General features: G+C 39.6%; 2 protein-coding genes across 2 annotated transcripts in view; both read right to left on the bottom strand.

The window, feature by feature from the left end:
* LOC122815065 (putative uncharacterized protein DDB_G0286901) overlaps nt 1–10521 on the bottom strand; it is a 151945-nt gene extending 141424 nt beyond the window's left edge. The window contains exon 1 of the mRNA XM_044087309.1: nt 10435–10521. Within this exon, the coding sequence (XP_043943244.1) occupies nt 10435–10521 (87 nt within the window). The remainder of the gene's footprint in view (nt 1–10434) is intronic.
* Nucleotides 10522–36646: 26125 nt separating this feature from the next.
* LOC122815064 lies at nt 36647–132172 on the bottom strand. Its single transcript, XM_044087308.1, has 8 exons — nt 132155–132172; nt 124526–124699; nt 80814–80927; nt 65662–65791; nt 54011–54210; nt 52911–53120; nt 44598–44831; nt 36647–36973 (listed from the first exon to the last, which is right to left on the bottom strand). The coding sequence occupies exons 1-8, from the start codon at nt 132170–132172 to the stop codon at nt 36647–36649; spliced, it is 1407 nt and encodes a 468-aa protein (XP_043943243.1).
* Between the last annotated feature and the right edge of the window lie 12007 nt (nt 132173–144179).

Here is a 144179-nt window from a genome sequence, read left to right as displayed (position 1 = left end):
CATGCCCCCATAGTGCCAGCAGCAGCCCCAGCAATGCTGGGTCTGTGCTGTCATCAGAACGCCCCAGGAGACCACGTGCACGTGGCTCTGGACAGTCCCAACAGGGACCTGTGTCCAGTCAACACACTCCCGCTTCTGATGACAGTGCCCAGTCTGGCTTAGTACTGGATACGGTCGGTAGCACCCCTGCCAGGCACAGGTACCGTGTCCATGCCAGGTGCAGTCTGTAGCTGTCCACAAACCCCTGTATATGGCAGCCATGAGGTGGAAATGTGTGTGTGCATACACACATGTGAAATCTTAACACCTAAGGCTACCACATACACGCACACACTGCACCCACAGTGCCCCACCCTGTACTGCTGTCCCTCACCAACACACATACACACACATGTCAATTGGTGGTATCAGTGGCAGACTCAGGCATACCTAATTCACACCCTGTGCATATGATGAAACTGTGCCACCTCCTGAAATCTCCAACATCATTGCAGGAACAGGTAAACACGTTGCTGATGCACAGGGTGACTACATAGAAGTGTATTAGTAGTATCATGTTGGTAACAGTACAGTGTGCTGATATGACTGTGTGTATATCCCAGCATACCTGATGCAGTAACCGTATGACTGTCCTGAATTGTTATCTGCACCCATAGTACGTACCAAAGTGTAACAGCTGCACATTATTGCATACCGGTGGTAAGGATGTCAACGGATAGCCACATACATGGGTAGCACAGGGGGCAAGCTAATGCAAGTAGTGATATGCAATGATGGACATGTACAGTAATGGTGTCAAGTTGCCCACAACGACTATGCAATGTGGATGTTTGCGCATGTTGATATGTGTGCAGTACCAATGTACTCCAAATAACTATGACATAATATCAGTTCTACCATGGGCATCTGCGCTGTGCTTTCCTGGGTACATGTTGATAGTGCCTACATATTTGCACTGTTACCTACTGTTAGTGTTACCCCTTCTTTGTTATACAATGGACTACTTCCAGCCCTGCTTACTGTAGCTTTGTTTGCATGCATGTTCGTTTGGGGTTCCCTGGAACACTGCTTCCACCTGCAATGCAGAGTTACAGTGCTTCTGTGGACTCCTAGTGACATCTGCATAGCGTATGATACATATGTCAAGTTTACACATGACAGAACATCACTGTCTGTCCTGTTCGCATGTACGTTGCCTGTGACACATTGCACATGTCTTACCTGGCATTTACCCACGTGTGCAGTCATATATGCCAGTGCTATGAAACAGTAGCAGTACACCCACACATACACACCTTCAGTATGTTGTTCCCCATTGGCCCTATGTGTTGGTACTCACCATGGAAATCACACTACTAGGGTAGCATGTGCAAAGGTAACCTGTGAATCACCTCTATGGTCAAGTTGTGGTTTATGTGAGTCATGTGGCAATGTCTCAGCTGCCACATGTATGCAGTCAACCATCACCCTTGGCCAGGAACATACAACACGTGTGTGATGCCACCACATAGCCAATCTGGGGACTGAGCACTCTGAACCCAGTAATGCCATACCCTGTCAGGTGGCATGTCATACTACAGTGACTACAATACCAGTCAGACATAGACACGCACTGACGGCAAGCTGAACACACTGGGCATATGTGGGGACTCAGAATAGCATCCTGCCTGAGCATCACACACCTCCGCAGCTGGCACACAGGCATATGTTACATTGGAACAGAGCACATGCCACACATGGCACACACATCCCATGTGCCACACACTCACAGCCTGTAGGGCTACACAACACACCTGCTACAGATGTGTCAGGTACCTCTCTTGGCCGCTGCAGTGGGGTCCCGCTCAACAGGCTGTACATGGTGAAGGTCACAGTGATATGCCTCTGGGGCACTATTGTCCACCACAAAACACATGCATACAGGTCAGTTAGAGGCATGGACACATATGACTCAGTCATTGACCATGCCACTATGGATGACCTGAGACATACCTCCCTGGACTATATGATAGGGAACATAGAAGGGATCTCTCAGCATGTGGCATGGGCCAGTATGAGCCTGATCTTGGTTGCCATCATACCCTCACCAGGTATGCTACCACTATATGTAGGAAGGGTGTTGTATGTCTACATTCTGCTCAGTCTCCAATGTCATTCATAGGGTATCCACTGGCTGTCAACGTGTGCTTACATGCTAGGGAAGCCACAATGATGTGCGAGGGGCAGCTTGCACGTGACACCCATGGCCCAATGTATATTGGCGAAGCCCCTTGATACACACATACTGCCTTATGCTGCAGGACATGGATTACATAGCCACCTCCGCAGGTATCACACAGGTTAGGACACTAACAGTGCTGCTACACAACACCAGCAGTGTACACCGCAAGATGCATGCACTGGACACTGTCCTCAGCACTGTGAACTGCAATGTCTGTGCAGTACCAGAGTCCTGATTCATGGCTCACAGGTGCAACTCATCACTGCCAGGTTATACCTCATACCATGCCTGACGTCCCCTACACATTTAACACACATGGACAGGGGGGTGGTACCCCAAGGCACCATAGATACACACACCTCCAGGTTGTTGGCACAGCACAAAGCATCAGGGCCTATTCATGTGCAGCTAACAGTGTGTTGGACTGCCGTCTGGTTCATAGCCTGGCACAAACAACCCTCCCATATACAGGAAACCCACCTATCCTCCATAACAACACTGGCAATATGACAGTCTCAAGAACTGTCTTTATATGGCTGGACTGCATCCAGCCAAACATTGTGCATGAGCATTACTGTAGCTGCAACACACTAGTTGAAGGGTTCCCAGCATGTGGTCACTGAATTGCAGTGGAATGACATGTTATCACTCTCACAACAGGTGGGAACATGCAGCACCTGTACATCGACTACATGTAGACTATATGGCCCAGACCAGATGTGTATCCCCTGCTGTAGGTATTTTACCATATACACCCACACTGTATAGACACATACCATGTGCGGCCCCTGCACAGTAAGACACAGTCATATTGTTATGTATTGCAAATGCCATTTATCCACTCGAGGCACATGTCAGACATGGTAACTACTGCAGGTCACAGGTATTTATGTGTATGTGTATGTGTCACACACATACATCATGTGTGCATTGCCATTGCTGGTTTAGGCAATGACATGCATTGTTATGCACAAAGACCCACACAAGGTCATAATGTGTGACACAACCACACGTGGCAGTTGTGGGTTACCAAAACATACCTATCTGTACTCTGACAATGGTAATAGACCCAGTAGCAGAGCGCACTATTGGCATTACTGGCCAACTAGCCCTGTTTGGCTGTGCTGATAGTGTGGTGACATCCCCTGTGTTTACTGGGGGAATATGCAGCATCTGCTGTATTGTAGTATTTGCCAAAAGGATCTGTTCTCTCACACTTGCATTTACACACACCCTACTACCCCCACACACACACACTTGTCATTTGCAGGATTCATACCCCTACCTAACTAAGTCACGACACGTGAGAGAGACGCATTAGCGAAGCGCACTATTCGGATTACTAGATGGTTCCTCTTCTCTGGCTATACTTATAGGGTGCTGACATCATCAGTGTTTTGAAAGGGTAATGTGCATCGGGTAGTGTGCTCTCCTGATTGCCAAAACTAACATGTTTTTCATTCAGAATTGCACACACACCAACTCCCCACATCCAAACACACACACACACACTTGCCATTTGCAGGTTTCAAACCCCTACCTAACTATGTTATTACACTTGAAAGTGACGCTGTAGCAGACTGCGCTATTCGGATTACTGGTAGGTGTCTCTTCTACAGCTGTATGTATAGTGTGCTGACATCATCACTGTTTCGAAAGGCTAATGTGCATCATGTAGTGTGATCTCCTGATTGCAAAAAAGCACATGTTTTTCATACAGAATTGCACACACACAAACTCCCCACATCCAAACACACACACTTGCCAATTGCAAGTTTCAAACTCCTACCTAACTATATTATGACACTCGAAAGAGACGCATTAGCAGAGTGCGCTATTCCAATTACTAGGAGGTTTCCCTTCACCTGCTGTACTTATAGGGTGCTGACATCATCCGTGCTGAGATAGAGGAATGTGCATCCTGTAGAGTGCTTTCACAGTTGCCAAAAGGGACATCTCCCTCAAACAGACTTCCACACACACTAACCCCCCTCCACACACACTGGGCAGTTGCAGGATTCAAACTCCTACTTAACTATGCTATGACACTCGTGACAGATGCATTAGCAGAGCGCACTAATCAAATTACTAGGAGGTTTCCCTTCACCTGCTGTACTTATAGGGTGCTGACATCATCCATGCTGAGATAGAGGAATGTGCATCCTGTAGAGTGCTTTCACAGTTGCCAAAAGGGACATCTCCCTCAAACAGACTTCCACACACACTAGCCCCCCTCCACACACACTGGGCAGTTGCAGGATTCAAACTCCTACTTAACTATGCTATGACACTCATGACAGATGCATTAGCAGAGCGCACTAATCAAATTACTGGGAGGTTTCCCTTCTCCTGCTGTACTTATAGGGTGCTGACATCATCCGTGCTGATATAGGGGGATGTGCATTCTGTAGAGTGCTTTCACAGTTGCCAAAAGGGACATCTCCCTCCCACAGACTTGCACACACACTAACCCCCCTCCACACACACCGGGCAGTTGCAGGATTCAAACCCCTACCTAACAATGTTATGACACTCGTGACAGACGCATTAGCAGAGCATCTTAATCGAATTACTGGGAGGTTTCCCTTCTCCCTCTGTACTTATAGGGTGCTGACATCATCCGTGCTGAGATAGGGGGATGCGCATCCTATAGAGTGCTTTCACAGTTGCCAAAAGGGACATCTCCCTCGCACAGACTTGCACACACACTAACCCCCCTCCACACACACTGGGCAGTTGCAGGATTCAAACCCCTACCTAACTATGTTATGACACTCATGACAGATGCATTAGCAGAGCGCGCTATTCGAATTACTGGGAGGTTTCCCTTCTCCTGCTATACTTATAGGGTGCTGACATCATCCGAGCTGAGATAGGGGAATGTGCATCCTGTAGAGTGCTTTCACAGTTGCCAAAAAGGACATCTTCCTCGCACAGACTTGCACACACATCAACCCCGCTCACCCACACACACATACAGACACACACACACACACACACTGTGCAATTGCATGGTTCGAACTCCTACCTACCTATATTATGACACTTGAGGGAGATGCATTAGCAGAGCGCGCTAACCAATTTACTGGGCATCTGGTCTGCACCTGCTGTATTTATAGGGTGCTGACATCTTTATTTCTACAGAGGTATGTACATCTAGTACTACCTGTCAGGTGGGGGATAGCATATATATGCATTTGCAGCCACCTACGTCAGGGTCAGATATGCACATCACACTAGCAGGTTATGTTCTATACCATGCTTCGTGACCACAGGACCTGTAACACACAACACAACCAGTCCAGAACACCACACCCACATCCAGGACACACACTTAGCTTCCCTGGGAACAGTGCCGGGATATGCATGTGTTCACATACACCATTCCAGTTGTTAACATCAGGTACAGGCATATTGTGTGTGAGACCAGTGAACCACGAAAAAAGATATGCAAAAAACAAAACAGGAAGAGGACCCGCCAAGCCCTCAGCAAGAGCACAAACTGCCAACACTGTTGTGCTGTGAATCAAAGTCTTACGTACACCCAAATGGAAAGTTTCGATAAATACAGGATTGCCGTTAGTGTAGATATTTCTCACAAAACCAAGTAGTGAAAATAGTTTATTTCGAAAAACAGACGAAACAGGAACAAATTTGATCACGAGCGCTTTCGCCCGGTCTTACCGGGCTTTTTCAAGTGTGAATGAATCAACTGAAAGGACCAGCCTTTATAGCGCAAGTGCGTTACATCAATTGAATAATTCATTAATAACCACATAATTGTGGTGGGTTAAATGTTAATTAAACTAATTCATATTAGAACATTCAATATAAAAATTACCACTACAATTTGTGGGTCCATGTGCTATGGCAGAACCACACACCACAGCCACATGTGGGAATACATATTGCACCTGTCCATCTACAACATGGGTACTCACTGTTCCACACCAGCGGTAGACCACCATTGTTGATATCTGACCATACCCACCTTTCCCCTGGACATCCATATCCCATCCCCACCCCCAGGCAAGGTTGTCACTGCACACAAACTGTATTTAGCACAAGCAGACTCTACACTTGTGAAGACTGGGGTGGACGACTTCAAAGGACCCATGCTGGGGGACTATACTGGCTACTCAGCATAATCCTTGACAACTGCATTCTATGAGCATGTGTATGGTTTGCATTGATCATGCTATCCCACATATACCCATGACTGCTCCACAACAAGACACCTGTCAGGTGTACACCAGCCATATATGAGCCGTCCAACAGACAGAGTGAGCTAATACATTGCAGAGCTGTAGCCCACAGAGGGAGGACAACTGTGAACAGTTCCGGCACGGCACTTCATTCACACATAATCATCACAACACTGTGTTGACAGTGGAATTGTCCAGACAATGCAGATAGGGCTCCCCTCAGTCTGTTATTGACGGCCACTTACTGTTAGAGATCATCAGCAACCCTCTTCCAGCACACACCAACAACACAGCTCATTAGCCTCACACGTTGCCTTATGTGACCTACTTTACAGTGGACAAACCAACAAAGTCCCATGCAAGGGGGAATGCACGGTCTGTACCAAATACAGCAAAGCACCAAATAGACCAGCAAGGCAGAACGGAGTTCAATAATCCTTTATTATACGTACTGAAACAGACCGGTTTCGGCAAAAATTGCCTTCTTCAGTGTAGGACATAACAAACAAGTCCATCACCATCAATTATTTAAATATAAACCAGCAGCCAATAAGGCAAGCAGGTTCATAAATATTAATAAGGTGAAAAAAGTTTTTTTAAAGTCTATTAACATAGCAGCCTCCAATATAAAATGTACAAAATACCATATTGAAGGGTCATAACATGTCATCAGAGCAAACAATAATAATAAATAAAAAATAAAAAATAAAAAATAAATGAATAAACTGAATAACAATAATAAACACATTTAGATATATATAGTAGTATATCTAAAATATAGACAAATAATGAACATACCAAAATATGCCAAAAAATATATATATATAATAAGCACAAAAATGTCTCCATACAGCAACAGCATAGATATAAACATAGCTTATAATATGACAAGCCTACAACATGGAATGTGAGATACTTTTCATCAATACCATGAGCCCCCCATATTAAATGGGCTGTTGATCATGACAATGCCCATATGAAAAATCTACAAAGAGGAATCAAACATAACAGAAATCAGGAATATAAGTTCAGTAGATAAATGTACCTATACTCTTACTATCCTCGACCATCCAAAACTTGCAACATGGTATATATGTGTGAATGTAACCTTAGTTATGAACAACTAGTTATCATTGATTATTAAAACCCAGATGGAACAAACCCCTCAAGGTTGTGATCCAATATTTCACTTTTGATCTAACAAACTATGCCAACCTTATAACATGACAAGCCTACAACATGATATATAATACTTTTGATCAATAACATAAGCCCCCCATATTAGATGGGCTACTGCTCATGCCCATATATAGATCTACAAAAAGGAATCTGACATAACAGAAATCCAGAACATCAGTTCAATAAATAAATGAACCTATGCTATTACTATCAGTGACAATCCAAGACTTGCAACATGGTATATATATATGTGAATGTTACCTTAGTTATCAACAACCTATTATAAATGATCATTGAGACCCGGATGGAACAATCCCCCCAAAGTTGTGATCCAATATTTCTCTTTTTGATCTAACAAACCATGCCAACCTTGTTTGTTGGTTCTATCCCCAGAAATGCGATCGATGACCAAAAAACTAAATTTAGCCTGTGGATGTTTCAAAGTGTGCTGATAAAGGGCACTGGTCTCTTTATGGTTCCTGATATCACTACGGTGTTCATTCATTCTAGTTCTTAGTGCTCTGGAAGTTTGGCCAACATAAAATGCACCACAATGACAGGAAGCTAGGTACACCACCCAATCACTACTACAATTACCAAAGATTTTAATATTAAATATCCTGCTGGTATTGCGGCTCGAAAATTCTTTGGATTTAAACATATATGAACATGAGCCACAATGACCACAGGGAAAAGAGCCAAAAAGCTCATCACCATGTAGTGTAAGTTGTTTGTGAGTAGTACCCCCACTTGCCATATGTTTAAAATGTGACAAATAGGAGCCCAAGGTTTTGCCCCGCTTATATGAGAATTTACATTTCGGCCCTAAGATGGTTCGCAGCCTCTCATTGGCCAGTAAGATGTTCCAATGTTTATTGATAGTGTTTCTGACCATATTGATGTTTCTCCCGTAAGTTGTAACAAATCTAACCTGGGTACCAGATGAATATTTGTTTTTATTTTTATATTGCAACAATTCATGTCTCTCAATGCCATTGGCCCTAGATCTGGCAGACGTAATATCATATTGATCATATCCTCTATTGATGAACCTCTGGCTAAGATCCCTGCTGGCTAGTTGGTATTCCTCATTATTTGAACTAAGACGTTTGATACGAATAAACTGGGATATCGGAATACTTCTAATAGTATGTCTGGGATGTAGGCTAGAAGCATGGAGCAGAGTATTATATTGTGGATACTTACGAAACACCTTAGTCGACAAGGTGTGATCTGGGTTTCTGAATACCGTGACATCCAAAAAATTAATGATATTTTTATCATAAGTCACAGAAAATTCAAGTCCCCACACATTGTCATTAAGGTATTCCACAAATTCCTGCAAATAACCCACATCCGCACGCCAAACTAGCCAACAGTCATCCAGATAACGTCGCCAGATGTCCATCTCAACCTGATAGATGTTATGTAAAGTATCATATATCAGGCATTCCTCCACATAGGCCATAAAAAGATCGGCATATATGGGAGCAAAAGATGCTCCCATAGCTGTTCCTTGCAACTGCCAATAACATTGGCCTTGGAAATACAAGACATTCTTGTTTAATACATGTTCGGACATACAGATCAAAAGAGTATTAAACCCAGGTGTATAAAGATTCGCCCTTTCTAACCAGTATTGAAGAGATTGTAAACCCGCCCAGTGTGGTATGCTTGTATATAATGATTTTACATCTAATGTGCACAAATACCAGTTGGGTTCGAGTTGAGTATCTCTTATTAGCTGTAGAAATTGGGTGGTGTCCTGCAATCTAGATCTGATCAGACCTAATAATGGCTTAAGATATTTCGTAAGAAAGGCAGAAAGAGGTTCGGTCAGGGATCCCATACCAGACACAATCGGTCTACCAGGTGGCTTTGTCAGAGATTTATGAATCTTTGGTAAAAGATATAGTATCTGTTTCGAGGGTTCAGAAACCATAAGCGAAGCCAAACACTTTTTGTTAATAATACCCTCTTCACAGGCTGATTTCAAAAAGGAATCTATTTCTTCCTTGAATATAGGCGTCGGGTCTAAGGACATGTGCATATAACACTTGGTGTCAGACAATTGTGTCAACCCCTCCTGTATGTAATCAGCAGTGTTCAAAACCACAACTGCACCCCCCTTATCTGCAGAAATAATCACTATTTCCTTGTTGTTACATAGTTGGTCCAAGGCTGTTCTATCATCCGAAGTGAGGTTATTTGCTAGCATAACATGCCCCAGATTCTCAAAATGAATATCTCTCAAAATGGTATCCATAAAAATGGAAACATATTTGTTCATGGGTGGTTGGAAAGAGGACTTACCAAACCTAAAGTCCTCTGATGGTGAAGAATTGTCATCATCAAAAAACAATTTAAGATTCAAAGTCCGACAAAATGCCTGCAAATCCTGAATAATATGATATTCTTGACTAAAAAAGGAAGGAATATAGTTAAGACCCTTATTCAAGAGAGCAATCTGTTCAGTAGTTAGCGGAACTTTAGATAAGTTTAATACATTCTCATTAAAAGTTGCCATAACCTCTACCTCAGAAGGTTGTCCAGTAGGCCCTGGAATGAAACCTGAGTGGTTTCTCTTTCTGTGCTTTCTGCCCCCCCGGTGTCCCTTGCCCCTTCTAAAGGGGAAAATTTGTTTGTTTTCTTCCTATTGGGTGAAACCCTTTCAGAGGCCCCCTCACTATCAGTGAGTGAGGATTCCTCCCCAGATGTACTAAATGAGGTATCACTCTTATTCTTCAAAATTGAACGCGGTCTCTTTTTGGTGCGACTCGGCCCTGTTCTAGTCTGATTGGTGTCAACAAATCTAACAGATCTGCTAACCTCAAAAGGTTTGCCCCGTTGATAATCTGAGTAGTCCCGATGGAACTTCTTAATTTTGCGTTCCTTAATGGTTTTCTCATGTTCCATCAGATCATGGGAGAGTTTTTTAATATTATCCTGATATTTATTAGAAGATTCAAACTTATGAACATCCGAACATAAGGTTTTAATTTCTTGTATGTTTGAATCAACTGTCCTTTCATAATATTCCAACAAAATGTTCACAAATGTCATGGATCCCATCTGTAAAGCTTGCTTCCAATCTTGGTTCAATTTGTCATCTGGTCTCCCTACTAGAGGTTGGATACGTATACGAAGTCCTCTGGGAGCCATATTTTGTGTCGAATAAGCCCTAAATAGCTTTAGATGCCAAATATTAGATCTAAGTGTTTTAAATGCTTTGGTGATTGAGTGAAAAAACATATCACAATCAACCGTGGACGATAGAGCCGAATTGGCCGGATCATTGCTTGGCAGTTTATCAATGCCAAATACACCTATATCCTGCCGATCAGCACATAATCCAGACAAAATGTTATTGAGATCCATGCTGTGAATCAATTTAAATATACACCCAATGAAGAGATGGAACAGAAGAAAACCACTGTATGATTAATGTATCCACAATGTTTACTGAACGTATATCCCCAAAAAAAGGCCAAATCGCACCAATTAGACACTGGAAAATGTCCAAGATATATAAATAACTAATGGGAACACCAGAGCGGCAGGAAGCACTACCTTATATAGATAGATATGTTTCCAGGTTTAGTACAAGAACCTATGACCAAAACTGTTATCTACTATAGAAAAAACAGTAATAAACATCAAAACAAAATATAAATATTTGAAATTATATATATTTTAATGCTGTTGGGGGACCGAGCAGAGAGTCTGCATTCACCAGAACCAAAAATCAGTTAACATACAATAAGGTCCAAAATAGGGTTGCTTATTGTATATTCAAAAGATATATCCTTAAACTGGTGACAAAACTTTGAAACATCCACAGGCTAAATTTAGTTTTTTGGTCATCGATCGCATTTCTGGGGACAGAACCAACAAACAAGGTTGGCATGGTTTGTTAGATCAAAAAGAGAAATATTGGATCACAACTTTGGGGGGCTTGTTCCATCCGGGTCTCAATGATCATTTATTCTATATCATGTTGTAGGCTTGTCATGTTATAAGGTTGGCATAGTTTGTTAGATCAAAAGTGAAATATTGGATCACAACCTTGAGGGGTTTGTTCCATCTGGGTTTTAATAATCAATGATAACTAGTTGTTCATAACTAAGGTTACATTCACACATATATACCATGTTGCAAGTTTTGGATGGTCGAGGATAGTAAGAGTATAGGTACATTTATCTACTGAACTTATATTCCTGATTTCTGTTATGTTTGATTCCTCTTTGTAGATTTTTCATATGGGCATTGTCATGATCAACAGCCCATTTAATATGGGGGGCTCATGGTATTGATGAAAAGTATCTCACATTCCATGTTGTAGGCTTGTCATATTATAAGCTATGTTTATATCTATGCTGTTGCTGTATGGAGACATTTTTGTGCTTATTATATATATATATTTTTTGGCATATTTTGGTATGTTCATTATTTGTTTATATTTTAGATATATTACTATATATATCTAAATGTGTTTATTATTGTTATTTAGTTTATTCATCTATTTTTTATTTTCTATTTTTTATTTATTATTATTGTTTGCTCTGATGACATGTTATGACCCTTCAATATGGTATTTTGTACATTTTATATTGGAGACTGCTATGTTAATAGACTTTAAAAAAACTTTTTTCACCTTATTAATATTTATGAACCTGCTTGCCTTATTGGCTGCTGGTTTATATTTAAATAATTGATGGTGATGGACTTGTTTGTTATGTCCTACACTGAAGAAGGCAATTTTGCGAAACGGTCTGTTGTTTCACGTATAATAAAGGATTATTGAACTCCGTTCTGCCTTGCTGGTCTATTTGGTGCTTTACTTTACAGTGGCACAGTAGCCTACTGTACTGGTGATGCAGATGCCAAGCACACTCTGGCTGAGCTGTCATTCCCTAGGGCAACAAGCCTAGTATTGACCTCTACACCCATATGTTCAATTGTCAGATGCACAATATTTGTTGTGCTGTTCTACTGTTTGCAGGTCTTTATTGCCATAGCATTCCCTGTTCCTATGACCAACTTGTGTATATGTGGAAGATGTTTGCATATGACGGCGATCCACTATATCACTTATGTCTCTGTAGTCATTTACTGTGTGCACTGGGCAGATTGCTGTGTTGTGGTTGGTTCTTGGAATGACACGTACAAATACCAGATATGTGTGGCCATCTGCTAAACGGGGATATGGCCTAAGTGTGTGAGCATGCCCAGTTCAGCCTTTCCATGGCATGTTGTCTGACATATGCCTCATTTATCAAAGTGTGCAAGCATGCCCAGTGTGGGCTTTCCATATGTTGCACTCTGAAGTCCACCACATATTTGGGTGTGTGTGAACTTCAACAATATCTCACGTTTATGGTTGTGTGTTGGATGTCATGCTGTGTACTAACTGGCCAACTGCTTCGTGTCTGCCACAACAGGGATTTTACTGTGCCTGCAGGGATTGCATGGGTTACTTTGCAGACAGTTGTCAACATTCTTTCATAATGACCTAACAATGTAGTACCGTATAGTGTGCTGGTTCAGTACTTTCATGGTGGTGGACAGTATCCTGAGCTTTAGTCCTATCACTGCTTGACATCTTCATAGTGAGCACAACAGACTGTGTAGGGGCCAGTTGTGCACATATGACCATGTTGCATTATGTTCAGATATGGACAACCTACACCAGGCTCGTCCAACATTGGCAGTGTATTCCACAACATAGGTGGACATTGACAAACACTAGCGATGTTCCCTAGGCCATTTCTGATGCTAGTCACAGGGTGTGTTTGTCCTTCGACACACATTGTAACCGGAGTTTGCCATGACATATGTCATGGTTAGTATACTGTGCCTCCGTCTACCTCTGACATACCAGTGATACCCAGGGTTAACCTACCATCTCCCATCCACTCATCGGGATTCCTCTTGAGGGGTGTCGATAGGTGAGTCTCTAGCTATCCTGTACCGGGAGTTTACTCAAGAGTGGGAGTGCTTTCTGTGTTATGGATCATTCTGTACAACTTGTCCTATGTATGTCAGTGCTGGGGTTCAGGTCTCTCATGTGCATAGCTCACTGCCATTCAGATTGTACAAGGTGCAGCATGCTCATTGATTCCAGGTTGGACATGGCTTCATACATCAGGCACGGCTTGCCTGTAGCTGGGCAGTATGGCAGTGTGTGGGGCTGCAGTTTGTTTACTCAGGCAATACATGGCATCTGTTCATGCTCTTTGCTACTCCTGGTGGGGTACTGTTGTGGACTTTACAGTTGATGGAGGTGTCTGCTGAGGTATATCCCACAGGGGCTATTGTAGTCAATTGTGATGCTGATGAAGGATGACTGCAGAGCCACAGTGACCTCCCCTTATCTACATCTGATAACATTCATGATTGGGTGGGTATATGGTATGTTTCTGCGAACACTACAGCCACATGTTTGTCCAGTGCAGGATATCTATCACCTTTTGTCCCCAGGTCTCTCATTACATGTTAGGTACGTAATGGGTTAACACCTGTGTCGTAATTTGTGGGCACTTACTCTATATCCATGGTGGTTGTCTATACACAGTTCTGCAATTAGCTTGCTGACATGGCTATGGCTCCAGTTGTCTGTTTGTAGGTGGCCCTTTTGTGGGTTGCTTGTGTCAGCTGGGGGTCGGATATGGTGGGCTGTTTGTACTCCTCTGCATACATGTTCAGTCACAGTCCTTCCATGTTGGCCTATACCTATGGGACATATATACAGAACGGGGGGGGGCCAGGACCAAGCCTTGTGGGATGCCACTCAAATCTGCTTTGTAGTCTGACACGGATGCAGCATGTCTGACCATGTCAGTTCTGTCCTTGGTCTGGTTTGCAACCCCTCTACTGACATAGGGGTATATATTTAAGCTGGTGAACATATCCATACTGAACTTGTAGGGTATTGTCTAGAAGCATATGCACGTTCCAGCTATGCTGTGTGGACCACATTGCCCTCATCAATGACCTTAATGACTGCTTCAAATGGGTCAAGCATGTGTAGGTGCAGGATCTGCAGTTATGACAGCCACACTGTGTAGGGTCCAGTATCAGTAGGTCCACAATAGCTTTATGTTTGCTGTACATACTGATCCTCTCCATAGCTGTGCAGACCAAGCTTCTCAGGATCCTGGGGTGGTAGTTTGCAGTATCCATTCAGGCAACACCTTTGTTGTGAAGGACCACTGTTGTTGTACACTGCTCTTTGGGTACATATCCTGTGGTAAGGTTGACATTGGGCAGTAGTGTGATTTGGCATTCCATTATTCTTGGAGTCCATGTTGACCTCAGCCCAGGACACCATCACATACCTTTGCTGCTGTGTGTTTTGCTTTGCAGATGATGGCTGTTACCTCAGCATCTGCAATGTCAGAGACCAACAGTCTGCTGGGATAGATATTTTGCATTCTGGGAGGTTTGCACTGCACCTGTCAGGTTGTATGTTAGCAATATGTGTGTGTGTTTGGTATGTTGTTTGTAATATCTGTGTGATTCGGAGCATATCTGTGGATTCCCAACATGGTTCCTACCATCAGTTAAGTAAGCCTTGTGACTATCCTTAGTGTCCTGTACAATTTGTATCTTCATAGGTTCATGGGTTCATACTAGGCTATCCACCCTAGGGCATTAGTAAGCCAAGCCAGAGTGTGTGTGTCTTTCGCCCCTTGCTATGTGACTATTATGGCCATTTATGATTTTCTTTACTGTGCCTCTGTCTGGTCATGACACAGTGAAGACCCCCAGTATACATGTACGATCATCCATCCACTTGGCCATATTCCTGTTGTGGGGTGTCAGTGAGGGGCTCTGCCTAACATGGATTGGGATCCTGTTTCTGGGTGTGGGGAACCTCTGGGTTATGTATCTGTCCCTCCAGCACATCCTATTTCATTAAGTGTTGAGGCTGACATCTGTCACTCTCACAGCTCCAATGGCTTTGATTTCCTGTGGTGGAGCATGTCCATTACTCCTGTGTTGGACATTGCCTTGTACTACAGACATACAATGCCTCTGTGTAGGCAGTCTGTGACTGCATTCAGCTGGGGTGTCTACAGCCAGGCAGCATATGACATATATTTCACACCCTTTATCCTCTTGGTGGGGTAACTTTGAGGTCTTCTGAACCTCTGCAGGTGTCATGTACGGTACATCCCATATGAGTCCTTGTACTAGATTATGGGTCTGATAAGGGAACAGTACAGGGGCACAGTGACCTCTGTTGATGTAGATGTGAATCCTTTCATGATACGGTGTCCAATATTGACAATCTTCCTACCCACATTGGCATTGTGAGTGTCACATGACAGATTACTGTCGACCTGTGTCCCTAGCTCCCTGATTACTCCTTGCATACATAATGGTTTACCACCTATGTGGTAATTTGTGAGTACCTTGTCTGGTATTTGGTGGGACATTCATACTGTCCAGTGTCTTCAGGATGTCTGGGTGGAGTTCTTGTGTGTGACAGTGTGGTCTGTCGCATGCTACAGACTGTACAGCAGTTTTGACTGCACTTAGGTGCACATGGGTGGTCTCCGCTGCTTTGTGCATTGTCAGTTACCTGGCCGTATGGGTGTCTGTGCTGCATATGGATACTCCCCCTCCTTTGATGTTTTGGTCCAGGTGTTGGGGCCATAACGCATGATATGTGGTATAACCTGGTAGTGCTGGTGTGCTATCACTAGGCTTGCAGCAGGCTTCTGTCACAGCACAGACATCGATGTTCTCCATACTGGGAAGTGCCTCAGGGGCATGCATATTGCAGTTTACACATCTGGCATTCGTCGGCATTACCCTTATGTTTCTTACCACTTATATTTTCTAGGGTGGTGAGTAGTCTTTTTGGCCTTGCCTACATACGGCTCTATGGAGGTGGCAAAGGCCTTATCCAGTATCCAGACGCACAGGGGTAACAGGTGCAAGCCATCCCTGGAACAGCAGCATGGCTTGTCATGCTTGACATCTCAAGCAGACAGACATTAGACCCTCTTGGACTGCCAGCTGTGACTGTGCCACCTGTTAAAGATGATCATTCTGTGTTTGTACTGTGGCATCATTCTTGGTGAGGGTTGGATGCTGCACACGGCCAGTGTCATACCAGCCTGGGGTACATACTCTGAGAAATCATCCATGTCTCTTTTCATGTAGTCCAGGGAGGTACATCTCAGGTCATTCACACCAGCATGGACATTGAGTGCATCATATTTCTGCTTGCTTTGGGGTGACCTGCGTACTTGTGTTATGTGGCATATTGTGGCAGCCTACAGGCAGCTTACAGTACCCTTTCCCGTGTTCATTCTGATGAGTGGGACAGCAGTGTGTCTGCCTATACAGACACCTATTACAACTGCATCAGGCATGTTGTTTCTCATTCTGGCCTGTGACTGTTTGGCACACCAGCTTTGTGTACTATGTGTTGCATGTGCTATTTTTGGAGGTTATGGTTGCTTGTGATCTGCTTTGGACGCTTCTGTTAGTGTGGTGTGTTTGTAATTAGGGCCTCCGGGAATGTTTTTCTGTGTTTATGTGTTTGGTTTACAGTTGTGGTAGGTGTATGTGGGACTGGGTTTGTGGTGTATGTGGTTACCTTCTCCTCCTGACTACTTTTGACAGTACTGAGTTGGGGGAGCTCAGCCTCCGGTTTGGATACATGGTTGCATCTATCACATATATTTGTATTTATTGGGGGGAGTTGTGGTTGTCTGTGTACTTGGGACAGGTGTCACATTGCCTCTGGATTCACAGATTCTACTTGTTGTGGCTGGCCTTAGTGGATTGTATGTGTGGACATGTTATTGCCATACTACTGATCAGTGATTACTTCCCTTTTTATGTTTGTTCTATCATGTGGTAGCTTCCTCATTCTCTTGCATGGTTTGGTAATGGCTGGTGTCCAGCATGCCAGATGCCTGCGTGTATGGCATTGTGTCTTGTTGTTATTTGTGATTGCATACTCCAAGCATTCCTGGCTGTGTTCATGGAATGCCTGTATAACATGTTCTGTGGTGTGTCTCATATTCTGCACTTGCACAGGGCCTTTCGTGGATTCCACATCGGTTTGGAGGGGAGCAACCTATGCTTTACACATGTTTTTCACTGTGGTATTCCAGCCAGGGACTGGGTTCGGGATGTGTATATCCAGTGTGATTACTCTATGGTCTGGTCTTACCAGTGAAGGTTACACTTCTCATCTTGCCATCCAGTACACATGTTGCTGATTATCACATCCAGTATGCTTACCCCTCTTGTGGGAGTGGTACGTTGTTTCTGGGCATTTTGGTTTATGGATTCTGGGAACTTTTCTCCAACTGTGTTGGTGCTAGTATAATGCTCCCGGTGTATGTCTGGGTATTTTCAGTCAAGCAATATAATGTGGTTTGGGGAGCTTGATATATTCATGTATTCCAACATAGGCCAGGTGCAGTTCCTGGTATTAGGACAGTAGTCTGCGGCAGGCTATATACGGGGAGGCGGTTTTAGCCATTGGTATTTGACCATGGCTAATCCATGCTGCTTCTTGCTGTGGTACCAACATGGGGGTGTGGTTATCCTTGACATTTATTGCTAGTCACCCTCCTTTTGTAGCTTGTTGCATATTTTGCGGCTGTACAGGACAGTATGAGGTGTGACCTGGTAGTGTTAGGGTGCTGATGTGAGCCTTGACCCAGTTTTCTATTACAGGACTGATATCTACATTCTCCATAGTGTGTGCATTTACACTGCACACATCTTGCTGTTTAGACTTCTGGCATTAGGTAGCATTACATCTAGGTTCCTATCCCTTGTGGTACCTATAAAGGTGGGTTTGTGTTTTGAGACTTACCTATTCAGGGCATGCTGTGGGTACTGACAGTTTTTGCCAGTATCCATGGGGCCTGGACTGATAGGTGCACACCACCCCTAGCAGGTGGTGCATCATGTCATGCTCCGCATGTCTTCCCAGCCTGAAACACATTGGCTCCCCTTTGACTAACTGCATTACTTCAGCCAGTTATTGCACTTGATCATGCCATCGTCATTTTGTGGCTTCATGCTTGGTAAGGGTGGATGTTAGTCAGGGTCCTCAGGTGTGCATGTAGTACATGGTGTTACATTTCTTAACACATGGCATTCATGCCTCAGGTGGTGCTGCAGGGCTGCCTCGGTCGGATGCGCATATTACACTCCCTGTACATGTTTGTGAGCAGGTCATGTCATTTTAGGCATCCATGTTATTATTTGAGTGAGTCAGAGGGGGTATCATTCCCAGGGTTCCTACTGTGCCAGTGTATGTGCTATGCGTTGCCTCTTTGCCAAGGCCAGGGCATACTGGGCATGCCTCCTTCTCCCTACTGGGGCAGGCTCAGGTTGTTCCTCCTCCGAGTCACGCTCTGCCTGTAATGGTGTTGGAAATGGTGGGGGGCTGTTTGGCCCAGCCCTATGCTGGTCCTGCTGCAGCTGTTTTCGCAAGATCATATTATGTAGCATAGCACATACCATGACAATTTGGGTACATGTAGTTGGTGTGTACTGCATGGCTCCACCAGATGTGTCCAGACACCGGAACCGTGACTTGAGCAGCCCAAACACACTCTATTACATTACATGTTTGTGCGTGTGCCTCATTATGGCGTTCCTGTTCAGGTGTGTGTGTGTTTCTGATGGGTGTCATCAGCCACGGCTCCAGTGCATAACCTGCATCCCCCACTAGGTGTCCGTGCGGGATGTCCCCATTGGCAAATGTGTGGTACAGCTGCGTCAAATGCCAGATGTGGGAATCACGGTAACTCCCACGGCAGCCAGCACACACATTCATTATTATGCCCTGGGCATCACACACGACCTGGCAGTTGATCGAGGGGAAGCCCTTGCGGTTATTGTAGGTCCTACCCCGCTCACCAGCTGGTGCTTTGATGCATATGTGCGTGCAGTCTATTGCACCAACTACCTCAGGGTATTCCGCTATTTGCTGGAAGAGATGCATATTGCTGGCCAATACCTCACGGGCATTGGGGAAATATACATGATCACCGACATGTGCTGACATGGCATCCAGGAACTGGTGCAGTACCCTGGAGGCTGATGCCTGTGATATCCCAATCATATCACCAGTTGGCCTCTGGAAGGTACCTGTTGCTAGTATTCTTAGGCCAACACATACCTTGGTTTCCACTGGGATGGGTTCCCCTCTGTTGGTTCTGTGTGTGAGGCATGGCCTGCACAGCTCAACTATTTGCTGCATGAGCTCTCTGTCCACTCTATAGCGCTCTACTATCTCCAGCTCATGTAACCCATGGTAGGTGACCCTGGGCCTGTACACTCTTCTCCGTCTCCTCACTGTGGGTTGTCTGGCACCATCTGCATTGTCACCACCCTCAGCAAGTCGCCTATGTCTCATTATGACAGCTAAGGCAGCCCCTAACATTTCTGCTCTGAGTGAAGCTTTTTCAGTTTTCACTTCTATTAGCTTACTCCTGTCTTGCAGTGTCTCTTGAGAGAAACATCCTGCACTGCTGTTTGCAGAGTTTTAAGTGCTGGACTGGGCTACTATTCTGCCTGTGTAATTGCCTGCTTCTGATTGTTTTCACCTGCTAGCTCCAGCAGTATTCTCTGCTTCCTACTAATTCTGTTGCTTCCTTTTTCCTTTCTGTTTCCTCAGGGGGGAGCAACGTGCATACCAGCAGAAACATGCTCACAGTGGCTTACACGCACGCACACATGCTTACACGGTTCCGAATCTGCTTATTCAGGTTAAAACGCGCGCACACCAGCGCAAACAGTCTTACAAGTCTGCCAACAGGCTCCCACATGCTCAGTCTGCCCTACACACGTGCACACCAGCGCTAACAGTGTTAAACATCTATCAACACACTCCCACATACTCAGTCTGCCTTACACGTGCGCACACTGCCCTACTCGCGCTTCATGGCATGCACACATGTGCATGCACGCCCAGCAAGAAACTTTAGTGTAAGTAACAGTGTACACCTTCCATTTCTTGACTTTCCCAGACTTATCTTGTGGCACTCCTCTTTCCCTGATCTGTGTCTGTCATCTGTCATGTTACACTGACCTCCAATGAACTGCATTTCTTTCTACCATTCCCCCCTGTGATGTCACCTATCTCCTACTCTATTCCTCCCCCTTATGTATCTCTTACACTACTCAGACTGTGCTCATTTGCTATGTGACTGTGAGATTCAGTTTCCTAACCCTCATTTACATGAGATTGCCTTCTAATGCTTAGTTACATGTCTTAGACTCAGCTTCCCCCCTTAGCAACCACTACACGGTGGCCATGTTGTTTTTGGTCTGCTGGTCCCTCCATTGTCATTCCATGTATTGCATAAAACCCACATTTGTGGGTTTATAACCTTCATTTTTATGTTTTATACAGCGCAGCCCGTTTATATTTTTATTATTTTTACATCGGGTTACCTTGCCAATGGCCACATATTTGGCCATTGGCATGCTTCCTGACACATCTGCACCCTTTATTTGGAGCTGACATGGCTCTGTTGTGCATTTTGCAGAAACGTACTCAGTTGTCAACTGAGTACATTTCTGCAGCTAAAACGTCTCTTACACGGGCAGGTTTCTGCTTCGTGGATCGCTAATATACCGCATTTGCATACCTTTCGGCTGCAAGTGAGGTATTTAGCATGTCAAGAGACGTTTTAGCTGGTCTCTTACATGGAGTTTGGGGCTGTTCCTGGATCGCAAGGCTTGCATGGAGTGTTACACATCTCTTACACTCCGTGCAAGCCTTCGTGAATCCTGCCCTATGAGTTCTACAACATACAACTTATGACTAAATGACGTAGGTGTCATTAGCCATTCTCTGCTCTTGACAACTTCTGTTTAAGGATGAATACAAAAGCATGCAAAATAAAATAGTGGAGCCATGTGACTTCCATGATTAAGCTAAATATTTAACATTCCCGTACAATGTATTTAGAAATAGATGAAGCAGTCTGAAAGGGGTGCTGCATGTGTTCACATTTAGTGTTGTTAAAGTAAACAAATACATTGACTGCACTAGCACTTACAATTAGGCTGTCATTTTTTGTGTTGATTAAACTATCTTGACCTTTTTCTTCCAGGGACTGAAGATTTGCATTATTGATGGCACTGTGTGCAGGCTGAGGCTCTGGTTCTCTTGTGTTGCAAGTGATCACATCATCTTGGATCTCTTGATTCCCCTGTAAATTATTTTTGTCTGTAGCATCCAGTTTCTCTGAAACAACATCCTGCAAACCAAGAAAATTCATTAAAAGGAGGCATTAAAAAACATCTTAGGAAATGTTATTTAATCAGATGCCAGATGTTCTTCCTTACCAGTGTAGATAAAAGACAATAAATAAACCCCTTACCAATGTAGATCAAAGACAATAAATAAACCAGTGCAATAAAACTATTTCTTATTTTATGCCATGCCTATGTAGTGGCAATCATAAATGAAAGTAATCAATGCTAATCAATTAATTCCTATAAATATGGACTCAGATCATTTTTAACACGGTCACTGAGATTCACAGACACAATCTGAAGACTGGAAACTCTTATATTCTACATGCTAGTCTACCTGCTACAACATACTTCAAAAGTGTGACTCTTTCACAAAGTCCATCTACTACAAAAAATTTTGAATTCACCTGTATTTGCCTAAGAAAATATTCTAACCAAGTCATATAACAGACAGGAGAGTGTGGCCTTATTGTATTCTTGGACCATTACTTTGAAAGTTGTATTTTTTCAATGAAAACCAAGCTGAAAGAACACTACAAGACATAAATCATAGTCTTGCTACTCAATATTTAAGTTATGCAATTTCACTTTTTTCTTAATTGTCAGCTGCTGTACCTATTTTGTGTCAATCTGTGCACGCCTGCTGGCAGTGCAGATAATGACATTCAGTAAATAATACTCCTCAGAAGCAGAAGGACCTCAAAACAGACAGCAACACCATACCCTTTGTATCTGACAAGGGAGCAATACTCCAACAACATAATTAAACCTTTAAATGCTATGAGCTGAGCAGATTATGTAGGTTCATGCTTACAATCATCTTTAGCCTTTATAGCTTGGTGAAATATCCCCCTTGATTTAATAAAATCCATGTAGGCATAGTATAGAGCTTACATGGATGTTACCATGTCCGTATTCACAGCTCCCCCTTGGCAGCGTGCCATGCATATTAATGATGGTGCATTGCCAAGAGAAAGCCATGGAACATGGCTATTGAATCAGTGTGGGGAGTGTGGTGCGAACTGTGTCTGCAGATGAGTAACACCCTCCCTGCGCTGTACAATTGTATTATATCAATGTAATTCTAATTTTTTTTAAAGCATGTTTATGCGGCCTGGCTCAGAGCACAGCAGTGCTAAGTGGTGCCAAGACACCTGCCAGACATTTAACAATAGAAACCGGATGTATTTATTTATGTAAAGGTCATGTTTAAGTGTAGCTGAGCAGGTTTGCATGGTGCGGTGTGGTGCTCAGCAGTGCTTATAGGTAGCTCAGAGATATATGCAAAGGTATAGCAGAATTGCACATATCCATGCAGCCAAATGGGTAAAGTTTTGGCCTCATGTGCAGTAGGTGCAGGGTTTGAATATTTGGAAGGGCAAGTAAGTGTTCATTTTCAAAATACAAGTTATGCAAATTATTTTTAATTCTGGCCTGCTGTGCTCAGCTAAGCTCTGCTAACACCTGCTAAGACCTGCTAAGCACTGCATAAACAAAATAACAGCTGAAAATGTTTATGCACCGTTCAGCTCTGCTTAGCTGGTTTGCACACAGCTAAGCACTGCCAAGCATATGGGTCTTCGGTTTTTCACACTGCTCAGCTGACCTGTGCTGGTTTGTGCACTAAGTGACAGGCTCCATTTTAAACTGTTGTCCAATGCCAGTTAAGGGCAGGAAAACAGGCTGTATTGAGCTCACTAGGTGGGAATACAACATAATCTGTTGGCGTTCTACTTGTGTAGTGACTATGGCTGGCATTGGAGAAGGTGCATGCTTCCAGGCATAGCAGTGGGCATTGAGGTGACCTGGTGAAAAACCATGATGACTGGCTGCTGCAGGAAGGGTTCCAGGGCTCAGAGTGCAAGGTGGAGGCCTGGGACCGGCTGGCACATGAACTCACCAGTGTGACAGGTATCCCCCACACAGGTGAGCAGGTTCATCACCACGATGACAATCTGAAGCATCAAAAGGGGGATCCCTTGGACACCTGGGTCGAAGAAGCCCAAACAGGGAATGCCCCACAAGTCTGTAAGTAATTTTACCTTTGTTTTAGCAATACCTAATCTGAATGTCTGATAAACTGGTATGCATAACGGTGTGCTTCTCTCCCAACAGCTGCAGAGGTGAGGGCTCACAACATCAAGGCATATGTCAGGCGCTTGGCCAGGTTGCACCATGACCATGGTGAGTACAGATGTATTTTGCTATCTATAGTCAAATAAGCAAGAAAGAGTAAAGCATTACTGTGATTAGGTATATACAGTAAAAATTGTATTGCAATGAATGTGGACTTACAGCTGTACTGTAATAAGTGCATAGCTGCTACAGACCGACCATACCTCCCAATCCCCTATAACAAGGAATCTGGATACAACCATACATAAGGGGTGGGGGCAAAGGCCCAGAGATAGGGACATGTTTCACAGTTTGCCCCTACAAAAATAGTAAGTTGATAGAATAGCAGCTACTTCATTAGCATGGATATTCTGATAGGTATGAAGTATGACACTCATGTATCTCTCCCTTTATCTCAGCACACAATGTTTGCCAGTGAACTGCCAGATGACCACACTGTCATGGGACAAACATATGAGGCAAAACCGTTGACATACTTCATACAGCTCTACAGTGGACAGTATTTGTACTTGCGCTCTGTGATGTTGTAGTCTGCACACCTCAGTAATGCCCATCTCAAAAACTAAGAAAGGGGCCAAGGCCTACATGAAGGTCTTATATATTGCACTGTGGTGCTGTGTCATTGGCTAATGATAGTGCAGTTCAGCTGTTTTGGATGTAATTAGCAGTTCTGAGCCACAGACTGGTGCAGAGGCAATTACTTGTTAATGAGCATTACCTACAAAAGGCAAGCAACTGCTTATGGGGAACAGGTTTGTATGTGGTTTTACTCACACAGACAGTGTATGTGCAAAGCATTTGCAGAGGAATGCTTCAAAAAAAGGAATACATCACTCTACCTGGTATGTATTAGATGTCCCCATAAAGCAGGATGCAGATGGGAGGATGGAGGTATGGAGAATAGGGATTACAACAGTAGGCTTGTATTAGATCTATGATATTAACATGTCAGTGATACTCTGCTGTCCAACACCTACAGACATGCCTATCAACCGTCCCTGCTGTGAATCACATCTCCGCTCTGTCCCTGTCAATCCCTCCTACAACAGTCGGCTGTTGTAGTAAAGATAGTGGATTATACTTAAGACATAGTGACACTAAGTAAGGTTGTACACTCTTGAAACATCAAACAATGTACTGTAATTCATCTCCTCCCAGTCTGTCAATGTCACACATAAATAGTTCTAACATTCTAAAAGTGTCCCTGAATGTCCCTAATGTACTCTGGCTAAGTCCCTGTTTTGTGGACATTCATTCCTGTCTGGTTGAGAGCTATGTCTAACATACCTCTCAACCTCCTACAGCAAGAAATCAGGACACAGCCATAATCAATGGAGGGACAAAGGTCCAAATTCAGTGACATATACATATTGACTATACAAATTAAGAATGTGAATAAACTAACAGATATTACTGTAGCATAAGTGTTTCCTGAGGGATCTGACATGTGACAGTCAGATTCTGTTGTAATTTTCTGACAGCAACCATCCATGATTGGGCAACCATTTGTCAGATATCTGCAAGTTTGTGCAAAAAAGACCACATCTATGAGGCAAACATATTGTCATTCTGCAAACATCTGTATAGTTGAGGGTATGATGCCTACAGGGAACATATACTACAACAGGTTTGCATCCCTTTCTTTCTTTGTGGCACACTGGTATTGTTGGACTTTCCCCATATAATTGCTTAATAGCACACTGCTATTTGTCTGACAGTAGCCATATGACATATTACTGGGGATTTGCCCATTGGGGACACATCAAAGTAAACTGCAGTGAAGGGTGTAGAGACATTCAGCAAAATCTGTCATGGCACACAGGGAAATTACCCAGTATTGCTACTATCTTGGTGATAGCCACACATGCAGTATGTTGCCAGACTGTGGGGTATGACGTGTGAGGGAGCAGTGGATAGTGCAGGTCATTATGGGGGTGTAGCATCTGTACATAGCGGGCATCCATGTATCTGGTCTTGTAATGTCTTCCCCTCTTATTGTCTTGCAGGAAAAATGTACCTACCGAGACATCCACCATTTTTATCTGCAGAGAATGATGCTATACTGGATGCCCTCAGACTCCACCATCACATCCTGCTTTCCAGGGGTTGTTACAATCATGTGGGCAGCACTGTGGGGCAACCTTGTGAGGGCTGTTAAATCAGATTGGCCAACAAGACAGGACCTACGAGCAGGTCCAACACCTGGCCACAGATATGGTCAATGCTGTATGTCAAAGGGCAGCTGCTGTTGCCAGGGATTGTGCTGTCACCAGTGGAGGGCCATGACAGAACAACCACTCTTGGTCAATGAGGAATTCCTGGTGAACCCTGGATCAACCAACAGCTCCCAGGCTTCCATCATGCCATACATCCTAGAGGAGGGTGCCACAGTATCCACATCAGAGGAGCATCCAGGTAAGCTTACTGTGTTCACCAGTGTAATACTGCATCAGTCATTGTGGCAGGCTCTACAGACCAGTACATGGGTGTCAGGTCTATGTGCATTGGAGAGGGTGAGTTTTGGCATTTACCCACAGTTGTGCACACACACATACTCGGAATGTCAGCAATATAGCCAGTATCACATTAGCTACTATACATGTGGATATATGTACATATTACCTTGTAACACTACAACATTTGGTGTTGCTGACAATACCTCTGCCTCACCTTTTCATAGGTCCTTCAGGTGTGGCTGGAGTCCATGGTCCTGTACTTGGTAAGTGTGATACTGTTGTTTTCTGGATCATATATACCTTATGAACATCAAGGGCTGCCATTTTGCTTTGTGCACAACTGTTGTGCCTAGCCAGAGTACAATAGTTGCATGTTCCATTTTGGAGCAGTTAACTACAGTGCATAGCTTAGGGAATGACAGGTGTGTATTTGTTATTAACATGTTTGAACTTATAGTTATGAGCAACTACACAGCCTGCTATACATGAGGCAATTACTCCAAGATGGCCGTTCAGACACAATAAGGGAGATGGTACATACCTGAGGCAATGATACTACAACTGGCATATCACTCTCAAGATAGGTGTACTGGGTTTTATGTGTAGTTCTATCACATATACTGTCATATTGCATACCTCACCGGTGTATTGTACTGGCAACATTAACCGGATGTAGGTAACGTGCATGTTATACAGGGCCTGAGTTGTCTGTGTATGTTGTTGTGAGTCTGTGTGTTGTGCATAGGATCAGAGATGAGAAGATGTTGGACATGTAATGCAGTTATGGATCCTCATCTGTATGCGTTTGTGTGGACTACCATACATAATAGCGCAGGTGGTAATGTACTGCTTTTGTCTTGCTTCTCACAGGTGAACAGGGATGTTGGAGTCTGTCCCCCTCACAACCTGATGTCATTGTCTCAGACTCTGATGATGATAGTGGCCATAGTGAGGCACAGGTGGGGTTGTCGGGGGCTGAATCCATCCCAGATCCTTCTTCTGCCCCCATTGTCCCCACACACACTCAATATGCCCACACATACTCAGCCACCAGAGGCCACAGATATTGGACAGAGGGTGGCAACATACTACAGAACAATGTGAGAACTATGGCTTCAGTGAGTGTAGACACTGGCCATAACCAGAGAGCTGGAGAGGTCCCACACAGGCAGATTGACAAGGGTGCTCGAAGGAGGACTGCTACCCATCCACCTCCTGCTGCAGATGTCACATCACAGGTCACTCGTACATGTTTCAAGCTGTCATGGAGGCACAGGCACATTCTGGATGTAACACATGATGGATGCTTAAGGCTATGGATGCAGTACAGTCTGACATCCATGACTGTCTCCGCTGCACTAGTGACACCCTGGAATGTTTCACTGATGCAGTGGATAGACAGTGGGCTAAGACAGTGTCTGTCTTTGACCGCAGGTTGTCTGTGCTGGAACATCTGGTTAGAGTTGGGCATTGGACTTTTGGATGAAGGCCAGCAATATCATCTGCTGAGAGTCCACATGGCCGTGAACACTCACAATCCCATAGTGGTAGTACCTACAGGGGTACAGAGGGAAGTGTGTTGTCCACACCATGACATGGCAGGCCATGGGCACGTGGTCCTGGGTAGGCCCGTGGGGGACACAGGCCCAGCAGACAGCAGTCACTCTCAGGTACTAGCATCACATCTGACCTTGGGCATGGTGATGCCTGTGCTACTCCTGGTGAAGCCAGTTCCCATGTTCATGGGCAGAAATGGTGAACTGTCCACTCTACCATGTACAGTCCACAGCTTCCCACCATACACACATGTAGGGCTAGCACTGAACTTGACTGTGTACATGCACACACTCCAACACCACTATCACATGCAGGTCACCAAGACACACACGGCACCTCTCCATGCCTCATCTAACCAGCACCCCTTCCCAACTCACACACATGCTGTCAACTTTTTGGCACAGCCTAAGACTCTGGCACCCCCCACACCACACCCTGTGCATGGGATGATAGCTGTACCACATCCCTGCCATCAATGCAGGCACCTGCAAAAGTGTCTGATGCACAGGGTGACTATATTTTACTTATTTAACATTTGTTTACCGGGAAAGTCTGACTGGGTCAGGAACCCATTTTCAGAGGAGGCCCGAGTAGAAAAGCTCCAAATTACACAGTTAAGACAATTTACATGAACAAGATAAAAAAACAAGTGTTACAGTACACATTAATAATAACTGAATACTAAATAAGCACATAGAAGTAAATACAACAATAAATAGAAAATAAGTACAGAGATGTAGATAAAATAATAAAACATACTAAATTAAAGTGGTAGACTGAAAACCCTTTATATATATATATATATATATATATATATATATATATGTATATATATATATATATATATATATATATCAGGTAGGAGTAAGGTAAAGAATGATGATCAGAACATTAGATGCAAGTAGATGCTTAGAAGGATGGAAATTTTAAGGCTGTAGAAATATTAGAAAGTCTGTTAGTCCAAAATGCTAGTGGTTAGTAGATGAAATTCCTGTTTTAGGGATAGAAAGGAAAGACCCTAGAGAGTGAATGGAGTTCACCTGTTATGGAAAGAGCAGGGGCAGGTCTGATGACATAGAAAACCATTTTAGGGTGTGTTTGAAGTTGTTAAAGCTAACAATGGTAGTAATGTATGTTGGCAGAGAGTTCCAGAGCTTGGTGGTGGCATGAGAGTATAGGCATTGTCCAGCTCTTTTGTTTGGAATGTAGACTGTTAGGAGTTGTTTGTTTTCAGAGTGGAGGGCTCTTGTAGGTATTTAGGGTTTTAGAACAGATTTGAGGGATGGGCAGCTATCAGGTGTATATATCATTGTATGTGCAGAAGACAGCTGTACTGGGCTTAGGTGTTGTGTGAGTTTGAGCCAATTTAGTTCTTTCAGAGCTAGGCAGTGGTGGGAATGGTAGGGGTAACCTGTGGTGAATTTGGCAATTTTATGTAGCAGGACTATAGCTTGTTTTTAAGAGAAGATTGTAAATTGGTGTATAAGGGGGCTGCACATAAGAGTGTGGGAAGCAAATAAGTGTTGGCAAGGGGTTTTCTGGTGGAGCTAGCCAAGAAAGTGTTTTGTCTGTAGAGTGTTCCTAGTTTGATGTGTGTTTTTTTTAATGCTATTGAAGATGTGTTTGAAATTAGTTTGTTATCTATGGTTACACCTAGAAGCTTACATGTGTTTGTGTAGTGCAGTCGTGTTATGTCATGGCAGTTGTTGTGGGCCACGACAGGTACTGTACACTGGCATGTGTCTTGACTACACATCAAACTTTGCGTTATCTTTGTTGCTTGATGGTACACTGGTAGTAGTGTTGCAGAATGATAGGTGTGTCATGGACCTGTGTATGTTTGTGTCCCAAGATTCTGAGTGGTTCAGTTATGGACACATGTTGGAAGTACAGCAGCACAGGATGGCAAGACAGCACAGCAGAAATATGACGTTGGCAGGGAATGCCAGTATACTTGCATGGCTCCCTAGGTGCATACATGTAGAACAGTGTGTCAGGGACAATGGGGACAGTCAGCGTCATCATGCTTTCATACCCTGTGACAAGTTCTGCTACCTTTGATACGTTGCACCTAGGTATTCTGCACATACAAATTTAGATGGTGGCGGACATCAATTATGCTTATGTAGATGAGGGCAATTCAGGGCCAGCAGCTAGTTACAGGGCCATAAAATGCATAACCAATGCACAGAGATAGGTCAGATGGCCATGTCTCTTGTGCTGCAAGGATATGTATTTACACACACACACACACACACACACACACACACACACACACACACACACACACACACACACACACACACACACACACACACACACACACACGTTGGATGCTGTGAGATTAGAATCCATATCTATCTAGTAATACACACTATAGCTTGCAGTACCTATCACATGAGTCATGGAGTTTATATGAAATCAGAGTGCCGGTCAGCACTCTTAAGGTGGAAGACATCAGCAGGCCTTGTAAAGGAGGCCAATGTTGATGCCGGCAGCTAGTTACAGGGCATAAAATGCATAATCATTGCATAGAGATATGCCCATATGGGCTTGTCTGAAGTGCTGCAGGGGGATATAGTTACACACAGATACAAGCTGGATGATATGAGATTAGAACCCCTACCTATCTGGTAATACACACGACACCTTATAGTACTCATTGCATGTGCCACGGAGTTTATTTGTTATGAAACTGTCAGCCAGTGCTCTTAAGGTGGATTACATCAGCAGACCTTGTAGAGGAGGAAAATTAGAGGCCAGCAGCCAGTCACAGGGCCATAAAATGCATACCATTGCACTGCGATAGCCCCTATGGGCCTGTCCATACTGCTGTGAGGGGATATATTGATACACACACACACACACACACACACACACACACACACACACACACACACACACACAGAGCTGGATAATGTGAGATTAGAATTCCTATCTATTTAGTATTACACACTACAGGTCACAGTATTTATCTCATGTGCCACAAGTTATGTCTGTTGTATTTGTTGATGCAGACACAGTATTTGTAGAGTACACAAAGTGGTCTTGTGTTAGACAGCATGTGGCCTGCAGAGTCATAGTGCTTGGTTCTGTTATTGTATCTAGTGCACTAGGGGTGGGATACCTGGTAATATCCCTGCTATGTGTGTACACTTACCAATCTGGCCATATGTGTCTGTTTTCATTTTGATAGGCGGACATGTGGCCAGGGACAATATGGCCTGTCCAAGGCATGCTTTGCACTAATTATACATTATACCACCTGTGTACCTGTGTCTGTCTCCAGGGTAACAGTCTACAGGCACAGGGGTCTGTGGGTGAGTGGATTATGTAGTGTTGTAGCCTTGGTCTGGTTCCATTGGACAACTGTTGTGATATGCAAGTGCAGATGACCCCAGCATTCGGGAGTATGTGGGAAAATTTGTACATCCCACCCATATCTATATAAATGTGTATAACAGGGATGTCTCGTTAAATGCTGTTGTGTGTGTACGTTATGTAAATGTGTTATGTAGATATATGTGGGGAGTCTATGTATCATTGTACATTATATAGCTATATATACATCTTATCATATAGATATATGTCCCACATACTGATAGAGGCACTAATCAAGTGTGACAGGGATAGGGAGAGACAGATATGTATACGTAGCTTATGTATGTACAGAGATATTTCCACATAGCAGGTCTTTGAGCAGTAGAGGCAACAGATTTAGGCTCAAGTTAGCCAAGTGTAGGAGCAAGCCCAGTGCGATTGTCATTACTTACAAGCTGACTCCAGGATAGAGCTACCTGTACTCCAGTCTGGGATTATGTGAGCTGCAGCCCATTGGCTGCTGTACATGCTACCACAGTGCTGCAGTTCCCTGATATTGTCCAAGGCATTCCCCGGCTGTTTGCTGACCTTAATATTTGACTCATACCTCACAACTGTACAGAGCTTCACAGACTGTCGAGAAGTTTGCCTCATAATTTTGGTTCATTTCACATAACATTGTAGTTTTCTGGCAAATTAGTGGCAAATCAGTGAAGATTGAAGTCAATGAATAATGACAGACATTTGAGTTTCAGACTCCATACACATCAGGAGATTCTTGCTAATGCAAGACCTGTTATTCTAGCAACATTCTATATTTGCAGGAGCAAATATTTAAAACCTGTCCCTATTTGTGGGCCTTGGTTCCACTTTTATTTATGGTTTTGGCCAGATTTCCTGCTCTAAGAGGTTAAGAGGTATAATGTGATTGTGGTACATGATGTAACACCACACACAGGGCAACAGTCTGCATACCTCTCCCTGTACATGTATTTGCAGAATGTTCAGCATTTCACCCCATTTGTCTGCTGTGTTCCTCAAACATTTGTGGTTTTCCAGTACTATACTGTAAACAGAGGTCACTGACTTGTTGTACCTACTGATGCATTTAAGTGATGGCCTTTACATTATAGCCAATCTGACCTGTTGCACCCTGCTGTTATACTAGCCACCTGCTAGGTTACTCAGAGCATGTATAATGTCTGTCTGTAGGTATGGCCCTTTGTGCCCACATTCACTCTGCCTTTCTCCAGCTTTCTAGCAGTAATGGATTGAGGGGTTATGACAGTCTGTGGGAATAACACCGTATGAGTACCTGATATGCAAAAGATGTTTGATGCTGCCAGATTCGAACCATCAGCACCGTCATCCATGCTACTGTTCTTAGCCCAGTAAGCCACACCAGCCGCAAAACAGAGAGGTTTCACTCCTCACATTATCAACATACAGGAATTGTCTGTTCTACTGCTATATCATTGCAGACTTACTGTTACAGCAGTTGTATGGGAACACTGATGTGCTTGGGATAGGGAGGGGTGACCAGCCTATGCTCTGCTGGCATAGACAGTCATGTGACTGTCATGTGACCTCACCGTTTGGCTTCTCCCTGGATAATGTCACGGAGTTTCCAGCTATGTAGCCTAGTGGATATTATGGGGCACATACTAGTGAACAGAGTACCTGTTGTCCCAAGTGGCTGTTAGAACTGTACAAGTAGCCCAGTAGCCCACTATAGATCTCTGCAAGTAGCCCAGTAGCACACTGTATATAGCCCACTATATTCCATAGGTTCATAGGTTCAGATAGTTTACTACTAACTGCTCTCTTGCAAGTATTTTTTTAAGCCAATTACCCCCCAGAGAGTGAGACCCTGCACCCTGCTTGTGCTTGTAAGGCAAACACCTTAACCATTAGGCCACCCTCCCAACCCATACATACATGCAGCAGATCCATACATATGCTACCATATTGTAGTACCCCTTACAAGTGGTGTATAGGAGAGTGACTTACCTTGCAAATGCAGTAGTTGACAGACCTGTAGTTCAGGGTTAACTCTATCTGATGCATGCAGTCTACAGCCAATACATGGTGAGGTACAGGTTGTGTGGGCTGGCTGGCATAATTTTTACTAATATGTATGTGAGTTGGAGTAAGTCCCTAGGGCCCTATGTTGTCAGTGCATGTGCTATGCGTTGTCTCTTGGCCAAGGCCAGGACATATTGGGCACACCTATGTCTGCCTACAGGGACAGCCTCAGTGGGTTCCTTCCCTGTGTCTCACTTTGGGTGCAGCTGTGGTGACCTAGGCACTGATGGGGGGCTGTGTATCCCTTCCCTTTGCTGATCCTCCTGCAGCTGTTTCCGCAGGATCATATTGTGAAGCATGGCACATACTGTGAACATCTGTGCACATGTGGCTGAAGAGTACTGCAGGGCTCCACCAGATATATTGAGGCACCGGAACTGTGAATTCAGCAGCCCAAACACATCCTCTATGATGTTCCTACTTTGTGCGTGTGCCTCATTATGACGTTCTTTGGTGGGTGGGTGTGCATTTTTGATGGTTGTCATCATCCATGGTCTCAGTGCATAGCCAGCATCCCCAAGTAAATGGCAGTGTGGGATGTCCCCCTTAGAAAACATCTGGTACACCTGTGATGCGTGCCAGATATGGGAATCATGATAACACCAGGGCTGCCAGCACACACATTCATAATAATGCTCTGGGCATTGCATATGACCTGGTAGTTGATGGAGTGGCACCCCTTGCAGTTGATGTAGATTCTACCCTTTTCACTGGGTGGTACCTTGATGTTTTCATGGGTGCAGTTTGCTTAACAAATGCCAGCTGAAAATTCACCAATTAGAATACGGAAATGTTTCACAACAAGGTAAGAATATTCTTTTAATATGAAAGAAAAGGAACTCATGGGGCTATTGCATTTTTCCATTTAGGTCATTACACAGTCAGTGGAGCTGTGAATATTTTTCTCTCTGGGTTTTTGTTATTGAAATTAATTTGTTTAAAGGGTATGGTCATAATCTAAATGTTATTATTAGGTGCCCAGTTTATGTTCTGCCATTTTGAGAGAATATACACTTGTAAAAAGTTCTGATATAATGTTTTACTTACTGTAAAAAAAGAGTAATGAAATATTGACATTTAATCAGTAGTATAGTAAAGCAGAACAAAACATTATTTCATAAGGTGATTGCCTTATTGAAAGAAAGGTAGAACTTGAAACTGGAAAACAGGCATCACGGAATTCTTGGGCTACGGTCTTACAAAAGAAATGGTGGAGCTCAGACATACAGCACTACATGAACTAGCAAAAGTTGAACTAACATGCAGAAATGAAGGATTTCACATAGTTAGCTAAAAGGAATAGTTAGCTCTGTATAAAGAAAACTCAGATAAAATTAGACCTAATAAAGGATGAAAGCACACACCAACAACCAGAGGTATAAAAGAATCATAGATGATGTAGGCATTATTTGCTGTTCTCTGGTGTCAACAGCTGTGTTCAAGATAAACGTAAAAGCACATACAAGCCACATACCATAACTTGATGTCTTCCTTAAGGAAGCTAAATATTTAATATTTCCAGTACAAGATAGGTAAATATGAATGAAACAATCTGAATGGGTTTGGAGGGTGGCATAATGGTTCAGATGATTACCTCACAGACACAAGGCACAGGGTTTGAGTCAGCTTTGAGGGAAATTACATAGGCTTAAGGGCAGCAAGCCTAGTTCAAGCCTATGAACTTGTGAATGGGAAGATGGTGTTGTTACATTCAGTGCTAATAAAGTAACTGATGTAGTGACTACAAAAGCACTTACATTTTGGTTGCCATCTTCTCCGTTGCTTGCATTATCTTGACAATTCTCTTCCAATGGCTGGAGTTTATCATTGTTGATTGCGCTGTGTATAGTTTGAGACTCTGGTTCCCTTTGGCTGGAAGTAGTTCTAGCCGCTGGTAGCCTTCTACTAGAAATGTTTCCAGCATCCTGGCTCTCTTGATTCTTCTGCAAATCATGTCTGTCTGCAACATTCATTTCCTTTGAGACAGCATCCTGCAAACCAAGATAATCCATTACAGGATTACATAAAAAATCATTGCCATTAACTGGAAAGCAGATGCCATTTCTTATGAGAGGAGAGCAGAGAAGATGAGAAATGAACCAGCAGTATAAATTATATATAATCTCATGCCACACCTATGTAACAGTAATCATAAATTAAAGTAATCCAAACTAGCCAGCTCATATACGTATCTATGTCTGTATATGGAAAGAACAAAATGTCACATTTACTTGGCCAAGATCACAAAGCCGGAAGCAGAAAGCACCAAAATCGTACAAACAACGTAACTCATAACATCGAAAAAAACAACTGCACAAATCAGTACACACATCTGATGCCATATACACTAGTCTAAATTCAAATACAAAAACTTCTCTACAACATTTTGAAAAATAATACACTAAACCGTTTCTAAACCATTCCCTATAATTAGTCATAAACCACAGTTTAAATAAAAGATTTAAGTATACGAGTTCTACAATGTACAACTTATAATATCTCCCCCTTTCTACTTACACACCCAATATTACTCACAGTAACAGATGATACAAAACTATTAGTTTAAAAAGTTCAAGGAAAACTGCAGTATACTTTGAGAACTGAACTACTGAATACAACATACCAAAACTATGAGAAATGTAACACGTTACTCAGTCTCCACTACTTCCTTGAACATACCAGAAAATTTTAAGGTGGTATCACTAGTTTACAGGTAGTACACAATACACTGACCTATAAATTTCATAACTTAGAAACTAAGTTTTAAAACATAACACAATTCTATTTAAAGTTTATGCTGGGAGGGCAAGCCACTCTGTGCCTCCTGCAGATTATATAAAACAGTGGAGGGGAAAACAAGATTGTTTCACATGCAGATGGTCTTATTGAAAGAAAAGTAGAACTTAAAAACAGTTAAGAGAACTTTCATGTAATTCCACATATAATGTTCTACAGATGACATGATGCAGTCAAAAATGTCCTAAATGGACTAGAACAGAGTTGATTTAGCATGCAATACAAAAGTATGTCAGTGTTTGTGAAAATGAATAGAAAATTCAAAAATGATTAGCTGTAATAAGGGGTGCATTCACACATTGACAGACAGTGTGTAAGAGCATCACAAATGACGTAGGAGTTGTTAGCCATTCCCTGCTCTTGACAACTTCTGTTTAAGGATGAATACAAAAGTATGCCAAATCACATAGTGGAGCCATGTGACTTCCATGATTAAGCTAAATATTTAACATTCCCCATACAATGTATTTAGAAATAGATGAAGCAGTCTGAAAGGGGTGGTGCTTGTGTTCACATTTAGTGTTGTTAAAGTAAACAAATGCATTGACTGCACTAGCACTTACAATTAGGCTGCCATTTTCTGTGTTGATTAAACTATCTTGACCTTTTTCTTCCAGGGACTGAAGATTTGCATTGTTGATGGCACTGTGTGCAGTCTGAGGGTCTGGTTCTCTTGTGTTGCAAGTGATCACATCATCTTGGATCTCTTGATTCCCCTGTAAATTATTTTTGTCTGTAGCATCCAGTTTCTCTGAAACAACATCCTGCAAACCAAGATAATTCATTAAAAGGCTTCATTAAAAAACATCTTAGGAAATGTTATTTAATCAGATGTCAGATGTTCTTCCTTACCAATGTAGATCAATGACGATAAATAAACCAGTGCTATAAAACTATTCCTTATTTTATGCTCATGCCTATGTAGTAGCAATCATAAATGAAAGCAATCAGTGCTAATCAATTCATTCCTATAAATATGGACCCAGATAATTTTTAACGAGGTCATTGAGATTCACAGACACAATCTGAAGACTGGAAACTCTTACATTCTACATGCTAGTCTACCTGTTTGAGAAAAAGAACAGGTGGTTTCAGGTAAGGTGCTCCCTCAAAAGAACATCCAAATTTGTAGAAAAATCAAAAGGAGCACTGACAACAACACAAATGATTTATTGATATAACTGGTTACTTCAGACCTCAAATAAACTATCTCCCATATTGCATTTATATACAAAATTGAATGCTCATCATCTTATTAGTATGGTAATTAAAATTTAAAGTGCAAGTGGCATTTAAAACATATATTATTTTTATTTTATTTACATATATTATTTGTCATATTTTTAAAAACATATATTATAGCTTCTAAAATATGAATAATATTTAAAACATATGTATTATATAAAGACAACAAACTATAAACAATAGTCTACCTGCTACAACATACTTCAAAAGTGTGACTCTTTCACAAAGTCCATCTACTACAAAAATCTTGAATTCACCTGCATTTGCCTAAGAAAATATTCTAACCTAGTCATATGACAGATAGGGCAGTGTGGGCTTATTGTGTTCTTGGACCATTCATTTGAAAATTACTGTATTTTTTCAATGAAAACCAAGCTGAAAGAACACTACAAGACATAAATCATAGTCTTGCTACTCAGTCTTTAAGTTATGCAATTTCACTTTTTTCTTAAAAATTGTCAGCTGCCGTACCTAATGTGTGTCAGTCTGTGCACGGCTGCTGACAATGCAAATAATGACATTCAGTAAATAACATTCCTCAGCAGGATCTCAAAGCAGAAAGCAACACCATGCCCTTTGTATCTGGCAAGGGAGCAATACTCCAACAACACAATTAAACCTTTTGATGTTATGAGCTGAGCAGATTGTATGGATTCATGCTTACAATCGTCTTTGGCATTTATAGTTATATATTGGGATTTCTACGTGCTGTGGTTTCATGAAATAAACTATGGTTTTTAAAGTGTTTGTTTCTTCCTTCCTTGGGCACCTTGAACTTTGGTTCCATACATGTGTGTGTGTGTGTGTGTGTGTATAGATATATATATATATATATATATATATATATATATTTATATATGTGCACACACACATACATGCCCACTAAGTCTTTAATTGCATCAGTTAAGTCATTATACATTTAAAATAAAATATACTAGTGTAAAACTCAGTTAAAAACAAAATGAAATGCAAACACCTGCTTTTATAAAACTATTTTTTTGTCTGCCAAGAAACATTTTATATTGACTATATCATTTAGGCCACGTGAACTGTCGGCAACTAACCTTAGCTGCCATAGAGTCTCTCTCCTTTCCACTCTATTTTTAATACTGCTACCTCTTAAATCCTTATCAATGTGTTCTAGAATGGAAAAACAACATTTCTTGCACAAGGAACAGAGAGCAGAATGTCTATATAAGGTATTATTTTCATCCTTACATTTGATAGCATAACAATGTTCTTTTATACGCTTGTTCAATTTTCTAGTGGTTATGCTTATATAAAAGGCTGAACATCCACAGCACAAAGCAATGTCTATCACGTTTGAAGTACTACAGTTAACTCTCCCAGGTACAGTAATAGTACGGCTGAGGTGTGGTAAACAAATGTAAGGTCCCTCATGAATAAATCTACAGGAATTACAACTAAAATACTTGTACATACCCTTAGATCTATCAGACAAAGAAAGAGACATTTTAGTGCCGTCCTTCTCCAATAAAGTCTTAATAGTGTTAGCTTTCTTGTGCACAAAGTTAGGAGCATTCCCCAAAACTACTTGTAAGTTACTGTTTCCAGCGATGATTTTCCAGTTGTTGTGAACCTCAGTTTTAGTCATACCACTATCCACAGACATATCTACAACACATCTAGGAACACTGAAAACCCCTGCAGTACACTGGGTAGCCTCTTTCTCTAAAAATCCGTTAACTAAAATAGGTGGAAAATCTATTATCCTTCTATTATGGATCACAGAGGCAATGTTATGTAACAGAGACATAGGATACCCTCCATGTAAAAACAACTCCACAATGAACTCTGTTTCTCGAAGGAAAGCAATAGCATCACTAGTCATTTGTGAGGCTCTAATATACTGCCCCTTGGGGATATTGTGTTTCATAAACCTCTGTGGTTGCTGTGGTTCATAGGTTCATAGGTTGGTACTAGGCTATCGGCCCTAGGGCCTATACAAGCCAAGCCATAATAATTCCCTGGCTATTTCATGCCACACTATTTACTTCCTGGAGCCCTGTCTAGCAGAGTGACTGACGTGATCCCCAGGGTGAATTTCCTTTCTCCCATCCAATCATCAAAGTTCCTTTTGAAGAGGGCCAAAGAGGCGCTCTGCTTGACATGTATGGGCAGTCTATTCCAGAGTCTGGGGAGTCTCTGGTCAGGAACCTATCCCTCCAGCATGTTTTGTTTATTGTGATGACAAGGTTTAGATCCCTGGAGCATGTGGCTCTAAGGGATTGGGATTTCTTTAAGTGTAGCATGTCCAACAGCTCTAGGTTTGACATGGCCTTGTATGTTAAGCAGAGATCGCCTCTGAGTAGACGATATGCAACAGAGTATAGCTGGAGTTTTTTAAGACGGTCAGCATAGGACATCTGCTTTAGGCCTGTGATTCTTTTAGTGAGGTATTTCCGCAGCCTTTCCAGTTGTTGCTGGTGTCTTGAGAGGTACATACCAAATGGGGCATTGTATTCTATAATTGGTCTAATGAGGGATGGGTACAGTGGGACAATGACCTATTTTTTTCTGGATGAAAAGCCCTTAGTGATGAGGTGTGCCACATAGGATTTCCTCACTGTTGTGGCAATGTGGTTATCGAAGGTGAGACCACTGTCCACCTGTGTCCCTAAGTCTCTTATCACACTTTTGGTGCTTGGTGTACTGTCATCTATGTGGTAATTCACGGGTACATGTTTTTTCCCAAAGGGGATAACTATACATTTTTTGGCATTGAGCTTGAGCCCATGTCTCTGGCACCAAGCATCTGTTTCTGTAAGGCCTTTTGTAGAGTATCAACATCATTTGGAGATTCAATAATGGCTCCCAGTTTGCAGTCATCTGCAAACTTTGTTAGCCAGAGTCCCATAGTATTTGCCTGTACTTCAGAGAAGTAGATGCCAAACAAGAGTGGTCCCAGGACTGAACCCTGAGGTACTCCACTTGTCACTTGTCTGGAGCTGGATTTGGAGTCAGCTACTTTTACAGTGTGGGTTCTGTCAGTAAGCCAGTTGGCAACCCATCGAGTGACGTAGGGATTAATGCCCAGCTTAGTAAGTTTATCAATGATTCCAGAGTGGGGGATGGTGTCAAAGGCCTTGGCAAGGTCCAGATTGGCTGTGTGGACCGCCTTACCCTTGTCCACAGTTGTGGAGACTGATTTGAAGAAGTTCAGGTTCAGGAGACAAGATCGGCCCTTCACGAACCCAAACTGGGTGAGGTCCAATGTCTTTGTTTATAAGTTCCATGATAATAAGTTCCATGGCCTTGCAGATCAGGCTCATCAGACTGATGGGGCAGTAGTTCCCGGAATCCAAGATGAATCCCCCTTTGTGGAGTGGGATAACTGTAGCTGTGCGCCACTCAGTGGGCACGAAGCCTGAGGTGAGGCTATGATTAAACATGACACTTAGGTGAGGTGCCATTTCATTTTGTAATTCATGTAGTACACAGCCCGGGATGTCATCTGGTCCCATGGATGCTGTATTCTTAGCTTTGGAGAGTGCATTTTTTACCTGTGTGATCATTATTACCAGAATTTGGCAATCTTCCGGTACTGAGATGGGCCATTTATGGGGTGCGAGGGGGGTGAAGTTGGCACTGAATCAATCTGCCAGGATACTGGCAATATCCTTGGGATCAGTATATTTAATGCCATTCTGTTGTAGCTCAGAGCAGATCTGAGCATTGCCATTTAGATTCTTGACATAGTTAATGAATGTCTTGTGGTTGTCTTTGGAATCTTTGGGCAATTTTGTTTTTGTAACTAGTTTTGGATGATTTTTAAGAGGGATCTCAGCTTCTTACTGAGGCTGGTAAGGGACTTTTTGCATCCTGAGATTTTCCTCTTTTCTGCAACAGTTTCTTCCTTTTGTTGTAAAGTTTGTTTATGGCAGGGGACCACCAGATTGGCTTCATTTTTTTGGAGGAGGGCATCTTGGCTCTATTTGGGATGGCACGATTTATGCATGAGTGGATGTGCTCATACAGTGCCTTAGTGTAGGACTCAGCAGTTGAACTTTCAGTTCCCGTCTGCATGGGTGTCATGAAGTTTGTCACTTCTGACTTGAGTAGCATGACGGTGGCTTTGGAGACGTTTTTTATGGAGGTTTCCTTACTGGGGGGTGGGGGTGGGGGAGGGATGTGGATGTTAAGGGTGATTAGCTTATGGTCTGACCTGACCAACGAGGGGGTGACCATAGGTGTGGAGCATCAAGTTCCCATGTTGGTAATGACCATGGCAGTGTAAATAGTTAAAGTATGTATTTTTCTATATATACTGATAGAAAACTTTTTGTCAGAGATGCTCCAACTCAGCCTAACATCCAAATAATTAACTCAGTGACCGTATTCACTCAAAATAAAATTCAGAAAATCACTACTTGCATTTAGCTGGTCTAGGAAAGCACTATGCAGTTCAACTGGTCCCTTACTAATAAAAAATAAATCATAAATAAATCTACAATAAAATAAAACTTCTGTAGAAAGATTAATAGTGGGTATTATCTCTCTCTACCACCAACACATCACTAGACCAGCAAAGGCTGGAGCTACAGTAGCACCCATTGCTACCCCTCGGAGCTGCTTATAATACTTCCTGTTAAACATAAAATAATTGTTCTCTAACAAAAGTTCTAGGAGAAAAATACATATGTCAATTCTAGAATCTAACCAAGTAGTATATTTACCTAAAAAAACTAGACACAAATTCCAATCCTTCCACCTGCTGTATGGAGGTATATAGAGATACTGCGTCCACTGTTAACATAAAAAAATTACTGTCTTCACCAATTTTACAACCATTATCACTTGAACTAAACAGCCTGACTTGATTTACAAAGGACCATGTGTCCTTAATATAAGAAGGTAACTTTTGAACCAAAGGGTTCAACAACTTGTCTAAATACAAGGACATGCTTTCGGTGACACTACCAGACAAGGAAATAATGGGGAGAAAAGGGGGGTAAGTGGGGTTAGGTATACCAAAGTTTATACCTACTCTGTGGTTGTCAACCATAAGAAACTCATAATCTTCAGCTGTTAAATCACCTTAATGAAGTGGTCATATAAAGCATACTTTATAAACCTATAACACCTTTCAGTGGTATCATAGTTAACTTCACAATATTCATTACCATTATTTAAAATGTCTTCCATTGCTTTGTTATAATCCACTGATCGCATTACTAACAACCTGCCCCCCCCCCCCTTGTTGGCCCTCATGAACCTCAAATCATGCCTATTCATGAGCTCTAATAACACTTTCCTATTCTCACTGTTCAAATTATAATAAGGATAAACAGGTTTGCTGTTCAACAACAATCATATATCTTTGGCACAAAAAGCTTCAAAAACTTTCAAGTGTACTGTGTAATGCAGGGTTAAATACAGAGGGCTTTTTAACAACTGAAACAGGCCCTAAATCAACATCTGTCATTTGCATGACAAATTCAATTTTCTAATATACAATTTCTGTTCTAGCAAAGTGTTAGCTAAATTAGCGCATTTGCTGGGTATAAAGTTCAAACCCAACTCAAGCAAACGAGTTTGAGAATTGGAAAGCTCGAAGTCAGTTAAATTGTAAATTTTAGTATCTAAACTTACATCACAGTCCAGAACACTCACTCTCTCTGAAAATGACTCCTGCCTCGACCCTGCTTGGATCTTGAAACATTGGTCGAACCTTTTCCCGTTTTTTTGAACTAGTTCTTTCGTTATTACCAGAACTAGTGTTAGAACAGTTTGTAGTTGATATTGCAGGCATCAGAGATGCAACAGCCACAAGACAACCTCCTCCATGATGACACATAGCCTCTGACGCTTTAGCTATGCTAATGGTTCTTTTGTGGCCAAAATTTAAAGGTGTACTGTTGCTTTTGGAGCTATAAGTGTTCTTAAAGCACCCGTTGCTATACCTTATTCCAGTCAATCTTTCTAAGCTTTCTTTGTGTGATTAGATGTTCATATTTGTCAACAGCTTCTAAAACAAGATCATAGTCTTTAAAGTCGTTACTCTGACCCTTTAACTTCTCCTTGATATTATTGTTCAAAGCCTCTAAATCCATTTTGAGTTGTTTAATTAATTTGTTTTTACACTGGATCAACAACTTTAAAAAGTCCAAATCAGCATTATTGAAAAAAGTGGTTCATTCTTCAAAAAAAAATGGATCATCTTGGTTGATTCCATTTGGAGCTTTAAAAAAGCCTAAGCCCCTTAGGAACTATCTCTGACAAAATACAATGATCAAAATATTTGTTTTCCACTCTAAGCGCTCTGTATTTCTTGAGACTCATTTACAGATCAAACAACTGGTCAGTCACAATATAATTTTCAACAGTGCAATTCTCAATAGAACTACCAGAACTTACTAGTAAAGCAAAAAGGTCAGGTATAAAATTCAAAGCTGCTGAAAGTTAAACTTACTGAACATTTTATGAGAAATAGAAAAAAGATAATAAACAGCATGATGCTTAAAGTATACATTGTGTTAGGGGAAATGAGGAAAACTAGGATAATGTAAACTATGCATTACACTCAAACACATGAACACCAGAACAAACACAGACACACACACAAACACACAGATGCACAAAGATACAGACACATGCATGCATGCGCACGCACATACACACATGCATGCCCACATGCACACACACATACGCACACACACAAATACACAAACACACACACATACATATGTGTTTTGTTTGCTGACTGTATTGGCTGACTCACATTTTATTACTTTTTACACGTTTTTGTTGTGAGCATCCTTTAGCAGATCGTTATCGCTTTTTTTTTTTTTGCTCAAGATAAACATAAAAGCACGTACAAGCCACATAACAAAACTTGATGTCTTCCTTAAAGGAGCTAAATATTTTATTTCCAGTACAACACAGGTAAATACAAATGAAATAATCTGAATGGGTTTGGAATGTGGCATTATGCTTCAGCTGATTACCACACAGACTCAAGGTACAGGGTTTAGGTCAGCATTGAGGGAAATTAGTTAGGCTTAAAATGATCCAGAAGGACAGCTAGCCTAGTACAAGCCTATGAACCCATGAATGGGAAGAGGGTGTTGTTACATTCAGTGCTAATAAAGTAACTGATACAGTGACTACAAAAGCACTTACATTTTGGTTGCCATCTTCTCCGTTGCTTGCATTATCTCGACCCTTTTCTTCCAATGGCTGGAGTTTATTATTGTTGATTGCACTGTGTACAGTTTGAGACTCTGGTTCCTTTTGGCTGGAAGTAGTTCTAGCTTCTGGTAGCCTTCTACTAGAAATGTTTCCAGCATCCTGGCTCTCTTGATTCTTATGCAAATCATGTTTGTCTGCAATATTCATTTCCTTTGAGACAGCATCCTGCAAACCAAGTTAATCCAATACAGGATTACATAAAAAATCATTGCCATTAACCAGAAAGCAGATGCCCTTTCTTACGAGAGGAGAGAAGAGAAGACGAGAAATGAACCAGCAGTATAAATTATATATAATCTCAGGCCACACCTATGTAACAGCAATCATAAATTAAAGTAATCCATGTTAGCCAGCTCATTGCATTAAACAGACTTTGATGAATTTCTGTAATGAAATTACTAGATTTAAAAAGACACAACATAAAGATAGATAACTCTTATCTTCTTCTTGAGGATATGCTCTGTTACTCTATACTTCAAAAGTCTGACTGTTTCAAAGTTCCTGTACTATATCTTCTATTCCTCTGATGTGATTTCTCAGAATAATATCCTAACAAAGGAATGAAAGTTCAGTATGTGTTTATTGTGTTCATTTGCCCTTATCTTCAGACTTATTGCAGCCTTTCATTCTAAAGCAAGCTGATAGAATACAACAGATACATCATAGACTTTTTTTACAAGATTTAAGTGATGTAATCTCACTTTTTTCTGATATTAATTGGGTGTTATGCACACTATGTGCCTCACCTATGCATACCTGCTGCTAGAGCAGCTAATGCCATTCAGTAAATATTGCTCATTATAAGGACATTGAGATAGGAAGTGGCAAAGAGTCAGTTAGAGAGCTTTACATATTGCTTGCATTATGCCAAACAGTAGAATTAACCCTTTATGTGCAATGGACTGAGTGGATTTTAAGTGTTTGTTCTTATAATCATCTTAATAGTTCAGAGTATGGTATTACACAATAACGGTTCATTACTACTCATAAATGAGCATGCTGATTGGACAGCCCAACCAGTGTACCTATTGGAAATCAAGCATATATCAGTAGAAAGAAAGCCCAGCTGCTGACATACCACTGAGAGGCCAGACTTTCTATTGGCTTATGCTGGAGGACAGATCAAAATATGAGAAAAATCAGGCACATTCTGCAAAACTAAAGAAACAAAATACACCTTATTTTCCTTGTATCTTTGCGCTGTCCCTCATAAAATGTCTGATTTTTTTAAGCAATTAAAAAAACAACAAACAGCAATAATGATACTCTTTCTCTGCCGCTTCTCCTGCATTGCACTAATGTACTGTGCAAGCATGGGAAAGGAAGTTCCATATGCACGTGTAGTATATCAACATACAGAAGACAAACATGGAAGAAGACTAAAGTGAAGTGCCTTTCTACAAAGACATTATATAAGAAAGGTAAACAATTTCTTTCTTAAATAATGTAATTGCATAATATAAACAATCCACTCCTCTGTGTGTGTATATCAGGATTTGCCCATGATTGCCTTTGTTTAATAATTCGGTTTTCACCCTCGTGAACAAATTACACCGACCATGGGTAAATCCTGATATACCCACATGCAGTCATGAATTACTATAATTATACAATAATTGGCCATTAGTATCCAAAAACTAGTATGCTGATTGGACAACCCAATAAGTGTGCTCGTAGATCAAGCAGATTCCAACAGAAAGAAGTCCAGCCTCTGAAGTCTTCTTGAGTGGCCAGACTTTCAACTGAGAAATTCAGCAATAAACCTGCACTTTAAAAGGGAATACAAGTAATATCAGAGAAGTTTTACAGAAGTCTGAAGATTTGACACTTAGGCATACCAGCTGTATGATCAATTGCACTTCCAGTAAGCATCTATAAATGCCAAAGGCTTTCGCAAAATATCCCACAAGTTTACATAACATAATTCCAAATGCAAAAAAAAAGAAAATATCACTGATCCAAAGTACTTTTTTTACAAAATTTTAAATAAAACAGCATAGGAATAGAACAACATCCACTTTGTCTGACTACGATAATTTCTCTTAGTGGTGAATTGCACAAGTAACTGACAAAAAAGGAAAAAAAAAACAGATACACACAAAAAATATACATCCTACATCTGCCAATAATACTTAACTCCAATCTTTGGTTATTTAAAAAAAATCAAATGTTTTAAGGAGCACAAGGGAAATATGAGGACCAGCAGGGACAGTCTGTACAAGTCTGAACAGTTGGCAATAAGCATAATTTCCATCTCTCAGTGTTTTTTTTTTTCAGAATGTATCCTATTTAGCATATTTTTGCCTGTACTTCCTAACATTTGCAACTTTCACACAAAAAAATGAAAATTGCAGTTAACCAATAATGCCAGTTACCTCATTCTTTTCCAGTGCAATCACCAGACGTTATACTAATTGACCAAATCATTCAAGGGCTTCACCCTTTGTGATCAAACCACACAGACTGTAAATCCAGTAATACCCACATCCAGTCATAGGATATTGCTAAAATATATCACATTAAAATCACTTAAACCGCCTAAGGTCACTTATGAGTTAAGGCACATACCAATTTTACCACACAGTAAGTGGCTGGAGAAAATGCAAAAAAAATTAATAATTTGGTATAATTGGTAGGGTCAGTCATCTACAATTGCACAGCTCAACCTCCTTGGAAACATTGAAAGAGAAAGTCTTGGCTCAGCAAACTTTCATCTTTATGCATTTGCTTCTAATATCAATAATACCCTGAAAATTTTACTTCAAATCCAACAGAAGGCATACTATGATAATTTATGAAAGACAATATCAACAACACAAATATTTCCCAGTAATGGGTAGGGGGAGGGCATTTTTTGGATTGCAATTAAAAAAATACTTTTAAAATCTAAATGCATGGGGCAGCAAGGAATGTGTGGAGTATGGCCCCTTTGATGAGCTGAACTGTATGCTTAAGAAATGTGGGAGGGGTGTAATAGTTGAAAGTCAGGTTGATCTCTACTTTCTTAAAGATTATTCTGTTAGAAATCACTTTATCAGTTTTGTTGGCTTGAACACAGTGTTTGTACAAGACCACTTTGCACATTTAGGGAGTAACTCCTTTACCTAATGTTTTCTGATGATGCTGTTGAAGTCTTTCTTTCATTCTGTATACATATTATATCTATCTATATATATATATATATATATATATATATATATATATATATATATATATATATATATATGCATATATATATATATATATATATATATATATATATATAAAATATATATATATATATATATATATATCTAATATCTATATCTATCTATTTTCATATATATATATATATTTTGAGCTCTTTCTCTCTCTCTCTATATATCGTGGCCACGGTGGTGCAGCGGTTAGCGTTGCCACCTGACAGCAAGAGATGTTTGGTTCGAGTCTCGGCTGGGATGCCTTCTGTGTGGAGTCTGCATGTCCTCCCTGTAGTTGTGTGGGTTTCCTCTGGGTGCTCTGGTTTCCTCCCACATCCCAAAGACATGCTGTAGGTGGATTGGACACTCTAAATTGGTCTTAGGAGTGAGTGTGTGCTTTCTGTGGAAGGTTGGGTGCTGGGCTGGCAACTTGACACCATAAAACTACACTGCTAATTGTTCTGCGGACCATTGTTCTGCTGTAGTGACCCCTAACTGGGACAAGCCAAAAGGAGATGATGATGATTTTATATATATCTATATATATATATATATATATATATATATATATATATATATATATATATATATATGGGTCTACTTTGAGTCACTGAAAACTCATTTCACTGAATCACATTTCATTGAATGTAAGTACTTTTGGGCAAATAAAGCATATATGCTCTTTTCCCCACTGTAGTGCGATCCTGGAGTTAGTATATATAGTTGGGGCACCCCACATCGGATGGTGTGGGTGGCATAGCCCCCCATCTACTTTTGGTTTTATATTGTTAGCTTTCTGTGAAATGAGATTCATAAATATAAAAGCTTGCACTACAGTGGGGAAAAGGGCATATATGTTTTATTTGTCCAACAGTACTTAACATTCAATGAAATGTGATTCAGTGAAATGATTTTTCAGTGATTTGAGCTTTCAGTGATTTTTTGCGGGTGAATTGAAATTCAGTGAAATGAGTTTTCAGTGAATGAAAGTAAACCCATGTTTACTCATGTGTGTGTGTGTGTGTGTGTGTGTGTGTGTGTGTGTGTGTGTGTGTGTGTGTGTGTGTGTGTGTGTGTGTGTATGCATAATAAGCATTACTTATATGCCTGTATGTATGCATGTATATAAACATACATATTCATAGGTAGACCAAGATAATTTCTACATACAGTTATATATATGCATATACTCACAGAATGTGAAACTCATAAGGATTTTAAATATCACAGTGTTCAGTGTAGACCAAAAATAATGTTCTACTTTGCTAACTTTGTAAGAAATGCATACCATGCCAGAATATTTGATGCATGTACAAGATGCCTGACCAGAGCCAACCACTGCACCTTAAGCAGATTGGGGGTGGGGGAACAACCCACCAAGTGAGTGACTTGTATGCAAGTTCTTGCTGGCTGAACTGCTAAATCAGTCAAATTTCTCTGCCTTTCAGGTACTTTTGGTGATATTAAGTCAGGAGAACACAGTTAATCTCTGCATGATTCTTGCTAAACTTGGAAGCATGTAGCAAAATGTGCATTTGTCGTTAATAACAATGCAGCACTAGTTAACCTTTACCCACCCCCCCAGACATTTTGGCACCTTTCAATGCTTTAAATCACAGGAACTCATTACTTCCTGACACAACTGGTTGTAGAAATCAAAACGAAAAAGTAATAGGAAATGAACAACTGTCAGTGAATACACAAAAATCAGTCATTACTGGTAGTATATGGTGTATCGAGGCTTACTGTACTGTTTGCTTAATGATTGCATCCATTGCATCATGTCTGTTTAAAAAAATAAAATTATTGTATTCCACTGTTATGCACACAGACGTACAACTATGCATCCCTTTTCTTCTTCTTCTCTCTCTTCTTCCCATAAACGAGGAGGAGCTTGCTTGTAATCATGATCAGTCTCAAAGGAAAAACATTTGAATTACTGAAGGTTCCCATAAGTTTGAAAAAATATTACTTTTTATGATATCCACCATCCCACAGATACACCCATACTCTCTATCCTCATCTGCCCATATAAAAATCTAACAACCCTTCGATCAGCTAATAAGGTACTAGTAGCCAACCTAAAGTCCAACAACAAATCTGGAGATAACTTGTTCTCAAACTCTATTGGTAACTCTTGGAACACTCTTCCAACTGAACTAACAGCCCTTTCTTCTACCCCACTTTTCAAGAAGCAATTAAGAATCTTCCTTAAAGCCCAATGGCTTTGCCCATGCACAAATCCTGACTCACACTTTCTCCCCTAGCAGGACCATTCTTTACTATCTATCTTTAACATGCTATTTCAGGTGCTCTGATATTCTCTGTTAATTCCTACTGTAGTAGCTCACCTCCTAAGGTTTGGTAAACTTTATAAACAATGCTACCCTAAAAAAAAAAAGATGTTTTATTAATCCTTTTACTCAAGATTTTTAACTTATTTAGTTGGGTATGTTACTGAAACAGTGCTATATAAATGTTCCTGTATTTGAAATGTTTTACCTGTCTGACATTATCTGTATTGTATATGGTCAAGATTTCTGTCTTGTAAATTGTCTTAATGTAGAGCTTTTCTCCCCGTGCCTCCGCTGAAAATGGACATGCATCCAGTCGGACTATCCCAGTCTACAAATGTAAAATAAATAAAAAATAAATAAATAAAAATATCATTATATAAGAGGTAGCCATACATTCTGTGTTCCTTTCTGTAGCAAACAAAAAGGAAGGTAGACTTTTTTTTTTGTTTTGGTTTTTAAAGTCATTCTCATATAAAAAGTAATCAGAGAAGTGCAGAATAAGCAGCATTTTAGCACTGTCAGTAGGCATCTCATTTGGCAGAATTATCAGTCAGCGTAAGATGTAGTTACACTTCCTGTTCAGTACCTGTTTACTAGATGTTTGATAAGTACTCACAATAAAATATAAATTGCTGTAGCACCAAATTCTAAGTAGATTTATTGTCTTCGTTTGTTTATGCTTCTCTTTCCCTCTCCCTCTGTCTTTCTCTATTCCAGTATATTATTGTTCTTCATTACTGTTTTCTTAATTTCCATTTAATATTTCATTTCCCAAAGGTACAGAGATGTCTTGACAGGATCAGAGTGGTGGCTCCAGTACTGTAGGCACCTTGCTACATTCCAGCCTGCAAGCCTTGAAAGGCATGAGCTTTGGGATTTAGTGGAATTTGTGGTTTGGTGGGCAGTGCAGAGGCACTTTCGGCCCATGTAGGACCTCCTTCAGTGGGTGCAAGGCTTGCTGCCTGGGTTAGATATATCCAGTGAGTCACCAAAGGCCTCCACCCCCACACCACTGGTGTCATCCACTGCAGATCCAAAATGCAGTGGAAATATTTTTAGGTCCTCTGGACCTGGATGAGAACTGCTGTGACACCACCTCACCCTCCCTCCTTCCTTGATCCTCTATCCTACACCCTCTTCCTTACTACCTTAGCTCTCACAGATAAAAACATTAGAAAAACATGGTGGGTCTATTTCTGACATTAAACATAGTACCACCCTCTACTCCCACGTCCTCCAACACAACCCTCTTGATGCCTTCTTTCTGTGTTCTCCTTATGCCCATCTCACCATTTTCCAGATGTCCTATCTTCCTCTTTCACACCTTACAAAGAACCAGTCAGGGTGTCCACATAAGGGTACCTCTATAGTCACTACATAACCTCCTTGATCTTTTTATAAAATTCATTCTACATGGCTATGCTGAGAGCCTTAACTACCTGCCATGATTTTATAATGACTGATCTCTTTGTATTCACTGCCAGTTTTTCATCACCTAGTATTACTTCTTGCACAGTCCCATGCTCATTCCCACCTTCTGGTGTTTCAAGAAGTAGCTGTGGATAAGTGAGGAGGTATTCATCAGATTCCAGAACATCCTGATAGACAGGCTGAGAATATTAGCATCTGAAGTGAAGAATATGGGCACTCCCAGATGTTTAAAATATAAATGATTGTTAAGAAAGACTGCAAGAGACTTTAACAGTAAAAGGACTAAATAGTTAATCAACTGCATTTGAAATGCTAATTGTTGAATCAATGACGTGTTTGCTTTTGTGCTGTGTGGAACATTGAAATTCAAAGTACAAAAATAAATAGTAACATGTCCCTTCACTTAAAAAATGCATAATGTATTCTATACCCTTCTTCTTTCAGCTTTTCCTGGTTAGGGGTCACCACAGCGGATCACCTGTCCACTCATGATTGGCATAGAGTTTTTACAGTGTCAAGTTGCCAGCCTGGCGCCCAACCTTCCACGGAAGGCACACACACAATCATGCCTAGGCTCAATTTAGAGTGTCCAATCCACCTACAGCATGTCTTTGGGATGTGGGAGGAAACTGGACCACCCAGAGAAAACCCACACGACCACAGGGAGGACATGCAGATTCCACACAGAAGGCACCTCAGTCAAGGATCGAACCGGAGAACCTCTTGCTGTGAGGCGACAACACTAACCGCTACACCACCGTGGCCGCCCAATGTATTCTATACCCTCATTATCCTAAAATACAGTGGTACCAGTACTGTAAGATGCAGACAGGTTTAACAAAATAATGGTGGTAGCCCATGTCACTGTTTTGAATGTATATTATGTAGTCTGTTATCCTGTGTAACTCTGCAATCTGAAACACATGCTGATGAAGCTGTCCACATATAGGTGTTGCCTGTCTCATCATTTGGACTTTCCTGAACACCCAAATGTTATGCTCAGCACATTAAGTTTTGGAATAGCGCTGGCATTCATTCGCTTGGTCATGCAACAGTAATAAATAAAAATGATGAGTAAGACACAGGTGCACAGGAGGAACATCCCAGCATATTTCAGTAGAGACCTTGTTTGGGTCATCAGATGCTATCTGTTTGAAAGTAATCTTCACACTACTCATTACTCATACAACATTTTTCAATTACAGCGAACTGGCTGACCCACGGGAGACAAAAGAATATCATGGTTATTAATTTTAAGATGCAGAAAATGGATGGCTTCCATAAGGCTAGACAATGATTTAAATGTTAAAATTTTATGAAAAAATAGTTGAACTTACATTTTCAGCATCATCTGAATTGATGATTCCTGGCTTTTGTTCCTTATCTTCAAGTTTCAGACATAATGGATCACTATTTAGACTAAATGCATCCTTTTTCACTTTAGTTTCTGGGATCTTTGGAACAGTTATGACCTCTACTAGCTGGATGTCTTCATCCTTTTCCAAGTCATCTGAATATACAGCATGCTCCTTTGTCTTGATGTTTTCCTATATACCAAAACCGACACGTACAAAGAAAAGAAGTTACAGAGTAGCACTCCTAATGAGCTGTTATATATGACTATTGTACAAATGAGTGAATCATAGGACAATGGCGTTGAGTAACTCAACTCAGTGTTGGCAACTATTTTTCTTCAAGCTGCAGTCTAGCAATACTAAGTTTGGTCATCCTGTGGTACACTATTAAGGAAATTCCATTTTGCAAATCATGTTTATTATTTAAGCAAAGGCTCTTAGAGATGTTATTAATTATTGCTACTACAATGGCTAGGAAACTAGGGCATTTCAGGCTCAAGATCCTGCAAAAGAGACTAATTTACTATGATTAGCAAAAGTACTTGATACCTATTTAGTCTCTACAGTACCTAAAGAAAGAGATAAGAGAGTGACCGCGTCAAATACAAATATGTATTTGTTCTCATCCAGACTATCCATCATTGTAGCTTAAGTATGGGCATTCTTAAAGTAAGGGATTGGCTTGGTGTTTCAACCAAACTTGTTCTCATTTTATGGCAGGTTGCCACATATCTGGCCCACCTTACCATTTCTGAATATCATGGCAATTCTCTGCTGACTTATAAGTTAGGTATACCTAAACTCAGCCCAAGCTTCTGGATTTCGAAAAGAAGGGAAAAAATAAAAACTTTGTTCTAGAAAATAAATCACCAGAAATAGTAAGTACAATACTTAATTGAGATAATGTGCTTTAGGCGACCTCCATGATTTATTATGGAGTTGCAGCTTGTTTGTAGCTGTTTTTTTGATTTTGTAGGATGCACTTTTCTTTTTTTATGTGTACAAGCATGGCGGTTTTAGTATCTTCCAGAAATCACACAGCATTAATTTCAGGTTAATATTATATGTATATTGAGGCTTACCTCTCCATCTCCTGTGGCTCCTTCCTGAAGTACTTGGGGTATCCATGTCACGGTAACAAGGGATTGCTCGTGTTCATGTGATTCTAACACTTCTTCATCTGCACCAGGATTATCAGACATTTTCCAATTTGCTTGGTATGTTGCTTCCTCCAGTATCTGCTCATTAGCCACATGCCAAAGGGGGATCTCATTCTTAGCATCTAATTGAAGAAAAAATGTGAATATTTGTAGGCAGTATAATTATTCTCAAAAGGTAGTTGTTTAAAGACAACAGTTTGCTAAAGAAAACAAATTCAAATGCTTTAAGTAATGAAGCCCTCTCTACTCATCTGAAGGAAAGGATATTTATTTATTTATTTAACATTTGTTTATCAGGAAAGTCCAACTTGGAATAAAGTCAATTTTCAGTGGAGGCTTGGGGAGAAACACTCCAGACGCATGTGTTTATAATATAGTATGATATCCACATATGTAATGGAAAAATTTGACTCAGAGTAAAACATTATAACAGCAGTTAGCATTGTTCATAGAAATGTTATTTACTTTGACTCAAAAGCTACTTGTCCCTACTAGTCTGTCCACATTTATATATATATATATATATATACTTTTGTTGAACAAGTTAGTCCCATAGTATTCAAACGGACTAGGAGAAATATAGTGAGGGCACCAACAGCCTTCCCTTACTCTTTTTGATAAATGCCGTGTAATCATTCACTTGAGCTACCACCATCTCAGGCAGACGAGGCCTGGTTTTAACATCTTATGCAAAGGATGGCACACTCAGGAAAGCAGTCCCCCCTTATGCTCTATTGCACTGTCAGTACTGGAAAAATCGATCCAACTATCTGGTATGGGAATAGAAACTGCATTTTCTGATCTTCCAGGAAGCATTTTACTCATTGAGCTACTGAGACTATATACCTAATAAATAAACAGCAGTTATAGCCATTGTGAAAAGTAATAAGGCACTGTTTAAATTTTAATTTACAAAGGTTCTGCATTGTAATATGTTGGGGCAGAACCTCAAAATATTCTCATAGAACCTCAAAATATTCTCATAAGCTCCTTTCCACAGACATACCAGGTATCCAAGGTGTTATAGGGTTAAGTTTCAGGAAAATGAAAATAGTATCAAGTATTGTTTTAACCCTCTTTAATGAGGACCCCTGGATTTTTATTATGTTAAACATAAAATTTAAATCTAATTAGTGTGTGCTCCATAGAATGATCCAGTATGGGTTTATGCTAAAAAATGCACTTGAAATCCTTAACCTGTGCAAACAGAAATGATAGTATGTACCCTCATCTTAGAGTACATTGTGAGATGTCATCTGGCTTTTATATAATATTTCATGCCATTCATAAGACTAACGTCTTGTTTATATTTTATTTTAACTATTATTAAGTGGACAGATTTATAAATTGTTCTGGTCTTTTTCTATGGTTCAAACTATAGCCAGTACAGAGGCTATCTGCACAGGCTTTTTGACAAAGCCAGTAAATGTAAGAAAGAGGGCATTAGAAGAAAACTAGAGTATCAGTACCAAAGCTGAAATGTAGTATCCTAGAAAAAATAGCAATAGTTCACACCTAGACCCTGCAGTTCTCAGGCAGAAGTAAATTAGTATGGCATCATACTATCCTTTAAGTAGGTTTAAAATATTAAATTTACATCTTTACCTTTTTCTTCAACTTTCAGTTCCATTTGGTCTTTAGACCAGACAGTTCATTCTAGCTAAATATAGTGATACTAGTCCATTGCCAGGTCTAGCTACTCCTCTTTATGACCATAGATTTTCAGTGTTTCAGAACGAGGCCAACTTGAAACCTAGTTGTATCCTGGGGGGGGGAGGGGTCTTGCCATTCACCTTCAGCCAGGGGGTATTATCTTTAATGGCCTACTCTGCTGCTCCCCCAACCCTTGCAGTTTGCTTGGTTACATTTGAGGGGAAGGTGTACAGTGGGGATATGCAGAGTATTGCCCTGCAGCAGCTAAGCTAGGCTCACCACCCTTTCCCATCTTTTGACCTCTTCCTTACAGTAATGTCTCCACCCTTCACCAGAGATCATTGCAAGGAACACCCATACAACTGTTTCTATTCACAGGATGGACTCCCCCATCCATCCCCTCCAGCACCTTACACAACCAAACCACTAATCAAATCAGGGTCACCTGGGCCATAATCAGGGCTTTATCCCTCTTTACCACCACACTGTCTCCAAATCAAAAGAATAACGTAATGTGATCTGAATCTTAAAACATATCCAGTGACAATGTCAGATCATGCAGCTATACAAACTAAGTTTTTTTTTCTGAAAAAGCAGCCATTTTATGACTGGGAAACTCAAATTTAGACAATTTTTTTAGAGTTAAACCTAAGCTGTGAAGAGCTTGCAAAGATTTGAAATAATTGTAAATTGAAGATTAAAAATGTGGTCATAATGATAGAAAATAAGATATGGAATTATAGCCACAATAGGCATCTAGAGGTCTTAAAAATTAATAGATTTACAGAAGAGAGAAAGAGAAACTGGAACACAACAGGTTTAAGAGCAATTGAATGAAGCTAGAATGCCTGTTCATGAATACTTAGAAAGTATGAATGAATGGGTTCCATTCAAGTGCTCAAATTATCATGTGGTTGAATGCCACAAGGACTGTTAAAGGAGTTTGAATATGCTTTTATAACATATTGCCAGCCTTTGCATGTGCAAGACCCCAGTACAATGGGGACTGGGAGGTTGCCCTTTTTCTTCTGCACTGTGGTCTCCAAGTTGGTACATATAAGTTGCATTGGTCCATGGGTGGCAGAATGGTTTGCCTCTCTTCAAAAAATTGTTTTATTTTTTCATTTTTTTTGTGTTTATTTGTTTGTTTTCAGTTTTGTGCAAGTCAGTTTTTTGACAGTTTGACCCCTTGACATATACTCAAAGTAACATAGTGTAATAGTTTTAAAACAAGCATTTTGACATAACTCTAGGGCATCCAATTTGTTGGCTTAACATGTAAGGCAACAAAAGGTTGAAAGGATGATAACTAAAATCATAAATTATGAGCATGGTAGGGTAGAAGTGGACCCTGGAAAATTATGGAAACTATCGCCCCATAAGCCTGACAAGCTTAGTCTGCAAGGCTATGGAGAGGATCATCATGGAGCTCATAAAAAAGACATTGGGGACCTACAGACACTAGATCCTAGGCAGATCCTGCCTTTTGAACCTGGTTGACTTCTTAAACAGTCACCAAAGCCATAGATGAAGGGAAGGTAGTCCACACAGCCTATCTCATCATAGATAAGCTATCCAGCTTAAATATAAACCCCTATGTCACAAGATGGGTCACAAACTCGCTCAAAGACAGAACCTACACAGTGAGAGTTGCTGGAGCCATGTCAGACTGTCACAAGTGGCGTCCCACAGGGTTCTGTCCTGGGACCACTCTTGTTCGGTATATACTTTTCCGAGGTACAGGCAACGTGGAGGACTATGGCTCACCAAGTTCTGCAAACTGGGTGCCATAATCGACTCTCCAGCTGACACAAACATCCTTCAAAAGGTCTCACAGAGACAGATAACTGGTGCCAGCACCATGGTTTAAAGCTAAATTCCAAAAATGTATAGTCATACCCTTTGGCAAAAACAATGTGCCCACAAATTACCACACAGGCGGAAACCCATTAAGTACAGAGAAAGTTATTAGGGACCTGGGGACCCAAGTTGATAGCAATCTCTCCTTTGAAAACCACATTGCCAAAGTGGTTAGAAAGACCTTCTACATAGCCCACCTCATCACGAAGGATTTCACATCTAGATCAAGAGAGGTAATTTATTCATCCCTCATCAGGCCCATCATAGAATACAATGTTTGGGATGTACCACACCTGCAGCAATTAGAAAGACCCCAAAAGTATCTCACCAAGAGGATCAAGGGTCTCAAACAGATGCCATATGCTGCTCGGTTAAAAACTCCAGCTCTACTCAGTTGCATATATCTATGCCTGACATACAAAGCTATGTCAAATCCAGAATTGATGGACATGCTCCACCTCAGTAAATCTAAATCCCTTAGAGCCACACGCCGAGGGACTTGAACCTCAGCACAGAAATAAATAGAACTTGCTGGAGGGACAGGTTCATAACCCAGAGGGAATAGAATTCCAGTTCATGTGAGGCAGAGCACCTCACTAAAGCTCTTCAAGAAGAATCTCGATAGGTGGATGGGGATCATAGGTTTGTCCCAGGGATTACGTCACTATTAGACAGAGGCACAGTAAACTAAACCAAAAGGGCACAGTATACTCAAATCAAATACAGAATCAGGCTAGGCTTATAATTGCCCCAGGGCAGATAGCCTAGTATGAACCTATGAACCTATGAACCTATAATAGAAAGCTATTAGAGTACACTGTATAGAGGATGATTGCACCACAAAGGAAATGACAACACATCTAGAATCCTCTCTTCTAGAACAATCACAACTTCTATATATCATTCTAAAATCATTGTGCACTTCAAGACAAAGAAAATACTTGCTGTACTTTGTGGTGTTTAGTGCTGCTTATAAATTGCTGCTCTACTAACTGAGAGCACCAATGAAAATGATTGTAGCAGAAATATGTTGCACTTACAAATGTGAACACTATTTTACCCCCAATTTATTATTCTACTACATTATCAAAACTGGGAGCTATCTCACATATATAAATGTTGAGATATTTTACTTTACAGGTTAACTAGCAGTAGGATTACAATTTTTTTCTCCATTAAAAATATCACAGAAGCTTGACCTGGAGACATAGTTTGCAAGCTCATATTGTTTAGAATTCTTGATTTGTGCTTGGGAAAAGAGTTCATATTTTCTCATTCACAGCCACTCCTCTTTCTCTGTCATAATTTAGATCAAAAATGCATTTAAAAATCAGTTTTCACATCTTTATACAATTTCAGGATAACTTAAGGGTTGCCACTGCCCTTTTTTTGTAGTAATGTCAGTGATGTGACAGGTAGTATACTCACCTTGCCTTCAGAAGATTGTGAGATCTTTTCCCACACCAGGCAGATAGATTGATGAAACTGCAGCACAGCTTAAAAGTGGTGCTGCCCTCCAGAGTTTATTATCATTCAGATGAGATATTAAACTGAAGCCCCCATCTGGCCAAGTTGGTGGTAACTGAGGTAAATGTTAAAGATCCTATCATACATATTGAAAAGAGTAGGGTAAATTCCTTGATGCCCTTGCCAAATTCCCCCTAATAGTATAAATATCACCTCAGGTCATCATTTAGGCTGCTTGCCTAGTCAGACTAACTCAGTTAATAAGAGATAAATAAAATAAAACATTTTGACATATGAGAGTAATTTTTCTTTTGGAAATCATTCATAATAGGCTTTTATATTTTTGCAAGTATAATTTCCATTTGAGTCACTTAGGAAACAATGTTGAAAATCCACCTAACAAAATTGATTAAAGATTTTTAGAGTAAATCCAGCAACCTCCCTAAGCTTAAGTACTATCAAATTAAGATGTTTGTGAAAAGTGCCCATAGTCTAAACAATAAATATTTGAAATTAGAGACTAGTACAGCAGATTATCTAACTAATGTTTTATTTACTAATGAAACTTGGTGTGAAAGGAATTTGAGCACATTAATCATCCCAGAATTCATAGGACATCATATTTTTAGATCTAATCAAACGGGAGGTGGAATATGAATATATATTTCAAAATATATGCCTCTACATTAATTTTTAGTGAGGAGATTACTGAATTCTTAGTTGCAAAGATTGCAGCTAGGAGATGCCGTTGTGATGCAGTGTTTTATCATAAGCCAAATATCAAAAAAGAAGTCAACAACAAGTTGTTTCAACATATTAGCAATTGTTTTGAGAACAAATCTGAAATTATAGCAGGGGGCATAAATGCTCCTAATGTAAACTGGAGAGCTCCTATTAAAGCAAGCTAATTGATTAATAAATTGTTAACAGATAGCATAGTAAACTGTTATACACAAATACCAAATAAGTTTACCCAATGTAATAATGTTCTAGATGCTGCAAGGATAAATCAAATGTTGGACCGCAGTGGGTAAGACTGGATAACTTATGTGTTATTTTTGATGTTATGATCTCCAACTCTACATCCATTAAATAAAAGGAGTCAGTAAGAAAATTGTGTCAATCAGATTTTGATTTAATAAATTCCAGTATTAATATATGGAATTGGAAAAACAGCTTTGAAAATAAGGAAGTTATCAAAAATCGGGCAACTTTTTAAACTTACATTAAAGATTGAATAAAACATTATGTACCTGCAGGTTTCAAATCAAGGAACAGGGCATGTGGCAAATTATGGTGGAATATTAAGTTATCAAAGGTAAGAAGTTAGAAAAACAGGATATGGAGATATTGTAAAGACCACTCAATGCGTATTAATAAAAAATTGCAATAGGTTTAGAAAAATTTATTTAAATTTAGTAAATGAAATGAAAATTCATTATAAATTAAATTAAGCTACTAATAATAATACAGGTTCATATGTAAATAGTAGGCAAACTGCCCTTGTGGGTCATTTCAAACCTATCTAGTTCCCTCACAAAGGTGAGAATCAAGCCCTGTATCTTGCGACTGTAAGGTAAACATCTTAACCATTCTTATCAACTCCCAACCCCATATCAAACTCCAAACAACCCATAAATATTGAAGTTTTTTTTAGGCATTTGAATAATTATAGGCTTGATGATTTTCTGGAAACGTATTCCTTTTTGGTCGATCAAGTATAACTAATTTGATGAATTTTTATGAGAATGTTGTATGCTGCTTGGAGGATGGATGGATGGATTTGCAGTGGCTGCAGTATATTTGTATTTTGCTAAAACTTTTGACACTGTCTCTCACATGGTATTTATTGACACTCTTAGGAAAGTTGATGTTTCATATGTAACTAGGTGGGTCTCAAAATGGCTGCTAAATAGAGAATACAGAATTAGAATTAAGAATTGTTATTTACATTATAATGTTATCACAAAAGTTATGACAGAGGGATCCATTTTAGGAGCGTTACTTTTTGGCTTGGTAATGTCAAAATGTCCAGCATAAGAAACAGTGTGGCTAAATAAGTTCACTGATGTTTTGAAAATCGGGAGGCTAATTACTAATATAAATGAATGTTAGTAGTTGCAAAAATATTTGGATAAATTATATAAGTGGGTATTTTCACAAGGGGTAAACGATTTAGGGAGATTTTACTTACAAATTTATATTACAAAATTTATAAGAAAATGCTATAGTCTTATTAAGAATATACTCCATTGTTTCTCTAGAAAAGATAGCCAGGTACTGCTCAAAATACATTTAACTAGCATACAATCCATTACTGAATACAGAGGAATCTTTTGTCTTTTGAGCACCTCACAGCTAAAGATGCTAGAATGTACCCAGAAACTCTTTGTGAGACAGGTAGCTGGTTGTACGCATATGTAATATAAAGAGAGACTTAAATATTTATCTTTGTATTTAGCTACATATATCTTTTTTTGATAAGAGACCTGATTTTAATTTATAAATTATTATTATATTGCAATATGGCTGTTATGGTGGATGTAGATTTTATTCATTTTGTTATTAACACCAATAATAATTTACTGTTTATTTTACCTACTGCAAAATCAAAGTTAAAGGATTCTTACATTCAAGAGACAGTAGGACCTGAAATTTATTACTAGGGATATCAGATCTACAAAAGAACTTACATCCTTCAAGATATCATTAGACATTTGGTTTTAAAAAATGCATCATGTGTCAGCAACAACAATAAGGCAAGCTCTTAAATGGCCTATGTAGGCCCAGAATTTGAACCATAGAATCATAATGTTATACTATATGGTTACTCCATAACCTGCAGATCCTGACAGCACATGTGGCTATCTCACTAATAGGAAAGTAAACAGTTTCTCTTTCTGTGATTTCAGAGCCACAGAGAAGAGTCACATTTGAAGTCCTACACTGACAAATAAATAGCTTTTTAAATTCATAGTGATCTACCTATATCAACCATTAGAAGGATGCGGTAAAACCAAAAATCTCCACCCATCCCAAAGAAAATGATTCTTATACAGATTTAACACAGCTCTACTCAGTCCACCACAGTCAGTCGTTCACTGGCTGGATAAAAGTATGTGTGTGTGTGTGTGTGTGTGTGTGTGTGTGTGTGTGTGTGTGTGTGTGTGTGTAGACTTTTTTAGTACTTCAAATTCGGCTTTATTAATGTGTTTTAAACCCAACCATAATACAAAAAGATATAAGTGAAGCCATACCTCTCAACTTCTTAGAGCAAGAAATCTAGACAAAACCTAAAACAATGGGGAGACAAAGGCCCAAATACAGGGACACTTTTTAAATACTGCACTTATAACCTTAGAAAGTTGTCGAACAACATGATTTGTGTTAGCACACATTTTTTAAAAGACACAAAGTCCGAAACTCAAAAGTCATTATTTAGTGACTTCAACCCTCGGTGATGTTCCAGAAAATTTTATGAGGAACAGACTAAAAATATGAGGCAAAAATCTGTCCATTCTGCAAAAATATGGACAGTTGAGACATAGGAGTGAAGCATTCATGATAAAACATACATTTCCAAATAAATAAATATAGGTTATTATACATTTTGGAAAAAAAATATCTCAGCAAATAAACTATGAGTACAGACAGAACAAATAAGGATAAAACAATTAGAAATGCAAATAATGATTAATGAAGTCAATGGAAACTTACAAGTAATGAAATGAAAACAAGCTAGTCTCATTATTCGACTGGCAATTATAAATAAAATTCAAAGGAACAAAAACTCCTTCCCTTCTGTACAGAAACATAGTCCAAAACAAATATACCACATGGCTCAAATAAACACACAGAGAATACATCCAAATTGCATGGTCAACAGTTCAATGTAATTGAAAAACTGACTTTAAAATCACAACCCCATAAGTGTCAGCTAACAGTAACGTTACCAGTGACAAAAGTTCTCATTCCCAATGTGACTCAAGGCTACAGAAGAAAAAAATCAAAAGTCTAACATGACAGAATTAGCTAAAGTGTAAACTGGCAAACTGTAGAAACCAGTCACTACTTCAGCCTCATTCCAGACACCAGCTTGTTAAAGTTGCAGCACAGATAGACAAAGTTTGAATCCCCAGCAACGTATACTAAAAGCTATAATACAGAGAGTCAATGAAGCAGATTTGTCAAAGCTGTGTTCCAAGCTCTGATAATTTGAAAAACTGGCCACATGCAAACAACGAGGCAACGAATCTATAGGGACATTGTGGGGGTTCATTAGAAAAACAAATTATAAGCAAGCCTGAGTCTAAAAAAAATCATCATGACTATACTCAACCATAGCTCAAAATTAATCAAAAAGTGAAGCCAACTGCCACCAAGGAGAAACACAGAATTTAATTTAAAATCTACTGCTTTCATCTCCAAGTATCACAAGACTTCATAAGAAGATCAGAGATTAAGTCTTGTGAGACTTGGAGATGAAAGCACTAAACTTTATATTAAATTCTGTTTCTGCTTGGTGGCAACTGGCTTTACTTTTTTTGACTAGATGGACTTTGTTGCTTAGTGGATTATTGGAGTTTCTTAGTTCAGAATTAATGCAGAAATGAAACACTGCAACAAATGGTTTCAAATGTTGTAGTCACAATCCCAAAAAATGAACACTGAGAATAGTAGGGAGCCACAAGTAAACCAGCTACAAAAGCAGCCCTATAACATGGCAACACTGCATAGAAAGAAACAGTAAAGGGCAATCACCAGCTGGAACCAGTGCAAATTATTCAGGAGGCACAGGCTAAAATAAAATAAAACCCTGACAGGCAAACTAGGCAGTCAGACTGCCACCATCTTGTTCCGGCATATGTTTCGGGTGTACTTATGTATAAACACACACACACACACACACACACACACACACACACACACACACACACACACACACACACACACACACACACACACTAATTAATATTAAAGTGGTAAGTTGACATGAAAAGTAAGAGCCTGGTTAACTGATAAAGTGTGATCTTTGTTTTAGAGTTGGAAAGCTTTGTCCTATCTCCACTTGTCACTGACCCATGTTTCTCTCAGACTAACAATGTCAACCATCCCTTCTGTGTGTCTATTTAAAACTACCCCATCTTCCTACCTAGACTCTTTGCACTCCAGATTAAAATTACCCAGCCACAGTCTGAGTCACCCTTCTTTGTTCCTCTTCCATGTCCTCTATCTCTTTTTACGTTCTGTCTGCTTCTTCCACACTTAGTCTCTCTTCTGCTTCCTTCCCTCCCCTTCTCCCTCCAGTCATTATACTCCCCCATGCTTTGTGTCTTACACCTGCTGACTGCTGGTGAAGATAGCATATGACTGCTGCTTCCAATCCCCTCTCCTGTTATCTCTCTGCCCACTCCTTATCATGTTTGCTCCCACCTCAGTTGTGTCCTGTAACAAATCGCCAGTCTCTACATTCACATCAATGTGTGTACACCCCTTCCCGTTGGTGACCACTTTTCTCATCTCATTATACATCTTACTCAGTCTAAGTCTTGAAACATCATTTATCTAATACTTGGTCTCTCTTTTCACACTTACATAGAATCAGTCTCTTTTGTCTTGGAGTATCCAGTTTCCAAAACCCTCTTCGCTTTCCCCACTCCATCTGTTCTTTTCTTTGCTTCCTGCCCTTTGCCACTGCCTCTCCTATTTGTAACACTTCCAACTCCATGTCAGTCATTCTGCTTATTCTTCACTATCTGTGCTGGTTGTTTCCCACTGTGGAAGGCACTAGTTCTTGCTTATTCCTTCTGTTCCTGTCCTACAACACTTCTCCACTGTTCTGTCTCTTCTGTCCTCTCCCTCTCCCATCTGGCTTAATGCCCCCCCAGCCCACATGCCTTCTTCTGTTTACTTTGCAGTGGTGGTACCTGCCTGAACACCTCTGGTCCTGGCTCTTCCTTATCAGCTGTCATTGCTTTTTGCCCGTTTCCTTCCACAGTGCCTTCCTTCTCCTCCTTTTCACAGGTGTATCTCTTAACTGTCTCTCTTTACCCTAGTCTGTGCCACCCCACGTACATGTACTCTTCTGATAATTTCTACACATTTTCTGTTGTCCTCTGCCTTTCTATATCTTAACTGTCCCATCCCAGCCTACCTGTAGGCCTCTTTTTCTCTCACCCTCCTCCTCCTTTCCAGCCCCACCTTACACTGTCATCCCTAATTAGCCACTCCAGTAACATCTCTAACTCACATAATATACTATGAAGTTACCCCATTGCCCTACTTATAGTTCAATATACAATCCCTGTGAGATTGCTAAGTATGTTTAGCAAAATATAGTTCTACTGTTTATATTTAATGTAATAGAAAACTACCTAATGCAACCAAAATTACTACAACTATTGCAGTTTGAATTTTACTTTTCATTACTGAAACATTTTACGAACAGAAGTTAATCACAGCATTTTTATTGACCAAAAGATTTCATTTTCATGCAGTTATTTACATTTATCTTTTTACTAAATTTGTTTTTCATGTATGGTATCTTAAATTATTTGAGAGACATTATACAAAATATAGGCAAAGAATCATACCTAAATTATTTCCAGCATTGTCTCCTGAAGGTCCTTCTAACTTGCTAAGATCTCTGGGGCATTGATTTTCTTCTTCTGTAGATTTAGTAACTTGTTGACAGCCATTGTTACTCATATATTCATCTGTTGCCTATGGGTAAGATGAAAAAGAAATATCCATGCTCACACGTTAACACCAGTTTGAAAATAATGCTGTATTATAGGATTACCCGAGTAAGCAATGTGTTGGCAGTATGTATCACTTTTAAGACTAGGCCAAAAAAACCCTAACAGTAGCCAGTAAAGGTTTGCAAGCTGTTTCAGACTACACTTATTTCCCATTCTGTAACATTAATGGGATTGGCTATCTCAAACTTGGATTTTTGACCTGAACTATATCACTCACATAAATCCACTAACATAGAGAAGAATAAATGCTCGGTTATTCTGTTTTCACACAAGCCATTCTTTACTAATGTTACAGTAGCAAAGGTCTGGCTCAGCCTACCTAACTAAACAATTAGTCAAAGTCCTGTTTAAAAATGCATGTAAATTATAAAGGAACATATACAGTATTTTTTTTGCATTGCATCCCTTTTGACTGAATAACGCATCTTGCTGTGTCTTCTGTTAGCAATGCTTAAAAGCAGTAAAATCATCACCAAACAAAACATGTAATTTAAATAATTAAACATGCATCTGTAATGTTGCAGATTATAAAATCAACGAAGGAAGAAGTAAATCTATGTGTTAAAAAAACCCTACAAGTTCACATAAACAGACCATTTGCCTTATCTTGCTTAAAACAGATAAGCATTTTGGAGTTGTGGGATGATTTAGTTCAGTACTCAAAAGTAATGTTACTGTGGCTTTGTGAACTGCATTAATATTAATTGCAGATTATGTCTTCGGCATTTACCTTACCAAGCATGTGTAGCAGCTGGAGAGACTACAGAGGTTCCTGACCAGGAAAATCCAAGGTCTCAAACACTTATCCTACACAGATAGGCTAAAAGCCCTGTCCCTCTACTCTCATACAGACGGCTCAGAGATGATGTGTGTCTGGCATACAAGGCCATCTCAGACTCAGCCTTGATGGAGTTGCTGCATATCCATAAGTCAAACTCCACTCACACATCCCACACGCAAGTTCTCAACTTGGTCTATGACATTAATAGAACTTGTTGGTGGGATAGATTTGTGTCCCAATGACTCCCCCATCTGAGGAATAGACTTCCTCTCCATGTCAAGCAGAGTACCTCAGTAGCTCTCTTTAAGAGTAGCTTGGATGACTGGATGGGAAACAGAAAATATACCCCTGGGATCCCACCTGTGTCCTGCTGGACAGGGAACACAGGTGCTGACTTTGTGGGAACATTGGTGAAATTCTTGGCTAGGCTTATAAGGGCCTCCGGGCCAATGGCCTAGTATCGTCCTATGAACATATCGTCCTATGAACCTATGATTATACTACACACTTTTAGATATAATTTAGTGCAGCCTTCAATAAACTGTATTCTGTAGTTGTGAAGACTGATTTATTTAAAATAGTTTTGTACTGTTTGCTTTTATCTCTGTTAACAAGAAGACTGGTTCTGTTTGTACATATTAATCTGGTAAATACAAGGTTTTATTGCAGTATTAATGAGGATGCTGTCTCTGTTGAAAGTAAGTCAGATTGTTATTATGTAGATAGATTGGCAATTTATTACATTTGCATGTTAAAAGTGAAAATGCATAATGGTCCTGGATTAAAGCTGTACATGCACATAAAGTCTTATGAAATAGTAGACAATTACATTCCATAGATTTATGTATTACAATGAGAATGGACAATACAATAAGAGATGTCACCTTCACTGTCTAAACCCTTTTTTTCTGGTGGGTTTTGCAGGAGTAAAAAGTTGAGCACTGTAAATGTGACTTTCATATCCCCAGCAACAATCTCTAACTCACTCTATATGATTCCAGGCATTTTTTGACCAGCTAAGAAATATAATCTCCACCATGTCCTGGGTCTGCCTCAGGGACTTATCCCATTGGTTTGTGACTGGCAACCACCCATGAGGTGCATGCAAGGAGCATCCAAACTACCTCAACTGACTCTTGAAAGCACGATGGAGAAGCAGTTGTACTCCCTAGCATTCCTGGACTGTCAAGTTCCTCACTCTGTCATGAAGCATAAACCCAGCTACACTGTAAATAATTTCTATCTGTCTGTACATGTTATACTTTCAGTTACTACACAAATGTCATGGCTGTACTACATGATGAAGATAAAGGCTGATTGGGAAATTTAGAGCTTCTCTTATGACTCAGCTACCAGTTCCCCACCACAATCAGTGCAATACCTGCAGAACTGCTACCACTGCCCTAATCCACTAGTCTGTCACCCAAGCCCCCTTTCCCCTAACTAACTGAACAAGACTCCAAGATATTTAAGGTCTTTAACATTAGGTGACTGTCCCTACACACATACCTTGAAAGAGAAATCTACTTTTATGCTAAGAGAGCATCTTAACTTCATAATCTATAAAGCAACAACGTGCTGAATGCAAATGTTCTTGAACCATGTTAGGCCTATGGAGATGAGGAAGATAAGGCTGTGTCCAAGAAACTAACAATATGCCATGGTTCTATGTTACAATTACGTGTAGAAATACAACTTTTTTACTACTAAAGAAAAATGTGGTATGTTAAGGATCCTTTAGGAAATGCATATAAAACTGGAGTTAGAAATCTGTGGAAGTAAACGGGTATAGGCTATGAATAGTCAAAGTAAATACGAAATTCTAGACTGTGATTAGGTAAAATCAGACAATTTAGCAATGTGTTTTATTGAAATAAAACATGATGCTGTGTAATTTTACAAATAAGATAAATGGAAACAGAGAATAAAAAAAGATATGAAAAATGGAAAAGTGTCAGATTGTGAGACTGCCACAGATAAAGAGGAATGTTACAAGCCATTTTTATCCTGATGTATAAATGATTCCCTCAAGCAAACCATAATATTTATGTGGCTCTTGACCTTGGTACATAACAGCTTTGCTCAGATGAGTGATCAATACAGTTAAAATGAAAATATCACTGGCCATGCCAGCACAGGAAAAAATAAGCCTTGTTTGGCATTGTTGTAAGTGAAATGTTACAGGTCTTGCCTATTCCTGGTGCACGAAAGATTTTAGATAATTGTCACCTGGAGAATGCCTACTCTGATTTTTACAGCTTATAATCAAAATATCATAAGGTATGTCTGGCCATAGTGGATGAGTGATTAATGCAGGAAGTTATATGGGAATATTTTACAGGAAAATGGTTTTAGACCAAGCTGTTCTAGGAATAACAAAGGGTCGTTGTACATTAAAAAAGAAATGATAGTTGTAAGAATGTTTTTGAAGATATGAATAGCCTTGAAGAAGAAGAATAGTTCAGTCCATGCTGACTGGTTGAATGGAAATGCACTTTAAAACGTATTTAACAAATGGAACAGATCAAACTGTTACAATGAATATAATAAGTATGACATTATGATAGTCTAAGCTAGATGGCTGGATGGTTGGAACAGACATAACAAAAAATACATTCAAGCTGGCAAGATGAGGAAAATGTGTGCAAGAAACAATGCAGGCTAACAAGGCTCAGTGGCTGAGAATGATTACAATAAATACATAGGCTGTTCTAGCTAAATGGAAATAAGGCAGTATGACAAAAGAAGCAGGCTGTTTCCCTTTAGTCCCTAAAATATTTTGTTGGTCAAGTTAAGAAATCAGTGACTGTTATCAGTATATTTAGGCAGTCACACTATGATACCAAATTTTACAAAACAGTAATATAAGAAAAATCAACAGACATTTGTTGTCAATGTACAGATATTTGATGATTCTGGTAATGCCAGCTAAACAAAGTTTGATTCTATGGACTCTCAGCTAGTACTTTGTTGCTAATAAGTGGGGATTTACATGGCAATACATCACTAGCAGTGTTAGTGGTGCAAGAGGTAACACATTTGCCTTTACAGAAGGCTGCTGGTTCAATTCCCACATCAGGTATATTGACTGCTGCCTCTGTAGTACAGCATAAGGGGGATACCACAGTCCTGAGTGTGCCATCCTTTAGATGATACATTAAACTGAGGCCACATTTCCTTGAGCTAGGTGGTAGGTCAGGTGGATATAAAAGATTTCAGAGTACATATTAGAAAGCGTAAGGGAAGCTCCCTGGCCAAATTTCCCCTAGTAGTATAAATACCACTTCAGGTCTCCCCTGTAAACAGGTCATTAGCCTTGTGGGACTAACCAAGTCAACAAAGGATAAATAACCTAATTAATGAATTTGCTAATGCAAATGGTGCTGGCCATGAATGGAAGACCTTACTGTGATGACAGCTGCATAACTTGTGAATCTCAGTAGCACACATTTTGCATGACTGCACTTATTTGGGGCCATATGTACTGCAACAAGCTGTTGTAAGAACTGCTGATATCCATAATAAGGACCTCTGAGTAAACTCTCTACCAATTTACTCTTATAAATGCGAAGGAAGTAGATGTATAAGATAGTTAAAAAAGGGGAAGGGGTAAACAGAAGTACAGACAGAAGGACAAAGAGAAGGTAAGACAAGGAAATGGATGGGTAAGAAAGTGTATTTTTGGGTGGACATGTGCCAAGTGTATTTTAGGGGGATCAGGTGGCCATTTTTTAAGAAGAGTACAGGGTGAAGGAACTAAGGAAAACATGTGGACAAGAAAAGGTGTATCAGGATGGCATCAGGGGAACGCAACAAACACAGGGCACAGACAAAGACCAGTGAAGGAGGTGCTGACACAAAAAAGGTGGGGGCATAATGGAAAGGTATACAGACAGAGGAAGGACATTCAGTTATGAAGATGATTTACTTATTTATTTAAGAATGTAACCATCATAAAACACTGATCCAAGTGGACCATTTTCAGGTTTACCGAAGGTTCAAAGAAAAAAGTTAATGAAATATACAAAATACAAAAAGAACAGAAAAAATAATACTAGCAAATATTAAGAGCTAAGATATTTCACAGAGAAGGCTATATCGTATCAGAAATCAGTTATAGCCAAAGTGTCATGAAGTGGATAACTTAGTTCACAACTTCTGAATATATGCATGTTTAAGTTAATCAACATGATATAGGCAAGTGTTGTTAGGCATGATTTCAGGCTACACAGCCTCTAATTGTAGAACCTGTAGAATTTGGGTTAGTTGACACTGCCAGATTTGAAGCACTTGCATTCTGATTTGTTGTAGAGGTGGCATTTTAGTTATTTCACAAATATGAAAATGGTGAAGTTTCTCTTCTTAGTTTGGGTATGAAATCCCAGATTTTAGGGCCTAAGATGGAAACATTTTGATCAGTATATTTTAATCTAGAGTAAGGGGTTTGTAAGTTGAGGTGGAAAAGGAAAGTGATCTTATGTTGTAAGGGGCTTGTCTTTCTATGAGTTCACTATAAATTTAAAGAATTTCATGTTGCTAAGTTTGAGAAATCCTTTTGTCTAGTAGGACTAGTAGGAGGGTGATTATTTGTGTGTTTGGTAACCAATTGGTTTTGTCCATAGTGTTTCAGTGATGTTCTCTTCTGGAGAAAGGGGTAATAAATCCACAGATGTGGTTAGTAGATGTTAGAAGTTGATTAAGATTATTTTTGGAAACAGAAACCAAAGGCGGGAGAGCATATTCGAGTTGTGGGAGGAGGACACCTTTGCCTATGACAGTTCTTTCCTGAGGGAAAAGAAATATAAGATTTTTCCCAGAAAAGTAGCTTGTTTACTTTTGAGGGAAGGGTCTATCCAGACAAATATTTGTAGACTTGTACATTTTCTATAGTGACCATGCTATTGACAGTTGTGTTCAAGTTTGAGTTTACATTTTTGTCTTTGGAAACACTGCAGTCAGTTTTTTTTTTCTTTGCAGATCAACAGTGGCATTTTCTGGTTAAGCAAGTGTGAGATATTGGAGATGTCAGTTTGGTTGGTGCTTGAGATGTCTGAGCTGGAAGGTCCAAATCTGGAGATAACTATACCTCCTGCATATATTATTATTGGAAGGATGAGGAAATCTGATGGGAGTTTGTTAATGCAAAGTGAGAAGAAGAAGAAGGACTGGGGCAATGATTATTGTTTCTCTTTGTTTAGAGGGGTAGATGAATAGGTACAATTGCCAAGGTATACGAAAGTTAGTAAACCACTGGCAAGCTTGTTAGCTGATACCTGCACTTCAGAGGAAGTTAGTTAGCAAGGAGTCAACTATGACGTCAAAGGATTTGACTAAATCAATGCAAATAGCCCCTGTGAGGTTTCTCATGTTTATTAGTATGTCATCTGTTAGAATACAGATTACATTCATGGTACTTTCTCTTGACCAGAATCCATGTTGATGTGAAGATAAGATTTTGTAAGTGTCTAAGAAATCGGTAAGTTAAATGTAGACCAGTTTCTTCTAGTAACTTGCCCCACGCTGGAAGGATGGAGGTGGGTGTAAAACATGATGTTGAGGAAGTCATAAGGGATAGGTCTAACCATGGCTCCTTTTCATTGTAGGGGCATTATTCCTTTCAATAGAGAGGTATTAAAGGGAAGTCTGAGCAAGTAATAATGTGGTCTTTACAGAGGGAGTAACTAGGTACTAGGGACAGTGGCCACCGTTATCAGGGGAGGGTGAATCTGAGGGATGTCATTAAGAATTTTGGAGATGTGCTTATTAGTTATGGTTTTAAAGTAGAAGAGAAGGGAATACGTTTTAGTTTTTAGTTTGGAGTGAGAATTGGTATCAATAGGAGGATTGAGTTTTAGGAGTGCAGAGAATTCCATGACAAAGTAGCTGGGAGTAAGGATTCCTGAGGGTATAGGAATGAAATCTAGGTGAAGTGCATACTTGGTTGAGGCTCTACCTGTGATGCTGTTAACAAGATTGCAGAATTTGTTTTCGTTTATACAGTGTTATTTGTTTAGAAGTGGTGAGAAGACTGACTTTATGTCTTCTAGAGTATTTGTTGGCTAGGTTTCTTAGGTTTATGAAGTGGTTTAGATTTTCTTGAGCTAGGTACTCTTTCTGTGTTTTCTAGGAGAAGTCTTTAATTTTGTAAATGGTTTTAAATTATTTGTGCAGTCATTTCGTTTTGGAAGAACTATATTTGGGTATTTGAAGGGAAGTATGCATCCTGGAGCTTGCAGATGAAAGCTGTGAGGGAGTTAATTATTTAGTTTGGGTCATCTTGGACTAGGATATCATTCAGCAGTGTTGCAAATGATGTGTTTGTAGGTTTTTGATTTTTTTTTTAGCTTGAGGGCAGAAGGTGACCAGTTGGGGTTGTGATTTCTGGAGGAGAGGTCTCATGGAGATGGTTATGGGGCAGTGCCTACTGTTCTGAATGGAGGAGGGGTCATGGTGATGATTAAATCAAGTAGAGAGTAGTTGGTAGATTGCTTAGATGGCTAGCATCTTTTTTAACATCTTTATTAATATCACATATTACACAGTAACACATTCAATTATAAAAGAGAAAATCATTACAAATATGATTTTTGGCTTAATAAGCATTTAATTTAACATTACATAAATTGCTCAAGTCCTGCCTTCTCTGAAGTACCAGTCCTCCTCTTTCTCTTGAGCATTATTCTGTATGCATCATTCCCACAGATTGCATTTATTTCTATGTAGTTTCCTCCTTACCTTTTAGAAAGATTCTTCCTCCTGTTCTATTATCTCCTTTATGGAATTCTGTAATTCTGTCACAGTTGGTTTTATTTTTGATTTCCATTTTCTGGTAATTGCTTTTTTGGCACCTAACAGCATTAAGGCCTTACTGTGTCTAGGCAATTCAGATTTTATATCCTCACTGAAAATAATCATTTTATTTGTTAAAACAATTTGCTCCCCCAACATTTCTTACAAAGTATCTTGTAGGGAATTTCTAAAATATATGAACTCCTTGCATTCTTGAAAAACATGTACCCGGGTACTGCAAGTACTACTCTATTTCCCATCATGCCTTCAGCAAGTGCTGTCTACCTGTCGAAAAAATCTGTGAAGTCTACTTGGGGTATAAAAATACCAATGCAAGCAATTCCACATAAAAATCTAAACCTTCTAGATTTTGTGGCATACTTGGAATACACACAAATACTCTCCATTGTTTTTTTTATTTATTTGTTTTTTTTTTTTGGATATTATCCTTATATACTTATTTCCCAGTCTTTTCAAACATATGTTTTATTGATTCTTAGATTTATCATGCTTTATTTTATATGCCCTACTGATTAGTCAATTTTTACCACAGTTTTTGCTCCAGACTCAGCTATAAATTCAGTCTGAGCTGGACTTTCATATAACACTCTCAATATGCCTTCCTCAATAACTTTACTTTGTTATCAGTCCCTGGTAGAGAAGGCAGCCTTCAACCCGCAATCCAGACTTCTACTTGGCCTCATCCTATTGTTTGATGTTTCGCTCTCTTATCATTTGTTCCCTATACCTTTGTTCCTTTGTTAATTTTCTTTTAAAAATTCAAGCTCACTCTAGCCTATTTTCTGTGCCCTTACTTGCTGTCATCCCTATTGGTAAAATCCCTTTCTCCATTTCTGTGTTGGCTTAGTTCCTAAAATATTGTCTACTACATTGTAAATATAATATTTTGTATGGCTGTTACTTTTCTCTTCATGTGCCTGCACCCAAAACCATATTATTTCATTTCATGAACACAGCTTGACTTTTACCATCACTTCTTTCCACTTTGATTTGCTGCCTTCTACTTGTGTTATTTATATATCTATGTTAGTTTATTGAAAAACCACATTGTCAAAACGCATATAGTCAAGACCATATTGTTGGCAATGCAGTTAGTCAAAAAACTGACATAAACACAAACAACATCTGTCAACAATACAAACAACATTTTTGCAGGGGTGCATGACCACCCACCCCCCTGCACCCGCCATACCTCCCTGCTAATTATTTTTACCAACTCTGAAATCTCACTACAGTGAGGAAAAGGGCAAATTCCCTGATCCCTACTGTATACCATGCTCTCAGTCAGAATAGTTTGATGAACCAAATTGTCATCGAGACCATATGGGTTTCAACAATTTGGTCCTTTGACCAATTGACAGACATAGACTTGTTATGTATATGAGCCTTGAATATGTACTCTAAAGCATCCTTTCTAATCTGGTAATCATAAACCACCTTGTTCTGTGGGAAGAAACAACTTAACCCACTTAACTCTTTGCCTTTTCCCTCCCAAATAGATTCCTTCAAGTCTTTATTAATTATGGCACACAGCTTCTTATCAAGTTGACAAAGATATGCCTGAGCTGTATACAACATTAAGGGGACTAGAAACATTTTCACTGCTTGTACTATACTATCCATATCCATAGTCAAGAGCTCCCAACTTCTCAATTTTTGTGTTATCTTTTTTAGTCTCTTCCCACATATCTTAGATATCGTAATATTTCTTTAAATACCTCATCTTATCATGTCCCCATAAATATGACTATTAGTGAACCGATTCATGTGTTTGAACAGGTGAAGTTTTCAATAAGTTGTGAAAGATCAAGGCTGGAGAGAATATTGTCTGATTCAGAGAAGTTTTGAGATTTAGAAAGTAAGTATTATTCAGTGTGGCAGGGAAGCTTAGCCAAATTGAGCCATAATCATTGGTTGAAAGGCTCTGATGTTGGCCATTAACAATAATTGTGCGATTTATGAGGAAAAAGGTTCCTCCACTACTTATTTCTCCTCTTCTGCCATTGAAGCAGAAGCTGAGATTAGGGGTGCCAGCCTTCACCCAATGCTCTGACACTGCCAGGATGGCAGGGGTGTGTAAGCAGAGGAAGTGTTTGTAGCTGCTTTACTTTATTAAGTATAATTCCTACACTGAGCTTGGCTATGTCTAATGTGCTTGTGGAGTGGTGTAGTTTAGGAAAATGTGGCTTAAGTGGATGGCAGATTTAAAAAAAAACACTATAGAATATCCTTGTCAGAAATGTTGGGAGAGGAAATAGTGGTAACCTAAGAAATTATTCTTTTGAGATGGGACACATGATCTGAATTGCCTTGACATAGTAAAGTAAGATAGTTTAATGCTATTTGGATATCAAAAAAGCAATTTCTGATGCAAACAATTTGTAAATTAAAATCTAAACCAACTGTAACTGAAGTACTGAATATTGTAAAGGAGGTAAAAAAATGCAGGTAGTATCTTTGGAAAAGGAAAGGACAAATTGCATAGAAATAAATAGAATTTGTGGAAAGAATGCATGTAGAATAAGGTTCTGGAGTAGGAATGAGGTTTAAGGGATGATGAAAATTGACCAATTTATGTACTGTTGGAGTGAATAAAAATTGTTGAAAACTATATATATATATATATATATATATATATATATATATATATATATATATATATTGGGTCCCTATTAGATGAATGAAAGATCAACATCTCAAACAGCTGGAAAGTTGAAAATGCCATTCTTCAGGATCGCTATTGTGAGATCGCGGTATAGTAAAGATCGGAAAATGTTCCCTTTCCTCACTGTAGTGCGATCTCGGAGTTGGTATATATAATTAGCAGAGGTGGGGCACAGCCTCCCACAATAACAATTTCGAAAAATGTCATTTTCGACTTTTCAGCCATTCGAGATGTTGATTTTTCTTCATATAATAGGGACCATATATATTTATATATATATACACACACACACACACACACACACACACACACACACACACACACACACTGCATGAAAACAACACAACACATCACTATTGTTATTTCCTTTTCTACTAATGCATATGTACCTATGTCATTATTTTAGTTGCGGCTTAATATTTTTTTTACAGAAAAGGTATAAACCTAGTGTACAGTCTGAGGATTTTTGTGGTTGGCTTCCAATTGTAATGGAAAGTGGTTGTGTGTGATTTTGGGATAGTTTGTTTGGAGTAGGGAGTGGATAGGTGCATTGGGTTTAGTGAGGGTGAAGTGTCTTTATTTGTTTTCCGGTGTGTGAGGGTGTTAGTGGTAGGACATGATGGTGTGAGTTGTTGGGATGGAAGGAATAGTGAGGTTATGACAGTAAGATGCAGTCATGGGAGTGAAAGTGGCGATGTTGAAGGAGGGTGGTCATTAGTATAAACAGTGTAATGGCATAGGCTGGTGTGTGAAAGAGAATAGTTGGAAGGTAGATGTTTTTTCCTGGAAGAGTGGTAGGGTTTAAATATGGAAATATAGAAAAAATATTGTGGTGAGTTTATTAAGGAAGTGGTGAAGTATGTGGGAACTGAGAATTGCATTAGCAGTGGATTTGGCATAACTGGTAGACTGTAGACAATGTATTAGTTTAACTTTAAGTGGGTATAGAGGTGGGAGGGTATATGGCTGTGGCTACCTTTGGAAAAACTGGATGATACAGGGGACGATTGGGGGAATGAAGGTGGGAGGGGAGTGAAGCATTCCAGTCAGTCTGAGTTTGTGCAGAGAGTTTGGCTAACCCTGCTAGAATAGATCCTGATTAGAACTACAAGCCATGGTAAGTAAGAAAATGTAGCATATTAACTGTATTCGCACAGAATGGACAAAATTAGAAAAATAAGAAAAGCAGCCAAGCAAAACAATAAGCGTCTGACACTTAAAATACAGTCAGCTGTTATTAGATTCTTACTATGTGAGACTAGGTGGAGAAATAGTATTCTGAATCATATGTAGGAGGTTGCAAGTAAGCATTTTAACAGTTAGAGAGGTTAAGTTTCTCTTTTATGCCCCAATTCCATGAAGCATAAGTATGTACTCCTTAGAGGGTCACCCATCTGCAAGCAGTCCACATTTATGATGAAAATATAATAAAAGCAAAGCCACATGACTTAAAACTTATTTTTATTTGGCAGAGAATTTTGCTCCATCAGTTTGGCTTGAAAATTTGCAAATCCATGGTTGAATTCAATAAAGGCTCTGATAGTATTGGCAATACAGCAAAATATATACCTTAAAACTTATTTCAACTTGATAGGGAATTCTTTTTCACAGGTTTGGATTGAAATTTGCTTAGCCGTGTCTTAATTTAATATGGGCTCTGTGTTTGTCAGCAATGGAACAGAGTCCATACTGGGTATGTAGATATAAATGCGCTTATACTTCCTGAACTTTAGACAGACTGGGGATAGAAGTAGAACACATGTAAGGGGCCAACATGAAAGAGGGTAGTGTGGGGGGAAAGCTCCCTTCCATTTTCCCAAGCAGCACCTATTAAGAGGTCAGTTACCTCTGCAACTGCAGTCAAATAAGGATATTGCCCTGATAGCCAATGCAGATGCCATATGGGACTTAGATGCTAAGCATGTGTCTCGGAGGGTCCATTTAACAGAGTCCTAGAGTGTTTCTATAGGCATGGATTTGACTGGGTGAAACAAGATTTAGTTTTTAACTTTCTGTAAGATATACTGTCTGTACAGAGGATCACTAAGCATTAGGGACTCAACACACTACCTTTAACTGTTGGAAAGCCCTCCTTCACTCTTTCTACCTGAAAGTGAACCCTTAAATGGTTGGATTGGGGCACATACTAGTTTTGACATCTACACACTGACACAGACTAAACAAGGTGAGATCCCTGTGTTCAATGTCGGTGCCAAGCAAGTATAGCATGAGTCATCTGGCTGAGCTACACACCAAACAGCAATTGGATGTTGCTCTAGGATTAATGCTTTTACCAGTGTTTGCACTTGAACGTACCTCTCTGAAAATTTGTGGTTTGTCTTTCACAGAATCCAATGCTACATTAAACTGTCTGCCAGCTATGATAAAGGATATAGGGTTGAGACATTACTTACATCTAAGAACAGCAAGCAACTGAATCAAATTCTCCAAATGAGGTATCTTAGATTTTTAATTAAATCTTGGTGATATAACCTAGGGTCTTACCTACGGGTATCACATATGAACAACAACCTTGTCTGGTCTGAGCGGTATGTACACTGAACAAGTAAACATCTGTAGGGTTACCACCTGTCCCACTTTGTGAGGGACAGTCCCTTTTTGGGCAGTTGTGTCCTGCAAAGAAATCAAAAAAATGGCAAATATCTTGAGATTTTAGGACAAACATATTTTACATATTTTATGTAATAGATGCATAAAACAGTTATTCTGTATCTGAAACACCTAAATGTGATAAGAGACAGAATAAGCAACTAAAATGCTACAAAAATATGCTTTTATGTAGGCCAAAAAGTGAACTTCTGATCTTTGTACTGGCTGTGGGTATGTTTTGCCCTGCAAAATCTGATGTTTGTACCAAAATGTCCCACTTTGGGCATTTGAAAAGGTGGCAACCCTAAACATCTGGGCAAACATAACTGTGAAGTCAGAGCTTTTTAAATAACCAACTGTCTCAATCTGGTCATTAGGATAAAATAAGATTAAGTCAGAAGCTTCATTACTGTGGTGGTGGTGCTGCGGTAGCATTGTCGCTTCATAGTAAGACATCCTGTTTGATTCTCAGTGAGAACGTCTTCTGTGTTGAGATATACGTGAATGGGGGTACCTTCGTTGAAGATTGTGTGTCAGGGGCAGCAACTCGGCACGTAAAAATGTACTGTCAATCATTAGCAGACCGGAGTTTCGCTGTGGCAACCTCTAACCGGGAAGACACAATAAGTCTAGAACTTCTTTCAGTTTTATCTTTTGCTGTAATACAACTGTGAAGCAGGCTTTGCTCTACCATACCAGCTACTCTATAGGAATGTCTCTGTATTTTCATTGCACTTACTAATTTATGTTCTACATTGAATGAGCACAGGGTTGCTGTCTGAACTATCATATTAAGACTGTGGTAAACTGTAAAATACTCTATAAGCATTGTAAACCCATTACTTCTTTAGTAGGCTTTGCTCTACCATACCAGCTACTCTATAGGAATGTCTCTGTGTTTTCATTGCACTTACTAATTTATGTTCTACATTGAATGAGCACAGGGTTGCTGTCTGAACTATCATATCAAGACTGTGCTAAACTGCAAAATACTCTTTAAGCATTGTAAATCCATTACTTCTTTATAGCTTGCTTAGAGTGAGACTGTTCAATCTTATTTGATTCTGTGCCTTCTGAAACAATACTGAAATGTTATTAGTCTGTGACACTTAAATGGATATTGTGCAGGCATTTGTTCTAAGAAATAATTTTAATGCCAGATTTTGCTGTTTTGAATGCATTCATTTAGGATCTTGAAAGTTTACCAGGTGCCATTATCATGTGCATAGATTATTGAAAACAGTAATCTGGAAAATTTAACTAAAATAAAATATCATTTACATATATTTAGTATTATATTCATGAATTATGTTTTTGACCCCATCTATGTTACAAATGTGGGTCCACTGCATATGGAGTCTTGACTTTTACTTTTGCAATGGAAATACAATGTTGTCATCTGCAAAAATTGTGTTTTACACAGGTTTCCAATATCTTATATACCCAAATAACATGTGAAGAGCTCCTACTGTCTTCTTTTGGTGCATGCAGCAAAGATTGGACTGGAAATAATTATCACAGTACTCCTAATAACAAACCAGAGATGATCTTAACAGAACTCGTACACAGATTCATCAGAGATGTAAGGTCACCTCACACATGCACTATGATAGAATCATGGATACTCTCATTTTAAGGTCCATTTTCAAACTAAGTTTGCCCTTACTTCTGCAAACGTCTGGATCTCCATTATGCCAACTTCATTTTGGACTACACTTCTTGCAAAAACAAAAGTGAGTTGCTAGACCACTGATAGGTAATTATGCATTTCAGGACTTTTTTAGATCAGATTATGTTTAACATAATTTTGGAAGGATTCTTTTTTTGAAACCCAAGCATAAGATGCAATTCCTTGGAAGTGATAGGTACACTAATTACCAACTGGCTGCCGGCTACAGTTGTACTTATATATTTATTTTTTTCACACATGAGAAGAATGTAACATGGAGACTCTTTTCAGCCATTATTTACAAGTGACATTCATTCTTAACTAGTATAAATATTAACAGTTTGTATTCTCAGCCTCATAAACTTAAGTTCAGACCAAGTCCATATCCTATCCCTCAACTGCTTTGCTTGTGCAACTTAAGTAGCCTTTTCAGATTTAGTAGGTCTTACCATAGGTGATAATTCATTTGTAGAGTGAAGTCTGTTCTGTGGTTCTAACTGGTCTGAAAGATGACTTGTAACCTTGTTTTTCATAAACAGTTCACTTCTTCCAAATATCCATCTCTTAAATTAAAAAAAAAACATAATAGATTAAACATTCACAGTAACATGGAAATAATTACAATTTCCCTGCATGCATTTGAATGAGGGTTCCTATATTTATTTTTCATTGTCATGCAATAAGTACAGAAAGAATTGTGATTCATTCTTGTAGTTCTGTATCCTACTACAATGAATTACACCAGCTAAACACAGTCATATACCGAGTGTGTGTGTGTGTGTGTGTGTGTGTGTGTGTGTGTGTGTGTGTGTGTGTGTGTGTGTGTGTGTGTGTGTGTGTGTGTGTGTGGGACTCATGAAACTATTATAAGATGAAGCACAGACGCTTTAAGGCTCCAATGAGCAAACCTAAATACCACCACTGTTATGACAATACAGCATACCACCAAACGTATGAAGTACTGCACAGGAAGAGAATAACAAATAAGATAACAGCACAGAATAGTGACTACAACTTATCATGTGGATGTCACAGTGTATAAAATGGTAGGACAGTTGGTCTATGTTGTGTGGAAACAGTTTGACAATTGATTCATAGTAGTAATAGGACTACATTTGTGGAAAACAGTCTTTTATTGTGCTCCATCAAATACTGGATACACCATTCAGACAGCACATGATAGCACTGTGTATCCATTTTCTCAGGTGTGTAATCATAAGGATCACACGTTTATAGGTTCATGGTATTGCACAGAATGTTAACTAAATAAAAAAAAAAATGTTAGGTTACAGCACCGGCTACTTATACTGTTCTCCATTTTCTGAAAAAAAGCATGTTTCACAGAAATTTAATACTAATGATGCTTCATTATCAATTTTCACTGTTTATTGAGTTCACAATCTTTCACTCTCACTCACTCTCTCTCAGTGCACGTATGTATGTTTCTGCGCACACACACACACACACACACACACACACATATATATATATATATATATATATATATATATATATATATATATATATATATACACATATACATATTTTTTTTCTTACGGATCTACTTCACTTGACCTAAATTTCATTTGACTGACAATTCATTTGACTGACTCCAATTTCACCGACAGCTTACAATGCTGAACTTCAACATGCTAAATCTTAATCCATAGACAAGCACACTTAGAACATCAATAACTAACCCTTTCCAGAACTTAAAAACTACTTACTAACCCTCTTAACAGAAATGGGACAATGTACAACCAAACTAGCTGAGGGGCTATGCCCACCACACTCCCCAAACACCTAATTATATATACTAACTCCAGGATCACACTACAGTGGGGAAAAGGGCATATACTTTTAACTTGCCTTACAGTACTCTACACGTTGCCACTACTGCTGGAAACACAAAAAACATTTGCCAAATTACGTTAGATACTTCCCATAAAAATGTATAGAGACAAATCCACATTTAGAAACACTACTTTCTATATGACTATCAGCATTCTAACAGTCAGCACTGTAAGTTACAGTAATTCTTTTTATCACAAGCAAGTCATAGGTAAAGGAAAACCCACAACAACTCTATGTCTTAAATGTTGGTGAAATGGGAGTCAGTCATATGAGTTCTCACTCAAATTAAATTTAGGTCAATTGGGTGTCAGTCAAATTAATTTCAGGTCAAGTGAAGTACACCCATTCTTACATGTGTGTGCATATTAATTGAAATGACCCAAGAATAAGTTATGTTTCATTGCTTTTTTTTATATCATGAAGCTTCATGTAAAAATGTGAAAAAAGAAAAAAAAAATGCTCTTGAAAAGAGCAAGCCACTTCCCCTTCCCACACCCAACAACTACCACCCTCTTATGTATATAAAACAATTCCATGCTTACACAGCACTGGGAAAAAGTGAAAAATTTCTCAGTAGTGCACCACCACTTTGCACAATAAGTTAATCCTGGTGAAATAAACTATGATTAACAAAACTGATAAATAAGCTACTGACATAAACTATAATTGTGGGAGAATAGGTAAACTGCTATCGATATATATATATATATATATATATATATATATATATATATATATATAGTAAACGAAACACAACAAAATGACAACCACGGCCTAGGGCATATAAAATATACTTAAAAAAATTAATTATCCTTCCTCAGATCTGACCACAAAGCGCTTATCTGCTTTGTTTTATTCTGGTTTTACTTTGGATATTAAATTATATTTTATTTTGTATGCCCGAGGCCCTGGTGGACATTTTGTTGCGTTTCTTTTACTTTGGATTTATTTTTCTACAATGACCTTTTGCAGCCGCTCTCTTGTTTTGTTTGTTTATATATATATATATATATATATATATATATATATATATATATATATATATATATATATATATATATATATATTTATATATATATATATATATACACACACATACTACTCAACCATACTGAATTCCTCTGTATTTACTAGTTTTGAGGGCAAAATAAGTGGGGTGCCATGAATTCCTGGGTGGCCCCTTCAATTTCCGAATTTCACAGTTGTTTTTTCAAATTTTTTCCTTTTTTTGGATGGGGTTGTTGCTGACATCATCACATACAGGGTATGCACGATGACGTCAGCTTCATGAGACAGACTGCCATCCTGTCAGAATTTGGCTGAAGGCTTCAGGGGTGTGCCTGTACTCTGTTTAAATTCTTCTACTTCCGTTCCCTTGAGTTTCTGTAGCTGTTTATTTTTTTCTATTAATATGGTTACAGACCTGGAGCAGTAAGCAAGTAGTACAAGTTTCTAGTAATTAAGTTAAGGTACCATGTAAAACAGTATATTTCAGCTCTGTGTTTTTCCTGGTTTTGGGTGCAGTTTAACTTTGCTGCATATCTACTATCAGGTCCCAAAGTACAGGCTCAGTCTGATAGAACTGTGTATGTTCTTTGCTGAAATAGTGACAGGTGTGGCAGCTGGCCAGCCACTCTTAGATTAGGTACTTAACTGCATAAGATATCTTCTTACAGCATTTTAGTATCATCAGTATCTGTTGTTTCATTCCATTTTTATGTAGTTACCTGATTTTAACAATAGTTGCTACACTGAAGTTGCACTAGCATGGAAATCTTTATCCTGAACTGTAATGCAAGTGTATTAGAAGAATAGATGATCTTAATTAACAAAACATATGTAGCGAATGTTCCATGTTACAACAAATACAATGCTCCATGATCTACTAGTAGCACACCCACTAGTGTAGGTCTCTCAAGTTAGCACAGCTTTGGCCATTCCCTCCTTGAGGTCTACCCTAGTGGGCATGCCAGGCAATCAAGGCGGGAATGTCCAAAGCTGTGCCAATTTAAAAATATAACAGAGAAACTATGCCTATTGCTTGGCAACTTTTTATGAGTGTTAGTTGTTATCGGCGGTATGTAAATAGGTCATAATTTGTACTTGCAGTCGAACATGGGAATTTACTTAGCTTGACTGTGAGGACTCTCAAGTCAAGTGCACCAGTCGAGCTGCACTACAGAGTCAGATCGGTTCACACCCAGGCAGCATCTAACTTCTGTATTTTGCTTTGTACTTGCGCACTGTCTCCAGATAGAGAAAATGAAAAAAAAATTATATCTCTACTAGTTCCTCCTGCTCCTCCAGGTAAAAGGTTCAGTTTAACTTCTTTCCATAATTCACAGGTATGAAAGGAAATGATTTAGCCAGTTAATAAAATTAATATAAAGAGCAACATAGATGTGGAGTGGACCAATACCAGAGGAATAAATGTGCATTTGCAGTTAGTTACAATTACTCATAATTTAATGTATATTTTTTAAAATACACAAATCCACGTTGTCAGGTGGGTGGAAATAAATACCATGATGGATTTAATGGTGGGGACTAGACAATATGCAAGTTTTATGCCAGATTGTACTGCTGCATGTTGATTTGTATGGGTTCCAGTGTTCTGAAATATCTTTGTTAAAATATTTTGACAAAAAAAAATGGTCTACACCTCATGATCGCCTACTGTATGATTCTAATGCAAGCTACCTGGACCTCACATTCAGTCACAGATCAGAGATCCCTTCTACCTCATGGTCTTCAAAATGTCACTAGAAGTCATTTTTTTCTCTCACCATTAAATCTGACTTGCAATAGAAGAACTGAAGATTTTGAAACTCACATTTTCAAAATACAATTTATAGACCACTACTTAATGATGGCATTGCATTTAATTAATCTGTTTGTTAGCTAGGTAAGCCCACTGGGCAGTGTTCTGTTTTTAGGGATGACCCAAGAGCACTCTCTGGTTGGGTGCCTTACCTAGAATCATACAGCAGGCGAATGGAGGTGAAATAAATCAAATATTGTACCTTTCACTACAGGAAGCATCTTGTTAACAACTCAGAGCATTAATCCTGTGCAGTAATTGCCAATTGCTTTGATTAATTCAGATCCAAAATGGGATTTCCAATTGCAAATGAAACTGTGCAATGACACACAATAGCTACACTGTAGGGTTCTTAAAATGGCAACCCTGAAAATTTAATATCAAAATTCTCTCTAGGTGAAATGTTATAATCTGCCTAGCAGTCAGCTAGTTAAAATGAATAATGTAATTTTGTAAACATTGTTGTAAACAAATGCACATTACTATATCAAAACAATATTCTGAGCTCAGATTTTCTGCTTATTATCTGTGGACCACCACCAGTAATCTATGACATTAAACTTGCATGCAAAATGGGATTTGTGAAAATGACTGTGAAACAACATTGACAAATAAAACTGGGTAATAGCACACATCAGTTAAACATAGGAGTCTTTAAAATTACTACCATGAAAAATTCATACCAAAATTCCCCATAGTTAAAAAGTTATAACCAGCAAAGCAATGTTGTTAGTGAGCTATGTAAGACCTCTCAACCAATCGGGGACAAATTTCAACAGAATCAGGGACAAGTCAAGAAACAATCAGGGACAATCAGGGGCACTTTTAAAATATTAGTGCTATTAACTTGAAACACTGACAGAATCAGAACATATGAATTAATGCACATTTTCTGAAGCAAAAGAAGTCTATAACTCTTAATTATTGTCATTATTCATTAAGTGTAATTCACCACCTTTCCTCCAAAAGTCACTAGTTTTAGGAGGGATTAAGAGGGACAGATCTAAAATTTGAGTCAAAATCAGGGACGGCTGAGCGGTAATGTACCTCTACTTCAAGTTCAGATTTTCAGCATGCCCTCTATATTTCACAGTCACTTGCATTATAACAGTAAACTTGTGCAGCTCAGACCCAAAACATGATTTTATGAAAATACCTACAATATGGCATTTACAGATAAAATTATGTAATGACACACAACAGTTGATAGAAGGTACCCTAAGTGACTTCCTTGAAAATTCTATACAAAAATTTTTCACTGTTAAACAGTTATAACTCAACACAGCAGCCAGTTAGCTGATAATGGATGGGCGGACTATTCTACATTAAAGTGTTCGAATACATACAACTGTTGTAGTATATATACTATCAAACTTAAATTTTCTTCATCACCATCCATTGTATCCCATTTTCTACATGGGGTAGAGGTATTGTGTTAACTGCCACCATGTATCTTGATTCTTTTGCCACTATCCAGCTTTCTTCGACTATCATGTTTGAATGTTGCAGGTCTTCTATCTCATAATCTAGCCTTCTGTTGGCTGGATGACCTTGTCTCCTCTTGCCTTCTTCCTGCTTCTCCCAAATCTTCTTTACCAATGCACCTTCGTCTTTCCTGTACACATGACCAAACCGTTATGCGGTAAGGCACATGGAGTGTGAATAACACAAATATTACCACATGCCCAGGGGTGTTGTGAGGCATGAACCCAAAGGATGAGTGCCTTACAGTCTCAGGGCATGCAGTGATACATGTACCATGCCTAACCCCAAGGGCCTTATTGTACTTGTAAAAGTAGCATGCAGATATTTTATTCAGTTAGAATTTTACCTTCTAAAGGTAAAATTAAAACTGAAAAAAATGGATGCTCAATTTACAGGTGCAATAACGCACTTGAGATTGTATGAAATGACAAATGTACTGCAACCCTGTGTAAGTGTCTGGCAACAGTATCTGCTTGATGGCATTTTTTATTGTCATTTTTAGAAATTAAAAACATCCTGTAGTCAAATAAACATATGTTTTTTTTGTCTGATTACACCATTCATATTTGCAAGTCAGTATCCAACAGAAAAGGCAATTGCTTATACTACCAAGGTGCATCCCCTACAGACATCTTGGTAGACATCTCAAGCCCAGCACCCTCATCCAAACCATTGCTAGGTTAGTGAGTTTTTTTTAGCTTCCTTGGTAAGGAATACTAGGAATTCCTCCACCTCCATGAGATGCTTTTCTGTTTGTGGTTTGCTCCCTCTGATAAACCTGTCTCTGTCAAGTTCATGTACCTTGGTCTTGGCATGCAGTAACATACCACTAATCCTGCAACACAGTTGTATCATTGCCATATTATGACCATCCACTGCATTTATGTCCTGCAGCAGTCTCTGCTACACCTGGTCACAGAAGGTATTGCATGCTTTTGGTCACATGACAAGATGTGCACACCTCTGGGATGCACATGCAGATCAGGGTATGTTTGCATGACTATCAATATCAAACAAGAATTGACTCAGTAGTATCCTAAGCCACTTTTCAGTCACCACACCCCTTGTGCTACTGTGGTTTAACAAGTCTCACACTGTGCCATAGCATAATACCTTTGAGTATGTTAGTCATGTCTGCTGTCCTTCAAATCTATGCTGATAGCACAGTCTGAGCCTAGTGTATAGATGGTCTCATATCCCCTGCAGTATGTCATCCAGTCCATGTGCATATGGTATGCTGTCACAAACCCTGTACATCAGAACAGAGTCTGGGCCTGACCATACTGCCTGTCCCCTCTCATGTTAATTTCTCCAGGATGATTGCAATTTGTCCTGTCCTTTTCCTTGTACCCTGCCAGGTTGCTCTTGCAGCATGTCAATCTACTGTCATACCGTGTGTTGTGTGAGTCCAGTCATTCCACTACACAGTTACTGTTCCTACTTCCACACGCCATTGTGTGGTCACTTTAGTCCTGTTGTCCATTACCAGTAGTCCTGTGAACTGCCATTTTGCCTATGTGCCATTAAACTGTAATATCCACCACATTTTAATTCTCTAAACCACTAGTCATATTGCAGTCTCCCAAAATACGGTGACATAATTTTCTTTCACTGTATCACAGACCTTGTATTGCAATAATTATAAAAGTGCATTCACTTAGTGTGGTCATTCTGAATTGTGGTTATAACACAATATGTTATCAATCATAACTGTTGCTATAATGCTCAGGTCTCCTTGATCTCAGGCTGGGAGGTCATGTATAGTGTGTGGGTATACTCAGCCACTGTGAGTCCTTGTCATGCTTTAAGCTACAATTTATAACTGTTGAGGTGTATTGTGCTACCATGTTATTGGTTGATACAAGTCACATGCTATCCTGTGCTGTCCTGCACATGCAACCTTGTGCATCAGACTATCATATCCTCTTGTTTTAGACCTGCAGAGTGAACATGGAATCTGTAGGCATTGAGTTTAATAGGGCTTCCACAGGGTGCAACAAGGACAAATCTCACTCCACCTACTGCACAGGGACCACATACCACCTTCTGTGGAGAAATAAGACCCCCTATTTATACCAGTTTATTAGGGTGTCAAGGGATGCCATTGGCATCTTCTGCTCTGGCAAGCACTGCAGATGTAAGTATAGTGACCTGTTGATGTACCACCCAAACCTTGTCCACCAGTAGGAAGACAAGGTTAGGGAGAAGAAGCAGCCTTACTACTGTAGGCATTCTATTCTTGGTATTGCATTGTATATTAGACTTACAACCCACAGCTATAATACTGTCTTCTGTTATCAGAAATGTGCTGTGCTGATTACAGTTTCTTTCTTTCTCTTTCTTTCTTTCTTTCTTTCTTTCTTTCTTTCTTTCGTTCTTTCTTTCTTTCTGTATTTCCCAGCAGCCCAAGAAATACAAAGAAAACAGTTTGGACTGTCTATGGTTATGAGACAGACTCTGCAGGCTGCTTGGCAAGTTTAAAGTACTGCTGGCAATAGTGAGCAATTTTAGTGATTACAAATCTATTGTTTTTTTTTTTTGTTGTTTGTTTTTTTTTTGCTTTATTCTGTTTCTCCATTTTTTTTTTGTTGTTGTATAGAATCAGCTATGGTGCAGCCTGTGGTGAAGCAGCACAACAGTTAGGTCACCATGCTTGGCACTGGCTACAGTGCCCTTTGCTGGTCCCCAGCAGTCCCCAGGCCTGCTTTCTTTCATGGTGACACAGGATACCCTGTGGAAGGTGATGTGAGGGGCTCACTGGTGACCTTCATTGGGTGAAGACTCCTCAGCAGAGAGATGTATAAAAAGGCCCTCCTGGGTAACATGGTGAAAAGTACAGTGACTGGTGATCACTGAGGTGGAACACCAGGAGGATGCACACAATGGCATTCTGGAGTGTCTTCTTTTTTGGCTGATTTAGTTTCACAGTTGGCTGGCTGCATCCTTCAAGCAACTAGAGGTGATGTCCACCCTTGATGTCAGCCACAGTCATGACTGACATCTAGGTGGCTTCCCCTTGGGACAGCCATCAAGAGCTTCTTTATAGCCCATCATTGTGTTTCCCATCCTTATATGTTATTCCCCTGCACTGTTTGTAGCCCAGTCCTTCCTAACACCAGTTTACTGCTGTCTGTCATTCCATGCCATTCCATTTTTACCTCCCTCCTTATTTGTCACTACCATTACTCTTAGCTTTTGTCTGTATTATGCATTTGTTTCTCTAGCCCTGCTCCCTTCCCTATACCTTCCATCCTACCTACACTTTCCCCTTGCTACTTCCCCCCTCTGCCTTTCTTCTTAAAAAGGGCATCTCTACCCACAGAAAAGTACACCTTTCTTACCCGATCAATCTTCCCTTCATGTTGTCCTTTTATGTGTTTCTCTCTTTTTTTTCTTCTCCATTTCTGGCTGTACCATATCTCCCTTCCCACCACATTTATCCATTTATTGGATAAAATGATAAACTCAACTAATCCAAAAACAACTTTTTGGGAAACTTGGACAGAATATTTTTTGTTAGTGTGAACTGTTATAGTCCTTCAATCTTTACTGTATATCAGACATACTGATGTAGTTAATGTAGCAGCTTCATTATGCTGTAAAATCAGAAAAAAGATAAACTTGTTAAGCATTTCCTAGTCTGAGAGCCAATCTTAACAGCGCTAAGAGGTGTTTAACAAAAGCTTGATATGGACACCCTAAATTAAAAAGGCTTAACAGAAATCTTGTTAAGGACACCCTAAACACTCTTAAGATCAAGTCTCGCACTAGGAGCTAACAGAGGGCAATGCTGGCTTGCAATGAACAAAAACAGAAAGTAAAACAGAGCTGTCAGAATTTAATTCTGCCACAGTTACAAAAGTGGCAGATTGAAGGGTCTTACATTTTAAAAGCTGTTTTGCATTTTATCAAAGGAGTATTTTGTTTCTGCCTGTTGTACCTCCCGTCTGTACCTGATTTTGCAGACTGCCCCTGATTTTTCCTCATGCTTTTGCCTTGTTGTTCATAAAATGTTTGATTTTCTAGTAAATCGCTGAGGATCACAAGTAATTAATAATGCCAGGCATTAAAGTTTCATATATCTTATTGCTCAGAAAATGCATCTCCATGCATACCTTGCTGTTTTATTTACTTTTTAAGTGAATTAGAGCAATATTTTTTTAAATTGCCCCTGATTTTACTCCTTTGTCACCCCATTATTTTTGAATTTGACCAGAATTCTTAAACAAAGAAGTTGGGAGGTATTCTACTGTCTGTATGACAGTTCTCACTAATTGCTTTATCAGCTTTCAAAGTCAGGAAAACACTTCTTGCTCCTACACTTTTTAACTGGTGGTAGATGGAACAAATAAAGTTCCATGCACTATAAAAATTATGACTGGTTCTCCAATCATAGCTCTTATTATGTGTTCTTAATATGGACATCAATATTCATCTCTCGAGCTTTGTTTTTGAGGTGAATTTCTTGGCATCCATGTCTCAACCCAGTTATGATCAGAGAATGAATTATAATCCTCTATGTTTTTGGTGGTTTCCTCCATTTCCTATATGTGGAGATAGATGATTTAACACATTGACTTAAATCTAATATTTTAAGGGTTTCATCCATTGCTTAAATGGGATGCTGCAAAGAAAAGAAAAAGGCAAGCAAATTATGTTAGACAAATGTTTTTCTCTTTTAAAATATGTTAAATCATGTCTGCAACCGATTTGTTATACGGAAACTGTAAATAGAAAATAAATGAAAGAATTGGAGTATATAACTGCATGTTCTTAATGGTAATGTATTTGAATGCTGGCATATTCATAAACATTATGCACAGACCAATAAATGAGTTGTATGTGATGTTGTCTACATGGGTTAGTCATTACTTTAATTATTAAGGGTGAAGCACAGAAGTGGCACTTTTCTGAAAGGAGGACTAACCAGACACATGGTAGCATGAGTAGGTAGCACCCTCTGCATATATTACATAATATCTCTCATCCACATATGTCTGTGGAGCACTGTGAGACAATAATGGATGCATGCATCACAATGGTCAGGCGAAAGGCGCATTTATGTGACAAAATTTGTTGTTTGATATTTTGGATGATACAGGAGAGGGTTTTCCAAACATCATGGGTCTGAAGGCATAGTTCTAGCAGAGGTGACAGTTGTAGTCTGCTGGCTACCAGACAAGATGATATGATTGCTACAGAGAGGGATAATACCTGGAAATCTGCAGTGGGTAATGGAATGGAGGCCAAAGAGAGGACTGGACCAAAAGAATTAGGAAGAGCAGTACGCCTAATGGGTTATATTGAAATATACAATCCAAAAGTCTCATAAAGTTTCAGGGCACAGAGCTGAGCTTATTTTTAAGAGGTCTGAAAAAAGAGGGATCTGTTTTAATGCTACATTGTCTAGCTCAGAGCAGTAGATTTAATGGTAACCCAAACACTGACACATATCTGCACCTGACAGCATAAATAAGTAATCATAGCAGCCCTCAACAGCAGACATTACACCATGTAGTTTGATGACACTATGTCACTACTGATAGCTAGTATTGTACTTTGGGATTATGACACACCATGATGTTACCTACTGTGCTGTCATGGCTGGGAGCATTTTGTAGGGGTTTAGCCTTTTGTGGTATGACAGCAAAGCAGAAGTCATTTGAATATAAGCAAGGGATGTGTGTTTCCATTGGCCTGATCCCTGTGGGATCACAGTGTGGATGTCTCTTTGGGTTAGGATGGTCTGGAGTGTTTCTTCCACAAAGTACCACTGGCACCTGGCTGTTCACCATTCCTATTTTTGTCTACATATGTCTATGCATTCTCAGTCTTCAGCAGCTAATGCTTCACAGCAATGTTCTGCTGTGTCCAACATCAGACCACTAGAGATGTCATCCTTTATTTTGGTGCTGGTCATCAGCAGTAGGACTGTGCCATGTGTCACAGTTATAGAGTACATTGTAAAACATTTGAGTTTCTGAATTTCATGGGATGGTGCAGCTCCGTATTTGCATATGTACTCCTTTTACATGAACTCCAATGTATTCTGCAGTGAAGGATAATACTGCAGAGTGTTTAGGCATGTTTATGAATTCAGTACGATTTTGGTATATGTTTTTTATGAATTTCACCCCCATGTAATTTGGACTATGTATGCAAATCCCAGCCATATTATGCTGACCAGAATAAAATGTAGCTTGGGTGGAAAGTAACCAAGAAAAACACAAAACCACTTCCTGGAAGTGAGAGGAAAACCCAAATAAACAGTCAGTGGAGTGCAGAACCACGAAGATTTATCAAATCCACTTCAGACTTGATAAGCCATTTCATCCTGACAAGTATATGACTTTATCAAAACCAAAGTGCCTGTCAACTTGCAACAGTTAAATAGCACAACACTAATTAAACAATCAAGAATTAAAGTGATATCCATAAAAACAGCCTTAAACAAGCCCATAAGATTTTTTACAGACCCTGAGGGGATAGACACAGAGGAGCCAGAGGAACTTTTGGAAAAACAAGAAGGGCAACTGTACTTCAATAATGAACATAATGTTGTACACATGAACAAGTTTAAGAAAAAAAGCCTTTTCAACCCCCTTTGCACCCACCGTTGATGGATTTTGAAAAGATTTGCACTAGGAAGATATAACAGGCATTTTATACTCAGAAAGACAGATTTTATAATCTTAGTAAGGCCAAAGCATTACTTTTGAGGAAATTTACAGAAACTGATAATATCAGGATAATGAAGCCTGATAAAGGGGGAGGGGTGGTTCTGGTAGAGAAGAATGACTATGTGAATGACTCAGCTAGTATGCTATATGACACTGATCAATATGAAAATGTGTCTAAGTACGAAATAAATATCGCGCATAGGAAATTACTGTTATTTTTGGAAGACAGTTTGCTTCAAGGGGTGATTAATGAAGAACTTTACAACTTTTTATACAATGATCATCCTTTTATTCCCACAGTATTCGGTATCCCAAAGGTACACAAGAATGTGTACCACCCCCCTTATGACTTATAGTAGCTGCACACAACAGTTCTACTTACTCACTAGGAGTATTTGTAGATCATTTACTAAAGGACACACTTAGTCTTATTACCCATGTTTTAACTGACTCATGGGATTGTTTGTCAAGGATTAGGCAGGATTTTTTCTGGTGAAACAACAGGGTTTTCCACCATAAATGTGGTTGACTTATTTAGTTTCATTCCACATGACATTGGGCTGGAACTTTTTTCAGAAGCCCTTTTGGAATACACAACACTTAATGGGGCTCTTACGAATTTTGTCATGGATGTTATGGAGACCATTCTTCATAATAATTACATTTGTTTTGAAAATTAGTTTTTTAAACAATCAAAAGGGGTCACAATGGGATCGAGCTGTGCTCCCATGTATGCTAATTTAGTGATGGTGTCATGGGAAACAAGATATATATTTGATTCAGGTTTTAGTTGTAAATGGTTGACATACTTGCATTACTTGGATGACATATTTGTCCTCTGGAAGGGTGAGAGGTCAGTTGTGGACAATTTCACTTACTACATTAATAACATTTGTGGTTATTTTAAGTTCACCCACAATTTTTGTACTGATGTCATAGATTATCTTGATGTGACCATTACTAGAGACATCAGTCAGTGTAAGTTTACTTCTAAAGTGTTTCATAAGCCAACCTATTCTAACAGTTATTTGGCTTATGATAGTAATCATCCATACTTTGTGAAGATGAACATTGTAAGGGGTCAGATGATCAGAGTTGCTAGAATGTGTTCTATGCTCTCTGATTTTAAGATTGAGCTTGGTAACCTTATCAATATGTTTGTGGCCAGGGGTTACCCTGAAAAATGGGTCCAGGAGATTGGTAGGGAAGTCCTAGAAGGTTGGAGCACAAGGTTTGTTCCCTTTCTTGGACAAGGTTTTGTTAATAATAAAGGGACATGAACAAATAATCAAACTTTTTCTCAATTCTATGGTCACTTATTTGGTTCCTTTGGCCAGAAAGTTAGAGATATCTTGACAAAAAATTGAGTGATACTGGAATGCAACAGTGAATTGTATAGTAAATTTGGCAATAAGCCACTTTTCAATCATAAGGTAGGACACAATTTGAAGTTCCTATTAGAACACCCACTTACTACTCACACTGTCACCAAGGGAAGAAGGAGCTGTGGTTCCTGTAAATACTGTTCCTTTGTTTTGAAAGCAACAGACATCTTGATAGGTAATCCCCTTCGGACAGTTAATTTAGTGGGGAGAAACTGTGACATTATAGGTTTAGTATATGTTTGTGTTTGTCAGGGCTGTAACGGGTTTTACGTGGGTAAAACAGAAAGGTCTCTACGTAAAATAATTTATTAACACCTTTATGCCATAGAAACCCATAATAACAACAATGCCTTATACAAACACACACTTTCTTGTGATGCCTACAATGGTTTTAAGTTTGGTATTCTGGAGATTATTAAGAAAAACATTAGGGGTGACAATTGGTCTAATGAAATATACAAGACTGAGTTTAGATGGCAGTTAATTCTTAATACCAACACCCCCCCCCCAGGAATGAATGAACATAAATCACTGGTGCCGATTTTAAGGGATAGTGCATATATTTTATAACATATTTTAACATAGAGTATAATTTCTGTTGAGATAGTTTTATTAATTGTTGATTATCACACACTCATTGTTTCATTTGTATATATTTTTACTAGCCGGTATGGGCTTGTTTAAGGCTGTTTTTTATGGACATCACTTTAATTCTTGATTGTTTAATTGGTGTAATATTTAACTGTTGCAAGTTGGCAGGCACTTTGGTTTTGATAAAGTCCTACACTTGTCAGGAGGAAAGCGCTTACCAAGTCTGAAGTAGATTTAATAAATATTCATGGTTCTACACTTCATTGACTGTTTATTTGGGCTTTCCTCTCGCTTCCAGGAGGTGGTTTTGTGTTTTTCTATGCTGACCAGAATGTTAACTTAGTTTAGACTTGTTTTCAGTGGTGGCCTATGAGCACTGTCTGGATAAGTGATTTGCTTACAGTTACACATTAGGCAAATAGAGCACATCTGGATTAAACCAAGGACTACAAGATATTTACTAGAAGCATACAATTAACTCTGTGATAAATTGACAGACTGTTTTCAGGGCCCATATAAATGCTGATTACTGAGTAAAGTGATATATCTGTCAAAATGATAACAGATAACTGGTTATGTTGCTCAAGTGTTCGAGCAACTGACCTCTAAATTTCTGTTGGTTGTTGTTGTTGTTGTGTCTTTCGGCTTTTCGGTTAGAACTCCGGTCCGCTAATGATTGGCAGTAGATTTGTACATGCCGAGTTGCCAGCCCTAATGCACAACCTTCAACGAAGGTATGCCCATTCATGCATGTCTCCACACAGAAGACGCTCTAGCCGAGAATCGAACGGGACAACGTCTTACTGTGAGGTGGCAACGCTACCGCAGCACCACCACAATAGTCTTTAAATTTCTGTTGGTGATTAAGATAAAAAAAGATGTCACAATACTGATGACTGCTACAATGTGACAGTTCAATTTCTAACACATTTATAACAGTTTGCATCACAATGTTACTTTTACCTTGAGAGTCATTCCAGTCCAAGGTTGTGTACAAGATCAGATTATGTATAATAACTACAAGATTTATTAATGCACAGTTAATGAAGAACTCATGATGTTGTTACCCCACTTGTCTAGCAAGCAAACACACACACACACACACACACACACACACACACACACACACACACACACACACACACACACACACACACACACACACACACACACACACACACACACACACACACACACACAAAGAACACACATAGACCTAGCTGAAATATTAGTTCATGAGTCTACTTTTTTAAGTCAGATATCTGAACTGAAGGGTGATAATAACCACCCAGAGCAAGTTTCCAGTGAATGGATAGATCAGAAATTATTCTGAGCTCAGATTTAATGTTCACTGTTAACAAGTGCAGGGCTTCCTCAGCAGAGGAAATGTGTGAGTCTTAGCCTGTACAAACCATTGTTCTGTGGCCTTGACTTTTAGCTGAGAGGTATTGTGGAGAATACATCCCCACAGAAGTAGTTTCTACCCAGCTGTATTACTCCTTAGGAACTAAAGGCACATGCTTTATGTTCAAATTAGTGAGGTAAAGGAGTAAGGGCCTTAATGCTGCACACAGCAACTACCTGGAGTTCTTCTCTAACCTGTACTAGAGGACAAATGTCCTGTTGTATACCACTAGCCCTACCTATGGTGGGTGCCATCTGATTTGGCATGATCTGGCATGATAGCAACATCCCTACTGCTGCAGTCTGTGTAGATGTAGCTACAGCAATAAAACTTGCCAGATGTGGAGAGTATACCAGCAGATGGAGACTCTATCTCTATACATGGGGAAATTGTTGCTGCTCATAAACTGGACCCTTTGAAGATGCCAGTTCCTTATGGTGATGATCATGTAATCATCCTCTGTAGAATGCAGAATGAAGATCTGCACAGCACAGTAGTGAGCTGCATCTTCATTAACACTAGTACTGCCTATATCAATTGCTGACAGTGCAACACAGGCCGGCTATACCATAAGTAGTATGCCACCATTGTATCACAACACAGGCTGGTTGTGCCATAAGTAGTATGCCACCATTGTATCACAACAAAGGCCAGTTATGCCATAAGTAGTATGCCACCATTGTATCACAACACAGGCTGGTTATGCCATAAGTAGTATGCCACCATTGTATCACAACACAGGCTGGTTGTGCCATAAGTAGTATGCCACCATTGTATCACAACACAGGCTGGTTGTGCCATAAGTAGTATGCCACCATTGTATCACAACACAGGCCAGTTATGCCATAAGTGGTATGCCACCATTGTATCACAACACAGGCCGGTTATGCCATAAGTAGCATGCCACCATTGTATCGTTGTGTATTGTATCACAACACAGGCCAGTTTTGCCATAAGTAGCATGCCACCATTGTATCGTTGTCTTGTTGATCAGACTGTAGAGGTCAGCATACCTTTGGTCCAGCTGCTCAAAATGACACTGCAACATTTTCTACAGGGACTGGTGTGCCATAAAATAGTATGCTTGTACCTACATATTGACTGGCAGTCTCAGTCCTCATCAGCTGCAATTACTGCATCCCTGGTCTGTGCACCCTACATTGCTGTACTTACTATGGTGACCACATCAAGTCTAGTAGTAGTGTGCTGTGCTGCATGTCTATCCTCATCTGGACATCACTACCCGAAGACACAGAAGTCACGGTACCATGTACATGAGACAGTACTACAGGCTTTCATCCACCCTGACCTACATCAAACAGCCATCTCCTGGATTAGTCTTCATTATCCTGATGGGAAAACATATAGAATGAAATAGACTACCTCCCAGACCCACAGCTGCCTCGTCCATCCATGTGCACACTAACTAGATTCACATCAGTACTATTGTTAGTACTGGGCCTGTCCATGTCCATAGCACTAGTATCATATGCATCCATGCTTGCACTGGTTAGGTGTCAGCAGTTCCAAAAGGGCCACTGGCATTATTCACTCTTCAGCTTGTGCATCTGGACCTCACAGTGTAGAAACCAGCCATAGAGATGTTAATATGTACCCCTGCACCTGTAACACCTGCAACAAAAATACATATTAGAATGGAAAAATCCCCCTTAAAACAAAGGGAGAAAGTGGAATATGCTATGTTGAGTTAATAATGCATGCTTCATAAAGTGCCTAGCTGAGAGTAGGGATGGCAGCGCCTGCAATAGTCAACCCTGCACATTAAAATATGGATAGACAGCAGGATAATTCCTGCAGATTACCCTCTATAGACATACAGAGTATAACAGAATGGTTTAATGCATAATCAATAGAAAGTATGGCAGATGGTGGTCCATGAAACACATATCATGAACCATGGCATGCTGCCATTATACTAACACAGCTAAACAATACAATTTACAACTACAATCTATTACATATTAGTGACAGCATAGTTGCCTTCCTTAACTCCTGCATGAGGACCACTGACCTCAACCTCACCCTTAACTCCAGCAAAGGGAAGTTCAGGTACTAGGCTAGCAGCATCATCTCCACTTTCATGAGGTACATGCCATGTGTGAATTTGAAAAGCAGAGATATTGGCCATCTGCAGATCTATTTCAATTACCCCTTTTAAATGCATTTAACATTCTAATTCCTCTCTGTTCTTACCTTTCCCCTTTACCTTTTTCTGCCTACCCCATGCTGTCTTGAATGTCTCTATAAATAACATTACTGCAATCCATTCTGATAGACCATGTGATGAGTCCACGACATTCTCTGCAAAAAAAGTGCTTTCAGAGGTGCTGGATATAGCCCCAATAATTTGCTGCCTGTGCCCCCTATTTCACCCTTTGTCCTTCCTGTTTAGAGAGACCCCTTCACATTTCTTTAACGTGATCTAGTGCGCCAATATCATGTCTCCCTGTCTCTTCTAGACTCAAATGAAAAGGGCTCAAGATCTCCTAGTCATGTGGTTGAAGAGGCCAACCATTTCATCTTCAGGTTACTAAACAAATGGCATCACTAATGTCCACTTGATACAGACTAAAATCCTCCATTTAGACAGAAAACCAAACTGCTAATCTAGACACTTGATGTCTTTCATGTACATTTCTCATGTCACTGGGAAGCAGTCAGATATTGGGTGGTGCCAGAGAGAGATAGTTGAGGTGGTATAGTAGTTGAGAGATAGCTAATGTTTCAAAGGAGGAGGAGACTGTTTAACATCTCAGAAATATTTGGGAGTTCCTTAGGAGATCTGTATGCCACATCTACCTACTGCTTTACAGGATGTATCTACGTGTCACATAACACAATCAGCGTTAATGGCAGACATCTGAAACAACTGCATACCCCTGTAATGACAGACGTGAGCCAGCATAACTGTAAAGAGATTATATAATATGCAAGTAACAACATCAAAACATATGAAACAAGACATGTTTAATGTTTGCCCATTTTACTTCACATTATGGTACATTTGTTATTACAATGTAATGGACAGCAGATCCATCCCATAAGGTTTATTTATTTTGTTATATAACAAAAGACACAAACGTGTAATGTCATGAAAGCCATATACTAATGATATAAATAGAATGCCATGAATGTATCCGTCTGCCTATCATATGTTATCAAGTTACTCCAGTACTTTACATGACATGCAGAAATCAGGCTAATACTTATATTATTACATCTACATTTATTGATGTGGCAGCCTTCACTATAAATGCTAAACAGAAATGGATACAGCACACACTCACACACACACACACACACACACACACACACACACATACACACACACACACACACACACACATGTATATATATATATATATATATATATATATATATATATATATATATATATATATATATATATATATATATACATATATATATATATATATATACACACACACACACACACACACACATATATGTTTTACATATATCATTCATTTGCATGCAACACTGATATAGGACCTGATTCCAAAAGAATGGGTACAGTGCAAGTTAGCACTGACACTAGTCCTTTGGAAAACTTGACCCTGTTATAAATATTTTCACAAATAGAACTTACACCAACATCAATCACAAATGCAGAGAATAGCTCCTTAAGAACATGGCCTTATTCTTCACCCAATGTGAGCCTCGCACATTTATGTTGCGGTATTAAATTATCATTTACATTTCCTCTATAACTCATCATTATGTGCAGCTAATGTGTCATGTTTGCATACCATGTTAAAATATAGGTGTAAAAATATATTGTAAGATTAACATTCCATGTTAAAGTTAAAATGTATATGCAAAAGAGATGACCAGTGTGACTATATATATATAGTTACATTTTAGTCGAATTTGATCGAAAGTTTGTTGTTTGTTTGTTTAATTTAACTGTGGAGGCTGCCCACTAAAGTGTGCTAGCCTGTGTAGCTAATTTATCACTGTTTCTGCATTTTCTGTGTGTTTCTACCAAAAAAACAAAAAAATAATCCTTGTTTTACCACCTTCCTCGACTAGTTTAGACCAGTTTACAGGCATTGCTGTATTCTGGGCTGTGGTGTAGTTCCTGTGTTGTCCATTACCTTACTTGGATAGAAGGAAGTTTCTTTGCTCACCAGTGGGAGTGGAGAGCCTTGAGCAGCCTATCTGTCCCTGTAGGAAGTGACCTCAGCACAAGAAGCTGTAGTAATTGGTTGTTTTGGACCATTTCTTGCTCTTTTGTAGTTCACTGTTTAAAATCCGCGTTTGCACAGCGCCGGTTAAACTTTTTCTGGCTCCGCCAAGTCTGCTCTTCAAATTTTCCCTTAAGGAAGCTCTACTCTTAGTATAACCAGACTACTCACTATATTATAAGCCTAGCACTTGTTCTCAATACTTCTCTACTAAGCAAGCACTCTCGTACTAAGTAAAGCACTACATCTACTTACCACCCCATGTGAATATCCACTTCCCTTAAAGGTACAGCACTCCCTTATACTGTTCTAGCATGTCGAGTGGTAGATTACTGGCGTCGTCTCCAATTCAGCTGGTCAATCTGGGTATCTTGAGACAATGCTACAATTGTCTCATGTACACAGACAGCCATCTCCTCCTCCCAACAAACACAAATACATGTGAGAGATGCAACTATATAGCCAAACTGGAGGCTGAACTCTCTCAACTCAGGGCTGGCATGACCAGACAGGAGAAGATGGCAACCACACACACAATAATCCCAGTCCCACATATACCTGCCACAACTGCAAACCAAACACATAAAAACACAAAGACATACTCGGAGGCTCTAATAAAAAACTTACCAAAACAACAGAGGCTCCCAAAGCAGACATCCAAAAATCCACCACCTCAAAACAAAATGCATGCAACACATACTTCAATAAATCAGTGTGTCAACCAATCACAGCCCTTAAGGCCAAACACCTTGCCTGATACACTAGTAATAGGTGACTCTATAGTCAGACACACTGATGTCTCGCTGACCAGGCTGAACAAGGAGAAGGTGACTGTGAGCTGTCTATCGGGAGCTAGGATCCGCCACATAACACACGCACTCAAGTCACTCCAAAGCAAGTACAAATATGACTCCGTCATTGTCCATGCTGGTGTGAATGACCTGAGATGTACCTCCCTGGACTACATGAAAAGAGACATAGAGGAGCTCTCCGATTATGTAGCCCAGGATGGTATGACCCTGACCCTGAGCAGCATCCTGCCCTCACCAAGAATTATACCACAATACAAAGACAAGATGATCAGCTTTAACAATTGGCTCAAGTACTGGTGTCATTCTAAGGGGATCCAATATCTGTCTGCCTGGGGTGACATGTTGGACAAGCCATGCTGCTTCGCAAGGGATGGCTTACACCTGTCACCACTGGGCTTCCGGATATTGGCTAAGGCTCTTGCCACCCCCATAGTGCCTTTTTTAGGCAAGGCTCAAAAGACAAACCCACCTCCTTAGAAAACAAAAATGGAAAAAAAATAAGGGTAATGCTGCTCAATGCCAGAAGTCTAAATCTCAAGATGCAAGCACTTGATGCGCTCCTCAGCATGGAGAACATCGACATCTGTGCAGTAACTGAAACCTGGTTCAAGGCTCTGGAGAGCACCCCAGCACTACCAGGCTATACCTCGTATCATGCTTTTCGTCCCCAAAACCCGGGCCGAATCACAAAGGGAGGGGGAGTGTCCATATTCATCAAAGACACCCACACCTCCAGGTTAGTAGCAACACATGAAGCATCAGAGACCATAAAGGTGCAACTAACCATAGGCAAAACTGCTATACAACTGGTAGCATGTTACAGACCACCCTCCCAATCTCAAGAACCCCATTCAGCCTTCCTGAAGACATTGGAGGATATGAATGTATCACAAAATACCATCATACTAGGAGACTTCAACTACCCAAACATAGATTGGGTACATTATTCTAGCCCTAATACCCTAGCCCGAAGGTTCCTGGAATTCATAATTTCAAATGCACTGGAACAACTAGTCACCTCTCCCACTAAGGGGGATAATATACTAGACCTGATCATCACAAACATGGGGACAAAATGCTCCACACCAGAAGTATACCCCTCACTAGTGAGATCTGACCACAAACTAATCACCCTGGATATACATATCCCACCTCCACCCCCAGCACAAAAGACCACAGTGAAAAACTTCTCAAAAGTAGACATCACTCTTCTTAAGACTGAGATGGTATCCTTTAAGCTCACTGTGCTAGTGGATACCACATCCCACAATGCCGAATCCTTCACAAATGCTTTTTATGGACATCTCCAAGAATGCATGGATCATGCAATCCCAAGCAAATCCAAGTCCCTCTCCACCAAAGGTAAGCGTCCTGTCTGGTGGACCTCAGCCATAAACAAATTGTATAACAAAAGAAGGAAGCTACTGCACGTCAGAGCAAAATCCCATGAAGGGAAGACATCTCTGATCAATATTAGCAGAAAACTACGTTCTCTCATAAAAACATCCAAGGCCAACTTTGAGAGAAAAATCGCTAAGGACACTAAAGATAACCACAAAGCCTTCTTCAGCTATGTTAGAAACCTGGGTGGAAACCCTCAGATATGCTCAGAGTTGGTTCACAACAACATAAAATACACTGAACCCACAGATATTGCCAACATTCTGGCTGACAGGTTCAGTGCAAATTTCTCCCCTCCTTCACCCACAAAAGAAGAAATACTTATCCCAGCTGAATGTAATCTCCCTGTCATCTCAGATGTCCAAGTGAGAACCACCCTAAACAAAGCAAAAAACACAGCATCAATGGGACCCAACGATATCCCGGGTTGCATGTTACGTGGACTCCAAGAGGAGCTAAACCCACACATAAAAATGTTATTTAACCTTAGCCTTACCTCGGGATATGTACCTGAACACTGGCGTACAGCAACAGTGGTCCCACTCCACAAGGGGGGTGCCTCTACAGACCCTGGAAACTACCGCCCCATAAGCTTAACCAGCCTGGTTTGCAAAGCTATGGAAAGAATCATTATGGAACTCATAAACAGAGACATAGGGACCTACAGACACTTGACCCCACCCAGTTCGGCTTTGTAAAGGGCAGATCCTGCCTTTTAAACCTGGTTGACTTTTTTGAAACAGTCACTAGAGCCATTGATGAGGGCAAAGCAGTCCATACAGCATACCTGGACTTGGCTAAGGCCTTCGACACAATACCCCACTCAGGCATCATAGATAAGCTCAACAGCTTAAAAGTAAACCATTATGTCACTAGATGGGTTGCAAACTGGCTAAAGGACAGAACCCATAAAGTTAAAATCGCTGGAGCAATGTCAGACTCAAAGCCAGTCACAAGTGGTGCCCCACAGGGATCTGTCCTGGGACCCCTCTTGTTCGGCATTTATTTCTCAGATGTTAAAGCAAACATGGGAGGGCTGTGGCTGACAAAGTTCGCAGATGACTGCAAACTAGGCGCCATAGTTGATATACCAGCAGACACACATCCTACAAAAAGGCCTCACAGAAACGGACAACTGGTGCCGGAGTCACGGCCTTAAACTAAATGCCAAAAAATGTATAGTCATCCCCTTTGGGAAAAACAAAGTGCCCACAAATTATCACATAGACAGCAACCCACTGAGTACGGAAAAAGTAATCAGAGGCCTAGGGACCCAAGTTGACAGCGACCTCTCATTTGACACCCACGTTGCCAAAGTGGTTAGAAAAACATTCTACCTTGCACACCTCATCATGATGGGATTCACATCCAAATCCAAGGATGTCATTGTACCCCTATATTCCTCCCTCATCAGACCCATGATTGAGTACAATGCCCCATTTGGTATGTATCTCACCCGGCATTTACAACAGCTGGAGAGACCACAAAAGTACCTCACCAAGAGGATCAAGGGTCACCAACATATGTCTTATTCTGCCAGACTAAAGAAACTTCAGCTCTATTCAGTAGCATACCGTCTACTCAGAGGTGATCTCTGCCTGACGTACAAGGCCATGTCCACTCAGGATCTGATGGACATGCTCCACCTCAAAAAATCCAAATCCATCAGGACCACGAGAGCTAAAGACTTGAACCTCAGCACAAGTATGAATAGGACATGCTGGAGGGATAGATTCATAACCCAGAGGATTCCCATGCTTTGGAACAGGATCTCAGTTCGTATTAGGCAGAGCCCCTCACTGACTCTTTTCAAGAGAAATCTTGATGAGTGAATGGGAGATCGTAAGTTTACCCCAGGGGGCCCTCTATAGACATACAGAGTATAACAGAATGGTTTAATGCATAATCAATAGAAAGTATGGCAAATGGTGGTCCATGGAACACATATCATGAACCATGGCATGCTGCCATTATACTAACACAGCTAAACAATACAATATACAACTACAATCTATTACATATTAGTGACAGCATAGTTGCCTTCCTTAACTCCTGCATGAGGTCCACTGACCTCCACCTCACCCTTAACTCCAGCAAAGGGAACTTCGGGTACTAGGCTAGCAGCATCATCTCCACTTTCATGAGGTACATGCCATGTGTAAATTTGAAAAGCAGAAATATTGGCCATCTGCAGATCTATTTCAATTACCCCTTTTAAATGCATTTAACATTCTAATTCCTCTCTGCTCTTACCTTTCCCCTTTACCTTTTTCTGCCTACCCCATGCTGCCTTGAATATCTCTATAAATAATATTACTGCAATCCATTCTGATAGACCATGTGATAAGTTCATGACTTTCTCTGCAAAAAAAGTGCTTTCAGAGGTGCTGGATATAGCCCCAATAATTTGCTGCCTGTGCCCCCTATTTCACCCTTTGTCCTTCCTGTTTAGAGAAACCCCTTCACATTTCTTTAAAGTGATCTAGTGCACCAATATCATGTCTCCCTGTCTCTTCTAGACTCAAATGAAAAGGGCTCAAGATCTCCTAGTCATGTGGTTGAAGAAGTCAAACATTTCATCTTCAGGTTACTAAACAAATGGCATCACTAATGTCCACTTGATGCAGACTAAAATCCTCCATTTAGACAGAAAACCAAACTGCTAATCTAGACACGATGTCAGACATGTACATTTGTCATGCCACTGGGAAGCAGTCAGATATTGGGTGGTGCCAGAGAGAGATAGTTGAGGAGGTATAGTAGTTGAGAGATAACTAATGTTTCAAAGGAGGAGGAGACTGTTTAACATCTCAGAAATATTTGTGAGTTCCTTAGGAGATCTGTATGCCACATCTACCTACTGCTTTACAGGATGTATCTACGTGTCACATAACATAATCAGCATTAATGGCAGACATCTGAAACAACTGCATATCCCTATAATGACAGACGTGAGTCAGCATAACTATAAAGAGATTATATAATATGCAAGTAACAACATCAAAACATATGAAACAGGACATGTCTTCCCATTTTACTTCACATTATGGTACATTTGTTATTACAATGTAATGGACAGCAGATCCATCCCATAATGTTTAATTATTTTGTTATATAACAAAGGACACAAAAGTGTAATGTCATGAAAGCCACATACTAATGATATAAATAGAATGCCATGAATGTATCCGTCTGCCTATCATATGTTGTTATCAAGTTACTCCAGTACTTTACATGACATGCAGAAATCAGGCTAACACTTCCATTATTACATCTACATTTATTGATGTGGCAGCCTTCACCATAAATGCTAAACAAAAATGGATACAGCACACACATACACACACACACACACACACACACACACACACACACACACACACACACACACACACACACACCCCATGTATATATATATATATATATATATATATATATACATATATATATATATATATATATATATATATATATACATATATATATATATATATATATACACACACACACACACACACACACATATATGTTATACATTTATCATTCATTTGCATGCAACACTGATACAGGACCTGATTCCAAAAGAATGGGTATAGTGCAAGTTAGCACTGACACTAGACCTTTGGAAAACTTGACACTGTTATAAATATTTTCCCAAATAGAACTTACACCAGCATCAATCACAAATGCAGAGAATAGTTCCTTAAGAACATGGCCTTATTCTTTACCCAATGTGAGCCTCGCACATTTATGTTGAGGTATTAAATTACCATTTACATTTCCTCTATAACTCATCATTATGTGCAGCTAATGTGTCATGTTTGCATACCATGTTAAAATATATGTGTAAAAAATATATTGTAAGATTAACATTCCATGTTAAAGTTAAAATGTATATGCAAAAGGGATGACCGGTGTGACATGGTTAATGGGTAGCATTACAACTGTATATAACTGTAATAGAAGTTGAAAGCTGATGAAACACTCAACACAGTTATGAGTACAGTGACATCATATAATATCTGGAAAATATGTATATGACACACACACATAACTGTGTCTCAACAAATGAATCACTGTCACTGCCTACATTTGTTTTATGTTTACATTTACCCTTTCACAATTAAAACAATGCAATTGGTGATCATGACCTCAGACATAAAAAAAATCTAGATATGGCTTGTGGCACATCAGTAACAAGAAATGGTGTGTAATACTGTGTTTACAAACCATCACAGTGCAGTTACACAGCATTGCAAGAGAAATGGAATTCAAGAAGTAGATGCCAATAAAGGTCTGCTAACAGCATTAAGAATGTTGAGTCAGCAGATACACATAAACACACACACACACACACACACATAAACACACACACATAAACACACACACACACACACACACACACACACACACACACACACACACACACACACACACACATCTCACCCCAGTGTCATGTTCTCACTAGTAAAGTCAGATCTCAAAGCTGTCTCCTTTGAAGTAAAAATCAACCCAAAAAAACAGTTAAACCAATAACAGTTAGGAACTATTCTAAGGCAAACTGCATCCTAATAACTGACAGTTTGTCAAAATTTAAGGCACCTTCCTAACCCCAAGACCACAACTGTTTATGCAGAATTATTCACAGAGTCCCAGTGCAAACATAAATGACTGCACAGAGGCTGCTGTACCTACCAGACATAACCCAAAAACAATACTAAAAACAAATCCCAGTGGTGGAATCCTCACCTCAACAGGCTATATAATAAAAAAGAAAATTCAAGAACGAAATCAGGAAGAACAACTCCCTTAAAGACAAGTGCTCTTTCATACAGCTAAACAAGAAGCTAAGAGGTCTAATTAAGTCCAACAAGGCCAACTATGAGGTCAGGATTGCCTTGCAGGCTAAGGAAAATCACAAGGCCTTCTTCAGCTATGTCCAGAACCTTAAAAGTAACACACAGCAGTGTGCTGAACTGGTGGTGAATGATACCACCTTCACTGATCAAGGTGACAAATTGACTCTACTGGCTAATAAATTCAGCTCAAACTGCACCCCCACTCCTCCCCAGTTCCAGCTGGTAAAATCCCCTCTAGCATACTACCCCCAGCTATCAGCAGGGAGCAGATGCTGGCAGCACTCACTAAAGCCAAGAACACCGAGTCTATATTAGAAGACCGAAGATGCATTCTTTCAAATGTGTCTTGGTCGAACATAAAAGGCTGAAAACGCAAAATATCAAAGAGGCTGTTAAGTGAATTCTTTCCCTGGGAAATAATTTTCTTGGCCGCTTTGGTACTTTGTTGTTTTCAGCACTGTAGTGCTGTCTCAGAGTTGGTATATTTAAGTAGGGGGGGTGTGGGAGGCGAAGCCCCCCACTTAATGTAATGTTTGAAATGTTTTTTTTATTTATTTATTTTTTGTTGGAACAGCGATTTTTTCCCTTGGAAAAAAATTGCTGCTCTGACACTTCAACACTGTAAGCTTTCACTTACATAGGGTCGATGAATCACCATTCGCTTTTTTAAGCATTTGGTGATCTAATATAGACCCAAGAACACCAACTCCATGGGTCCCAACAACATACTCATTGCCTCCTAAATAGTCTAAAACATCACCTATCAGGACTACTTGAGGCACTCTTCAATTACAGCCTTGAAACAGGCTATATTCAAAGTGAATGGAGGACAGCAACAGTCATTCTCCTGCAGAAGAATCATCAACTGACCCAGGGAACTTCAGATTCTTCAGTCTAATAAGTGTAATATGCAAAGCCATGGACCCAATTATCAGGGAAATGATAAACAAGGACACTGGCAATCTACAGACACTAGATCTATCCAAATTTGGCTTTGTTAAGGGAAGGTCAAGCCTACTTAACCTGTTAGAGTTTTTTTGAGATGGTCACCAAGGCAATGGATGAGAGTAAAACAGTGTATACTGTGTATCTTGACCTAGCCAAGGCATTTAATAAAATACCCCACACAGGCATTGTTGAAAAGCTCTCTGTGCTAGGCACAAATCCTTACATAATTTGAAGGATTACTATCTGGCTCATAGTTAGGACCCATGAAGTCAAGATCGGGGAGATCATGTCCACCAAGAAACTGGTTATCAGGGAAGTACCCCAGGCTTCCATGGTGGGCCCGCTGCTGTTTGGCTTCTACTTCTCGGAAGTCAAGGCTAATGTTCAAAGCCTATGGCTCACTAAGTTTATTATGATTGTAAATTGGGAGCTATTATAGATTCTCCCCAAGACATTAACATCTTGAAAGAGGGTTTAACACTGACAAATGAATGATGCCAAAGCCATGGCCTAAAACTCAATGCCAAAAAATGCATTATAATACCCTTTGGCAAACTGTCAACCCAAGTTAATTATGCCATCGTTAAAAGATTCCTTTGTGGGAACATAGGTTGACAGTAATCTAGCCCTTGACCAACATGTAAGTAAGACAGTAAAAAAATCATTCTGTCACCTATGCTATAGGTAAGGGATTGGCATCCAGGTCCAAGGATGTTATGGTACCACTCTACTTGGCCCTTATCTGAAATATCATTGAATACAATGCCCTCTTTGGCATATATCTCACTAGATACTTGCAACAGTTGAAACACCCACAAATGTGCTAACTGATATTCCATTCAGTTCGCAGGTAGCAATGGTGTGATAAGAATATGTATCAATATTACATTTTAAAGTTGGTACACATTGGATGGTGGCTGACTATTGGAGGGCATCGGGCAGATGTTACAGCTATTCCCATTTATTGATACTGATTGGGAAGTTGCACTGAGCAATATACATTTATGCCAAGCTATTGGTTAATCCACTGAGATTCGAGAACTTATGTGGACATTCGCTAATGGAATTCAAAAACATTGAATGCTAATTATGTAAGGTACAAATGGTACTTAAAAGCTGTGTATGCTTAGTTAAATTTCACTCTGGATATAGCTGAATCAAAGCCAGTTTCCAAAGGTAAGCTGTTACCTGCTTGCATTGCTATGGTGGAGTACAAAGCTATTATCACATACTTATGTTCACATTATGCAGTGTAAAACAACTGAAACATGTTTTCATTCATAATGAAAGACCACTAAACTTGAGCAACACCAAAACTGAGCCAGTTGACCACATCAAACTACTAGGTGTTACCACTGACAAATCCCTCAGTTATGACCTGCACATTAGCCAAACAATCAAAAACGTGAATATAAAACTAGGGTCACACCATTCCTCTCTGATTCCACCTAGACTGCCATTGCCCAACTCCACCTATTATCCACACTATTATATGCCACCCCAATTTTCACAAACTTAAAGAAATCAAATCGAAATAAACTGGAAGCCTGCTACAATAAAATAGCCAGGTTTTCCTCCAGCCTCCCAAACAAAACACATCATTGCTCTGCACTACACAAACTAGGCCGGTTGAAACTCACTAACCTATTACACCTGAGTTCACTAACCTATTACACCTGAGCCAACTCAAAATCTGTCACTCTGTAATCTACCAGCTGGATAAATGTCCATCCCTTAAAGACCTAGTAAAACCTTATACTAACAAGAGAATCATTTCCTCGTCCAATGCTAATAATACCTATGGTGATGCCTTATTCTCAAACCACATCTCAAAAATTTGGAACTCAATTCACCAACCCATTCTCAACACAGCTAACCCCTCCACTTTCAGAACTCTTCTCAAATCCCATCTGTCTTCAAACTGGCTATGCTCTTGCTCATCACCAGAATGAGCCCCTTGTTATCTTACCTTATTCCTTTGTTCTACTTTGCCCTGTTTCTCTCCTCCTCAAAGCTTATTGTCTTGTTCATTTTCCACATTTTCGTCTTTGCCCTTCTATCTATGTCTAGCCTATTTTACTGTTTCTTTTTATCCAACTTGCTCAGCTCTGGTGAAGGTATCACTACACCCCCAGGCAAAAGATACATTAATATATTATTTTGAAAGTACTGTTGTCAAAGACCATCTATTATTATGTTGTAATTTGAAGACTCACAATCCTACTGCATTATTTTATATTATATTATATGCACTGTTATTGCATAATCTAAATTTAATTTATATTGTTACTTATTTCTGTCTTTAACTCAATATGTATAGTATAACCTTTTGTTTTATAATCTTGTTCTATTTTTTTTATAAATTTAGGTTATACATATTTGATTCTGCAAATGTACATTTGTAGCTTTTCTCCCCAGGCCTTTGCTGAAAACGGCCTTTTTGATCAGTCGGACACTCCCGGTAAACAAATTTTAAATGAATAAATAAAATATGTTGTTTGAGATTTTCTACATTACAATCTGTCAGTTACATAAAGAAGAGGGATAGACTTCCACAATATGCATGCATATGTGTACCTGTTGATCAGTAACAAGGAGGTTTTCTCCATATGCAGTGGTATGACTATAAACAAACCATCCCCAGTGAATTACATATATGGACAGAAACAACATATATCCATTGTTAATGCAGAAACAATCTGTAATATTTGAGGTATGTTTGTGGAGAATGATGACTTATGGGGTTGTCCACAAGTTGCATGTTCAGTGACTGATTTATGGATACTCTGATGCTGAATTATATAGTAGTATTTGCAATAAGATTCAGTGGGATATAGGCAACATTAGTGTGTTTAGCATTTACATTATTTGTTGTGGTGATATGTAGTCAGAACTGCATAACAGGTCATTTGCAAATGTTATTGCTTTACTGCCTTGTTTCTGTATAAATATCAGCAGTTGTGTTGTGTACCCTATCATGCAGTTACATTTTTTATGTTGTCTGTCACTAACTGCAGTAATATCTGAGATGCATCCTCCATTCTTGAGGGACAATTGTTAGTTGTGTTCAGATGTGCAGGTATAGTACTGCATTTGTGGTACATTATTTATGTGTTTGATCCTTACTTGTAATATCCACTGACTTGGGTTCAAGTCCCACCTCTTCGTATATGACCTATACAAACTTCTTAATTCAGATGACTACTGTGTGCATGTTGCTGATGATGTTAGGGTGAATGGGTTGGCTCCCATGTAAATATGCCAGCCCCTGTAGAAACTTTAAAATGTACATATCACCCTGTCTTCCATATGTGGAACTGCAATAGGAGAGACAATTTCTCATATAGAAGAAATGAGATTATAATAGATGTTCTGCATCAGCATGGATGTGACCTGCTTGGATGGATGGGGTCAAGTGGCGGGATCAAGTGTGACACACATGATAAATGCCGTGAATCATTACTATAGATCTAAGGGAGGCCGGCTGGTGGTATTGCTCTGACATGATCCTCCCTGCTGCCAACAAACTGTGACACTATGAGTGGGTGAGGAATGCCACTGGAAGTGGACCACCATTACCTCCCTTTGATGAAATAATGCTGTTCCTGGCCTCACATCATGCCACCTGCCAGGACTGTCAGATACCCAGGGGAGGTACTGAGGCAGGTGTTCCAGGCTGTACAGGTATGTCCAATGTTCACAAACAGTGCAGCATAAACTAAAGACATTACTGCACAATCCTTACTGTATTGTTATATTTGTGTCACAGCAGCAGAACTATGCTGTGGAGTAGCAGCACACCTGATGCAGATGTACGTGTTATAACATGTTATCTTAACAACACAGTGCATACATAGTACTGTCATCAACACATGTGATGCATTCTTCACTTGCATAAACCAATCAACATCTGAATCAGCAACGCATCACATGTCTCCATATCCTGTTAGTGAGATGCATAATTGTTGTGTGCCTCTGCTTCCTGTTATGACTGTGGCATATACTCACATGTTGTTGTTTGTTAGACATTTCTACCTGCAGATATGCCATTGCAAAACATGGACCAGGAAGCACCTGTTACAGACAGACCCGGTAAGGTTGTTCATACCATTGCTATTGTGCAGCACTGATTAGCACACCTTTGATCTATGATGTCAGTGTTGGCTTCTTTCCTATATGGGCACATCTGCATGATGTGTCACGGAAGTGTCTCCATATCCTGTTAGTGTGATCCATAGTTGTTTTGGGCCTCTGTCCCCATTATGATTGTGGACTATGCCCACATGGCTGTTTGCTTGCCATATTATACTGCACAATCAGCTTTACATCAGATGATACTTTCCCTGGTCAAGGAGGATGTACTTGGTAAGGCAGTCTGTATGTCTGCTACTGTTCATTATTGATAATTACATATGTGCTAGTTCTAACTAATGTCGTCTTGTTTACCTGCACAGGACACCTGCAATCAGAACATCACCTCTGCCCATGTAGTGCGTATATCTTATTTGCTGTGTGTTATACCTCAATTTTAATACTACATGATGCCTTGTATGTGCTTACTACTGAGGGGTGTACATTTATTTATTTATTTTTTGAAAGTATAATTTCAACACTCACCATCAGGGTGGACTCAGAGGACAACATGTCAGGAAGGTTTTAGTACTTGCAATGGCACTATCTGTCATTTGCGAGTGATTTGTAACTGACATGGCATATCTCTGTTATATAGGGTCCCTGAACCACCCACAGGCATGATGACCTAGCAAGTCCAGATAATCATTATTTTCATATCATTAACTGTTGTTATACAGTTGTCCCAATGTCAGTTCTATGCTACATCATTTCACTTCTGTGGATGCATATGACATGTGTCATATGTCTCTTTTTGCAGCAAATCCCCTACCTCTCTCCTCTAGCAGCCCATACACTTATCCTGAGGTGGGATAAGATATGACTCAATCTGATAGCATGGCCAATGGCACACAGGTCACTGCATTGGGCTCATTGCCTGGCCTGGAAGGGGACAGACATGTAGTTCATAGTGTAGCCTTTGATAGGGAGGATAATGTGCCAAGCTATTCTGATCATCTGATAATGGAGATGAAAATGACCTTAACTTGCTATCTCATATAGAGTCTGATAATGATGGTGAATCTTCTCCATGACAGACCAATACTGTCCACTGGACTACAAGTGGATGTGTGCATCTGATGTGCATGAACCTGTGTCAGAGGGTGTCTGCCTACTATTACAGGTGAATGAATGTTTACAGTAACACCATGGATCTGACCTGCTTGCCATTGCCCATGCAACCAGTTGTGCAGCTCACCAGCTGTGTGTGCACGTGTGTGTGTGTGTGTGTGTGTGTGTCTGTGTGTGTGTGTGTGTTTTACATGAAGGTCAGGAGTGCAGACACGGAGAGATTATGGCAGAATTGGCTGTGCAGTATGACAGTGTGGTATCTGTTGCACCCTAAAGCCTTCCTAATGAAGTACTACACCAGTGTCATAGTATGAACTGGGTGTTACATGTCCTAACCGTACTGAGCAGATTATGTCAAGTGGGACAGGAAGACCCCCTTTCATTAGTCCCACAATTGGCCATCTTACATCAATGTCTGTGCTGCAACATGCATTAACATCTACGAGTGGTCATTCAACCACTAGACCAGCAGTCACATCCAGACAGAAACATCACACTACTATTCCTACCCTTACTGTGTCCCACATTACTAGTGTTACTACATCCAGCTCCTCAGTACATTATTGTGAGATAAGTGTTCTAGACATGGAAGTGGCAGCCAGTACCACTGTGTAAGCCATCAGCATGGGTGCCCTAGACTGCATTAGAGCAACACCACTGATGGTTGATCAAATGTGTGTCCTATTGTGTTATTCTGACTCTGTGGCAATGATGACCTCTGTGCTGACCACTGATTAATCAATCTTTCAGTGGTTTTTCAAATGACTATTGCCACAGGATTTTTCTGATCGTTTATCTGACCTATGTGACTAGCTTCCAGTTGTGATATGTACTACTTATTTATCATTAGTATACGTTAGTATAGGCATTTTCAACAGGAATGCTCTATGTGACAATCTCTATGTTTCTCTGTCTGCATCTCTTGCCATTTGACATATAAGCACATATATACATGTTTAACAGCATATTATCTTAGGCATCCAGCACTGATTGCTACATTACACATTTTATTGTTGTCTGCTATTACTGCATGGGCGAGTGTGCCTCTGTATGCATACCTGTGTTACTTATGGCATTTTAATCTAGAACTGCAAATGCCTCACCCTCAGCACTCAGTGCACCTCTGTGGACCTGTTTCCATTTTGTATCACCATGCTGTCATATAGTTCCTATGTGTGCCGTCCCATATCTCACTGATTAAACACACACAGTCACACACATGCACACATATACACTTGAAACTCACCCAATTGTAACTTCAAAGCACAATCTCTTTCTCCTTAACCCTTTCTCTCTTTCTCATTTGCATCTCTACATTAAATGACTGAACTTGAATGTCTTTTCCATCACTAAGACTGTATGTACTACATAGTTAAAACTGCAGTATAATACCTTTTGCACCTTAAAAGAATGTATTGTATTACCAGCTTCTCACGTGCTATTGTAACTACTTTACTATACTGTACTGTATTGCCTTCCTCTTACAAGTTTTACTATTACTGTAATTATTACATTTATTTACATTTGTTAACCGGGTAGTGTCCGACTGGGCCAGTAGCCCATTTTCTGTGGAGACCTGGGGAGAAAAGCTCCAGTAACAGAAAACAATTAGTAACAACAAATATATAAAGTAACTACAAAGATATTAAGTAGACATGATAAACATAGGTTAACAAAAAGTAACTAACAAAATTATTTAGATAGCAAATAGAGAATATAAAAATACATAGATATTGATAACTGAGTACTTAAAAAAATCTATCACAGAGAAAACAAATCAGTTCAAAACATAGGAGATAAGCATTAGCTGTTTAAAAGTGCTGAAGACAGTTATGATGTACTAGGAGAGAGGAATTATCCAGGAGAATTACAGGGGCAGAGCCAGGTGTTGTTGAGATATTCTTTTAATTTTATTTTAAAAGAAGAATAGCTGGGAATGTTTTGGATGTGCTGAGGTAGAGTATTCTAGAGCTTAGCTATTTTATTTGAATAGAGAGAGTCACCATGATAGTTGTGAGACTGGATTATTTTAGCAATAGTCTGTCGGAAGACCTAAGGGACCTACTGTTGACATGTGGTTAAAAAGTGCAAGGCAGTTACTGGGGTTGTGAATGATTTTGTGGATGAAGGTAAGTTGGTTTAATGTTAACAAGATGAGAAGTTCCAACCAGTTAAGTTGTTGAAGAACGGAAGAATGATGGGCTTTATGGAGATGATTGGTGGCAAACTTTGCTATTTTGTTATAGCAGGACTCTAGTTTATTAATGTCAGCCTTACATAGGTTGATAAAAATGTGTGAGCAAGTAGGGTAGTAAGTGAGATCTAGCCATGGCTAGTCTGGCTTGATGTGCTAGGTAAGGTTTGGCCCTGTAGAAAGCTCCGAGTTTAGCACAGACTTTTTTGATTGTTAAAAAATATGTATATCAAATTTTAGCCTGTGATCTATTGTAACCCTTAGGAGTTTGGTCTGATTTAAAGGCTTGATTTTGGTTCCATTGGAGGAGTGAATAAGAAGAGGTAATGAACAGGGCTTGGAAGTTTTGTTTGTGAAAATCATTAAATTAGTCTTATTTGGGTTTTATGTTTTGTTTATTCTGTAATTACATTTGTAATGTGGAACTTTTCTCCCCAGACCTCCATTGAAAAGGGACACTTTTTGGCCCAGTCAGACTTTTTGATCACTTTTTTCAAGCAAACTACATCGAATTAAATGAGAGATTGGCAGTGCATACAACCAACCTGAATCTTGCCAAAGCACCTGACACCATCCCACATAAAAACAACATAAACCCAAACAACTTCCAGTTAATGCTTATATGATCTGTCAGATAGCCAACTGGCTCTCTGGAAGAATACAAAAAACAATGGTACAAAGCCAACTATCCACACTAGTAGGTAACCACTGATGAGCTACAAGGAAAAAATACTTAGTCATCTTATTTTTAGCATTTGTTTCTTGGATCAGCAACCAACCTTTCTGATATCCAAATTTCCTGATAACTGTAAAGCTTGGACTAGTTATACTCCCCTTCCCAAGACATAACAATAAATAGCTGGACACCACTTATGTCTATTAGCTTCCAAGTATTCCACCCTCTTCACATTTAGCTCTGTACCTTGCAGTACTTATCTTACCAATAGTAACTGAATCTTGCCTTACATAATTTTGCATTCACACACACATACACACACACACACACACACACACACACACACACACACACACACACACACACACAAACACACACACACTCAACAATTTCCAGAAAGGCTAACACAACCTTATCAGTGCCACCACCCGTTCCTGTTTCTGTAATAACACTGTGCCATTAACCAGACTAATTTAGCACTCCAAGGTCACATTTACTTTGCACTCTTAAAGTAAGCCACCTACATCATTACAGATTATGTTAGCTGTAGCAAAAGCAATTTGAATTCACAGGACAGATACCAATAGTTATATCTTACAAGTTCTGTGGTGTTACCCTTATACATGTCAGTAATCAGCAATCAACAAACTTTTATTGCTGAATTAAAAAAAAAATTTACTCACAATTAAACAGATAAGCAAATGTACAGAAAATGTACACACAGGAAATTTCAATTAAAATTGTTGAACAGGCAGCTTCAAAAAGGTATTAGCATTTAGCTGTGCCTACGGTTATTACTATTTAAAGGATGAATTAAACTAGTCAAGCAAACTTGTAAATTTACTTGCTAGTGGAACAAACAGAAGCAAAACTACAAACTATGAGCTCTGTGTGACTTAGGTAAAAGGCTCTCACGCTTTCTCTCTCAGGTTCCCTGCAAGTTCTTTTTTAAGTTTATTCACTGCCCCTCTAATAATATTTCTTCTCTAGCAAGATGTACCAGCTTTTAAAATAGACCTGGAGTGAAATATTTTGGGCACCCCCGAGAAAGATAGCTTGAGATGAAGGTGCATCCTTTTAATTAACCCATCCAGTTCTCTGTCATTAAAGCCATCTGCATTTACATTGCTGGCTCCACATTTATGCTGGATTGTAACATACTAATAATGTCAACCAAAGCTGAATCTGAGCAACCTTGTGACAGCTGTAAAGGTTCTACCATACACATAGACTTAAGTCTTTTGAAGTTCTCAAACTACACACATTCCTTGTCCTCACACTGTGGTTTGAAGAATCTATCTATAGTATGAATTCCTGACTGTAATAAGGACTGGCCAGTACAGTACCCAGTAAAGATCTCCTTGGTGTTTTAAAATTCTTGCTCACAGACCAGTGTCCTAATAATTTAATAGCAAAATGTAAACCAAGAACCAATAATAGCAGGTAACTCATACTGTTTATCAAAAATGTTAACCAAAACCAAACACAACCTGTTGCATGCAATTTCAAGATGCTTAATAATAAAAAGTTAAGCACTTTTGTCAATAGAAACAACACTGCTGCAGAACTAACCATCTTTAACAAACACTCATATTTAAATATTCTTAAACAATCATGTGACCTCATCAGCATAAACCGATTATTCCAACAAAGAAAGTAATTTACCTACAACTATATAACATGCATGTTATGCTAATAATTAGTATACATTATACAAAATGAAAATAACCTACTATTCTACCTCACATATTCTTGAATTTGGTATACAAAATATGTTTGTTTGTTTGTTTGTCTTTCAGCTTTTCCCGGTTAGGGGTCACCACAGTGGAACTCCAGTCCGCTAATGATTGGCAGTAGATTTTCATGAATGCTGAGGTGCCAGCTCGACATTCAACCTTCAATGAAGGCACGCCCATTTACGCATGTCTTTTGAATGCCCACCCAACCATGGGGAGGACATGCAGAATCCACACAGAAGGCACTCCCCACACTCCAGCCGAGAATCGAACGGGAGAACCTCTTGCTGTGAGGCAACAATGCTACCACTGCACCACTACGGATCTTGGTATACAAAATATACCAATAAATAAATACATCCTATAGAAATATATATATAATATCCAATAAAATACAAAAATACAAATATTAATGTTCACATGCCCTATATTTAAAAATACTATATAGAGAAGTATTTCATTTAGTCCAATCATTTTTTCTAGTAAGTATACAGGTTAATCTCTTCTCAAATAAATTACAATGTTCCATATTAAGTAAAAAAAGAACTGTAACTATAAATTGCAAAGTTACCAGAGCTTTTTTGATAAACCTTTAATAGAATACATGTTTTTTACATATTAGAGAATTAGTAAAGATGACGATGAGTTTTAAGGGAGGTCCTTGGAAGAAAAGACTTGAGGTGCAGGAATTATATTGGCAGATTAGATTACAAACAGAGACTCCTCTGGATTGAATGTTTACTCTCAGAGGAATGGAACACATGATAGTAAGACAATAAAAAATACCTAAATTACATTGACCCCCTTTCTTTGGTAATGATATTCCTAAGACAAGGGCATTAGAAAGGAATGCCACAGAAGAATTCATAAAAGACAACTAACAACTACATTTCAGGAAAACATAACACATAATAGCAAGACAACAAAATACACCTAAATGGATTCAAACCCACACCATTGATATTCTCTAGAAAAGGGTAGCTGCAAGGCATGCTGCAGATGCACTTTCAACAAAGATGATTGAAAAACAAATTTTAGGGGAATGGAAAACATGATAGCAAGACAACAAAGTACACCGAAATGGGTTAAAAACCTTTCCTTTATTATGGATATTCTCTAGATGTGGACATTAGCAAGGTATTCCATGGAAAAGCTTGTAGAAACATAGGTTCATAGGTAGGTACTAAGCTATCGGCCCTGGGGCCTATACAAGCCCAGCCAAAAAGGTACCCTGGCTTTTGCCACCCAAGAAAATTATTTTCCTGTGCCACTGTCAAGCAGACCCACAGAGGTGATCCCTAGGGTGAATTTCCTATTTCCCATCCAATCATCAAGATTTTTCTTGAAGAGTTACTAATGAGGAGCTTTGTTTGATATGGATAGGTACTTTATTCCAGAGTATGGGAAGTCTTTGGGACAGGAATCTATCCCTCTGGCATGTTCTGTTTATTGTGATGACAAGGTTTAGGTCCCTAGAGCGAGTAGCTCGGAGAGATTGGGATTTCTTTAAGTGGAGCATGTCCAATAGCTCTGGGTTTGACATAGCTTTGTATGTTAGGCAGAGATCACCTCTGAGTAGGCGATATGCGACAGAGTAAAGCTGGAGTTTCTTGAGATGGGTTGCGTAGGGCATCTGTTTGAGGCTGGTAATCCTCTTTGTGAGGTATTTTGGCAGCTTTTCCAGTTGTTGTAGATGTCTTGTGAGGTACATACCAAAAGGGGCGTTGTACTCTATAATGGGTCTAATGAGTGATGAGTAGAGGGGAACAATGACCTCTTTTTTTCAGAATGAGAAACCTTTTGTGATGAGGTGTGCCATGTAGAAGGATTTCCTGACTACTGTGGCGATGTGATTATCAAAGGGAGACTACTGTCCACCTGTGTCTCAAGGTGTCTTATCACACTTCCGGTGTTAAGTATACTACCGCCTATGTTGTAGTTCATGGATACAGAGTTTTTACCAAAGGGGATGACAATGCACTTTTTGGCATTGAGCTTGAGGCCATGGCTTTGACACCAGGCATCTGTCTCAGTGAGGCCCTTTTGTAGGATGTCCACATTGTTAGGAGTTACGATTATGGCTCCTAGTTTGCAGTCATCTGCGAACTTCATTAGCCAAAGACCTTCTGTGTTAGCCTGTTATTCAGAGAAGTAGATACCAAACAGGAGAGGACCCAGGACTGAACCCTGTGGTACACCATTTGTCACTGGTCTGAGGACGGATTTGGAGTCTGCTACTTTCACAGTGTGGGTTCTGTCAGTGAGCCAGTTGGCAACCCATCTTGTGATATAGGGATTTATACCTAGTTTAGTGAGTTTATCTATAATTCCAGAGTGGGGGATGGTGTTGAAAGCCTTGGCAAGATCTAATTAGGCTGTGTGGACCACCTTACCCTTGTTTACGGCTTTGGTGACTGCTTCAAAGAAGTCTATCAGGTTTAGGAGACATGATCTGCCTTTTACAAACCTGAACTGGGTGGGGTCCAGAGTTTGGAGATTGCCAGTGTCTTTGTTTATAAGTGACTGTGAAACACATTTCAGATGAAAGGAACATATGATAGCAAGACAACCAAAATGCACCTAAATGTGGTTGAATACCTGCGTTTATCAATGGTATTCTCTAGACCAGGGAATTAGCAAGCTATACTATATTGAAATGTCTCTGTATTTTTCTACCATGTTTTTGAGTCATAATTACTTCATTATGTAGTTATTATCTTATAACATGCTATTTCAACTGACCATGTCATGTAACTGGGTTTCCTGGCTTACACACACTCTGCTGAATCCTGTTCATCATGGAAATTCACTTAAAGCAATCTGGAGAATGTTTTTCAATTCAGATTTAGCCCGGTCTATACAGTGCATTATTGTTTCTCTTATTAAATTTTCTCATTTTTTTGCCTACATAAAAGGCTTCACATGTATCTTAGCTGGCTGCTTATGTTTTTTTTTTTTCAAAGCCAGTGCCTCTCAGTGTTATATTTCTAATAGTAAGTAAATCTTGGCAAGATGTGCAGGTATAGTATTTTAATGCCCAATTTTTTCCAAAGCCAAAAGTGAATCTTTGCCTACATTGTTTTGCATTTACATGTACAGTGTTTTTGATGAGGGGGCTATAAATGCCTTTTCAGTTCTACCATGCCTTCTTGCTTCTGTGGTATTTTACTTCCACCAGCCAGACCAGTCTGGCACTTCACACTTACTGAACACTCTTAAAACAGGCCCAACATATCATATTAGCATATTAGCTTATGATACATATAACAAAAGCAGACTGACTGCAAAGGATTTGTACTAGCAAATGGGTCTATATTATATATTAGAAGCTTCAAAATTTCAAACTTCATATGTTCGACAAGATATGAGCGAAACTTGAAACCTCGAGTGTATAATAAAAAGTAAAAAAAAAAATGTACCTTAACGCTCTGAGCAGGGGGGCAAGCCCCCTGCACCCCCCACACCTCTACTTAAATATACCAGTTTTGAGACTGCACTTCAGTGCAGAAAAGGGAAATTTTCCCATTCTGCGCATACAGAGCCGTTGCCTTTCACCTTTAAACTTTTCAAATTTCAATCATATGATGTCGACCATATGACATTCGAACTTTGAAATGTTCAGCAATTTAATAGGGAACCCTAGCAAATATATAGTTACACTCATATAGTTCAATAATTATCTAGCTACAAATGCTTATATTTGAATAATGAAAGACTTTACTTAAAATTAAGCAAAGCTCACTGAGAACTAATTGCACAGAAAATATGCACCCATGTATGGGAAAATTCAAATAAAATTATTGAGCACACTGCTTCTTCATAAACGTATTATCATCTACACTTGCACCTATTACTATCTAAAGAGTAACTAAACTGTCTATTACTTACTTGTAAACTACTTCCCTAGTAGTTAAGGAAGCATAGTTGAGATTATAGAAACATGAGTGCACTCTGTCCCAGGAAAGAAAGCTGTCACTATTTCACATCCATATAAGAGTTTGTTCTTAGGTTATTTACTGCTGTCATTCTTGTTCAAAGTTCAGCACCACACAGAACATAGTGGGATAAACTGAAATATATTTCTTTGAACAAACTGCCACATTTCTTGCTGAAAAACTATAGGAGTGTTCAAATAAAAAATCAGCATCGGTAAATATTCACTTAGCACTGATTCCTCCAACAAGCTTCCCTCTTTTGCATTTGGTCTAGTGTCCCTATCTCTTGTACTTGCTCCTAAGTCAACATTTGAAATCTGTTCAATAAGGCTGTTTTTGTCTAGAAAATTCCAACCAGTTAATGGTAATAATGCTTTTCTAACAGGAAGTAACAGCTTATGAAACACTAACCATTGACTAGCGCACACGCGCTCATGCGAGTCTGACAGCAGTTCTAATCTTGGTATTTTTGCTACATTTCTATTGTAAAACAATTATATGTATCTTAATTCTGTCCAAAGTTTTTTACATCAGCCCCAGCATAAAAACAATGAATCGACTCTCACTGCCAATAAATGCAATAACATTACATATGGGAAGAAATAGTCTTCCAACCTTTTGCATCAAGGGAAACAACTCAAGTCTGACACTGTCATAAAGGGTCTTTGTGCACTATAACATAATTTTTTCCTTTGATCAGCAGGTCACTATCATAGTAAAGATAGTTTGCACTGTTTTCAGGGGGCTAACCAGTCAGCCTATGGAAGTTAGAATTCCCTTCCACACCTCAGTAATTTAGATATTCCTTGACTGTCATGTTCTTTCAGTATACTCTTTACAAAAATTTAATTCCACTTGAAATTGTACAATAAGCTGATATTTTTTTACACTGAGTTATACTGAGTTGCTTAAGAAGTCACGCTGTTTCTTGGCCTCATACTGTCTCCTGAAAAGTGACCTTGCCTTACATCCCAAGCCATGATGACACCCCCATCTTTTTAAATACTGAGTCTAAAATGTACTGTGAAGAAGGCCAGCACATGCAGTCACAATCAGTATTACAACTGCTACTTAAATACAATCAAGCCAGACTTTGCCTTCATTTTTCTCACTCTAACCTTTGAAATATACTCCCTCTACTTGTTGAAAAGTATTATTTACTCCACCTTTAATAAGAAATTAGACAAATAAATGATTATACATATGTTCCAATATGGAACAGTTGTGGTCAGGCTTTCTGAGATGATTTTACAAAACACTTAGTACGAAACCATGGGATGATATTAAAAACAAAGAACTTGAAGTTGAAATTAGATCAGACATTTTTAGTGTATATTACACTTAAAATATGTTCCATTTCCTCAAAATAACTCAACATAATACTACTATAAGCAAACAAAATTGACTTTACCAAGTGCTTTTATCTAATATTATAGACATTTCAGATAAAACACACAACCATTCGTTATTATTTATATAAAGCACCATTTATAATAAATAAAATAAATTAGTTCACAAAAATATTTAAACAATCCCAGCACTGTTACAGAACTTGTTTGAAAAATGGGATGATTTAATTGTTTTTGTGAATTCATTCATTAATTTTGCAATCATGTCAACAGGTGAATGAGCTGATCTAACATGGCTCCTTGTCAGTGACAACCAGGAATTTTTTCACAGAACAGCCCAAGGTACTCAGTTTCAATACAGCAACATGTACCAGCCTTACAAACTAAGAGTTATTTCAGTGGAATAAGACAAGCTTAGTTGAAGGCAACAATCTATGAAGTTAAACCTTTAGGGATTCTCACAGCCATCCTTATGACACAGATGTTTGCAATGATGCATTCCTGCCAGTGTTCTAACTGCAAACTTGAAGAGAAGCTTCACACATGCCCAGAATGATTTACAATCTGAAAGGTATGTAGTTAAATACAGAAAAAAGTACCTCAAGGTCTTCCCAGCACACCCCAAAGTCAGTATTTAATAAGGACATCAAGAACTGATTCCATATTTGTTCAACAATATCATCTCCCAACGTTTGTTGAAGTAAAAGATGAGAATCTTCCAGCGAGATCCTACCATCCATATTGGAATCCAAGAGTTGGAAATCCCAGAACAACTGAAGTGAAGAAGAAAAAAAATTATTTTTAGAAGAAAACCACAGCAGTTATCCACCAAGCTGAAAAATACTTGATATTATAGTTTCATAACTGAAATAGATTACTTCTGTAATGTCATGTGAAAATAATTTTAGAAGAGTTTTTATGTGTACTGCCATAATTGAAGTTTTCAGAGGAAAGAAAGAATACACTAGCTAGCAATTCATCAGGAAAGACTTGCAAATGGACCAATGACTGTTCACCAGTATCTCTGCTTTGTCTTATATTACATGCGTGCAATTCCATCCAATCTGTATTTTGAGGCATGACACCTTGACCTTGTGTGCATGCAAAAAATGTAAATAAGAACTCTGGTTCAAACACACTTTCCTAGTATAAGGGCTTTTGAAATATAGTGTTTCACATTTAATCCTTTGTTAAATATTAAACTGTAAAAACAAAATGAAAACTCCAGCAAAGCTAGAACTTCCATTGAGTGACCTACCAAACCTCTTGTATCAGAGGCACATGGGATATTTGCAAAAGATCATTGTGAACATCAGGTGTTTATCTTTGCTGGAGTTTTCATTTTGTTTTTACTTATTGGTTTTTCAGTGACCTTCTGACTCATTGTTTTAGTTTGTTGTTTGGGATATTTTTGCAGTGACCCTATGATAATGGGCATCAACTGGGTATAACAGCCCAGTGTTTCTAATGCTTAGTCAAACACTCTGCTTGTGCTGTGCTGATGAGGTCATAACAAGGCCAAAATATGCATATCCACAGCTAGTGAGGTTTGGCTTTATTGGCCTGAAATTGTCCATTAAAACGACAAAACAAGTCATGGGCATTCAGAATAGTCAATTAGCTGAAACACCTGATGTTCATAAGGGTAATTTGCATATATACCATGTGCCTCTGATACACGAGGTTTGGGAGGTCACTCCATGGAAGTTCTAGCTTTGCTGGAGTTTTCATTTTGTTTTTACTGATTGGTTTTTCAGTGACCTTCTCACTCACTGTTTTAAATATTAAACTGGAATGTGTTCATCATATGTGTAATGTGAAAATCTAAATTCATTCAGAAATGGTATATTATTTCAATTTTACTCTTTGTAAAATCATTAGAAAAGTTTCTCACAAATATCTGTAGCAGATAAGGATTTGTCTAAGAAACTCTAGTTCTGATCTACTTTTACATACAGTCCAACAAAAGGGAATGGTTTTACTGAGTTTGCACAGTAAGCTAGCCATCTGAAAGATGTCTCTCCTGCCTTCTGTCCTCATAATCATTATCTGTAATGCTGATGATAAACTAGAAGTCAGTTGTTAAGGACCTCTCTTTGTATTTAAGCACCTTGGTTTAAAAGACAAGCCCAAAGCCCCGCCCTTTTTGAAAATCACACTAATGACGTAGAAGTACTGAACCACAGTTGGTCATTCCTTTATGATGTTTTGGTCCTGCTGTCTGGATTTGGGAAACATCTTACCTACAGAGTAGGCTGAATCAAGAAATATGTATTTTCTTCTTCATTCTAGATCATGGATTTGTTGAAGTTTATTTAAACCTGATGCAGCAAAACAATTTCTACTGGGGCTGCAGAGAATAGAAAATGTGCCCCATTTTCCCAGAGACTAAGTTAAATCTCTCATGATCTGACAGTGTGTCGTCTGCAGCCATTGGAATTTTTTAGTGACTTAGAGTAATTCCGCTCCAACCTAGTCTAGAAAGTGGTAGGAACAAAACTATTTAGCTTAATTTAGAGCGATTTTGTTGTCAGCTATCTGTTTAAAATATTTTGTTTCTTCTTCTGTATGCAATTATTTTAGTAGCTTGTATATTTCACTCGTCTTTTATGTTTCTGCCTGAACTGGATTCACTACAGAATAGCTCACGGACTTGATAAAAATATGAAAACATTTTAAAAACTTATGCTCCTTATTTTCTATTGCATGCCAGACTAAACAGCCATGAATCATATTTTTATTATGATGACCAAATTAGGAAACAAATGTTTTTCTCTTACAGGTACTTACGAATGCCTCAGATGCTCTTTATAGCACTATTTTTTCCAGCAAGAGCTAGGCGGAACGCAGTAGGCCAGCTTTCTTGTCCTGGGGTGGGGGTGTTGGCTTACCCTCTCCCTGTGGATGCATCCTCCCCTTCATGGCAGCTCCTCAAAGCTCTCTACTCTTCCCAATGACTTCTACTGTTAGTGTATTTTAACAATGTGGGCTCAGAAATCATGAAATCTATTGGGTATAATATCTAGTGCTCCTGCAAGATGTCACCCTTGTAGCAAGCCAGAGTTGCCTCCCTTCCCATAATATGGGTGAGCCAACAGTGGCTACTCACTCCCATCCTACCTGGTCAAGTTAACTCCTACAGGCACCAATCAAATTCTGATGGCCTATGGAGTAGTCAGGACTTTATCCGTCTATGCCACAGACCTGACAGGACAGGATCAGTATTGTGCCTTTAAGAATATGCCTTCCTGATTTTGGAATAATGATTATCTTTGCAGCATTTTGTTCAAATATTTAAAGTATGTAAATGCCTATTTTATTAACAATGTATAAGAAGCAGCATGTCTAACAATTACATCTGATGGCAATAATAGATAAAATGCAATTTAATTAAAACTTAGCAATTTTATAAGACTTTCCTAAAAGAAGATATTTCAGAGACTTCTGAAATAATTATCTGCTGGAGATACAGGTTTGTCTCCCAGAGGCTACCCCGTCTCTGGAATAGACATCCCATACATGTCAAACAGAATACCTCAGTGACCCTCTTCAAGCACAACCTTGATGAGTGGATGGGAAAGCACAAATTTGTTCTGGAGTTCCACCTGTGTCCCTCATTGACAGGGATGACAGATGCTGACTGAGGTTTCTTTTTGGGGGATAAACTCTTGGCTAGGCTTGTAAGGGCCCCAGGGCCATTAGCCTAGTAACCTCCTATGATCCTATGAACCTATGAATATGCCTGAATCAGGAAACTGGTTGATTTCAATGGGATAAGGCATGACAGGCAAAGGAAAGACTTTCAGATGCATCAAGACAAGTTCCTGGAACCTCAAGCTGTCCCTAAACTGATAACCTGAAGTGTTTTGTATGGCTATTCAAGGGGAGGCTCACAGGCTTAATCTGGGCTGTGATTCATTCTTGACTAACCCTTTGTGATGGATTTCTAAATGTGCGTCTTTGGCCCATACTATGAAATTTTAGTATATTCAAAAAAGCACACTTGCAAATCATTCTTTTTCATGAGTTAGACTTAAGTAACAGCAGACATGAGATTTTCCTTCTTTTATACCCATAGGGTATATCACTAAACAAGATGAAGAATGGATGAAGCTGTCACATGTGCTGAGATACAACTTCAGCCATTCACTTACTTCATTCACAAACCACTTAATATGAGCAATCTTTATAAATGAAGTTAGTAAATTAATGAAAATGAGACATGCAGATGTCAGTGCAACAAATGACAGCTGACAGATACAGTCAGAAAAGTACTATAATGGCTAATGCTGCTTTCTGGAACTATTTTAAAATATGAAGCTCTCCTGTGCACTATACTCATGTGCTAAACCATATCTTGCCCCTGACGTAGTCCCAACCCTACACATTACTTTACAAAAAAAGTTCCCTAACACTGCATCTATTCAGACTAATGTGGTCTTGTGGCATTGTTAGTTTTTTTCTTTAACCAGTCACAAAAGAAGAGAATTGTTTTTTCCTTTCCATTTAGTTGTGATTTGATTGTGTTTGGAGATTCAGTTTTATGAATGGTGTGTGTGTGTGTGTGTGTGTGTGTGTGTGTGTGTGTGTGTGTGTGTGTGTGTGTGTGTGTGTGTGTGTGTGTGTGTACATGTGTGTGGCAGTTAGCACAGAGGTCTAAAGCTTTCATTTATTAATGAGCTACTTTCTGTGCCAAAGATACAGGATTTGAATCTTTCCAGCTTCATTAGCTACTGTGTGACCTTCAGTAAATCACTTAACCAGGCAGTGTATTGGGGCAACTGGAATTTTGAGCTAGGTTCCTTAATGGTACGCATGTGCACACACACACACACACACACACACACACACACACACACACACACACCTAGCTATCTGCATATATATGTGCGAGTGTGTGTGTGTGTGTGTGTGCGAGTGTGTGTGTGTGTGTGTGTGTGTGTGTGTGTGTGTGTGTGTGTGTGTGTAGAATAGCTATGTGTGTGTGTGTGTGTATATGTGTGCGTGTGTGTGTGTGTGTGTGTGTTTGTGTCTATACACAATTTTGTATCTTTATATCTATTGATATATATATATATATATATATATATATATATATCCATAGTTATATATATATATATATATATATATATATATATGCGTGTGTGTGTGTGTGTGTGTGTGTGTGTGTGTGTGTGTGTGTGTGTGTGTATGTGAAGTCATGTGGAAGTTATCAACTCCTCTGTCTTATCGAATCTTCCAAATACTGGTGTCATTGTCTTCAAAGATCTACTAGGGACTTAAAGCCTCTGCCTTGAGAAAAATGAATCCGTGTTTCAGTGTTATGCTTCACCATCTGTGTGAGCTAGGAGATGTACTTGTGTGTCGTCTTCCTGCTATGGCTATGGGGATAGGCTGTCCTGGAAATAAACACCTCCACAACAGATGTTGGTGTGGAAGCTCTAGCACTACAAAAATGGGATTGCACTCATTCATGGCCAAGTTGGCAAACATCTGCTGATGTAACAGATGACCTGTTCTGAGGACAGCCCTTCACTGCTGACAGGTGTGCCAGAGGAAACATTGCACTTTGCAGTGTGTGATTCAATCTATCCAAGAAATCACACATATAGGATATGCAGTCCTGTAAGTCAGTAGGCACAACCTGGTTCATGCTTATTGTCTCTCCCATACTGATTGGGACTAGCCTGTGCCTCCTTGATGGGCCTGCATACATGTTGGGTTGTAGCCTCTGACATACCAACCTCAGGGCGATGGCTGTAAACAAGTCTCTAGGGTGCACTATTACCCAACCCCCATGTTCATTTCTCTGCCCATGAGTGCAAGAGGTAGATACAGACATCTGTCTTCTGGAGCCAGCACATTTCCTTGAATATAATGTCCCCATTAGCTTGTCTTTTCTCTGATGTCAGGGTAGCCTTGATATCTACAGGCATAGAGTCTGTGTCCATGGTCTGTATTTGGAGGCTGTGTTCACATTCCCTATGTCCAGTGCACACACTCTGTGTACCAGCTCATCCTCACTATCATTAACAAAGGATGGAGATCATCCAACATCAAATTGCAAAATACTAGTGCCAGATAAAGAATCACCTGTGAATATACCAAAGCTCAAAATATCCAGTGTAATTATGACCCAGCACCTCTACTATGCATTTAGGTGAGATATTTATAGGTATAAACATGATAAAAAGTACTACCCATGACTCTATCTTAGGCACATGAGTGTGGCTTTTGAATTCCTGATGTACCTGTATACCAAATATCCGGCAGATTTCATTATATTTTATAGTGATTCAGGGTTACAGATGACCTGTAGGTACTAAAATAGGACTACATACATGGGACATCCTCAGTGCATACGCTATGGGGCTTATCCAGCATTGCATCAATAGCCAGTACTGCACTGTAAAACTCTGTGAAGGTGGTATTCCCTTAAATAAAGGGCAGAATGTCCTCTGTCTCCATGAGAGGTAGTATACATGACAGCCCCCATCTGTTTCCCTTCATTACTGTGCCATGATTTCTGCTTTGTGCGTGGCACCACAGAACAAATTTGTGGCCCTGCAGAACAGCATTTTATACCTACATTTCTGCCTAACCAACACATTCACATTTCTGAGAATTCCTGTCCAGGTAGTAGGGCTACATGCACATCAAAATCTATCAGACAGAGAGAGAGAGGGTCTGGAGTACAGCCTCAGTCTCAGCATGAGTGATTATGGGCTTAAGGGTGAATTGCAGTGTACCAGTAGTTGTGTTGCTTTTTCTGTGGTGTCTTATTTTTAAGCATTGCTTTGTTGGTATTGAAACAATAATGAAATTAAACTTCTTTTTTTCTGCATGGCCCATACAAATCCTAACAGTACTACTATTCTACTTGGCCATACGGTATACTGCATATGTGCCTGACTTTTAGATATAGGCATCCACATTCTTACGTAAATACCAGGTATGTAGTTTACTGTGAACATATGTCTCCATAAAACAATTATGGAATTGAAGTGACTGCTACTATTACTGTTACAAGTATTTGCCTAATGACATATGAGCAAGGCATGCAGCACTACCATTGTACTGAACAATAGTCAAACAGATGGTATATGAAGGAGAGAAAAATATTTCTACAATTCCTCCATCAGGATTACAAACACAAGCCCCTGCAGGAGGGCTATGAAGGGCCTCTATAGAAGGCTAAAGCCTAGAATAGTTTTGGCTTGGCTTTCTCCTACACAACTGGCATCCCAAACATGGGGGAGCAGTGCTGTTACCATTACAATGACATGAAGTGAATGCACTGCTGACCTCCAGCACTGATGGAAGAATGAAATTAATCAGCATGCACTGCCTATGTACTGTAACTAGAGTTGTTATATTAGGTACACCTTTTAACTGGCACAGTATGCTATCCACAAATATTACATGATGCTCTTTTTATGTCTATAGCCCCTCAAGATATCAAAAGGAACAGTCAGCTGCCCAGTGGTAGAATGCAGCATGGAAGAGATCACTGGGGTGAGTATACATGCTTCATAATGTTTGTAATATTAATAGTGGTAGGGATTCATTCCAACAACTATATAACTTTTATACAGAAGTGCCACTTTTTCCGTACTGCCATAGCTCAAAGGTAGTACAACTGTTCAATGTTATTAATATGTTTGTGAATGCCTCCTAATGTTTACATGGGACAATTGGATCAGGGATTTATGGCTTTTACTCTCACGTGCTGAGTATGTCTGTGGGTTCAAACTACTCTGTCCCACAGTTGCTCTGTTCTGAAAAATACTTCATTTTTTTCTGTCTTATTACTAAAACTGTAGCATAACTTGGGCCAAATATGTTAAACCATAACTAATTAACTAATTGAGAGGACATATTTCAATATAAACTAGTAATTGTTTTCATTGCCTATTATCTATAAGTGAAATATGTATGTTTGAGCAGTGTGTTTCCTTCATAGATGTACATTAGCTTCACATATCAGTATTGCATCTCTGAGTACAGGCACCTAGTATCTTTTTCTGAAGGGTTCATCATGTTAATCATCTGTCTGTCAGACTGTATGTGATGATGGCAGTTTGTTCAAGCAAAGTCCAATATAATTAGTATTGAATAACAGGTTTGTTAAATCTATGAGCATTTTTGGGGCAACCTACTGTATTACGTTTAAATGAATTAGTATCAACATAGTAAGAACTTTATTTTAATGGTATTTATTTTCCCACCCACTTTGCAACATTCATCTTTCTTATATTTATTTATTTTGTTTATTATTTTGTTTTTCTCCACTTATTTTGCTATTATATGCAGCATCACAACAACCCACACTGATCCCATGGGTAAGGCCTGTCATCCTTTCACAGTATCAACATTGCATTACCACCACCAGAAGCACACAGCACATCTGGGTCCAAGCCTGCCATGTTTGCCTGCACATCTCCTGCTCTAACTGTACCACATGGTTCAGGTAGCACTGCACTGGAAGGTGGTGCAGTTGTAACCTACAGTTTCAGGGAAGATAGTGGTGATACCTTTGTCATTCATCAGCAGCTGGCAGAGATTGCTGGGAATATTATAGACAAGAGGTTGGATGCCCAAATTGACAAAATGGAGAACCTACGCAGATGGCGCGTTGAGTTGTTTCCCTGCCAAGCATTGACTCCACCACCTGAGCTAGAACCAAGTGGTGACAGTAAACAGGATGATGAATAATGTCCCACTTTATGTCAGCTGGCAGAGACTGCAGCTGTGAGCACCCAGTCCTATCCCCCAACCTAGTCCTCCTGAACGTTATGTGTCCATGCCCACCTATGTTGGTCATTCAGTCCTGCTGTCACAATTGTCTTCCATCTGTTTGTCTGATGTCTCCTTCACCATTGTATCTCCACAATGTGTTACCACATACCCTGCCAGTCATGTCTGTCTTCTCCTGCTACCATACCTAACACTCTTACCTTCCTCTTAATTCTCTTCCATCCTTGCTCAACTTATTCTTTTCATAAATATAAATTGGGCACCACCTATCCCATAAAATGAATTTCCCTAATCCCACATCTCCATCCTCCTTATTACTTATTTGCTCACCTTCTTTTCTTCCTTCTACTTGATTTACCTTTTCATCTCTTTCTTAAAATCCCATTCCCAACCTTTAATCTGGTCATATAGGACTTTGAAATCAGTTTTCTTTTGAAGGTCATACTATGCCCAATTCATCTTGAACAGCACAGTCATTGCCCATGTACAACAAACTAGGACTGTCTCTACTCATTGTATTGCAATGATTAAGTCCAGTCACTGACTTTCAGTAAGTATATTCACTTCACCTACCATCAGTCATGTAAGTTTACTGATAGTTATTGTTTGACTCTTTGTAAATGCAAAATATGAAATATATGAAACAGTGTGGCTGCTTCTATGGCTCGGCTTGTAAGTAGCATGCTTGTGTGTGTCTTACTAAAGAGAGATGAGGGTTCAAATCTCTTCTTGATTGCATTGTTTTCCATTCTGTTAATGTGTAACAATCACCTGCTATGTGCTTCACTGACACCTTTATTGTAACTGTTTCTGTAGCTCAACTTGTAAATAAAGTGCTCCATGGAAAGTCAGACCACAAGTTACTGTGTTTAAATTCCCTCACTGCTATATTTTTCTTTTAATTCTATAAATATGTAACAATCACTTGCTATGTGGTTTATTTAAAAAAATGCCAAGGGCCGTAACATCCGAGTTAAGAACTGTCTAATAAAATCCACAATAATAAAAAACAACTAACAAATGCTTAATGTTTTTTATAGAAAGTCAAACCAGTGTAAACCACTCATAACAAAACAGCCAAAATGCCAGTGGGGCAAGAAATACTCCAAGGACAGAAATTATGTAGGCACATTTCTATAATATGTTTGATACAATATATATTTGCTATAATACAAAACATTAAGCTTTTTTGTTCTTTTTAGACCACTAAGGACTTCTTCATAATAAAGTCATTCCCCCAGATTTAATAAACTCTGTGTAGGAATAGTGCAAGTCCTACACGGAGTGTACCATGGCTGGGTTTGCAGCCCCCAATTGGCAGAGGGCCTTGCATATTAATGAAGACACGCTACTGAGGGACAGTCATGTACATGGTTACTGAATCACTGTAGGGGGTGTGTTACAGTGCTCGGAGATGTGTAACACACCCCACTGCACTGTCAATGTGCCGGACAGCACTGAAATAGAAAAGTGAAATGTGTGTACATGGCCAGTTTTATTTATTTATAGGGGGTGTATTACAGTATCCATAACACACCCCTATACTGTCAAAGTGCCGGATGGCACTGAAATAAAAAAGTGAAATGTTTTACTTGGCAAATTGTTTTGATTTGTAAGGGGTGTGTCACAGTCTCCATAACACCGCTCCCCATACTGTCAAAGTGCCTGATGGTGCAATTACCAATGAACACATGCCAGACATCTAAAAATAGAAGCCAGATGCTTTTAATTTTAATGGAAAAGGTCAAGTCTAAGCATAGATGAGTAGGTTTGCACAGTGTGGCATGGTACTCAGCAGTGCTTGAGTAACTGAAAGATATATAAAAATGTATAGCTGAAATCTTTGCATCCATGTTAGCTGAATGGTTAGTGTCACAGCCTTGTGTGCAGTAGGTGCATGGTTTGAATACCCAGACAGGCCATTCAGCTTTTACATCTGATAGCATTAATATATACATTTTGTTATCAACGTAGTTATTCATATTTGTTAACCGGATTAGTTCAGCTGGTCCAGAAGCCCATTTTCAGTGGAGAAACAAGGAGAAAAGCTCCAGGTACATACAAACATCCAATACATTACAGTCACACCCCAAGATAATGTAATTAAAATGCATAGGGTTAGGTCATGCAAAGTAAAATACATACACGTAATAAAGTATAATTAATGAGAAATTAATGTCAATATATTTTCTATTTATTATTTAAAAATGTTGTTTGCCCACAGCTAAGCTCAACTAAGCCAAGCCAAGCAATGCTTAAACAAGACCTGTTTTAGCAATACTTAGCAACACACAGTTCCGCTTAGTTAGTTTGGGTACAGCTAGGCTGTCCTCAGTTCAGCTTAGTGGGTTTGCACACCACTAAGCATTGTTAAGCAGTACCTCTTTAAGCACTGCTCAGCTGAGCTCAGCAGGTTTGTGCGGTGCTAAGCGTTGCTTAGCATTTTCAAAAATGGATCACTGGTGGCACAGTGTGAGAAAACAGCCCTACTTAAACTGAACAGGTGGGAATACAGCCAGAACTTGTTGGAGTGTGATCACTACAGTAGCTATGGCTGGAGTTGGAGAGGGGGTGCACACTTCCTGGCACAGTGTTGGGGCATTTTGGAGTCCAGGGTCATGGTTGGGCTCCTTGTAAAGACCATGATGACCAGCTGATGCAGGGCTAGTACCAGGGGCCCAATTACAAATCAGAAGCCTGGGACTGGCTGGCACTTGACATCACCACTGACTCTGGAATCCCCTACACTGGTGAGTAGGTGCATCATCATTATGAGCACCTGAAGCATCAAAAGGGGGTCTCTTGGCCCAGTGGATCCAAGATGCTCGGGACCACAATGACCCAAAAGTTTGTAAGTATAGGGACCAGTGATTTACCAAACTCTAGTATGAATATCTAACAGACAGGTATGCATAATGGCATATTTCTCTCCCCACAGCTGCAGAGGAGAGGGTTCGCAACCTGGAGGCCCATGCAAGGTGCCTATCCAAGATGCACCAAGAGTGTGGTGAGTATAGATATATATTGCAATATATAGTACTATAAATAGGAAAGAGTACAGCAGTAACTGCCAGTAGGTATATTCTGTTCTGAGTATACTTCAATGAATGTGTTTATAGACCTGGACTGATATAAGTGAGTAATGCCAGCTACAGTTCAATATACATGAAAGCATGAAACCTGAGAATATTAAGGAAAGCGAGTTACTACTGCATTAATAATGTTAAGGAATAACAAGTGTTTACTGTATTAATAATAATGTCCTGGTAATAAAGTACAACTGGATTCATAATGTGAAGGGAATAAATCATCTACAGTCATCATTTTCAGGAAATAGAGTACAATTGCAGTCAGAATTGTGAAGGAAATAAAGTTAGTATTCTGGAGGTTGTGAATTAACAACTGTATTTCAATGTGTGCATTATTTCAACTGGAGAACAATAAAGATTGTCAGATGTATACCAATACTGTGTCATGTCACCCTCAATAAAGTTTTGTTCTGCCAATTGTTGTATGCATTCTGGGCTGTTGTTGAAGAAATCAAATATTACAGGTGCTGCAAAACAAACATGGGTATAACTCCATGAAGTGACCAAAGGTTAGCTGATAAAGGACTTTTATGCTATGTGGAGCTCTGTAGTACAAGATATAATGCAATATGATATTTGTTGTGCACTAAGATCTGAACCTTGAATAGTAATGTCTAAGTAATTATAGTGTATTTCCCTAAGGATTGTCTTGTGTTAACCTTTGCATTTCAGCTATATGCATTCCTGAACATAGGTACGCAGATGCAGGCAAGTATGAGATTGTAGGAGCTGTAGGCTGTAAATATACCATCTGCAAATGTATATGGGTGAGGTAAGCAACCCATTAACCCAACATGGTCTGTACGGATCACACATATTCCCATCCACTATGGGTTAATTATGTAAACCTGCATTCCAAGAATTAATACACACTTTACCTACTGTTTCTGTCATGCATGAATCTCATTCATGTATGTTCAACTGTCACTGCAGTCCTGTGTTGCACTCTACCTATATTACCAGGCCAGACTTTGTCACCAGGTGAACTTTAGGCACATATCAGTCAATCAACACACAGCAGTGGCCCAGTAGCTCAGTGTGATAAGCAGTATATATGTTGCTCATTTTGCCATGCATAGACCGGGTTTTGAATCCAGAGACAAGTACTAACATTTATTTATAGTAACAGACAAGTAGTAGTGACTTTATAGAAACAGTTATATATTATTAACAGATATTCTTCACACAGGACTTACAGGTAAATAAATATCTGTATTAGCTGTATGAAGGATATCCTAATGTCTGTGTCCAGATGTACTAGTTTGTAAACAGCATTGCTCAGCAAGGTGATAAGACTCCATTAAATAAAATGTCACGCAGTACACTACTATTCCAACTTAATAAGATAAATTAAATGTTCTTCTTTTGGTAGGGCTGTATGCCTGGTGTGTCTGTGAATGTCTGCTGATAGTCTAACCTCATGCCTACCAATGACAGGATAGGTATAAACTCCCTGTACTGTGCATGATACATGTCGCTCAACTGTCACTCTGTCATGGATAGTGATCACTGTTGCCAATAAGCTTGGACACATATATGAACCCATTTGAAGTATGCCAGTAGCACACTCACACAACATCAGTGCACAGTACACCTTGTTAGTCATACATGTTCCCCTGACATGTAATAGTCCCCTGTAGTTATGCACCTGTAGGTGTTACAGCTTGGTCCATACCATCCCATCTGGATAGCTTGAGAGGTATGCATGTGCTATGGACACTATAGGGCAAATGTAGACATAAAGTAAGGGCAGACATGTAGAGTATTGAGCAGTACTTTTGTGAAAAATATAGCCTATACAGTTGGTAATGGAATGTATTTCTCTCCCCCCACCCCTTATCTGCATCACAAATTATTAATTCTTGTACTACGGGTATGGTTCCATTTTCACACATGTTGTACTGAAAACCTAACATTGGGCCTTGTGTTGTATTATTGGTTATATATTAAAATGGTTGCATACCAACATACCTTGCTGAAATACCAATGTTGTTGGCCTTTTGCTGTAACTGTTACTGGCATACTGTTACAATAATGACTGTTATTCCACTTCTGCCTGTGTTCTGTATGCTATGCAATTCTATTGTTCTGGGTGAATTGGAAAACCCATGCATGCTGTTATAACTAATGTTGAAATGTTCCGTTCTTAACTAACCAATAAACTTTGAAAACCTCAACATCATAGCACATTTGGGTAGGCAGGTTCCAGTGGATACGCCTATCCCACCTCATCTGGCCATGGCACTGGGTCCCAGCACATCTAGGGTCCAACCTGAAGCTGCCCCCTCTGCTGGTCCTGCACCACCAGCAGGTGGAACTACCTCAGGGCACATAGCCCATCCCCCTTGGATGTGAGTGTGGAGAGGAAGCCATCACCCAAAATCATTTTCCAGGGTTGGTGCACAGGGTCATCCAGCATGATTTGGATGATAGACTGTGCCAGACTGAGGGAAGACTGGCACACCTGGAGGGGCAGGCCAGCCCCGGTACACATCCCCCAGCACAGCCACCCCACCTTTAGGGCAGTGAAGGAGCAGTGGTGACTGCCCATGGGTAGGGAGCTCAGTCCCACTATTGCCATCTGGGGGCACTTGGTCCACCGATTCCCAAACACCCTCCTCGTCCAAGGTGTTTACCGCCCTCATGTGTCATACACCACCCCTGTCCACTTTCTTGTCTGTCTTGTCTGTCTGCAAATGCAACCTCCCCTACCCAACTTACCTCCCAAGCGTACCTACAACCCTTCCCCAACATCCCACTTTCACCTTAAAAAAAAAATGGGCGGCGGTCCAAAAAAAAAATTCTCCCCCATACATAGCTCTCCATTGTGCCCCCACGTACACTGCCAACAAGAAATAGTACCAGCAATTAATCAACAAAGTTATGTCACCCACACCCCACCCTGTGGGATGTGAGGCTCCAAATTCCAAATTATCCACAACATGCACAGCTGTTGCTGTACAAGTAATGGAGAGCCATGGTCCTTTCCTACTCCCATCCTCCACATCCCTACCTGCCTTTCATATTGTTTTTCCCCCTGCTTGCTCTTATTTCACCACTTTCCTATCACCCCATTTTCTTTTCTTTTTTTTTTGGAAATATTGCGTGTTTAAGCAGGACTAAGCACCACTGAGCATCATAGTGTGTTGCACAAACCCACTTAAAACTGCTTAAATCTACTTTAATCACCTCATCTGATTCTGACACTTTTATGCAGATTAATAGGTTCATAGGTAGGTACTAGGCTATCTGCCTGAGGGCATTTATAAGCCTAGCCAGAGTGTGTCCGCTTTCGCCACCCCGTTAATTAACTCAGCCTCTGTCAAGAAGAGCCAATGAAGTTATCCCAGGGGTGTATTTTCTGTTACCCATCCACTCATCAAGGTTTCTCTTGAAGAGTGTTAGTGAGGGGCTCTGCCTAATGTAGTTAGGAATTTTGTTCCAAAGCATGGGGAGTTTATGTGACAGGAATCTTTCCCTCCAGCGTGTTCTATTTATTGTTGTGGCAAGGTTAGCTCACTAAAGTGAGTGACTTGCAGTGACTTAGATTTCTTTAGGTGGAGCATGTCCATCAATTTTGAGCTGGACAAGGCTTTGTAAGTCAGGCACAGATCACCTCTGAGTAAGCGATATGCCACTGAGTACAGCCGGAGTTTTTCCAGTCGGGCTGCATAGGACATATGTTTGAGGCCAGTAATCCTCATGGTGACGTATTTTTGTGGTCTTTCCAGCTGTTGGTACATCCCAAATGGGGCATTGAACTCTATGATGGGTCTGATGAGTGATGAGTAGAGGGGCACTATAACCTCTTTATTTCTAGATATGAACTCTTTAGTAATTAGATGAGCTCCATAGAAGGATTTCCTAACTACTTTGGCAATATGATTGTCAAAGGAGAGATTACTATCTACCTGGGTCCCCAGATCTCTTATTAACTCTTCTGTATTAAGGAAGCTGCCACCTATGTGGTAATTCATGGGTGTTTTGTTTTTCCCAAATGGGATGACTATGCATTTTTTGGCATTTAGCTTGAGATTATGACTTTGACACCAGGTGTCCGTCTCAGTAAGGCCCTTTTGGAGAATGTCCGTGTCAGCCGGAGAGTCAATTATGGCTCCCAGTTTGCAGTCATCGGTGAACTTGGTTAGCCATAGTCCTCCTGTGTTTGCCTGTACTTCTGAGAAGTATATGCCGAACAGTAGGGGGTCCAGGGACCGTGCCTTGTGGGACACCACTTGTGACTGGTTTAGAGTCGGACATGTAGCCCACCATTTTTACCATGTGAGTTCTGTCTGTAAGCCAGTTGGCAACCCATCTCATCATGTAGGGGTTTGTTTTCAGGCTGGTAAGTTTTTCTATAATTCTTGAGTGGGGAATGGTGTCAAAATCCTTGGTGAGTTCAGCGTAGGCTGTGTGAACCACCTTCTCCTCATCTATGGCCTTGGTGACTGTCTCGAAGTGTTTTGTGTGGCACACTGATTTTGTATTTTATGTGTTGTCTAGTTTGTGATGGGAGGTGCAGGTTTTTTGGGTGTCTGCTTTGGAGGTCTCTGATGCTTTTGCAGGTTTTTATTTAGAGCCTCCGAGTATGATTTTGTGTATTTATGTGTACTTTTTGCCAGTGCTGGTTTAGTATGTCTATGTGAGGCTGGAGTTGTGGTGCAAATGTTAACCTTCTCCTCATGACTGCCTGTTCCAGTCTTGGGTGGAGAGATCTTAGTCTCCAGTTTAGCTATATAATTGCATCTCTCGAATATGTTAATGTTTTGTGGTAGGAGGAGAAGGTTTTCTGTGTACATGAGGCAGTTGTAATATTGCCTCAGGATACCCAGGTTTACCAGCTGGACTGCAGAGTATACCTGAAATTGCCCTTTGGTCATGCCTGAATAGCAGGGTGAGCTGCTTAGTCGCTTGGTTGGTGAGGGGTGAATAATGAGCCTTGCCCTGCTGGGCAATCAAGTGTTGGGGTATATTAGTGCTTGGTATTAGGTCTGAGCAAGTACTGGACTGTAGATGCTTTTTAAGTGCTTAGGTTGAGAGTTAGACTACTTTCAAGGGAAAAACTGAAGAGGAGACTTGGTGGAGCCGGGAATAATTTAGCCCTAGCTAACCAATGCTGCCCAGATGTGCAAAACTGTGCAAACGTGGTTTTTACAGCATGGAAATGAAAGAGATAGAAATTAGCCCAAAATGGCTTATAAACTACTAACTAACTTCTGGGCTGGAACCACTCCTCCAGGGACAGATGGCTGTTCAAAGCTCCCTCTCTCACAGGTGAACAGAGAAACCTCCTTCTATCTAAGTAAGGTATGGGCAACTCAGAAACTTGTAACACAGCCCTGAATTCAGCACTGGCCTGAAAACTGGACTATACTAGCTTAGAAAGGTGGGAAACAAGGAATTTTTTTTAAAGATAAGGCAAAACAGTAAAAAATACACTTAAAAACAGCTTTAAATGACTACAAACAGTAAAAAAATACACTTAAAACAGCTTTAGATGACTACAAGCAATCAGAAAAGGCTTTTAAACAAATTACCCAATTAACCAGTAAAAAAATCTCAAAATGGAGCCCTGTTCCTGTAGTCTTCAGTCAGACAAGTTCTAACTACACACTCCTGACACTGGGGTGCAGGGGAACCTTCTCCAAAAAAGAAGGCCTGGATTAGTGCTCAAGTTATACAAACAAAGCTAGATTCAGCAGGCCTGAATCTAGTTTATGCATCAGCAAACAAGGCACACCAATTTCAGTAAGAAATAGTTCAAATATGCAGGCACTATAAGCCTCTAACCAGAAATTCCCAGCTCTGAAGGGCAGAGTCCAGCCTCGCCTCTCACAAGAGAGCAGACCACAAGCCTTCTTAATGTAAAATGACTGGCCTGAAGCCCAAGTACTTAAACCAGAACTAATACAGTTTTAGAATAACAGACACTGAGCCTTCAATCAGCAGTTCCCAACTCAGAAGGATGTAAGCTACCTGTCCTGTCACAACAGTGCTGACCACAAACCTTCTTAATGTAAAACAACTGGTCTGAAGCCCAAGTGCTTAAAACAAAAGGCTTAGAATGATAGTTACACCAAGCAGTAATAAATACAATTGAGTACTTTTAAGATGACACAAAAGCAAAATAAAGTAATAAAGTAGGAAGAAACACAAATACAGCAAAAGCAGATGAATAAAGTGTACGTTTTTTTTTTTGAGTGAGCAAATGAGATGGGCCCAGGAGGAGTATCGAAATGCAAATTTACAAATCGGCTGGGCAGTTTCAAAGCCACCAAGATTAACACCAAAACAAAAGCAGGGAGGGTGGGTGGGGAACTAACTGAAAAAACAGAGCCACAACTTCCAGTTAGATAGTATTCAATGCAACACAAATAAATCAATTTAAATGCTGTATTATTTGAAAAAAGTGCAGATAAAGATTTACTTAAATTCACTTATACGTCCAGTTGATTGCAGGTAGGTCTTAGCTGGCCAAAGCTCAGAGTTTAAGCAGAAAATAATCCAAAATGTACCACTTATATAAGGCAGAAACCGAATATCAATGAAGTGAAACTACTCCCACTTATCACTGGCTGTGCAGGAATTCTAACGAGCACTAAATTCTAACAAGTATTAACTGAAAAACAGAGCCACAACTTCCATCTAGATAGTATTCAGTGCAACACAAATACATCAATTTAAACGCTGTATTGTTTGAAAAACGTGCAGATAAAGATTTACTTAAATTCACTTATACGTCCAGTTGATTGCAGGTAGGTCTTAGCTAGCCAAAACTCAGAGTTTAAGCAGAAAATAATCCAAAATGTACCACTTATATAAGGCAGAAACCGAATATCAATGAAGTGAAACTACCCCCACGTATCACTGGCTATGCAGGAATTCTAACTAGCACTAAATTCTAACAAGCATTAACTGAAAAAAACAGAGCCACAACTTCCAGCTACATAGTATTCAATGCAACACAAATAAATCATTTTAAATGCTGTATTATTTGAAAAAAGTGAATATAAATATTTACTTAGATTCACTTATACTTCCAGTTGATTGCAGGTAGGTCTTAGCTGGCCAAAGCTCAGAGTTTAATAAAATAATCACTCCTGCCATGTCTCAAACTCAGGACCTTCTGAATGAAAGCATAGTGTATTAATCCACTAAGCCAACTCAGCTCTGGATCAAAACTCTTGTTTCTATAAATATATCATGCATTACAGTGATGCCATATCGGCAAAACATTTACATCCCTGCCAAGTACTGGATTCAGGATCTTCTGAAATACAGCATAAGGAAGTAGCTCAGTAGACCACTCAGCTGCAAACAAAAACTGTTTTCTTACAAATATATCCTGATTGACAGCAACAAGCTACTTCTGCATATAATGAGATAAATGACAGTGTACTTGGGCCTGTGAAGTAAACACTGAACCAGTACACAACCAAAGACATGTAGATGGATGTACGGGAGGCCTACAATATCAGGTACAGCTGACAACTGTGCAGACTGTTGCAGAATATCCACAGTTCTTCCACCTACTTATGGCATGGTTGTCATAAAATCTATTCTCTTTGCTGAAGTACTGACAAGTCAGTGCAGACTGAGGTTACAAAACCACAACAGACAGGTCAGTGTCACACATCATTCCAATCCTGAGTAACACACTGTATGCATGCACATATGTCTTGCAACTACACCTGCCATAATAATGACTCAGTAGCTCTATCTGTTACATTCCTAGCATGTCTGACATCTGGACACCCATAGCCCTGGTCCACAGTCCAGTCTGTTGCATGACAACTACATGCTTGTCAATACTACATAGAAATAAATGAGCCCTGCAATGTCCAGCAGAACTGGTTGCTGCTACTGCAGTCACTGCCACCCACAGAAGCAAGTCAAAGGCCTGGAGGGAGGGACACATCACAAATATGAATACATGTCCTAAATATTGACTACCACTCACTGGATGGTATTATTACTTAAAATATTTACCAGAAGCACATGCCTCACCTGGACTGTTATGGGTACCCTCACCCTGACCATGCTGTGACACAAGAGCTGACACTGCTCCCTCAATCACATATACAACTTGCTGCCCCCCAATGTCTTCACAATCCCCAGTATGACTCCTGGCCAGAAAGCAGCAGCTGCGGCCTGCTACACATGCAGCAGTATGTTCAGTTACCTGCTACAGACCTACCATACCTCTTAAACACCTAGAGCAGGGCATCCACACAACATCCATATATAAAGGGTTTGGGGCGGGGGATGTTCAGGTGAAAGGGACATGTGTCACAGTCTCCCCCTACAAACTAACACAGCTGATAGACCAGCATCAACCGCAGCAGCATGCACATTCAGATAAAAGTGATGTATGACACTCACATCTGCCTATCTCCTTACTGACCCC

The sequence above is a fragment of the Protopterus annectens genome, chromosome 11.part0 (assembly GCF_019279795.1).
Source record: "Protopterus annectens isolate FY-2018-M chromosome 11.part0, PAN1.0, whole genome shotgun sequence".
Taxonomy (NCBI): Eukaryota; Metazoa; Chordata; order Ceratodontiformes; family Protopteridae; genus Protopterus; species Protopterus annectens.
The sequence above is the reverse complement of the archived record's forward strand: the minus strand, read 5'-3'. Positions and strand labels throughout refer to the sequence as shown.

Coding starts and splice junctions, on each gene's coding strand:
- LOC122815064 (XM_044087308.1), bottom strand. Junction 54,211..65,661: donor CAATGCTGGAAATAATTTAG/GTATGATTCTTT, acceptor TTCTTCAATTAG/ATGCTAAGAATGAGATCCCC. Junction 44,832..52,910: donor ATTCAGATGATGCTGAAAAT/GTAAGTTCAACT, acceptor CTTGGTTTGCAG/GATGCTGTCTCAAAGGAAAT.